Raw genomic sequence first — 104,694 nt, forward strand, 5'->3', positions numbered from 1 at the left:
ACAGCAAAATGACGTGACGTGAAAATCCAACATTATATTTTTTTCAATACTTGTTCTTTAAACTAAAAACCCCCAACTATTGATTGGTCGATAAAGACAATATTGAATCTCATGTTTGTTGATTCAAATTCATACAAAACACTAAGTTTGATTTTAACGTGTATATATTTTGACTTTACATCAGCACCACCAGTCTGCAACCAAGTATAAACAGTACGTCGGTGGTACAGTATACGCATGAAAAATCCAACCATGTAAAATACATGAAATTTATAAAGGATGTTACTAAATCTACCGCAACTGACGTCAATACCTAGTAAACCACACTGCGTAAAACTTTGCCATATAAACTACCAGTTATAACAGGTGAGCGTTGCTGTCAAAAAGATAAGAACCATCACCGAGTAACAAAGCGATAAAACCAGCAAATAGGAGGTGAAAGGTTATAATTTTCCTGTATAATGTGTAGAATTGATTACATACTCGTTAGCGACAGTTAGCTGTGCATAAACCTGTTACAAATAACGGATCTTCATTTAAGTTCGCAAAATTCAACCTTGTTGAAGGGCGATAGAATGTTTTTGCAATTGATGGTTGAAAGGACTTCAGGTCACTTTTGTGTTAAGCCGACAAAGAACTGTCAATCTGATATCTTTCTTTGTTTATCCACAAAAGCTTGTTAAAATAGCACAATAAACTTTTGCGCGTTGGGTTACCATGGCTTAGCAACGTTTCAAAACATGGTCTCAAATGTAGCACTACAACAGTCTGAATTAATGTTATGAGTAGAACCAATTTAGAACATGAAGTTTAATCTATTTATTGTTGAATCAGCATCTTAAACTAGGTGACGAAAGTATGTGTTATGCATTTGTAGTTGTGCAATTAGAAATGCTAGAAAACAAAGTTAGATAACAAACCAATCACCCTAGTATTGTTTCAAGTCAAAACCTAAGACATAAAGTGCATTGCTGCTCACACTAAAAAACATTTCGATAGTTCATCAAATATAATTGCAAGAAATGTCGGAATAGGAAGGTCTTGTGTTAACTTATTGATGCGCGTTCTTTACAGCTTGCCACAAGAGTTAATTGGTATGGATATGCTTTGTCTTGTTAAGGTCAAATTTACAAATTGTTGTTCACATCAGTTTTTGTTTGTTGCAAAACTTCATTCGCCGTCGAAAGGCCTTCGCTGGCCCCTAAACGATACTTTTCTTGCCGATCTTAGTTCAAAGTTTTTGCCCGCAAAATTTTGACATGGTTCTACTATTTCTACAGCAAAATGACGTGACGTGAAAATCCAACATTATATTTTTTTCAATACTTGTTCTTTAAACTAAAAACCCCCAACTATTGATTGGTCGATAAAGACAATATTGAATCTCATGTTTGTTGATTCAAATTCATACAAAACACTAAGTTTGATTTTAACGTGTATATATTTTGACTTTACATCAGCACCACCAGTCTGCAACCAAGTATAAACAGTACGTCGGTGGTACAGTATACGCATGAAAAATCCAACCATGTAAAATACATGAAATTTATAAAGGATGTTACTAAATCTACCGCAACTGACGTCAATACCTAGTAAACCACACTGCGTAAAACTTTGCCATATAAACTACCAGTTATAACAGGTGAGCGTTGCTGTCAAAAAGATAAGAACCATCACCGAGTAACAAAGCGATAAAACCAGCAAATAGGAGGTGAAAGGTTATAATTTTCCTGTATAATGTGTAGAATTGATTACATACTCGTTAGCGACAGTTAGCTGTGCATAAACCTGTTACAAATAACGGATCTTCATTTAAGTTCGCAAAATTCAACCTTGTTGAAGGGCGATAGAATGTTTTTGCAATTGATGGTTGAAAGGACTTCAGGTCACTTTTGTGTTAAGCCGACAAAGAACTGTCAATCTGATATCTTTCTTTGTTTATCCACAAAAGCTTGTTAAAATAGCACAATAAACTTTTGCGCGTTGGGTTACCATGGCTTAGCAACGTTTCAAAACATGGTCTCAAATGTAGCACTACAACAGTCTGAATTAATGTTATGAGTAGAACCAATTTAGAACATGAAGTTTAATCTATTTATTGTTGAATCAGCATCTTAAACTAGGTGACGAAAGTATGTGTTATGCATTTGTAGTTGTGCAATTAGAAATGCTAGAAAACAAAGTTAGATAACAAACCAATCACCCTAGTATTGTTTCAAGTCAAAACCTAAGACATAAAGTGCATTGCTGCTCACACTAAAAAACATTTCGATAGTTCATCAAATATAATTGCAAGAAATGTCGGAATAGGAAGGTCTTGTGTTAACTTATTGATGCGCGTTCTTTACAGCTTGCCACAAGAGTTAATTGGTATGGATATGCTTTGTCTTGTTAAGGTCAAATTTACAAATTGTTGTTCACATCAGTTTTTGTTTGTTGCAAAACTTCATTCGCCGTCGAAAGGCCTTCGCTGGCCCCTAAACGATACTTTTCTTGCCGATCTTAGTTCAAAGTTTTTGCCCGCAAAATTTTGACATGGTTCTACTATTTCTACAGCAAAATGACGTGACGTGAAAATCCAACATTCTATTTTTTTCAATACTTGTTCTTTAAACTAAAAACCCCCAACTATTGATTGGTCGATAAAGACAATATTGAATCTCATGTTTGTTGATTCAAATTCATACAAAACACTAAGTTTGATTTTAACGTGTATATATTTTGACTTTACATCAGCACCACCAGTCTGCAACCAAGTATAAACAGTACGTCGGTGGTACAGTATACGCATGAAAAATCCAACCATGTAAAATACATGAAATTTATAAAGGATGTTACTAAATCTACCGCAACTGACGTCAATACCTAGTAAACCACACTGCGTAAAACTTTGCCATATAAACTACCAGTTATAACAGGTGAGCGTTGCTGTCAAAAAGATAAGAACCATCACCGAGTAACAAAGCGATAAAACCAGCAAATAGGAGGTGAAAGGTTATAATTTTCCTGTATAATGTGTAGAATTGATTACATACTCGTTAGCGACAGTTAGCTGTGCATAAACCTGTTACAAATAACGGATCTTCATTTAAGTTCGCAAAATTCAACCTTGTTGAAGGGCGATAGAATGTTTTTGCAATTGATGGTTGAAAGGACTTCAGGTCACTTTTGTGTTAAGCCGACAAAGAACTGTCAATCTGATATCTTTCTTTGTTTATCCACAAAAGCTTGTTAAAATAGCACAATAAACTTTTGCGCGTTGGGTTACCATGGCTTAGCAACGTTTCAAAACATGGTCTCAAATGTAGCACTACAACAGTCTGAATTAATGTTATGAGTAGAACCAATTTAGAACATGAAGTTTAATCTATTTATTGTTGAATCAGCATCTTAAACTAGGTGACGAAAGTATGTGTTATGCATTTGTAGTTGTGCAATTAGAAATGCTAGAAAACAAAGTTAGATAACAAACCAATCACCCTAGTATTGTTTCAAGTCAAAACCTAAGACATAAAGTGCATTGCTGCTCACACTAAAAAACATTTCGATAGTTCATCAAATATAATTGCAAGAAATGTCGGAATAGGAAGGTCTTGTGTTAACTTATTGATGCGCGTTCTTTACAGCTTGCCACAAGAGTTAATTGGTATGGATATGCTTTGTCTTGTTAAGGTCAAATTTACAAATTGTTGTTCACATCAGTTTTTGTTTGTTGCAAAACTTCATTCGCCGTCGAAAGGCCTTCGCTGGCCCCTAAACGATACTTTTCTTGCCGATCTTAGTTCAAAGTTTTTGCCCGCAAAATTTTGACATGGTTCTACTATTTCTACAGCAAAATGACGTGACGTGAAAATCCAACATTATATTTTTTTCAATACTTGTTCTTTAAACTAAAAACCCCCAACTATTGATTGGTCGATAAAGACAATATTGAATCTCATGTTTGTTGATTCAAATTCATACAAAACACTAAGTTTGATTTTAACGTGTATATATTTTGACTTTACATCAGCACCACCAGTCTGCAACCAAGTATAAACAGTACGTCGGTGGTACAGTATACGCATGAAAAATCCAACCATGTAAAATACATGAAATTTATAAAGGATGTTACTAAATCTACCGCAACTGACGTCAATACCTAGTAAACCACACTGCGTAAAACTTTGCCATATAAACTACCAGTTATAACAGGTGAGCGTTGCTGTCAAAAAGATAAGAACCATCACCGAGTAACAAAGCGATAAAACCAGCAAATAGGAGGTGAAAGGTTATAATTTTCCTGTATAATGTGTAGAATTGATTACATACTCGTTAGCGACAGTTAGCTGTGCATAAACCTGTTACAAATAACGGATCTTCATTTAAGTTCGCAAAATTCAACCTTGTTGAAGGGCGATAGAATGTTTTTGCAATTGATGGTTGAAAGGACTTCAGGTCACTTTTGTGTTAAGCCGACAAAGAACTGTCAATCTGATATCTTTCTTTGTTTATCCACAAAAGCTTGTTAAAATAGCACAATAAACTTTTGCGCGTTGGGTTACCATGGCTTAGCAACGTTTCAAAACATGGTCTCAAATGTAGCACTACAACAGTCTGAATTAATGTTATGAGTAGAACCAATTTAGAACATGAAGTTTAATCTATTTATTGTTGAATCAGCATCTTAAACTAGGTGACGAAAGTATGTGTTATGCATTTGTAGTTGTGCAATTAGAAATGCTAGAAAACAAAGTTAGATAACAAACCAATCACCCTAGTATTGTTTCAAGTCAAAACCTAAGACATAAAGTGCATTGCTGCTCACACTAAAAAACATTTCGATAGTTCATCAAATATAATTGCAAGAAATGTCGGAATAGGAAGGTCTTGTGTTAACTTATTGATGCGCGTTCTTTACAGCTTGCCACAAGAGTTAATTGGTATGGATATGCTTTGTCTTGTTAAGGTCAAATTTACAAATTGTTGTTCACATCAGTTTTTGTTTGTTGCAAAACTTCATTCGCCGTCGAAAGGCCTTCGCTGGCCCCTAAACGATACTTTTCTTGCCGATCTTAGTTCAAAGTTTTTGCCCGCAAAATTTTGACATGGTTCTACTATTTCTACAGCAAAATGACGTGACGTGAAAATCCAACATTATATTTTTTTCAATACTTGTTCTTTAAACTAAAAACCCCCAACTATTGATTGGTCGATAAAGACAATATTGAATCTCATGTTTGTTGATTCAAATTCATACAAAACACTAAGTTTGATTTTAACGTGTATATATTTTGACTTTACATCAGCACCACCAGTCTGCAACCAAGTATAAACAGTACGTCGGTGGTACAGTATACGCATGAAAAATCCAACCATGTAAAATACATGAAATTTATAAAGGATGTTACTAAATCTACCGCAACTGACGTCAATACCTAGTAAACCACACTGCGTAAAACTTTGCCATATAAACTACCAGTTATAACAGGTGAGCGTTGCTGTCAAAAAGATAAGAACCATCACCGAGTAACAAAGCGATAAAACCAGCAAATAGGAGGTGAAAGGTTATAATTTTCCTGTATAATGTGTAGAATTGATTACATACTCGTTAGCGACAGTTAGCTGTGCATAAACCTGTTACAAATAACGGATCTTCATTTAAGTTCGCAAAATTCAACCTTGTTGAAGGGCGATAGAATGTTTTTGCAATTGATGGTTGAAAGGACTTCAGGTCACTTTTGTGTTAAGCCGACAAAGAACTGTCAATCTGATATCTTTCTTTGTTTATCCACAAAAGCTTGTTAAAATAGCACAATAAACTTTTGCGCGTTGGGTTACCATGGCTTAGCAACGTTTCAAAACATGGTCTCAAATGTAGCACTACAACAGTCTGAATTAATGTTATGAGTAGAACCAATTTAGAACATGAAGTTTAATCTATTTATTGTTGAATCAGCATCTTAAACTAGGTGACGAAAGTATGTGTTATGCATTTGTAGTTGTGCAATTAGAAATGCTAGAAAACAAAGTTAGATAACAAACCAATCACCCTAGTATTGTTTCAAGTCAAAACCTAAGACATAAAGTGCATTGCTGCTCACACTAAAAAACATTTCGATAGTTCATCAAATATAATTGCAAGAAATGTCGGAATAGGAAGGTCTTGTGTTAACTTATTGATGCGCGTTCTTTACAGCTTGCCACAAGAGTTAATTGGTATGGATATGCTTTGTCTTGTTAAGGTCAAATTTACAAATTGTTGTTCACATCAGTTTTTGTTTGTTGCAAAACTTCATTCGCCGTCGAAAGGCCTTCGCTGGCCCCTAAACGATACTTTTCTTGCCGATCTTAGTTCAAAGTTTTTGCCCGCAAAATTTTGACATGGTTCTACTATTTCTACAGCAAAATGACGTGACGTGAAAATCCAACATTATATTTTTTTCAATACTTGTTCTTTAAACTAAAAACCCCCAACTATTGATTGGTCGATAAAGACAATATTGAATCTCATGTTTGTTGATTCAAATTCATACAAAACACTAAGTTTGATTTTAACGTGTATATATTTTGACTTTACATCAGCACCACCAGTCTGCAACCAAGTATAAACAGTACGTCGGTGGTACAGTATACGCATGAAAAATCCAACCATGTAAAATACATGAAATTTATAAAGGATGTTACTAAATCTACCGCAACTGACGTCAATACCTAGTAAACCACACTGCGTAAAACTTTGCCATATAAACTACCAGTTATAACAGGTGAGCGTTGCTGTCAAAAAGATAAGAACCATCACCGAGTAACAAAGCGATAAAACCAGCAAATAGGAGGTGAAAGGTTATAATTTTCCTGTATAATGTGTAGAATTGATTACATACTCGTTAGCGACAGTTAGCTGTGCATAAACCTGTTACAAATAACGGATCTTCATTTAAGTTCGCAAAATTCAACCTTGTTGAAGGGCGATAGAATGTTTTTGCAATTGATGGTTGAAAGGACTTCAGGTCACTTTTGTGTTAAGCCGACAAAGAACTGTCAATCTGATATCTTTCTTTGTTTATCCACAAAAGCTTGTTAAAATAGCACAATAAACTTTTGCGCGTTGGGTTACCATGGCTTAGCAACGTTTCAAAACATGGTCTCAAATGTAGCACTACAACAGTCTGAATTAATGTTATGAGTAGAACCAATTTAGAACATGAAGTTTAATCTATTTATTGTTGAATCAGCATCTTAAACTAGGTGACGAAAGTATGTGTTATGCATTTGTAGTTGTGCAATTAGAAATGCTAGAAAACAAAGTTAGATAACAAACCAATCACCCTAGTATTGTTTCAAGTCAAAACCTAAGACATAAAGTGCATTGCTGCTCACACTAAAAAACATTTCGATAGTTCATCAAATATAATTGCAAGAAATGTCGGAATAGGAAGGTCTTGTGTTAACTTATTGATGCGCGTTCTTTACAGCTTGCCACAAGAGTTAATTGGTATGGATATGCTTTGTCTTGTTAAGGTCAAATTTACAAATTGTTGTTCACATCAGTTTTTGTTTGTTGCAAAACTTCATTCGCCGTCGAAAGGCCTTCGCTGGCCCCTAAACGATACTTTTCTTGCCGATCTTAGTTCAAAGTTTTTGCCCGCAAAATTTTGACATGGTTCTACTATTTCTACAGCAAAATGACGTGACGTGAAAATCCAACATTATATTTTTTTCAATACTTGTTCTTTAAACTAAAAACCCCCAACTATTGATTGGTCGATAAAGACAATATTGAATCTCATGTTTGTTGATTCAAATTCATACAAAACACTAAGTTTGATTTTAACGTGTATATATTTTGACTTTACATCAGCACCACCAGTCTGCAACCAAGTATAAACAGTACGTCGGTGGTACAGTATACGCATGAAAAATCCAACCATGTAAAATACATGAAATTTATAAAGGATGTTACTAAATCTACCGCAACTGACGTCAATACCTAGTAAACCACACTGCGTAAAACTTTGCCATATAAACTACCAGTTATAACAGGTGAGCGTTGCTGTCAAAAAGATAAGAACCATCACCGAGTAACAAAGCGATAAAACCAGCAAATAGGAGGTGAAAGGTTATAATTTTCCTGTATAATGTGTAGAATTGATTACATACTCGTTAGCGACAGTTAGCTGTGCATAAACCTGTTACAAATAACGGATCTTCATTTAAGTTCGCAAAATTCAACCTTGTTGAAGGGCGATAGAATGTTTTTGCAATTGATGGTTGAAAGGACTTCAGGTCACTTTTGTGTTAAGCCGACAAAGAACTGTCAATCTGATATCTTTCTTTGTTTATCCACAAAAGCTTGTTAAAATAGCACAATAAACTTTTGCGCGTTGGGTTACCATGGCTTAGCAACGTTTCAAAACATGGTCTCAAATGTAGCACTACAACAGTCTGAATTAATGTTATGAGTAGAACCAATTTAGAACATGAAGTTTAATCTATTTATTGTTGAATCAGCATCTTAAACTAGGTGACGAAAGTATGTGTTATGCATTTGTAGTTGTGCAATTAGAAATGCTAGAAAACAAAGTTAGATAACAAACCAATCACCCTAGTATTGTTTCAAGTCAAAACCTAAGACATAAAGTGCATTGCTGCTCACACTAAAAAACATTTCGATAGTTCATCAAATATAATTGCAAGAAATGTCGGAATAGGAAGGTCTTGTGTTAACTTATTGATGCGCGTTCTTTACAGCTTGCCACAAGAGTTAATTGGTATGGATATGCTTTGTCTTGTTAAGGTCAAATTTACAAATTGTTGTTCACATCAGTTTTTGTTTGTTGCAAAACTTCATTCGCCGTCGAAAGGCCTTCGCTGGCCCCTAAACGATACTTTTCTTGCCGATCTTAGTTCAAAGTTTTTGCCCGCAAAATTTTGACATGGTTCTACTATTTCTACAGCAAAATGACGTGACGTGAAAATCCAACATTATATTTTTTTCAATACTTGTTCTTTAAACTAAAAACCCCCAACTATTGATTGGTCGATAAAGACAATATTGAATCTCATGTTTGTTGATTCAAATTCATACAAAACACTAAGTTTGATTTTAACGTGTATATATTTTGACTTTACATCAGCACCACCAGTCTGCAACCAAGTATAAACAGTACGTCGGTGGTACAGTATACGCATGAAAAATCCAACCATGTAAAATACATGAAATTTATAAAGGATGTTACTAAATCTACCGCAACTGACGTCAATACCTAGTAAACCACACTGCGTAAAACTTTGCCATATAAACTACCAGTTATAACAGGTGAGCGTTGCTGTCAAAAAGATAAGAACCATCACCGAGTAACAAAGCGATAAAACCAGCAAATAGGAGGTGAAAGGTTATAATTTTCCTGTATAATGTGTAGAATTGATTACATACTCGTTAGCGACAGTTAGCTGTGCATAAACCTGTTACAAATAACGGATCTTCATTTAAGTTCGCAAAATTCAACCTTGTTGAAGGGCGATAGAATGTTTTTGCAATTGATGGTTGAAAGGACTTCAGGTCACTTTTGTGTTAAGCCGACAAAGAACTGTCAATCTGATATCTTTCTTTGTTTATCCACAAAAGCTTGTTAAAATAGCACAATAAACTTTTGCGCGTTGGGTTACCATGGCTTAGCAACGTTTCAAAACATGGTCTCAAATGTAGCACTACAACAGTCTGAATTAATGTTATGAGTAGAACCAATTTAGAACATGAAGTTTAATCTATTTATTGTTGAATCAGCATCTTAAACTAGGTGACGAAAGTATGTGTTATGCATTTGTAGTTGTGCAATTAGAAATGCTAGAAAACAAAGTTAGATAACAAACCAATCACCCTAGTATTGTTTCAAGTCAAAACCTAAGACATAAAGTGCATTGCTGCTCACACTAAAAAACATTTCGATAGTTCATCAAATATAATTGCAAGAAATGTCGGAATAGGAAGGTCTTGTGTTAACTTATTGATGCGCGTTCTTTACAGCTTGCCACAAGAGTTAATTGGTATGGATATGCTTTGTCTTGTTAAGGTCAAATTTACAAATTGTTGTTCACATCAGTTTTTGTTTGTTGCAAAACTTCATTCGCCGTCGAAAGGCCTTCGCTGGCCCCTAAACGATACTTTTCTTGCCGATCTTAGTTCAAAGTTTTTGGCCGCAAAATTTTGACATGGTTCTACTATTTCTACAGCAAAATGACGTGACGTGAAAATCCAACATTATATTTTTTTCAATACTTGTTCTTTAAACTAAAAACCCCCAACTATTGATTGGTCGATAAAGACAATATTGAATCTCATGTTTGTTGATTCAAATTCATACAAAACACTAAGTTTGATTTTAACGTGTATATATTTTGACTTTACATCAGCACCACCAGTCTGCAACCAAGTATAAACAGTACGTCGGTGGTACAGTATACGCATGAAAAATCCAACCATGTAAAATACATGAAATTTATAAAGGATGTTACTAAATCTACCGCAACTGACGTCAATACCTAGTAAACCACACTGCGTAAAACTTTGCCATATAAACTACCAGTTATAACAGGTGAGCGTTGCTGTCAAAAAGATAAGAACCATCACCGAGTAACAAAGCGATAAAACCAGCAAATAGGAGGTGAAAGGTTATAATTTTCCTGTATAATGTGTAGAATTGATTACATACTCGTTAGCGACAGTTAGCTGTGCATAAACCTGTTACAAATAACGGATCTTCATTTAAGTTCGCAAAATTCAACCTTGTTGAAGGGCGATAGAATGTTTTTGCAATTGATGGTTGAAAGGACTTCAGGTCACTTTTGTGTTAAGCCGACAAAGAACTGTCAATCTGATATCTTTCTTTGTTTATCCACAAAAGCTTGTTAAAATAGCACAATAAACTTTTGCGCGTTGGGTTACCATGGCTTAGCAACGTTTCAAAACATGGTCTCAAATGTAGCACTACAACAGTCTGAATTAATGTTATGAGTAGAACCAATTTAGAACATGAAGTTTAATCTATTTATTGTTGAATCAGCATCTTAAACTAGGTGACGAAAGTATGTGTTATGCATTTGTAGTTGTGCAATTAGAAATGCTAGAAAACAAAGTTAGATAACAAACCAATCACCCTAGTATTGTTTCAAGTCAAAACCTAAGACATAAAGTGCATTGCTGCTCACACTAAAAAACATTTCGATAGTTCATCAAATATAATTGCAAGAAATGTCGGAATAGGAAGGTCTTGTGTTAACTTATTGATGCGCGTTCTTTACAGCTTGCCACAAGAGTTAATTGGTATGGATATGCTTTGTCTTGTTAAGGTCAAATTTACAAATTGTTGTTCACATCAGTTTTTGTTTGTTGCAAAACTTCATTCGCCGTCGAAAGGCCTTCGCTGGCCCCTAAACGATACTTTTCTTGCCGATCTTAGTTCAAAGTTTTTGCCCGCAAAATTTTGACATGGTTCTACTATTTCTACAGCAAAATGACGTGACGTGAAAATCCAACATTATATTTTTTTCAATACTTGTTCTTTAAACTAAAAACCCCCAACTATTGATTGGTCGATAAAGACAATATTGAATCTCATGTTTGTTGATTCAAATTCATACAAAACACTAAGTTTGATTTTAACGTGTATATATTTTGACTTTACATCAGCACCACCAGTCTGCAACCAAGTATAAACAGTACGTCGGTGGTACAGTATACGCATGAAAAATCCAACCATGTAAAATACATGAAATTTATAAAGGATGTTACTAAATCTACCGCAACTGACGTCAATACCTAGTAAACCACACTGCGTAAAACTTTGCCATATAAACTACCAGTTATAACAGGTGAGCGTTGCTGTCAAAAAGATAAGAACCATCACCGAGTAACAAAGCGATAAAACCAGCAAATAGGAGGTGAAAGGTTATAATTTTCCTGTATAATGTGTAGAATTGATTACATACTCGTTAGCGACAGTTAGCTGTGCATAAACCTGTTACAAATAACGGATCTTCATTTAAGTTCGCAAAATTCAACCTTGTTGAAGGGCGATAGAATGTTTTTGCAATTGATGGTTGAAAGGACTTCAGGTCACTTTTGTGTTAAGCCGACAAAGAACTGTCAATCTGATATCTTTCTTTGTTTATCCACAAAAGCTTGTTAAAATAGCACAATAAACTTTTGCGCGTTGGGTTACCATGGCTTAGCAACGTTTCAAAACATGGTCTCAAATGTAGCACTACAACAGTCTGAATTAATGTTATGAGTAGAACCAATTTAGAACATGAAGTTTAATCTATTTATTGTTGAATCAGCATCTTAAACTAGGTGACGAAAGTATGTGTTATGCATTTGTAGTTGTGCAATTAGAAATGCTAGAAAACAAAGTTAGATAACAAACCAATCACCCTAGTATTGTTTCAAGTCAAAACCTAAGACATAAAGTGCATTGCTGCTCACACTAAAAAACATTTCGATAGTTCATCAAATATAATTGCAAGAAATGTCGGAATAGGAAGGTCTTGTGTTAACTTATTGATGCGCGTTCTTTACAGCTTGCCACAAGAGTTAATTGGTATGGATATGCTTTGTCTTGTTAAGGTCAAATTTACAAATTGTTGTTCACATCAGTTTTTGTTTGTTGCAAAACTTCATTCGCCGTCGAAAGGCCTTCGCTGGCCCCTAAACGATACTTTTCTTGCCGATCTTAGTTCAAAGTTTTTGCCCGCAAAATTTTGACATGGTTCTACTATTTCTACAGCAAAATGACGTGACGTGAAAATCCAACATTATATTTTTTTCAATACTTGTTCTTTAAACTAAAAACCCCCAACTATTGATTGGTCGATAAAGACAATATTGAATCTCATGTTTGTTGATTCAAATTCATACAAAACACTAAGTTTGATTTTAACGTGTATATATTTTGACTTTACATCAGCACCACCAGTCTGCAACCAAGTATAAACAGTACGTCGGTGGTACAGTATACGCATGAAAAATCCAACCATGTAAAATACATGAAATTTATAAAGGATGTTACTAAATCTACCGCAACTGACGTCAATACCTAGTAAACCACACTGCGTAAAACTTTGCCATATAAACTACCAGTTATAACAGGTGAGCGTTGCTGTCAAAAAGATAAGAACCATCACCGAGTAACAAAGCGATAAAACCAGCAAATAGGAGGTGAAAGGTTATAATTTTCCTGTATAATGTGTAGAATTGATTACATACTCGTTAGCGACAGTTAGCTGTGCATAAACCTGTTACAAATAACGGATCTTCATTTAAGTTCGCAAAATTCAACCTTGTTGAAGGGCGATAGAATGTTTTTGCAATTGATGGTTGAAAGGACTTCAGGTCACTTTTGTGTTAAGCCGACAAAGAACTGTCAATCTGATATCTTTCTTTGTTTATCCACAAAAGCTTGTTAAAATAGCACAATAAACTTTTGCGCGTTGGGTTACCATGGCTTAGCAACGTTTCAAAACAGCGTCTCAAATGTAGCACTACAACAGTCTGAATTAATGTTATGAGTAGAACCAATTTAGAACATGAAGTTTAATCTATTTATTGTTGAATCAGCATCTTAAACTAGGTGACGAAAGTATGTGTTATGCATTTGTAGTTGTGCAATTAGAAATGCTAGAAAACAAAGTTAGATAACAAACCAATCACCCTAGTATTGTTTCAAGTCAAAACCTAAGACATAAAGTGCATTGCTGCTCACACTAAAAAACATTTCGATAGTTCATCAAATATAATTGCAAGAAATGTCGGAATAGGAAGGTCTTGTGTTAACTTATTGATGCGCGTTCTTTACAGCTTGCCACAAGAGTTAATTGGTATGGATATGCTTTGTCTTGTTAAGGTCAAATTTACAAATTGTTGTTCACATCAGTTTTTGTTTGTTGCAAAACTTCATTCGCCGTCGAAAGGCCTTCGCTGGCCCCTAAACGATACTTTTCTTGCCGATCTTAGTTCAAAGTTTTTGGCCGCAAAATTTTGACATGGTTCTACTATTTCTACAGCAAAATGACGTGACGTGAAAATCCAACATTATATTTTTTTCAATACTTGTTCTTTAAACTAAAAACCCCCAACTATTGATTGGTCGATAAAGACAATATTGAATCTCATGTTTGTTGATTCAAATTCATACAAAACACTAAGTTTGATTTTAACGTGTATATATTTTGACTTTACATCAGCACCACCAGTCTGCAACCAAGTATAAACAGTACGTCGGTGGTACAGTATACGCATGAAAAATCCAACCATGTAAAATACATGAAATTTATAAAGGATGTTACTAAATCTACCGCAACTGACGTCAATACCTAGTAAACCACACTGCGTAAAACTTTGCCATATAAACTACCAGTTATAACAGGTGAGCGTTGCTGTCAAAAAGATAAGAACCATCACCGAGTAACAAAGCGATAAAACCAGCAAATAGGAGGTGAAAGGTTATAATTTTCCTGTATAATGTGTAGAATTGATTACATACTCGTTAGCGACAGTTAGCTGTGCATAAACCTGTTACAAATAACGGATCTTCATTTAAGTTCGCAAAATTCAACCTTGTTGAAGGGCGATAGAATGTTTTTGCAATTGATGGTTGAAAGGACTTCAGGTCACTTTTGTGTTAAGCCGACAAAGAACTGTCAATCTGATATCTTTCTTTGTTTATCCACAAAAGCTTGTTAAAATAGCACAATAAACTTTTGCGCGTTGGGTTACCATGGCTTAGCAACGTTTCAAAACATGGTCTCAAATGTAGCACTACAACAGTCTGAATTAATGTTATGAGTAGAACCAATTTAGAACATGAAGTTTAATCTATTTATTGTTGAATCAGCATCTTAAACTAGGTGACGAAAGTATGTGTTATGCATTTGTAGTTGTGCAATTAGAAATGCTAGAAAACAAAGTTAGATAACAAACCAATCACCCTAGTATTGTTTCAAGTCAAAACCTAAGACATAAAGTGCATTGCTGCTCACACTAAAAAACATTTCGATAGTTCATCAAATATAATTGCAAGAAATGTCGGAATAGGAAGGTCTTGTGTTAACTTATTGATGCGCGTTCTTTACAGCTTGCCACAAGAGTTAATTGGTATGGATATGCTTTGTCTTGTTAAGGTCAAATTTACAAATTGTTGTTCACATCAGTTTTTGTTTGTTGCAAAACTTCATTCGCCGTCGAAAGGCCTTCGCTGGCCCCTAAACGATACTTTTCTTGCCGATCTTAGTTCAAAGTTTTTGCCCGCAAAATTTTGACATGGTTCTACTATTTCTACAGCAAAATGACGTGACGTGAAAATCCAACATTATATTTTTTTCAATACTTGTTCTTTAAACTAAAAACCCCCAACTATTGATTGGTCGATAAAGACAATATTGAATCTCATGTTTGTTGATTCAAATTCATACAAAACACTAAGTTTGATTTTAACGTGTATATATTTTGACTTTACATCAGCACCACCAGTCTGCAACCAAGTATAAACAGTACGTCGGTGGTACAGTATACGCATGAAAAATCCAACCATGTAAAATACATGAAATTTATAAAGGATGTTACTAAATCTACCGCAACTGACGTCAATACCTAGTAAACCACACTGCGTAAAACTTTGCCATATAAACTACCAGTTATAACAGGTGAGCGTTGCTGTCAAAAAGATAAGAACCATCACCGAGTAACAAAGCGATAAAACCAGCAAATAGGAGGTGAAAGGTTATAATTTTCCTGTATAATGTGTAGAATTGATTACATACTCGTTAGCGACAGTTAGCTGTGCATAAACCTGTTACAAATAACGGATCTTCATTTAAGTTCGCAAAATTCAACCTTGTTGAAGGGCGATAGAATGTTTTTGCAATTGATGGTTGAAAGGACTTCAGGTCACTTTTGTGTTAAGCCGACAAAGAACTGTCAATCTGATATCTTTCTTTGTTTATCCACAAAAGCTTGTTAAAATAGCACAATAAACTTTTGCGCGTTGGGTTACCATGGCTTAGCAACGTTTCAAAACATGGTCTCAAATGTAGCACTACAACAGTCTGAATTAATGTTATGAGTAGAACCAATTTAGAACATGAAGTTTAATCTATTTATTGTTGAATCAGCATCTTAAACTAGGTGACGAAAGTATGTGTTATGCATTTGTAGTTGTGCAATTAGAAATGCTAGAAAACAAAGTTAGATAACAAACCAATCACCCTAGTATTGTTTCAAGTCAAAACCTAAGACATAAAGTGCATTGCTGCTCACACTAAAAAACATTTCGATAGTTCATCAAATATAATTGCAAGAAATGTCGGAATAGGAAGGTCTTGTGTTAACTTATTGATGCGCGTTCTTTACAGCTTGCCACAAGAGTTAATTGGTATGGATATGCTTTGTCTTGTTAAGGTCAAATTTACAAATTGTTGTTCACATCAGTTTTTGTTTGTTGCAAAACTTCATTCGCCGTCGAAAGGCCTTCGCTGGCCCCTAAACGATACTTTTCTTGCCGATCTTAGTTCAAAGTTTTTGGCCGCAAAATTTTGACATGGTTCTACTATTTCTACAGCAAAATGACGTGACGTGAAAATCCAACATTATATTTTTTTCAATACTTGTTCTTTAAACTAAAAACCCCCAACTATTGATTGGTCGATAAAGACAATATTGAATCTCATGTTTGTTGATTCAAATTCATACAAAACACTAAGTTTGATTTTAACGTGTATATATTTTGACTTTACATCAGCACCACCAGTCTGCAACCAAGTATAAACAGTACGTCGGTGGTACAGTATACGCATGAAAAATCCAACCATGTAAAATACATGAAATTTATAAAGGATGTTACTAAATCTACCGCAACTGACGTCAATACCTAGTAAACCACACTGCGTAAAACTTTGCCATATAAACTACCAGTTATAACAGGTGAGCGTTGCTGTCAAAAAGATAAGAACCATCACCGAGTAACAAAGCGATAAAACCAGCAAATAGGAGGTGAAAGGTTATAATTTTCCTGTATAATGTGTAGAATTGATTACATACTCGTTAGCGACAGTTAGCTGTGCATAAACCTGTTACAAATAACGGATCTTCATTTAAGTTCGCAAAATTCAACCTTGTTGAAGGGCGATAGAATGTTTTTGCAATTGATGGTTGAAAGGACTTCAGGTCACTTTTGTGTTAAGCCGACAAAGAACTGTCAATCTGATATCTTTCTTTGTTTATCCACAAAAGCTTGTTAAAATAGCACAATAAACTTTTGCGCGTTGGGTTACCATGGCTTAGCAACGTTTCAAAACATGGTCTCAAATGTAGCACTACAACAGTCTGAATTAATGTTATGAGTAGAACCAATTTAGAACATGAAGTTTAATCTATTTATTGTTGAATCAGCATCTTAAACTAGGTGACGAAAGTATGTGTTATGCATTTGTAGTTGTGCAATTAGAAATGCTAGAAAACAAAGTTAGATAACAAACCAATCACCCTAGTATTGTTTCAAGTCAAAACCTAAGACATAAAGTGCATTGCTGCTCACACTAAAAAACATTTCGATAGTTCATCAAATATAATTGCAAGAAATGTCGGAATAGGAAGGTCTTGTGTTAACTTATTGATGCGCGTTCTTTACAGCTTGCCACAAGAGTTAATTGGTATGGATATGCTTTGTCTTGTTAAGGTCAAATTTACAAATTGTTGTTCACATCAGTTTTTGTTTGTTGCAAAACTTCATTCGCCGTCGAAAGGCCTTCGCTGGCCCCTAAACGATACTTTTCTTGCCGATCTTAGTTCAAAGTTTTTGCCCGCAAAATTTTGACATGGTTCTACTATTTCTACAGCAAAATGACGTGACGTGAAAATCCAACATTATATTTTTTTCAATACTTGTTCTTTAAACTAAAAACCCCCAACTATTGATTGGTCGATAAAGACAATATTGAACCTTATGTTTGTTGATTCAAATTCATAAAAAACACTAAGTTTAATTTTAACGTGTATATATTTCGACTTTACATCAGCACCACCAGTCTGCAACCAAGTATAAACAGTACGTCGGTGGTGCAATATACGCATGAAAAATCCAACCATGTAAAATACATGAAATTTATAAAGGACGTTACTAAATCTACCGCAACTGACGTCAATACCTAGTAAACTACACTGCGTAAAACTTTGCCATGTAAACCATCACTTATAACAGGTGAGCGTTGCTGTCAAAAAGATAAGAACCATCGCCGAGTAACAAAGCGATAAAACCAGCAAATAGGAGGTGAAAGGTTATAATTTTCCTGTATAATGTGTAGAATTGATTACATACTCGTTAGCGACAGTTATCTATGCATAAACCTGTTACAAATAACGGATCTTCATTTAAGTTCGCAAAATTCAACCTTGTTTAAGGGCGATAGAATGTTTTGCAATTGGTGGTTGAAAGGACTTCAGGTCACCTTTTTGTTAAGCCGACAAAGAACTGTCAATCCGATATCTTTCTTTGTTTATCCACAAAAGCTTGTTGAAATAGCACAATAAACTTTTGCGCGTTGGGTTACCATGGCTTAGCAACGTTTTAAAACCTGGTCTCGAATGTAGCATTACAACAGTCTGAATTAATGTTATGAGTAGAACCAATTTAGAACATGAAGTTTAATCTATTTAATGTTGAATCAGCATCTTAAACTAGGTGACGAATGTATGTGTTATGCGTTTGTAGTTTGTGCAATTAGAAATACTAGTAAACAAAGTTAGATAACAAACCAATCACCCTAGTATTGTTTCAAGTCAAAACCTAAGACATAAAGTGCATTGCTGCTCACACTAAAAAACATTTCGATAGTTCATCAAATTTAATTGCAAGAAATGTCGGAAGTAGGAAGGTCTTGTGTTAACATATTGATGCGCGTTCTTTACAGCTTGCCACAAGAGTTAATCGGTATGGATATGCTTTGTCTTGTTAAGGACGAATTTTCAAATTGTTGTTCACATCAGTTTTTGTTTGTTGCAAAACTTCATTCGCCGTCGAAAGGCCTTCGCTGGCCTGCTAAACGAGACTTTTCTTGCCGATCTTAGTTCAAAGTTTTTACCCGCCAAATTTTGACATGGTTCTACTATTTCTACAGCAAAATAACTGTCCAGGTTAGATACTGTTTTGACGTAAAATAACTCGTTAAGCGATACTTAGGTTTCGTGTACGCAAAGCAAAACGTTGTAAAACCTAGTTTACAACATTGCTGTATATTTTTCAATGAAAACTCGAGTAACAACGGTTATATATGTTGGGCTTAAAGAATGTTAGTAGGCTATATGGCAATGCAGGAAATCGTTAAATAGGACATGAAATCTAGCTGCAATTGCGGAAATAATGCCTAATCATGATTAAGGTTGACTAAGGTTACCATATCTGAGGAGTCAAATATCCTGACAATTTCTAAAAACTGAAGACTACGCAAACTACGTGTTGTACATAAAAAAGCACAGCATACAACAACAAAAACAACATATCTCTTATACCATCATTGCATTGCCATTTGCCAATATATATATATATATATATATATATATATTTATAATTGAGATTCTTAACGAAACGTTGTTCCGGATCTGGGGACAAACGTATTTAATCCTATTTACAAAAAATGCAAACTAGTCGGTTGAAAATAGAAAAATAAAGAAAAAGAATTACTGTCAAAACAAAACCGTCGGCCAAAAACTAGAAAAGCAAAAATATACATATATATTCTCATGAGAACCTACACATTAGGCAAACGTGCAGAAAGTACAAAGAACACAGACGGCTATTTAAATTGATTTTTTTAACAAAGTATTTTCGTAAAACTAATCTGAAACGTAGTTTAAGTTTATTTGGGCTGATACCATGTTGTGTAGCCAGATACAGCACTCCAGTTTGCTAGTTTCTAAGACCGTTTAATCCAAACTAGAGAAGCGGGTTCTTGTTTACCTTTTGCAAGCTGTAAATGTGGCGAAGGACATACGTCTGCACAAACATTTTCACTGAGGTTGTTTGTCAAACAAGTTTCCCTTTACGAGTATCCTCGTCTTTGCTACATTTACCGTGTTAAGGCCGTGCCATGCACGCAACAACGAGTTTTAAAAAAGTAATTAACCTTTAGTTTGTGCAGATTGCATTCAAAAGCGGTTAAAAATCAGGGGTCACCCCTGAGGGGTGGCCTACATTATTATACAAGCGATTGAAAAACAGTTTTTACTTTGTAGCATAACCCCTGAAAGAAGTATTGAAATCAAATCCAATAACAAAGCATGCAGCTTACATTAGTTTTTTACGTCTTATGCAGCTTTCAATTGAGTAAATGCGGTACTTGTTGCATTTGGTTTATGTCCCCCGATTTCCTTGTAAAATTATACCTTTTTGTTACATATCAGTTCAATCTTGTTCGCATAATGTTTTTAATTAACCGCAACGTAGCACACACGTTAATGTACAAAACTACTTGCTCGTACCACGCTCTTTTATTTAGCTACAATGATTACTATGGTAATATTCCATAGATCACTTAGGGTTAGGCCTTTGTTTACTGTTTGCAACTTCGTTGTACAGGATCACAGATAATGTAAGGTATTGATTTTTGCAATCACTGTTACACAAGTATTAGTTTCGGAGTAACCAAACAAAAAAGGACGGAATAAATAGTCGTACGATTCTAGTTAAGTGTCATTTCGAATGACAACTGCGAGTTACCCCAGACTTTTTGTTTGCCTTTAAATTGGTTGATTGAAATGTATTAAACCTGATGACCAGTTATAAGATTGTAGAAACAATAATAGTCAGCTTAAAAGTTTACGATTTCTGTCAAGGTATGCCAGTGAATATGAAAATGTAATGTTATAAATTTTTGCAACCATCGATGCGCAAACAAGTGAGCACATGTAATTTACACCAACTTAAGTTTAGGAACGTAACGTAGATGCACTATTACAAATCCCAGGATAGGTATCCTGTAAGTGCAACTTAGCCTAAACTCGACGTCAAACTGCATGGCTATGAAACCGAAATATATTTGAATCAGGCTTTGTAATTTAGGTCAGAACGTTTCGTCTCTGTGAGAATTTGGTTGGGAATTTCTTTTGTAAGACAATAAATGAGGTAAGCTGTAATTGTTTCTCAGTAGGGGTGAAGTATTTTTGTTTGTGCACATTTTTTATAAGATTTGTCACTCTATTCATCTTAAACCGTTCACCCGTCGGGTCTTTTTTTAATAACTTGCTTTATCCGTCATTTTATCTTTTTTGAGGCTCTTTTGGCGACCGAAAAGCCTTCATCGGTAGAACTACTAACACCATAACGCAAATGACAACCAAAGTCGATTAGAGGGCGTAAAAAGCTGATTTTTTTTATTTAGCGGCTATGGGTTGGGTTGGGAAATAAGTTTTTAATTTTTACATTAGTAAGTAATGTTTTGGGTTAGTTTTATTGAATTTTAAGTTCTAATACCTTACCCCGACCCAAATAGCCCTAACCGTGAGCATTTTTTGAGATATAGCCAAATCGACTTTGGTTGTCATTTGCGTTCTGGTGTTAGTAGCGCCTTCATCGGCCGTCGGAAAAAAAATTTTTTCGTGGAGTTCTCGCCTCCCACATGTTGTATCGTGTACGACGCTTTTCGACCATTTTGTTGCGTCTTAGGTATGACTGAACCAGACGACCAGTTGCAACCGTACTTTAACTTACAACCAACGGGTAAAGTGCAAAAAACAAAAGAACAGATAGAATCAGACGGGGAGTGGCACCAACCAGAAGACCATGTGCTCGGAGAAGCCGGCCAGTCGGAACAACCAAAAGAAGGGTTGCATGAACCAAAGGGTGAGCACGTAATAAAACTTTTTTAATATAGTTTTGTAAATGAAACATAGGATTTAGAGGTTGAAATATTTACTAAAACATTGCTTTATACGAAGACAAACTCTCAGTACGTTTTCCATCTAACATTTAAGATAAATACTGATCTAAGCAAGCCTTACTCTGAAAAGTTTCGATTATATAAAAACTGCGAATATTATAATCTTACATAATTATGTGTGCGCCCAAAATTAGATGCGATTACATGGGAATTTAAACTGCTGGCGTTTCGGTAACAAATTTGTGATTGTAGCTGTGCAGATTACACGTATGAATGAGAAAAACAAGCTTGTGATCGACCTTGAGGCGATTGACAAAGTTTTTGGAAATCCAGAAGTAAAATATGCTCCGATTTGCATTTACTCCATCGCTGGCCCATTGAGAACGGGAAAGTCACTTTTTATGTCGCTTATGCTCCGCTACTTACAGCATAAAGTAGATAACAAGGTTTGTAACTTGCATAGGGGAGATGCGGTACCATTGGGCAAGAAGGACCTTTGGGCCATCATGCGTTTCTCTCAAACTGGGCGTTGTAGCGAGTTCTCAGTCATGCGTTAAAGTACTTGTGTTGCAATAGTTTTAAAGCTGTAACAACAAGAAGGTCAGTCACTTACAGAAGAAACTGTGAGCATAACTAAGTTTTCGCAGCTTGAAAGTACATATTTTGCTCCTTTACATTTTTGTAATTTCTTTACAAGAGAAAGCTAGTTAAAACACGAAGTTTGCAGGATATTAGTTAGCTAATTGTAGCGTTAAATGAGCATTAGTTTTTCTTAAGTTGATCTGTGTAACGTAGTTCAGTCAGATAAGTTCGTAATAGCGGCATTACAGGACCATTGAGCCAGTTGTTCACAGGACCATTGGGCATGGCCCTTTAACTTTACACCATTGGGCATGGCCCAAAGGTCCTTGGCCTACAAAGCTATTGATGCTGGTTGTATTTATTTCTTTTATATAATATTAGATTTCTTTTTCAATAAAATGTAATGGTCCAGAATATCACATGAAAATACTGGCCCAAAGGTCCTTTATGCGAGGCTCAAAGGTCCCCAAGGGTAAGCACCTTTGAGCCATATTTTTTGTAATTTTTAAAACGGAATATCTTGCCAACGCATTTCCTAAAAAGAAAGTTATGCCCTTGTGTAAGTGTGTTAAAACGTGTAGTATTAGTACAGGTGTTCAATGGCAATTTTTTTCGAACTTAAAGATATAGTCATGAAAAACTGAATTTTGTCCCAATGGTCCCTAATCTCCCCTATGTTTAACATACAATATCAGTTCCTCAGCTTTTTGACGCCGTTAATTTCTGCTTAAATTTCAAGGAGAGTAATTGGCAAGATGACAAAGAATCGATTCTCAATAACGGCTTTAAATGGAAAGAAGGAACGAGCGGAGTTACTCAGGGAATTTACATCTGGAACCAACCTTTTTGGATGGAGTCAAAAACACAAGACAAAGTAAACACATTACTACAAAGGCAACCATAATTATAATTAATATTTACTTGATCACACATATATATATATATATATTAAAATAAAATATTATTTTTGTCACAAACAGCATTAATGACACCTTACTATCGTAATAGTGTATAGCCTACTGTCTGCAGCTTAGATACTGGTATTTTCGTTTTTCTTCATTTCAGGGCGTGTACTTGTGTCTTTTTTTAATGTCAGTGAATCTTGGCGGGTGCAGAAATTACCGCCCCAACCCAAATCGAAAAGCGGTTAAATTGACACGCAAAGGAGACCGAAGCTAGGCTTATGTCAAGGCCGTTTTGTTACACTAAAGCTCGAACCCGCAGAGAATCTAGTCCGATATCCTTGTCTGACATAAAAATTTGGGCGGGTAGAAAAATAATAACCTACGATGCCTCCGGCGATTCAAACTGTATAGATAAGCCATTTTTTCGATTTACTTACAGGTTGCTGTTTTCCTGATGGATACTCAGGGTTTGTTTGATAAACAAACTCCAAACAACCACGATGTGCGAGTTTTTACATTAAGTACTTTCCTTTGTTCCTGTCAAATCTACAACTTAAAGAGTATCATAAATACAAACGACCTGGAAAAATTACAGGTATTACATTTAATTTGTAGCACAAAAACAGCCATTACATATTTGACAAATATTATTTTAATTTAGTTGTTTTCTCAATTTTACGAAAAGCTTTGCTTAAAGAACGAGTGGAAATCACATCAGGTAAATTGAAATGTAAATGAATGTCTCGAATGCAATAAAAGCTAAATACAAAACGGCGCATATATTTTAACTTTATTACTTTTGTAGTCCCTGTTGTTTTTACTGCGGGATTGGCAGAACACGTCCTATGAATTTGGTTACCAAGGAGGAGAGAAACACCTTACAGAAAATAATGACAAGTCGTTAAACGACTACAAAGCAATGTATCTTACAATCAAAAACACATTTGAGACGACTAAGTGTGCTCTTATACCCCATCCTGGTTTTGCCATAACAGAACGAAACGAAGGAGTTCCACCAGCCAAACTTAATGGTAATCCAAGCAAAAGAAGTGGAAGGTTATTGCTTACAAATGTTTCTCTGTCCAACCCCGACCTGATATTTTAACAGATATTCGTGACCTATTTTTGAAAGTATGTAATGAAACCTTTCACGTCCTATTTGGAAACCCAGTTGTTAAAACTATGAACGGGCAGCCATTGACTGGCAGTGACATTGCTGACTTGGCTTACACCATTTCCAATTTAATTGGAAAAAAAGATTTTGGTGTTGACGTAATGTTAGCGGTAAGTAGTGTGCAGCAAAGTTAGAAAAATTATCAAAAAAAGATAATCATATTTTTGTTAATCAGGCTAGCGCCTCTGCTAACCTGCAAAAAAGAATTAAGCGATGTGAATCGACTTTTTTCAAATCTATAAAGGTAAGAAATTACATATACTGCCAAAAATAAATAACAGACGAATTTGGGCTAAAAATTTACCAAATACACAGAAGGAGGACAAAGTATATCAAACAGAGGAATTAAAACAAAATCATCAGGTTGCTGTGAAGAAAGCGATGACAGAGTTTGATGAAGAGCGAAAGATTGGAAATCCACTTGACATAAAGCAATATAGAAAGTTGCTTCATGAATCTCTGGAAGGGCGTCATTTTCTGTTTCAATGCTACAACGAGGTTTTAGGGGTAGGTTAGGTTAATATCATAAACTGCTTTTAAAGTATGCTACAACAACAAAATGCCATCGTCGTTTTATTGTTTTACAGGCAAACGTAAAAGAAGAGCACATCGAAATGTTTAATAAATGTGTCAAATTTATTGCACAGGTAAGGAAAATATCCTGTTCTAAATACCAAGAAAACATCTTTTGCAAAGGTTTAGACCAGTGGTTCTCAAACTTTTTCATGATTTTTTCAAACGGCCCTTTCGACATTATTTCGAGGGCTCGCGGTCCTTCATGCAAAATTGCGCATAACAATGATCCAAAGACAACTTGTGACATCATAGACAAGAGAAAAAACATCACAATTGTTGCATTTTTGTTAGTTGTTGTACAATAAACGCAATTGTTTAACAATGGAGACAGTCGATTTTCAATTTTACATTGATTTTAACTGATTTAGTGGCACAAACTGACGCCAAATAAGATTATAGAAGTACCTCAACTTTTTCGCGGTCCCCCCAAAATTGCCTTACGGACCCCTAAAAGACCGCGGACCCCAGTTTGAGAACCGCTGGTTTAGACCAGGGGTCGGCAACCTTTTTTGCACTGCGGACCGGTTTTACAACTAAAATTTTATCGCGGACCGGTCTTCAAAAAACTACAAATATATAGCTATAAAAACGCTTAAATTAGTTTATCATGCCCGGGATACATGAGCAAAACGTTTTATACCATTTAACCTGAAAACACATAGGGGAGAGCGGGGTAAAATGAGGTGGTGAGGTAAAATGAAGTTGACCGTTTTTAGGCGACCTACTTACGCCACCGTGCGCCGAATCTGTGTTTAGGCGGCCATTTTGAGTATCAATCTTGTCAAGGAAAGATTTTGATTTAGGCGGTTCTTTAAAAAGTTTGGAGCAAAAAAATTAAAAATAGCCTGTTTCTTAAAATGAGTGACATAAGTTTGATCCTTTTTTTCCCAAGACATACACAGTTTAGAAATAAAAATTCTTTATTTTGGACTGGTTAGTGCTGAGACAAAATAATTGGTAATGAATCAAAAAGTTTTCCAGTTACTAATATTTTTTGTGAAAGCTTTTTCTGTTCAGTACAGGCGGGGGGCAAAATGAAGTACCCCACTTCATTTTACCCCACTGTGGTATTGCAATACAACTAACCCATATTTATTGTTTTCGGCTATTACAATGGCAAGCAATGTAGTATTTTTATTGGTATAGCATAGCTGGCTAGCTGCTAAACAGTTGAGAAACAAAGAATTGGTTTAGGATTTGGAAATTGTATTATTTTTTATTTAAATGTAAGCTATTGCAGTTCGTATTTTTATTAGACAACCACCATGGCAAGAATATATAAAAGAAAAACTAATAGGCAAAACTGGTCCAAGCAAGCCATGCAATCAGCAGTATTAGAGGTGACAAACAAACATATGAGCTACAGAGAGGCATCAGAAAGTTTCCATATTCCAAAAAGTACACTTGAAAGAAGGGTGTCATGGTTCCGAAAAAGCCAGACATTAAATACAGCATGCAGGAAAGGTATGACTGTAACAGATCATGATATTTAGATCTAGACATACTGTCCCAGATTTTTCAGTATATCAGCTGCATTTACCGATTAATGTTAGGTTACTTTTCACTGTCACTGTGTTTTTTAAATGTTACCAATACTAAAATTTTGCAGAACTTGGAAGATACAGACCAATTTTTTCTGTTGTACAAGAAAAGCAATTGGTTAAATATGTCAAAATTTTGGAAGCATCACTGTTTGGTCTTACTCCAAAAGAACTTCGTGGACTAGCATTTCAAGTTGCTAAAAGAAACAACATAGAAAACAAATTTAATCAAAACACTGGCTTAGCCGGCAAAGATTGGCTTCGAGGATTTTTAAAAAGACACCAAAGCCTCTCTGTTCGTAAACCTGAAGCTACATCTGCTGCTCGTGCTGCTGGTTTCAACAAAGTAGTTGTGGGCAAATTTTTTGCATTGTTAGTTAAAGTTATTGAAGAAAATCAGTTAACGGCTGGTTCAATTTATAATTGTGATGAAACAGGTGTAACAAGCGTACCAAAGTCCCTATCCAAAATAATTTCAATTAAAGGTAAACGCCAAGTCGGTACATTAACATCAGCAGAAAGAGGCCAAACCATTACCTTGGAATTATGCATGTGCGCAGATGGAAAGTACATGCCACCCATGTTTATATTCCCCAGAAAGCGGATGAAACCAGAGCTTATGGATGGTGCAATGTCTGGGGCATGGGCAACATGCCACCCCTCAGGATGGATGCAGTCAGATCTATTTGTTGAATGGATGAAAAAATTATTATATTTAGTCATGCTTCACTGAACTCTAAAGTTTTGTTATTACTTGATGGTCATTCCACACATACGATGAACATTGACGTTATTGATTTGGCTAAGAACAATGGAGTCATAATGCTTTGTTTTCCACCGCATTGCACTCATCGGCTGCAGCCTCTTGATGTGAGCTTTATGAAGCCACTGAGCACTTATTATGCTCAAATGGTCAAACAGTGGTTAAGAAGCAATCCGGGTAGAGTAGTATCTGCTTTTCAAATAGCAAAGCTGGTCAGTGAGGCATTTTTGCAAGCAGCAACTATGCGTACTGCTATTAATGGATTCAAAACAACCGGTATTTGGCCAGTAAATGAAAATGTCTTCGATGAGGCAGATTATGCCCCCTCGACAACCACTGATATTATCCCATCTACGATAACCACTCCTTCAGTCACAACACCTCTAGAAGATCTGCCTTCAAATAACCTAGTGCTAAATGCTGAGCCAAACATGGACAATGCGGCCAGTATCACTGATACTACATCAAATCTTGATTTGTCATTTGCCCAATCTATTTGTGATGTGATGCCAATTCCAAAAGTCAAACAAACAACTATTAGAAAAAAAAGAAAGAGAGGTTCAACAAGTATTTTAACTAGCTCCCCTTACCTGTCAAAGCTGAAGTTACAAACACCAAACAAAGAAAAACAACCTAAAAAAGGAAAACACTGCAAGAAGTCTTTGAAGTATAAAAAAGCTGCAAACAATGTGAAAGTTGATCAGGAAGAAGATGCAGCCTGCTTATTTTGTGAGGAATTATATTCCACTTCTACAGAAGGATGGATTTGTTGCTGTATCTGTCATAGGTGGGCACATTACTCGTGTGCTGGAGTTGATGAGTGTGAAAGGTGTATTCGCTATATTTGCGATTTATGTCAGTGATTAGGCCTGTTACTGAAAAAAAGTGTTCATTGGTTGGATTTGTTGTTGTTTTTCGCAAATACTTTGTTTATAAATGCAAAAAAACAATTTGTTGCTATTTTGTGTGTTTTGTTCTTTTTCGTTTTAGTGCAGTTTGACAAAACCTCATATGGGAAAAAATGGACCCTTGGGAAATTTAAAATAACTTGTTGTTTGTAAAGTAAAGCTTGGCTATTTGGGTTGGTTTCTGTAGGAGATAGATTAAACTACCTGTCAGGTAAGTTTGGGTTCAATATTACCAGTGTTAACGAAGCTACGACGGTTTCCGCTTAAGTGTCCCATTATACCCCGCTTTCCCCTACGGCCCGGTAACGAACTCCTCGCCGACCGGTACCGGGCCGCGGACCGGCGGTTGCCGACCACTGGTTTAGACCATTTAACAACAAAACTTTATAGGCTCAACTTCACAAAACTGCAGTGATGCATTACATGGCTACTACCTGGAGCTAAATTGACTATTAGTTAAAGTAAAAACGTGCTTAAGGCACTAAGTGATAATTTATTACTTTTTTCCACTGAAACATGACTAAAGTATCCGTTAAAAGGGTTGTATATACTGTAGTTTGTATCAGATACGCCTGCCAGTGCCAAGCACGCAAACAATGTTTCGTAACATGTATCTTTTTTATTTTGTAGAGTTTCTTAAATCGTCTCGCCATTTTGGATGAAAATCATGTCAATCAAACAATCTCCGACACAAAACAGGAAGCCCTTGCGATTTTTACCCCACCCGCATCGCAACAAAGGCAAAAGGAAATTGATACCTGGAACAGTTACCGAAAACAACTGGAAGAAACAATTAACGCAAAAGCGAAAATGTACCGTTTAAAAAATGATATTAACGCGGTAAGTTAAATTTGTTGCGTTTTACATCTAAAAGCCTTAACACAATAAAAAAACAGTAAATGATTAAAAGATAAGCTGTGGTATCTATCGTAATTTTGGTCACAAGATAAAGTCATTTGCTATTAGGCAAAGCTTGAAATTTTTCTTCGCAAAGCGGCAATTGACGCTGTTAATGGAATGATGAAGGAAGTCAATAAGGTAAATATTATGAAATTTGAAGGGTGGTTAACAGTCTTTACAGCCTTCTGAAATGTAGAGGTCAGCAAATATTGCTTGAAATTTGATAGACAGTTTTTTGGGGTAAAGCGAAGTGCATTTTAAACTAAAAAACGTTGAGTGAGTAAACAATTCTGTCGGAGCTTGAAAGAACAACGTAAAAAAGACCCCATTTTGTCCCGACTTGTTTGGCAAGGCCACACCTGAGAACATGTAGCTTAAATAAAAATCACAATAACACAATCTTAAGTGTTTTCATCCACAGAATAGAGTATTTGAAAGTGCGGCAAAGGCTGCTAGAAAAAAGTTCACAGTTGAACCAACATCGCCCATAATCGAAATAAATAAATTGAAATTGGAAACATATATTGGTGAAGTGCAAAAATTGTACAGCGAGAGATCATCCATTGCTGAGGTAAGCCACCCTGAACCAACAATAAAGTATACTGCAGCGATTAATCGTATACACTAGAAACTAAGTTATATGGTTTTTAGGCAATTGCGTTGGGGGATGTTGCACCACTAACTTTTGCAAAAGTGCGAGAAATCGTTGCTTCACATGTAAGTACAGTTTTGTTTAAGCACCAAGTTCAAACAACAAAAACCCACTTGAACGAACTTTTGAAAATTCACAAAGTTTCTTTAAATATAGAGCTCTTTAACTTTATCGTTCAGATCAACATTATTTGCTTTTAGGGGTTTGAAAGTGAGGAGACCATGCCACAAAGTGTGCTCGACCAAGTTTTGAAACAGATTAATACAAACGAGCAAGGAAATGTGCTTTCTATTGTCAACGACATGTGCAAAAACGAATGGAGCTTTAATCATTTTAGGTGGAAGCTAGAAAAGGTAAACTGACAATCTCCAAACATTTAACTTATGTTCTGTAGGCTACTCCACTGGTTACAATAATCTTATCAATAATATTGATGATAAGTTATCATCAATAAATCAAAAAACAAATCATCTTTTAGGAAAAGGAAAGAATTGCCGTTTCAGAGGCACGAATTTCGGGAGTTGAAGACTTACTAAAAACAAACGAAAGTTTAACGAAAATGGCAAAACGTACCGAAAGAGTAACATGTTTGTTCGATGAAAAAGTGCGATCAATTTCAGACAATACCGTTATTAATCACGAAAAGAAATTATTTGAGGGAATGTTAAAAATGATCACTGAATGTTGCACACTGGAACAAAACATGTACGAGGTAAATCACATGCCTAAATTTAAATGCAAATGTTTTGTTTTCACAGCTGATAGAATTACTCAAACTCATATCATAAATACTGTATACTAGCTATGTTCAACATGGTGCTCTTGTACACCAATACGAAAACAAACAAGCATATTAAAAGCACACAATTTGTTTTGATTTTAGGTTGGGGAGGACGAGAAAGTTAATACTTTTTTGAGAGAAAAATTATGGATTTATTGTCAAGAAATGAATAAGGTTTGAAAGTTTACAAACTTATTAAACCAGTTCATCTTAATGGTTACCGTTTATAAACGCTAAACGATCGGCCTCTTTGGTGTTTGTGAATTTAATGAAGTACATGTTTTATAATGACCTAGCAGACTTTTCCTTAATGCGTACAAAAGCCATTTTTATCATTTACTTAAAAAAGGTACTTGGCGTCTTGCTGTTTTGCGCTTATGTCTTACGTGCTTAGTAGCTTGCCTTATAATTTTAAACGTGTACAGAACCTATGTGGCGTTGGAGCAGTCGATGGGTTTATTACCAAGATGGCAAAAATGGCAACAAAAGATTTTGACAAAGATTGCCAATCCATTACACCCAACGATGCATCAAGGGAAAAAGGTGTTAAGTCTTTTGAATTAGCCATCAAAGCACAAATGGGTGAATGGGAAAAAATCAACCAGTTTCACCAGAAAGTCTTTCCGAGAATGACTAAATGGGGTGAATTTGTGCTCTCTGCCGAGCATTTTCGGGGACGTTTAACAACGAAACTCCCTAACTCAATGCAAAAACCTGCAGAAGTGGTAGCACACTTTTTTCTCTAAAACCATAATTTAAGTAGGGCTTTCGGAAAATGTTAGAGGTTGCTTGTACAAATGTAGAAGAGCTTTTTGGGGCTGTTAACTGTGTTAGTTTTGTTCTGCTTGCAAGTGTGCTAAAAAAATATTTCTGTCTGTACAAATTTGGTCCATGGTCAGTAGTTCAGCCGTCATCAAACATACAAGACAGCCTTTTTTATCTGCTTTAATTTTACAAATTTTGTCAATAATTAGTCCCAAGAAACGGAACTGTTGTCATTACTTAATATTAAAGTAATCTAGCAGGTTGGGCAATTTGCCGCCTAAATGCCAGGAGCCAATAAATGAACACAATATCCTTCTATTTTGTTAAATCATTCAGCTCTTTTTGTCAAGTAAGAACAAACAAACGAACCGAAGTTGATCAGAACGGTTTGAGGATTTCAGATGTTTGTGATGACAAGTTCAGTTTCTTGTGAGGTGGAGGAAAGATGGTATCCACATTAGTTTGTAGTGACCTAATAAACCCTAATGGTCATACTGTAGCGGCCTCTCTCACTACCGTTATCATGTGCCTCCATACTACAGCGTACCATTAACATAACCCACTCCCAACACTATCATTTAACAATGTAATTTTTATGTACACAAAAACCTTGGCGCAGCAAATACACAATAATAAACAGCATTCATTTCGATCATGCCAAACCATATGAACAGACCAAGATGGAGTGAATTATGGAATCAAATTAGTTAACATTAATGAAATTTTGTTTTGTTGAAATCATTTTGCCAAGCCCTTTCTGCAAATAAAGAAAAAGTTTATAATTTGTTAAATTTTACAACCGCACTTTAACCTACCCATCACTTAATATATCACTAATGTTCAACATTAGGTTGTTTGCATCCAAATAAACCTTGTTTTGTGATTGTGAAATCTGAAAAAACATACCGAAGTGCAAAACTTGATTTTGACCCTATATCTGTTTTTAAAGCAGGTTACAGATTTTTATTAGAAATATTAATTTACAGGTGCATAAAAAATCGGAATGTTCAGAATAGAAATTGATGGGATGTAAAATTACTTAAACAAGTCAAGTCTTACACTTACCGTTCTTGCTATAGACTGGGCTGCCCGAATTTGTCGAAGTTTTAGATATGCAGGATTTTTGCTAATGGCTTCTCCGAGGTAAAACAGAAACAAAACATTAAGGAATTTCAAATGTAGAGATGACAAACTCTAAATGTTAACTTTGAAAACAATCACATAATGTTAATAAAATCATTGACTGGATAAATGTTACATTTGCATAAATGCTGCTGTTTGCAAAGAAGTAGTTATAAAGGATATAGTTTTAGCAATTTGTGCCTCTCCCTCTGCTTGCACAATTTTTTGTTGCCTTTCTTGGATTGCTCGTTCAACAATATACTGGGCTCTTTGGGCATCTTGTTGAGCTGCAAGACAAACACATTTTATTGCTTAAACAAAGCAAGCTGTACACCTTTTAATTTTTTTCCCATCAATTCTTTTGCAAAAAATAAAATAAGTCAGCATAAATCAGAGGTGTGCAACCTTTATTGCTGTGGGGCCAAATAAAATTATCATGATCAGATTGCAGGCCGCACCCTTTTATGCCATAAGGAGCCGCAGGTTGCACCTACCTGGCCTAAATCAAGTAAGCTGGTACTGCATGAAAAAATTACAGTTAGAAAAACAACCAAGAATGTACTACATAGAACATGTTTTGTCTCAACATTGTGTATGCTTTTATAGTAGTGAGGCTGCACACAGTTGATGGATACTAAGTAGCTTTGCTGAACATGCTTCTTACCAACTTGCTTGGCTTCAATAGCGTGAGTAAACTCCCTGCTAAAAGTAAGATCAGTAATGGCAACATCGTCCAGTATCAAATGGAAATCATTAGCACGGTCCGTCAATTCCCGTTTGATAAGAAGTGAAACCTAAAACAGACATTGTATAAAGTTTATTTGCAAGAAGTTGGTATAAAGTCTTTGTTACATGTTTACTAACCTGGGCTCTTTGTGTGATAAGTTGTGATGCATTAAACTTGGCAACAACACTTTTTAAAACTTCATTTACAATTGAAGGAAGGACCTGAAAATAAACAAACCATAATCATTCTCATTTATTCACTTACTATTTGCAAAACCTGAAACTTACTTTTTCATCATAGTTTGTGCCTATTGTTTGCGTAATAAGTGGGAGTTTGGCAGAATCTGGTCTTGTAAGCACACGGAGATTTATATTAACCATCTGCAAATCCTTTGTTCCTAAAAATATTATAAAAACGTGTCATTGCAAAAAAATTGTTTTTCATTTAAGTCATAAAGTTACAATTTTGCCATCAGATTACTAAATTTGAAAATCATTTTCCAAGACCTGCATATCTAGGACCAACTTTGCCAAAGAGAAAATTCTGGGTATAGAAAAGAAATCAAGAATTGAAATACAAATGTTGCTCACAATTCAATCAAGATCAGTTTAGCTTTATTGATCTTGGAGTCTTGGCTGCTAGCAAGTATTAGGAACCTGAGTTTACAATGTACCAGCATGAAATGGTCACAATAAAGTGACCAGGCTTGCACATCAAGATTACAGGTCACTGGACAAAGTTGGCCAAGCGAAGTCAAGGCTATTATTCGCCTTCTGATCATCATTTGGCAAGGAAAAAGTTTAAGGTAACTGAAAAGATTTTTAACCTGTGGGAGATCCAACTTTTGTAGGACGAGATCGGATGTTGTAAATGATTGGATATTGAAACCATGGAATTCTGAAAAAAAAATTATTTGTTTCAATTACTTTAAACTAGAAGGGTGGCTTAGCACATATTGCCCTTGCACATACACTATGATCTATTTTAAAACATAAATATATTTCCTATGCTTATTTTGTATTGGGTCCCATATTAGCCATCGTCTTTTATAACCTTGGTTGTTTCTGCAGGCAAAAACTCATGGGTCCCCATACATGCAAAGTTGAAAATAATGCAATTCAATAGATAACAATTAAAAAAAACTGACCCATTTTAGGGGGCTAGTAGGTTAACTAATGGGGTCCGACACACAAACTAAAAAAAATAGGAAACCTCAATGACTCAATCAATAGTACAGCAAAATTTCAGCCCAAACCGCCAATGTTAAAAATTTTGACCACTAGAGGTGTTTTGAGCAACAACCGTTAATGTTTCTTACGTCAAAGGGCTGTTAACAACCCCCGAACTGCAATGGCGCAAAAACGTCCACCAAGCAACCCACAAAGTCAACTGGTTGCTCTTGTAACACTATTGTGCCACAGAAATCTTTTGTTTGTGGTGCCCAGTAACATACAAATACGTTTTACACTTTGGGGACTTATGGGGTAAATGTTAGGGCTACAGGGTTGAACACAACAACTGACACCTATAAATGGCATACTCTACAAACTATTCCAATTTTAGCCAATTCTGACAATGTTTACAAATTCACCCCTTTTAGGGGGCTAGCGGGGTAAATACTACGGTTATTCGGACAAAAAAAGTGGGATGCACATCTACATAACTATATCTACCATCTGTATACGTTTCAGCCACATCCATCAACCATTTGATGGCAAATCGAGTCGGACAAACTTCGGGGGAAAATACCCATTTTAGGGGGCTAGCCGGGTAAATACTGGGGTTATCAACACAAACAAAGTGGTATGCACATCTACATAACTATATCTACCATCTGTGTAAATTTCAGCCAAATCCATCAAACATTTGATGGCAAAACGAGTCGGACAAACTTCGGGGGAAAATACCTCTTTTAGGGGTCAAGCGGGGTAAATACTGGGGTTATCAACAAAAACAAAGTGGTATGCACATCTATATAACTACATCTACCATCTGTGTAAATTTCAGCCAAATCCATCAAACATTTGATGGAAAAACTAGTCGGACAAACTTCGAGGAAAAAATACCCATCTTAGGGGGCTAGCGGGGTAAATACTGGGGTTATCAACAAAAACAAAGTGGGATGCACATCTACATAACTACATCTATCATCTGTGTAAATTTCATCCAAATCCATCAAGGATTTGATGGAAAAACGAGTCGGACAAACTTTGGGTAGAAGAAAAAATAAGAAAAAAAATAAGAAAAAAAAACAAACATTTTGAGTAAAATCAATATGTGTCCCCTTCAGGGAAGGGGACCCATAATTAGATATTAATAAGCGCTATATTGTAATGTATATTTTGTAAATTATGTACTTCAGGTTAAATAGGACAGCACCTAAAACTTCTAAGCATTTTAGTCATGGCCATAGCACAGTAGTTCTCAACCGGAGGTCTGCAAAGCATTTCCAGGAGGTCTGCGGCAACTTCCTAACTTGCACACAACAAGATTGATAAATCAAGATTTAAAAAAATACACTTCCGCATTTTAAAATAGCATGAAATAATCGTTCCTCAGGCGAAAAATCAAAATGTATGTAACATTTAAACCCCATTGTGATGCAACAGACGTAAATTGTCAGTGGAAAACAATGTCACATCACAATGCAATGTGCCTGTGTTGTTGGTTCCAGGCGCTGCAACCCAAACAAAAGGATTGAACTTTTGGTCCTGGACCAAACATGGTTGCAATTTTATGCACCACATTTTTGTTGCTTGTTAATAAAATGGACAAAAAGACCTAAAACTCAAAGAGTCTGCAATTAGATCGCAAAGGCAAAAGGGCTCGCAAAGGCAAAAAAGTTGAGAAACGCTGCCATAGCCAAATTGGCTTCACATGTCCGAAATTGTACAAACCAGATGTAAACCTAACAAACATTTTTGCACAATTCTTACCATTCTGCTGTAAAAATCGTATGCGGACAAAATGTAATACTATTGTGTAAAGCTAATCAACTGTTTAGCCATAAAAATCCTAGTTTAATAATCTAAATAAAGAAGTTTCTGGTCATACCTAAAATGTAAGCCTTCACCATAAATTTCATTTTTTACTCCACCCAGCCTGCTAAATATGACAGAACGATGACCACCTTCAACTGTGTAAATTGATTCCTGAAAATAAAAAATAATCTTTTGTAACTTGTATGCACATAAAAGCACATTTTTGATGTGTTGTAAGTTTAATTTGTCGAAATATGTAAACTCAACCATGTACTGTTAGTGTCACTTAATACTACAAACTGGATGTTAAATGTGACATAAATTTTGCACTGAAAACCACAAGTTAAGAAAAACAATGATGAAACTGAAAGCTTGAATTTAAATTACGAGAATAATACAGTTATTAGGCTTTGAAATAGACCCTTGATAAGTCTGGAGGTTCACTATCCTCCATGTCAAGATAATAAACAACAATATTTTTGCTTACCTTTATGCCGTAAATTAAAGCAGCCGCCCCAAGCAAAGCAGATCCACCACCTCCAAGCTGTCGGCCCATTTTGGCAAACCTTCCTGCTGCATCCTTTGCGGACATTCTTATTTGTACACGTGAGCAATTATATGTATATTTGGGTTAATAATATTGCTCTAATTAACAACAAGAAACCAGTCACAACTCACAAGTAAACGTTAGTTTTTTTCCCAACAACAGCTTTGAATATGCATTTTTTAAAGGTATTTTGCAACAAAAAAATGAAAGAACTACATCACAAAATTTGCAATAATAAGAAAAACTTTCGCTACACTGTATGACTAAAACATTAATGTCGAGTGCAACAAAACACGACCTACTGTAGCAAAACATGATGAAACACGTGCGCAAACTATGACAATGCTTTGCGGCAAGGCTCTAAATAATCGCATGGTAAACGGCTGTAAATGACGTCAGAATTTTTTTTCGAATATTTTCGTGAAACGTGTGGTCTGCATTGCTGTTTATCTATTTGAATAATTTCATGTTAAGCAGCTTTAATTTTGCCTAAATGGTTTTATTTCCCTGTTTATTTTGTTAAAAGTAGACTGTGAAAATAAATTAAAATGTTATTAGTTCGCTCTTAAAACTTAAATAAGTTTTTTGAAATCTGATTTTGAAAAACAAACCTATGTTTGGGATCCGTAAAAAATAGCATGCAATAAAAAAAAATATTTTTTTTTAATTTTGACTAAAACGGACATTTGGAGCTAGTTTCAAACAGCCAAAATACAAGAGTTTTTACACGGCCGCAAGTAGGCTATAGTCAGGGTTGCCATCAACATGGACGCCTAAATAAGGACAAAGAACAAAATATATTGTCATACGATACAAAATAAACGTTTTAAAACAAATCTTTGCACTTATACGATCCATGACACATCAAATGCCATATATTTTGCCAGAAACAATCTGTTCCAGCAACTCCCTGTACGTAGATAAATGTTTTGTTCATCTCACGACATCTCAGATCTAGATTTACATTCCCTGTAGCAGGGATTGACTGTCATTTCACTAAGTTTGTTCCTTGTAAATGTTAAAAACAAGACAAAATAAGGACTCAGGTCAAAAACAAGGACATTTCTTAGAAATAAGGACAATTAATTGTACTAAAACACTACCATTCAAAACAAGGACAAATCTTGGAAATAAGGACGGTATGGCAACCCTGGCTATAGTACCGTAGCTATGCATTTTATTCAAAAGTACGCGTAAACTTGTATTCGCGAACGCAGGTTGTGCATATTTTCTTTCGGATGTAGTTCGGTTGAGTATTTATAAAGCAAGTATGGAGAAAATTAATCATTTTTTACTTTCATGCTGAATTTGTTCCCGAGAAATGTGTTGCTTGATAACTAATCTAAACATTTTTAGAACTCCTATATTTTATAAAACGTTTATTTTTATTTTTGTAACCTCCAGTGGTACTTTTTGCGTTTTCACAATCCGTTTTAGAAACCTTGTCAGCACTTTGGGCAATGATTTCTTGTTGTCCCACAAATAGAAGTTATAACTTCAGCAAGTACCCATCAAAAACTTTTTGGTGATTTTTTTTGTCAACGAACGAAAGAATACGACACAAAAACAAACAGATTAAAATAATGGAACAAAATAGCAGCACTGGCAGTATTCTAACTACTGTTGTGGAAAATAACAGTCAACGAAGAAAAACCGCATAAAACATAACGAAGAAGAATAAGAAAGGAAATTTACAAAAACAGCAGCATCCGCAATCAATGTTACGTACAAGTAGCAGACAGTAAGGTATATAAACTGGGCCAATTTGCTACAAAATCACATGATTCTTGATTGAGCAAAAGACCGATACATCTTTACTAAGGTCAGCCAACATGTCTTTGGCTCCCCAAAATGTCTTAGTTTTGAAAAACATTTAATTTGTCTTAGCGTTAGATAAAAAAGTATGGGCTAAATGTATTCGTATTTTGTCACATTACCTAATGATTTAAACAAGAGTTTGGTGTGGGCTTAGTCTTTGAAACAAAACCTCTTGTATTAATCGTGCAGCTGAACGAGCAGTATTGTGTACTTGAAATATTGTAAAGTACGGTAAAATGCATTGTTTTGCAACATGAATAGGAAATACCGGGAATACCGCGACATTATTAATAGTTTTGCAGAGACTAAGAGGCAGTGACGTATATGATTGTGTACAAAAATATAATGTACAGCGGAAATAGGTTTGGCACAATTTGTTACCGTGGCAACAAACGGAATTTGCTACAGTCACAGTTCACCGAATGTGAAAATTTATGACATTCGAATTAAACTTCCAAACGTCGCGAAAAATGTACCACGCAGGCGCTGTTATTGTACGCAATGAAGTGAGGTCGTTGGTAATTCGGATTCTAATGTCACTGAAGGGCAGTAATGTTGAACTCATTTCTCTCAATGGTGTCCTGTCGTGACCACGTGACTGATGACGTTGTAGGTGCAGATACCAGTCTAAGAAAATTAAGAAACTTGTAAATTAAAACTTTTGACTTCAAAGTGTTTTTTAATGTAGAGGTTCTATATCTTTTACCTCTTGGGAATTTTACATTACAAATTTTTACAAAGTTTTAAATTAACCCCCGATCTTAAATTGCTTCGGGCCAAAACCGAAATCAGAGAGGTTTAAACAAGCCACACTAACTGTTAACTCACAATTTTATTTTATTTAGTACTAGTAATGTTATTGAAAATTGCCAATTTCAGTTAATTTGATTAAATTACATTTAACTCTCAGTAATCGAAACGAAAATGGCAATTTAATACCAAAACACAAACTACGTTTAATGATGGCACAATATTGTTGAAATAATAAATGCTATTTTATGAACATTTTATCTGAAGTGGGTAATTTAAAATAGGATTGCAGGCCGAAAGATTTGGTTTGGTAGGACGGATTGACCTACAAACTGTATCTCGCTAACCCCTGCTTCAAAAGGAAACCGTATCGTGAACTGCAATGGATAAAAAAATATGCAAAAAACAAACAAAAAATACGTTTAAGTCTACCTTACTATTTCCCAGTTTTGGAATGCGAGGTTTCGTCCTCAACACTGCTGTATGATCCTTGTGTGGAGTGACCGCCAGATGACGCTGTCGAGCCCAGAGCGGAGTCTGACGAAATGTCATGCTCATGAAGGTCTTTGCGAGGTGCTCTTGGAAGCACAGGCGTCCTAAATCCGGTTTCATTTTGCGAAAAAGATTGAGTAGGTACGCTTTCCTGACACTCTAGCGCTACGTGGTGTCGATCCGGCAAGGGATCGTTTGTCCATGACATCCTGTTGGATGAAGATTCAGAACGAGAACGTCTGATCTGCACCTCATCTGTGTTTTGTGAGTCTATTGATGCTGGAAGAGAGGTGGGTGGACGCAAAGACGCTTCGACGGCAAATCCGGTTGATGTGCTGGGTGCAGGAGCGCTTACAACATCCGAAGACGTGGATGAGGATCTGTTAAAGATTCAAAGATTTCATAATGAACATAAATTTATAACTGGGATCATCCCCGAAGCGTCTATGCGGACCAGCGATCACGATACACTCAAGTTATGAATTTGTGTTCATTTTAACAATTTAACTGATACTGGTCGAAATGACGATCCCCTACTACAAAGCTGACATGTGCAGCATACGAGGCAGGCAACGGTGCTTGTGATTCGACTTTCGGCGGATTCTCCACTGAGCCTGCGTATAGCTCAGTTGGTAGAGCGCGAGTCCCGGAAAGACTCCTGTCGGGGGTTGAAATCCTACCGTAGGCTAGATTTTTCTACCCTGCGCTTTGTCATGTGGTGGTGAATGCTTGGTGACCAGCTGATTCGGTACGGCACCTTTATTGGGCCTGGCGTACTGTCATTTTGAAGATTTCATGATACAATAAAATAAATTTTGTAAACATGACGTCCATGCGCAACTATCTTTAGGAATAGTTACCATGAAAGTATATGCTACTGCAGACAAACACAACAGAAACAAAGAAGTGGTTTTTCAACAGCAAAGATAATGTAACCCAACAAACTTAGGGCAAGTGCCGACGCAAGAGAACGTTTCCAGTAAATTTATGTTGTGGCACGCACCCTAAGCAGTAAGCACCGTACAATCGAAACCGTTACAGTCATTTAGCACAACCATTTTTCTTACTCACAGACACTCTGCGCAAACTGCAGTCGTAAAACTGGACAATGCAAACCAATACAAAAGCATAGAGCCAATACATGATACGCTGCAGACAGTGCACACTGTTTCGACCTGTAAGGTTTCATCAGTACTCTCATCTCTCGTCTCTCGTCACCAGCTGTACTGATGAAACCTTACAAGTCGAAACAATGTGCACTGTCCCCAGCAAACCAATACACTTTCATTAAACCGTTACCTTGACGACGATGAGGTCATAAAACCGGAGGATGATGACGCCAAATCGGAGGGCGGTGTCAAAAAAGCGCTTTCCTCCGCACTAGGCGGCACCATGGAGCTGGAACCGGACGCACCGTCTTTTGAATCCAACGGAAGGGGATTCCCAAACGCACGTGGCCGACTCGTGACGTCTGCGGTATCGTGCGTCGTCACTTGTTCCAGTCCGGGAGTTATCGTTGAGTGTCTAGTGACCTGTTGGATGTGAAATTAGTCAAGGGCAAACATTAAATTAACAAACGAGTTTTACCCAGTAGTGGGATTCAAATTTTTTGTCAGCCGGTTCTATCACAAAAGCTAATCGGTTCGCTGATCTCATAAAATTTCGTGAGACGGTTCTATAGAACCGGTGCGAACCGACTGAATCCCACTACTGGTTTTACCTACCTGTGGACCGCTGTCAGGACAGTCGTACCCCTCATGGGACGTCTCTGCCCCGTACGCCGTGTCCAATGAGCGCTCGGCGTGTGTCCGACTGTCACCGCTTGCATGTGGATCAGTTATTTGTCGGGCGTACTGCATGCGTCGACTTGACGACGTGTCAGGCACGTGACTACGGTGTGACGTAGAAGGGCGGTCATGTGACTGAGCGGGGAGGTCCTGAAAAATGAATCAATGGGGGTTTAATTGACTTGGGCCTTCCTGTGAATGCTAAATGCGTCCCAAGGGTATTTTGCGCATTTCGAAACTACAGTTACAAGTATTATGTTGAAATATATTCATGAACTGCATTTACCTTAAAGTAGTCTTCGGAAAACGAGTCATATGCTGTCAGGCGTCGTTTGGGGTCAAACACAAGAAGTTTCTAAACATATACAACTTTCTTTGTTGTAAACTTTATGGTGCTAAGTGTATTTGTTTGTTGTTGTTCACGATTTCATTTAGTGGGTTGAGATTTCAATGCATTAAAAAGACACATTTTGCAAAAATTACCCAGCATTACTGTTTATAACTTTTATCCTATTTCTTCTTTAAAAATGATTGCATTATAATCCTTTAGTTGAGTTGCTTTTGTAAAAGTGATTCCATATTTTTAATTCCACACATGAATTCAATAGGTCATGGACTATTTAATGTAATTTGTAAATTAATTGTAAAAGACAAAATAGATTAAATTGAATTTTCCAAATACCATTAGAAGCGTAACAGCATCTGCATCCATCCTCGGCACATAAAGTGATGGCGAACATGGTCGCTGTTCGGGAAATGAAGTAAATGGCATGGCAACATCAAGTGGCCATTCTGCCTCTGATGGTCTTCCGATAAATCTGAAAAAATAGAGTTTTTATAAAGGCATAGGCACTCTTTCGCCTGGGTGTACATTGAACCCCAGAGTGCACTACAAAAGGCAAAGGGTGCGCGGGTGGCAGCATTGGTTATAAAAGAGTGCATGAGAAGAAAAAGGTTAAAGACCCCTTCAGTCAACCAGTGTTGTCAGGCACTGTGACATAATAGATTTAAAGGTGTGTCGTTAAATATTGTTTTCTGCAGGGTCATCTCATATTTGCAATTTATTAGTGTGTACTAAATATTGATTAAAAGTGGCTGTATTCAACTAAGTTTACCTACCTACTGTAGCTTTTAGCAGTTACAATTTTGGGTATGCAATTGTGGTATTTTTATAATTGAACCACTTAAAAACAAGTAGGTTTTAACTTACTCAAATATTTTTCGTAGTTGGTTGACATCTCCACTTCCTCTAAACAGTGGTCTAAAACAAAAAAATACAATGTCATCAAATTAATACACATGTCCAGGTGCTAGACGTAGTACAAATATTTGAAAACCAATCAGCAGGCAGTGTTTCCAAAATATATTCATAAATTAATGTAGTTTGAAACGCTTTTTAAAGATTTGAACCGTAGTTGCCAGAGAGCTTGTATGCAGTGCATACTTTTTATTGCTAACTGCTGTTGTTGTCACTTGTGCAATCTCAAATCTTTGAAATGACAATCATGACAAAACTGATTTTTACTACATATACAACACATTTATAAAATCTTTTTGCCAGTTTTGTTTTTGATCAACATATTTCCCCTCAAAGGTAAATACAAGTTGCCTACTTTCGCATCAACAAATACTTTCTGCAGAAAAAAAGTTCTGTACGCCGTTTACCTTTTGTTATATAACTCTGCAAAGATACAACCGACACTCCACAGATCAACGGGTGTGGCGTAACTATCCTGCAGCAAAACTTCAGGTGCTCTGTACCAGAGAGTAACCACCTATACACAGCAGCAACATCTTTAACAGTGTTTACTCCAAGACAATATACATGTTTTTCTTTTTCTTTTGATTTGCAAAAATGTAGAGTGTGAGTCTAACTTGTTTGGGCAGTAACAGTGCATTACTAATTAGAATTTACACAGAGATTCTTAACAGGGGTTTTGCAGGGTTAGTGAGGTGGTTAAAAAATAATCTTGGATGCAAAGGTTTAAAAGATTTTCGAGCTGCTAATCTTATTTATTTTTACATGAGATAAATAAAAACAAAACGGTGTACAACCGCAAAGAGGTTTGAAACCACCAATTTAAATCCACATAAAAATGAAAGAATATAAAGTGGATTAGGTAAATTTAAAAGGACCTGCAAAAGTAACCACAAGTACTGTAGGTATGTGCGAACAAATGACTTAAATGTAACCTGTCCAGTACCACACAGCCGATTGCAACATACCACAGCAGTAAGAGCCATGTCAAAGCTGTAAATCCTCGCCAGGCCAAAGTCTGCGATCTTGATTTTGCCAGAGTTTGTGATTAGAACATTTTGTGGTTTTAGATCTCGATGTATTACTCTCATGGAATGCAGAAAGTCAATTCCGTTCAGCATTTGGTACATGATATCCTGTATAGAATGCTACTTTTAGTTTGTGCATTGTGGTTTAACAGCTGTGGAGTTTGAAATTGAAACATATTCATCACTTTGTAATTGTACCTTAATTAATTTCTCCCATTACAGTCAATAAAAATATACATATAAACTGCAACAAAAATAAATTGATGTAAAGTAAAAATACGCATTGATAAACAGGTGTTATTGGTGATGTTGACTGTGATTATGTTACCTTGATTTTAGTAGCAGGTATTCCTTCTTCTGGGGAGTTTTTCAAAAACATATCAAGATCCTGGTCTATATATTCAAATACGAGCATCAGTTGAGTTTCCCGCACAGTTTGTCGTCCGGTACAAATATCCAACATTCTACAAAAATAAAATGAATATTCAACCCAAAACTGGTACTTTTATGTTACATTTTTTTATTTCTATTTTTTTAGTTTTGCTTGTTTTTCCATGACTATTCTATGTGAGAACAACTACCAGAAATACCCTTTAATCAAAAGTCAACATACAACTTATACTGGTAGATTCATGTACAGTTTAAATTTTTAAAACAAGTCACATACAAAACAGGGCAGTGTTAAGCTCTTAATAGTTTCCTGTCACTAAGTTACAGTGTCCTATTACGGGTGAACGATAAAACTGAACTTGTCAAATTAATCTTTCCTTTGTTTTCAAAGAAAATTATGAACCGGCAACCAGTGTTGTGAAATTTCAGAGAACATTTTGTTCATTGGACATCAATATGCAAAAGAATATGCAGCATATATGGCATATTATGAAAAATGCTTAAAATGTACATACTAATTGTCAATGCTTAAAATTTACAAGCGAAATTAGTATACTTAAAAAGTAAAAAAGCTCTTAAAGATACAAAACCCAAGTTCAAAATTTGGATTAATCTTTTGACAAACAGTGTAAAAAAAATTTCTAAACAAAAACTATTTCATCACTACTAGTTCAAGTTCAGTGTGGCTTAAAGCTGATAAAATTTTCATTAAATGGCAAATCAAGCCACATCCTTCCTTAATGCTTCTCGCTGCCAAGCAACACTCGTGGGAAATAATTTGGCGATATTTGATAGCAAGTTAAACAACTCAAATCTATTTGGGATGTTTGGTACAATAACTTGTTTCAATTTCTATGTAAATGCTATTTTTCCAAGAAAATGCTAAATTTTGTATTTTTAAAGATATTTTTGATAAACAGTATGTAGTGCTGAATTTGTGCCACACAATTCAGAATTTATGATAAAAGAAGTCTTCTTCCATGGAAGGCTAGCATGTCATTAGCACCATTATCAAGGACTTTCAATGGGCCGGCATGGAATTTCAAGCATTCTCAAAAGCATTCCATTGTGAAATAAAACACATTTGTCATCATTTGAAAACAGGTTTTGAAAAGGAATTACATGTCAGAAAAGCAATTCAAATTTGACCACTAGATGTACAGCATTTTTTTATTTTAAATTTCAGTAAACTGTAGAAAAAGACTTAAATTCTTTACTTTAGCAAAATTAAATGTTAAAAGTCATTGTGATCACACATACCTGACAACATTTTCATGTTCAAGTGTTTCCAGCTGTTTTAGAAGGGCAATTTCACGAACTGTGCTTAGCGGCATACCTTGCTCTGTATTCTCTACTCTTAGGCACTTCATTGCAACGACTCTAGAGATAAGGTTAACTAGGTTAAACTGGGACTTCTTTGCAGAGTGTGTAAGTCAATTTTAATTTTTTTACAAGGGTAAATATCTAACAAGATTTGTTTTTTGCCAATTTTCCAGAGGATTTTCCTCAAACCAACAACAGATAAAGGATTAAAAAAGAAATGAGAATTTTTTGTACATTAATTCTGGTTCAAACTAGGTTTACAATAAATTTAGAACACGTAAAATGCTAAATTATTTGTTTGCATAAGCAGGACATAATGTAAAAATGTTTACTTTGGGGACATTCGGGGTTGCAACGAAGATTTTTAAGATAATGAGATGACTTTCCCAATGATTCGGTACAACGCCTTTGATAGGCCTGGCAGATTATGACTTTACCAATTATGTTATATGACCCAACAACTTATTTGCCACGAATTGCATTAAGTAACTCTGTTAAAAATTTTAAAAAAATGTTTCAAAACCATTTGTACCCATGGTCGGCGTCTGGACTTGTATCTCTTGCTTTGTATACAATTCCATACGCACCAACTCCTATTTCTTCCATTGGCCTGTATCGACCTGAACTCCATTCATCAGCTTCATGCGAATGTCGATCCAAAGAAGCACGAGGTTCATTAACTCCGTCCCCATCTTGCTGGGGCAATGTGGTCATCACCACGTTGCAATCTAGAAAATATAGTTTTTGAATTAGGTAAACGAGGCAACGTCTGCATGATGTATTCTTTATACACAAGTTCTCTGGCAGTTATATTTTTGATTAAATTACTCTTCAATAAGGCAAAATTGTTAAAAATAGGCCAATTGTTTCCTTCATTGTAATGCTTCGTTCTGTTTTATTTTCACTCAATGCACAAGTATTTCTAAAAGATAATCTTTTTTCAAATTGAAGTTTGACATTTGATCTGAGCAGTTAAAATAAGTTTTGCTTGAATTATGGAAAGTGAAAGTATGCAATAAATATATGCATACCATTGACCCACTTATTTAATGACAGTTTAATTTTTTTATTGTAGCATAGTTGAAAAGTCAAAAAATAAAATTATAATACAAACCATGTGGCCACCTAACACAAAATCCGCGCTTCTGTCTTCTAATCCAGTTTATTTCAAGTGTCCCAATAGCAAGGGTTGCAAAAACCTGACGAACAGGTTGACTGCAATGTTCTTTCACAGTTCACACGAATACACGCTACAGGAAAGCGCTCTGGCTTTTTAAATAAACCACCTACGCGAAAAAAGACATTCCTCACGCTGCGCGCATACCAAAGCAAAGATAACTGCGCCAAACTCCATTCACAGAAACGGCTCAGCGAGCGAGGTAACTGTGCAATGTTCGTTTGCAGAAAAAATCGACTTCAAAGCCACAAAATGACGTCACCTAACCAAGCCGCCACCTTTTTCTCAGCGTGGTACCGAAGCGGAATTTCTTTTTTCAAGTCTTTCAGACAGGAACTTGGAAGGAAACCCACGTGGTGACGAGGCTTTAAAGCGGAAACAGCGTGTTTAAACAATCCTTCCGTTTTCCGTTTGTTGCGTAATAAACGAATTTCGCTTTAATCAGATTTGTGCATAATCCTGCAAATAAGGTAGCCTAAACTATGCAGGATCGGCGATATTTTTCTTTTAATTTGAAAGTGAATGCCCACAAATAAACTTACAATATGCATAAGGTAAACAAAAAGTTAGCACATGCATGACCTTACAAAAAATTCACTACATTCTTGCATTTGATTAAAGCGTTCCCATTCGATACAAAAGGTAACACCTTTATAAGCCATTGAGGCTTAAAATACGTGTTGCAGCAATTCGTCTATCGGAGCTTATTTTAATCAATGGTGTATAAGGTGATACAAAAATAACTTGAATGCAACCTCGAGGCATTTTCCGATACATTTACGTCACTTCATAAGGTGTTAAAGTAAACCTACGTCATTGTAGCTGATTTTCAGTGTGCTAAGTATTGCATGTGCGTTTTCCCGTCAACTTATCCACTTATGGTCAAAGTAGTATTTTGCGTTGGAGCTTTAGACAGAGCGTTTAGTAGGGCGGGCTTTTTGAGTCGCATTTAGGCTTAGGTTTCAACTTCACCACTTTTGCGTTATTGTTACCTTTCGTTGATGAGTTTTGAGGCTAAAAAATGTTTTGGATTTTACTTAGGCTACTGCTTTGAATCGAAACTTGGGTTCGTTTGCAGCTCTGGTAAGCATTTGGGTCACAAGCAGAGGTTGTGAGATCGAAACCTAATGAGTTTATTAAAAGTCCTTTTACCAGAATCAGTAAAAAATACTTCGCGTACGATTTCTCGAAAAAACTTTGTCAGCAAAGAGGTACGTAGAGACATTTGAAATGTACGATCTTACTGCAGGGCAAACATCCTTGTGGTTATCTGACCTTTACACAAGGTAGTTGATTTGATCAAACCCACAAAATCAGTCAACTTTGGTCTCCCCAAATTACAAACTGGCGCCAAATAGGCCAAATTTTATTTGTAGTTTTTTAACAAGTCTCAAGGCTAAACTTTAACGAACAATGCTTTGCAGTCAGGAAATGTCAACGTGGCCACAAAGTCCTTGTCTTGTCACAAAGGAATCCCACTGCTGATTATGGAATCCGTTGGAAGCTTCCACAGTGTCGCCAGAAGGGTTGGAATGTGTACTAGAGGTTAAATCCTGTTTACGACCTGATAAACGATGTCAAACATTTACCAAGTATACGAAGTAACTTAGGAGCTTAGGAGCATTTGCATTCACGATTCTCCAAAATAACAAAGTGTTTGGGGCCATAAATCCCATTTTTGAAAAGTCGAATAGTCTTTTTGACATTAACAAATTTTCAACACTTTTAAAAATGACAACAAATTAGATTTCATGTTATTGCTTTTGAGACAAAGACAAACACATCTTAAAATTTATTCGTTTTTGAGACAATACTTGATTTTAATCCCCTTTTTAGCATCGGTTTTTACCATAAATATAGTTTCAGAATTTCAATTGTTCCGATTGCAATTTTTGCGATAAGAGAAACAAACGACGACTGCAGGAGGAAAAATAATTTCAATTGCAACACTTCAATAGGAAGTTGTAATCGTTTTTCGACAAATAGCAAATCAACACAACAGTGGCGAATAACAACGAATTGCAAACATTGGCTAAAATTAATATCTTCGCAAAAATACTGGGCTGTGATCAAATGACGATTAATAAACACATGATTAATACTGTTTTTTAAGCGTGACATTGTAAAAATGCAGTTTTTGACAATATGATTTTTTTTGAAAAAAAAGGGAATAGGTTTTCTAAATCCCCATGATGGTTTGGTGGCAAGTTCAATTATTCGCGCAAAAAAATGCCTCAAAAACACAAGCGGTTCGAAATGGAATTAAAATTGAATTACGGAGTTTTCTGGTGTGAGCAATAACGTGCTTGGGACATGAGTCATGGAAAATGTTTCGGTCAATGTTTTTGTGAAATTTAAACAGTGGATTAAATGTGCTTGACGAAGATTTGCTGTAAATGCTATTTCTGTTACTGGGGCACACAACCATTTCGCTATTGCCGACCGAATCAAAAAATGAAATGTCCAAATGCATAATAGTAACAGCCTTTCGTTAAAAAAACCCTTTTAACTCCGGTATATTTATTGATAAAAACGAACTTCCACATCGGAAAGCGAGTTATCTAGAAAAATAGCTTTTTCAACAAAACGATAGTACACTGTTTTCATATGCTTCACATAGTGTGAGAGGCCAGATATTTCTTATCTGCAAAGTTGTGCACCCCTGGTGTATCAGAAGTCATAAGGGTTAAAATGTGACAGAGTAAATCATCCCGAGAATAAGTACGTGGAAGCGGAGGTCTGGAAGTTAACGTAAGGAGAATTAAAGAAAACGCGGAAGAATGGTGCTTTAATTCAAAACATGCATTGCTGGAAGAGAGTTGGCACAAAATACAAAAAATAATGTCTTAACACATAAAATGTCATGCGGATAAGTTGTACGACAACACATTTTTGTACTGAAACGGTTTTTACTGAACACACTGCGAGAAGTTATAATTCAATTGCACCAGTTATTGTTCTTCTGAGCTACACACAGAAGCTGCATTGGACATTAAAATTGCGATTCGAAAAAAAGTCAAAAAAATACATCTTTCCAATTTCCTATACTCCAAACCCACGGGACGCCTTCATATAAAGTTCAAGCGAATTAACGAGCCGTGACGTAGCAAAGAAGTAGGGGGACATCCCCTATTATGACGTCACAATTTTGGTGCACATCTGAGAGTTTCCTTGGTGCAGGGGCAGGGTTATACCCCTGGCTTGAGAGCGGCGTCTTCGTAAAGTGAGAAGTCGCTTTTTCGATCCTTTTACTCGTTCAAACTTTCTCAACGATGTCCTTAACAAATTGCAAAAGTTTTAGGGCGATAACACAAGGATATGTATATTAATAAATTAGTATTATTTTTAGGTCTTTGTTACTGCAATACGACTAAGGAAATTGCAACGTTTGTCTGACTGAAGAAAAATATATAATACAGTTACATATAAATCCTGGTAAATGATGTTGGGATCATTCCTTGTTCTATTGCCATTTTCGCAACGATTTCCACCATTCATTTTATAAATCACAAGTTTGGGAAATGTTTATTTCCAGAATAAAATCAGTTGCCAGTGTTATGAAAACAAATTAATTTCGCTAAAAAGCATCTTCAGTGTGTATAGAGAGCAATAAAAGGGATTAAAATTAGAAAAAGACAATAGTTCCTTCACAAACACGATCATTCCTCAACTGATTTTAACCTGGAAATAAACATTTCCCAAACTTGTGATAAACAGTAACATACATTGAAACAAAGTAAAACAAAGAACAAATCTCAGCCTGGAGGCTTTAGTAGCACGTGGAGCCCACGTATTAGGGTCAAAGTTCACTACCACGCGTTACTGCGCAAGTCACGCACCACTAGTTGCAGCTGAAAGCGCCGGGATTGACGTGAGTCGAAAAAATGTGCGGCAGACCACAAAACGTGGGTTCCGAAGACGAAAGGTCATGAGAACTCACACCAGTACATTTCGGTTCCGCTTCAGCGCTTTGCTGACGGATAAAGGTCACGGGGTCATACGGATGTTACTTCACGGGCGGTTTTGAAACAGCTGTGAGGAGTTAAATTGCGATTGACAACATAGTTTTTCTAACTAGGGGGGCGCAACGGAATGTATTGGTCCAACAGACAAGAGCAAGGTGTGAAATGATTGGATGTTCAAAGTTTGGTGGGCAGAGCTAGGTTTAGAAAGGAATTGTTTCACGCTAACGAATATCAACTAAAGCGTGGTTTTCGGTTCTGTATTCTTGTCAAATGCATTTTTAAACGAATAGTGTAATTGGTCATTCGTTGTTAGACAAAACGCAAGGGGTTTAAATAAAATTGATAAGCAAACCAAGCGTACCGAACGGATCAAATTTAACTATTCTGTTACTCGAAACGATTTATCATAAAGTTTATTAAAAAGTTAAAAAGATTGTTTATGCTGCTAATTAGTTAGAACCGTAGCAAAATCAATCGGACCCAATAGATACAGGCTTTCAAGAGGTATTATAAACAAAATGCCACACAAGTAAATGCAAAGGGCTCAAAATTATAGCATAGATGTAAAGCCTAACCTAGACCACCACCAGTATATTGATTTACAGCGATGCAAAAACATCCGAAAGACGGCATTTTCATCAAACTGGCGAAACTGACTTTCCTCTCAAGTAATATTTATTTTGAAGGCGAATTCTATTCCTTCCTGTGGCTGTTGTGTCACGCAGTGTAGAGGAATTTCTTTTCAACGGATTTCATGCCAATATTTGCAGAGAGGCTTGGATATTTTGGGGCGTTTACGGCGAATTTTTAAGATTCAGAAAACTCAATAACGTATAATTTTAGTCAGTCTCTAATCGCGCTACGAGGGTTTAAAGGAAGACTTGCACTTTGTTGCATACACTAATAAAATGGAATAAGAATAATTACTGTTTATGTGCGCTGCGCTCAAAATAACCCCGTTTACACACTGGGAAGTGTACAAACCTATGTAAAATATCTTCTTCTGTTACATTTTTTGTGTACTATGCGTTTTCTGTTAATTGAATACCTGATAATTTGAGTTTCATGCATGTACAGTAAATTTGAACTAATTTATCATTTTGATCTGTCATTTACGCATTGTGCTTCACTCCAAGTAACAGATCTAACAGCATTAGAGAAATGACGTCACAAATCCAATAATGACAAATGTTACATTCCAAAGCGATGACGTCATATAATTGGCACTGACTTTTATGCTATTTACTTTAATTCTCAAGCTTACCGGTCCCAAGCTAACCGATGTAACGCAGGCGCAACACAAGTGACGTACTTAACACTAAATATATAGTTGCTGTTTCCAATTTAAAATGGCAAACTGTTTGGTAAACTTATCCCTCAATGTAAACTTTTTGACAATTTCGCAAAATTTAAAGACATACATTTTCAAGTTTTTAGGGACTAAAACTTAAAATCTGCACAGTAGACCAAAGTCTGACATACGTAAATTACTAAAAACTGCATTACGTCAACCCGTTTCTGTCATGTGATTTTAACGGTATCGAATAGGAACTACAATTGTAGGCGGTAAATAAATACACCGCGGGATCAGAAACTGAAAGCAAAATAACACCAGCAACCGCTTCCCACACATACTTTGAAAGGGCATGCAGCGGATCGCCCCCTCAAATTCCACGGGCACGCGTTATTTGAAGCACCCCGTAGAAGTACTTGTCATGCTCTGGCGTTGAGTCATTTTGCCGTAAGGGTTAAAGCAAGTGCAAAACAAGTTACATCACTAAAAAGCTTGTTGCAAACACGACATGAACTCAAATCACCTACAGCTATCTTATATAGCACATAAACTGTTTAGATCTTCACGTTTGGACACGAACGGCTTGATAATAATAGGTGTCAACAAAAAATAAGTACCACTCCTAGACTATCTACCTTAGCGTGTTGGAATATAGAAACCACATCAACAAAAAACAAAATATCTAAGTACAAGGTCCGAAATTGCTGATGATAAGCACATAAGCCAATACACTGTTTTCAAAAACAACAGTTATAACTTCTCTATCCTGTTTCCTTTTTCGCACGACACTGGTGTAGGTATACAAACTTGGTAATAGGTATTTGCCTTGTTTAGTCAACCACGCCAAAACGCTTTAATAAAACGCTAATACGGTTTCCAGCACAAAGTAATGTATAGCAACTACGTCACATGTATCACCAGAACTTATTCAGTTAAGAAATGTTTGGCGCCTTGAAACAAATAACTTGAAGTAAGACTAAAATCAATTTGCATCCAGCCTCAAATTATCCTTTGAAGGCATTTTTGTAGTGTGTGCTTAGGGCAAACATTTTTTACATTCTACGTTTTGGGGTCCCGTGGGTCAACCAATAGGTCAACAGGGGTCAAAGGCTATAGTTCATAACCTTCAATATTTCTTATCTAAGAAGTAAATTGGAATTAGGTTCTATGTAAATCAGACACTGATGATACTTACGTAAGCGGAATACATTTGTTGTGTATACGTTAGCTAACTGATGCTGGCCTGGAAATAAACGAATTTTCAAACTTGTGGTATTAAATCCGTTTGAACCATTACTTCTTGATAAAACATTAAAATCAATTCATCCTTGACAGCAAGCGAAAAATACACAACACAAAAGTGTACTAAAACAATCCGTGGTCTCCGTGCTGCCAAGGAACGAGTATCCATAATAATGCAACTTACTCGAATTCAAACGAAGGATAGGAAAGTCTCATACACGATTTTGGAGGCAATGATGAGAAATCGGTGAAAACTGAGAATTGTAAACCTGTTTGTGCATCGAAAGAATTCCGAACAATCGCTCTTACAATCGGAGATTCAAGAGTAAGACGACATTGCACTGTTAGAGCTCCACTGAAATAAAAATATGTTCATCATACTGTATAAGTACACAAAAGTGACAACAGTATTGATTTCTTAATACAGTGGTTTTCAACTGGGGTTCTGGGTTTGTGTGGGCTGGTTTGAGGGGCCAGTGAATGCAAAAAATTCATGAAAAACAGTTGCAAGTTTGTAAAATGTTTTCTAAATGCTAAAATACCCATCCTTTATATTTGTTTATGTAATGCGTATCATGTGTTATGTAAACATGTTAAATTTTATGTCGAGTTCTGGAGTCTTGATGAGTTTAAAAAAGTAGTCTGTTACTGCTAAAAAATTGGGGCCATTGAAACAATTCGTGCCAACCAAACTACAAAATCATTTGAGCAATATTTAACAAACAAATCAACTAACACACACAGCAGACATACACTTTTATCTACAAATTGTACCAAATACACGCAATTTATTATCAAGCTAGTACGTTATTGGAAACTGTTCTCTTATTTATAAGATGTGCGCACTCCTATATTAACATATTTTCGCCATGGTTAAACAGCCCATAAAAACACAAAACTACGGAACCGTATCACCGACAGCATTCATAGTTGAAGAATGTCTATGACGTAAATTTTAAGTAAATAGCAAAATCCTACTATTTCGGCCAATGGCGGGTATAGCCGACTTTACTAGGTTATTAAAATAGTATTTAAATGATACACATATACAAAAAATGTTTTTTACACATTGTGAGTATATCATACCCGTTAGTTGTAACAATCTCAACATTTCTGTTCCACAGGGAGAATGCTATTTCGGCGGTAATCTTTGTTGAAATTGCCCCCAACACTTCAGCCTTGACTCGAAGTCCAGAAGCCAACAGGATGTGCTGAAAATAATAAAAATAGTTGGTAAAAAGTTGGAAGATTGAACGTCGCCAAATTCTAAACCGGGTGTGAATTTAACAAACTTTGTGTGTAAAGTCAAGCTGGTCCGAGCATAATCTGCAGTAAACATCGGTTAAATGAGATTCGGTTAATCCGGATCTTCGCCTACTTCGGACAACTTTTTTGGTCCAAACATGTCCAGATTAACCGAGGTTTAGTGTATTTGCAATACATCAAAAGTATTTATGTGATCATTTTTAGGGATTGGCCATTGTAGCAATCGGGCGCAACAAGCGAAAAAGCCAATCAGCGAAAGTTTACACTACAGGAAAACTACAACAAAAACACATTTAGCCGGTCCCACTACGGCACTACCGTCCCAGTCCATTCATAAAAATCGTAGCGTACACGTGGTTAACAACATTCCCCGTAATTGAGCAACACGGGGACTGGGGAGTTTAACGTTTCCTTCCATTTACCAAAGTGCCGTGTCAACGGGCAGGAAACTTAAATCAAATTACGAGCTTTGTTGCTGGGTTTCCAGTGGCTTTCAAATAGCGCAGAACGCTTTGTAGCAACGTAATACTACCCGAACTGCCAGTAACAGTATATGACGAGCTAGGCCACTTATTGAACGTTTAATAATAGCTTAAATGGAGCTTGTGCAACGAGTGCAAAAAAAAGGGAGAGGAATTTTGTAATGTATGTTTGTTTTGCTTAGTGTTACAACTTAGTTTTTTCAACAAAGACTTTTCCGCTTTTTAACCGTAGTAGTTTTTCTAGTGGTACAGGCATTTTAATATTTGTCAGGCAAGAGGTATGTTTGCAAGAGGCGTTGGCAAACAAAAAAGGGCCCCACTTTGAACCACCCTAATTTGCGTTTGGCAGCAATCAACACAACGGGTTAATATATTACAAACTGAAAAAAGAACAGTTTCACAACGATACAAAACAACACATTTTTCGGATAGAGTTCACTATATTTTCGGAATCGAAAATTTTCAAAAACGCAAACAACACATTTTTCGGAATTGGTAAAAGTTCGCTATACGGTTAAAATTAAGGTCTAGAAAATTGGTACCATCTTACTTGGCATGGTATGTTATTGTCTTAACAATTAAAACCAACCACTACTTCCCTACCTGAAAATGGTCAGTCAGCAAAAGCATAGCTTCTACACCAGTGGGATCTCCAGAACTTCCTGACCAAATCAATGACATCATATTGCTGTAACCCCGGAAAAAGGTCAAGGGTCGAAGTTTGACCCCCATCATAGCGGAAGCCATTCCCACCATCGAGTCCAGTTTCTCTTCGCCTTCGTCAGCTACACTTCCGGTCAAGCCTTCCAATCCTTGCGCCACGATCCCCAACTGGAAATAAAAATTCGGTATTTGAATTTCGGCAGAGTGGTTTCGCCGTGGAGATAAGCCATGTTTTTGGTAGATCTACTAACACAAGAACTCACACTAGACAGGTTGGCTAATTTCCGATAGATGGCGTGAAGAGCATAGGCATTTGCAATGGCAGTCAGCAATTTGTTGAGTGAGCAATTATTGCCGTTGCAAACGCCTATGCTCTTGATGCCATCTATCGGAAATTAGCCAACCTGTCTATAGTGTGCTTGTGTGTTTTTTGGCAAAGCTACTAACACAAGAACTCACAGCAGACAAAGTTCCCGATAGAGAGCGTAAAGAACACAGTTTGTTAAATTAACAGTGCAACCGGGTTACAGTTAGGGACTATATTTAAAATTACGAACTACGTTTTTATCATAAAACCTCATCCCAGTCCTATAACAGTCCCAATCGCATTTCAAAATGCTGTTTACCCTACTCAACTTTACAGCATAACAGCATACGTGACAGCGACAAAACGCTGTATACAAGAGACCCAAGGAAATATAATATCATAGGTCTTTTAAAACAGCACAAAACACATAGGTTTTAAACTGTAACCTAGAGTAATATCCTTAATGTTACCTGCGTAAGAGCAATGCTGTCTTCAGGACTGTGGAGACTAAAATCAACAGCAGTACGTCGCATCATGCCTGCGTTGCTGTATTCCATAAAAAGACCGTATGTAGCAAATGAATCGTTGGTCCTGCAAAAGTGAATGCATCGTTTCTTTATGATGAATATTCGGAGATAAGAAAGCCACATATATATTCGTGAATATTTGAAACCTAAATCCGGGGTGTTCACATACCATTTAGGTACACAGAATATGACTACCCGGTTTGGTCAGTTTCAAGGAAAAGATTTTCATTCAAAGGAGCCTTGCCGTTAAAAGGGCAAAAGCCGTAGGTTGTAGTGGGTTCGAATCCGACCGCAGACAAGATTTTTTTTCTAGATTAATATGTTGATACTGTACACGCCATAAGCTAAAGAAACCTCTTAAACTTTAGACATACACGATTATGGCAGGATGCTTTATAAAAATTCTATACAACCGCCATTTACGATTTAATAACAACAATGCGGTAAAACAATAAAAATAGTGTGACTTCGTTTGTTGATATTTGATTCTTTTCTTAGTGCTATTTTTTTGTAGGCAGTTTTTGTCAACATTGGAAAAATGCAATAAATTCATAACTTAATGTGGTATAAAACCATACAAAAGCGCAAAAAGGCCAATCGACTCAAAATCAAAAGCTCAAGAACACAAATTAACACATAAAGCGCCAAAAACCTTCCTTGTAGCGCAGTGTTAGTTAAAAGAAGATCTTTTACCGGAACCCATAAACAGCACAAAAAGATCACACACAGCGTCACTTCTGCATCGTCAACTTGTTGGCTCAAGCAACTTTAGTGATCTTATCACGAACTTTGACCTTTGAGGTCGTTTAAGTAAAGGAGCGGGTCAATAGAGCAAGGACTTTGAGACTCCAGGGCAAACACGCTTTTCCTGAGGGTACTAACCGCATTTTACAATATCTTAAGTAAACATTGTAGGAAATTAAAGCCTTCAAAGGAGCTAGCGAGGAAATGCAACATTTTGTAGATACTAAGAGAATAGATTTGCGGCCTTAGTGACAATGAATGGAATCTAAGCTGTTTTGTCTATGTAACTGGTGGCTAAAACAGCGTATTTTTGCATTCCCTACAGTCTTTGGTAGTAATCTTCAAACAGGTGTATTGATTTGTGCAATTTGGTCCAATCAATTGTCCCAGTACTTTTGGAGTCGATAATTTTTAAGTCTTGTTTTTTAGGTGAAGTCATCTAATGCATTTGAGCAGTGGTTCTCAATTCGCCCAACAAAAAAACGTAGTGGGCTTTTCCAGTTTCGAGTTTAAGGATAAAGTAAGAACATAACAAGCATTTAGGCTTCAAATCAATTTCTTTAAAATCGAATTTCCAGAAACGTCATGTGAATATTGACAACTAACATTTTGTCAATCTTTCAATATATAATATGATGTAAGCTTCTCCAGTTTATCGCCAAATATAGTGGACGTACTGTGGACCCCCGAAAAAGTCAAAACTGACCACCATTTGAGAACCATTGCATTGAAACTTGATGACGAAATCCAGGCACGACAACGCTTTTTATCTTTTTAATGCCAACAGCATTCATACCTATCGCATTAAAGTGTAATTCATTTTTTGACAACTTTTTTTTTAACTTGTATCTTGAAAAACAATCTTGGGCAAATAAAGTTGATTTGTAATAACACGCCACAAGTTTGTAAATAATGATATGCCATCTTACTTATAAATATGTCCAGTATATGCTGATGCCATTCCTGCTTGTGCCAGAATCCAGTAATTCCCGTAAGACCGATCGTTCAGTACTTTTAATAATACTTCCCTGTGTAAAGAGTAAGCCAACGGCATTAAATCTACACTTAGCTCTAATTTTCCTATATCACGCATTACTTTTTCCTATATCCGTAATATACGAACTATACCGAGAGATGTGTCCTTTAGGGCTTAAAAAAAACTGGCAGTCTAAAAAGTACCAAAATAAATAGATGGCCGATTTTTATTACTAGACAGGCCACTTGGTCGTTGGAAGTTGAGATTTCAGATTTAAGACTTCACTTGGCCACTAAAGGGCTAAAAACCGCCGGATTTTTGTCAAAGTTGCGTCGAAGTTTAAGGTTAAATACAAATAAATGTATAATAATCCCAGCAATGGTAAAAAACAGCGTACTTAGAAGGGTGATTGGTCTTGATCAAATCCAAAACTCTGGCGAAAATGAAATTTGCGAGTTCTCTCGATTTCAGTTCGGGAAGAGAAAGGAAAATGTTCTGTACTTCACGCTCTGTTGGTTTTGACATGAGCAAGAGATTGGCTGCAGCGGAACGAACTGTGCTTTCATATTTGTTGAGGTTTTGATGAAAAATTCGACTCATGACTGCACGGACCTATAACAAGAATACATGGATGATAAAATATCGTCTTTTCTACACAAATCACTTAACCAGCAAAAGAATACAAGTAGGACTGGATAGCTAGTTTACGAAACTTGTAGAAAAAATACTTTTTTCTTGAACATTAAAAGTTTTACTGGGCATATTTGTACGTGTTGGGCGTCGCTTGTGCTAAAGCAGAAATTATTTTTTCTTTAGCGGTTAGACAGGTTTGTTAGGTTTGCAAAGTTGACACAGACTGTATTACCAGGTCTTACTGTTTGCTTAAAACGTTTTTTCGTCATAACAACAACCCAGTAACCCTGCCGGTAAAATGGCCAACGTTGTTTGAACCGAATATTTTTCCCGAAAAAAGGAGGTTTACAGCAGTGGTTCTCAAACTCGGTTTTCGGGGCCGCATGCGGCTCCCAACTACTTATTTTGCGGCTCGCACCAGACCTCAGAAAGCCACTAAACATTGCTATTTTAGCTTTCAAACTCATCTTCTTTAGTCAAGGTTTCGATTTTTTGCGGCTTCCTACACACTTAAAAAATGCCATTTGGCCCTGACAATAAAAGTTTGAGAACCACTGGTTTACAGTGTAAAAATGAGTTTTCGTATCAGCGAAATACGATTCCGCCACAAACATTTGACAGAAAATTCTTTTCAGATCGGGCCTCTTTTTTTCTTTCGGCACGAATGGTTTGTCGATCACATGCATCATGGTGCGAAACTAACGACTCACTACTGCCATCTTACGGTAACATGATTTATGTGGATCTAGACACAAAATCTCGTTGTTCTAAAGAACGTAATAATTTTTGCTGACGTTTTACCCAATTGCTCTCGCAACGATTTTACTTCATTGTTATGTAGAAGCCGTATAAACTCCAAGTGCTTAAAAACAACGAGTATTGTTTTGAATGATAAATTTGTTAAATATGCAACCTGGCGGATGATACGTTAGTTCCGTATATTGTCTGTGCATATTCACACAGCAAGCTCCACACTTTTACATAAGTGTGTTTCAGGGCTGATCCCAGCTAGTCATCTATGTCTTTCATTTTCAATGTGGCATTTCTTACACTAAACTAAAGCAAGACAATGCTATCACGCCCTGAAAAAGTTAAATAACCTCCAAGTCAAGAACCAATCACTTCAAACGTACATTGATGCGATTGTAAGTAATCCACACAACTTATACCTTTTCTCCAAGGTGCTTCCGGTCGTAGACACCAAGCGAAGTGATCGCTAGGTGGTGCACGAGAGGATGTTCACTGGTTTCAGCATAATTCAGCAAAGATGGAATAAAATCGGGCAAACCCGAGTTACGGACAAATTGAATGTAAAGAGTTTGTTCATCTTCCGATTCAGCATCTTTCAAACCTTGCCGAATTATTTGCTTCACCTCTTTGGCTGTCTGGAACCAAGAAAAAATATGTTTGTTTAAATGTTTTAACTTATGACCAGGTACAATTTTTAAGTTGAGAATGTTTACGATGGGTGTGGAAGCTTTAATTAATACGATTTTGTGGATAATAATTGTTTGCTGGTAATTATACATGTTTTATTGAAAAACAACTGCACCTAAATTTTCTGCTTAAGTGCCTGGTATTCACATTTATTATAATTATAAACTAGTTTTGAAAATGTATTGATGTCTGGTTGTTAGCTGTGACCAGGTGCAAACTCATGAAATTAAAGAAACTCATTCCATATGAAATTTAATTTTAATTTTTGGTTATGAAGCAAACTTTTTACAGCGATAGTGAGTATGCAGCCAGAAACAATAAAAAACCAACACAGCTTCTTTAAAAAGTCCAGTCAGATTTAGAAGTTAATCTACACATTTCCACCAACTTTGGTTGGCTGTACTAAAACAATGCCATTTCTTAAAGTTAAAATGTGTGTTGTAACGATTTACCTCAATCACATGGCTTAGCTAAGCCTAAATCACAAAATTAAATTTTTAATTCGTTAAACACTGTGTTAAATTTAATGACTAGAGAAGGCTTGGTTTCAAAATCTATCATTTTCAATATAAATTGTAAGTGTTAGTTGATTTTGCAAATTTGCAAATGAAGCTGTATGTTAAATGGAGCAAGCTTCATGTAACAACTTTTACTCTACCAACCAACCTTAGACTTGCAGTTATCTGGGTGAGCTCGACAAAATTTATTAAGAACTGCTCCTAGTGCAAGACCCACTGTTTCTTTGATTTTGGGACTTCCAATTTTTCCTTTAAACACTTTCTGAAAAAAATAAATAGTGAGCAATAATAACTTGCACTTAAAAGCTGGTTGCATTTTACAAATAAAAACAACCATTTTTTGGAAAAAATCCAAAATGTGTTTTTTACGTGTTGAACCGACATTTTTTTAACTTAAAGCCCAAAACTTACATTTATTGCCTGCAAAGCAAGGACATTAAAACAATAGTCAATAGAAACCGACTTAAAATTGTCAAACCACCTTCAAATCTTGAACAACTTCTTCTGATGGATGAGAGGAAAATGCGATACCAGATAATCCTCTTTCGATGTCTCCTGTCTTTTCTGTCTTAGTGAAATCAAGTTGCTTCATTAAAACAGAGTGTGAAGCAGAGGTTTGTGCAGCAGCCAACACATCAATAAGGGTCAAGCTGGAAAACATAAGCTATATTTTAAGGTTTGGGACTCATTAGTTCAAAAACTGGATTTGGATGAATATGCAAATATATTTGATTTGCTGAGATTTAACAAAAAAAGTTGCAACAACTCATTAACAGCTTTGTTACACAGATTTTGAACCAGAAATGTACAACTTTTAACAATTTTTGTGTCGATTGCTATAAGACAAATATCAAGTACAAAAGTTTGTCTTCATTCAGTTCAATTAAGAATAAAACTTCAATAGTTTTACCCAATAAGAGCATTACACTAAATGTTTGCAAAAAGTTAAACACATTTCCAACAAATTAGTGCATTACATTCATTACTTATTAAACTGCAAAAATGTTCTGTGAATTTTTTACCGAATATCCTCATTGGCTTTGTCCTTCATAACTTTAGTTAGCTGATGTTTATCTGCCTGCCTTGCAGCTCTCACAGCAGTCACATAAGCTTGCACAGAACTACTGTTTGCCATGTTGTCCTTCGTCAATTCATCGTGGTATAAATTTAAAACTTCATTGATCTAAAACCAAAAAAAGATTACAGTTTTTCGTTGGTATTGGTGGTTTTGAGCTGTATACCTACACCATACACACATATGTTCTGCCACAAGTGTCTCAGCGATTTGTACTACAATACTTAAGTCAAGCATTATTAACCTTAGGTAAACATAAAAAGGCACAAGATTTGACATTTTCAAGAGATAAAATTGATTGTATAGTTTGGGCCATATTATTTTGAAATGTCACACATGCTAATAACACACTGGTTACTTTTCAAAACATTAGTGGTAAATGTTTTGCAAAATTAGTTTGTTACGAAAAATTTAAGGGATAAATTTAACCTTCAAAAGTGGCCAAAAGGAAAATGAGAAAACGTTTATCATTCATATAAGTAATATGTGGTTTGTAAAATCGGCTGTAAAAGAAATGTCTGTACAAAATCAAGTTCAGACAACTCAAGCAAGCAAGAACTTACATTTAGGCAACCTTGTGCACAATCTTTAATGTCACGAATTGACCGAAGTGAGGAACGGAGATATTTCTCACCATATTTTCTTCTCTCTGTGAAACAAGGGATACAAAATCTTTGGCAAAAAAATCCAGCCAAATTGTCCCACACAGATGTTGCATAAAATGCATTGAAAAAATTTTTGCTTCATCAGTCTTACCTGCTGCAAACGACTTCAAAGCATCATCACTTGACTTGGCAAGTTTTGTTCCTTGTTCCTCTGTATCCAAGAGACCCAGTTTCTGTCTGGCAAAAAAAAATGTTTGTTAGCGACATTTATCATCAGTTTAAAGTTTAAACTTTAAACTAATGATAAAAAAAGTTTTCTGTTAGGTTATTTTTTTTAATTCTAAGTAAAGCCTTTATTGATAGAAAAAGAGTGAATATTGGTACACTACTACTACTTAAACAAATTGTATTTTAGTTTTAGCAATTGTTTTTTTAACAGAATGTATTCTGTTTTTTGTTTTTGTAAGCAAAAACACACGGGCCATAATAAATTTACACAATTATGTTGAATTGTTTGGACAATTGTCAGGTGAAAAAAAAGTTAAACAATTTTAAATTTGTTCACACACATTTTGGAAATACACATGGGTTTAACTGAGCAGGTACAAAATTGTTTACATTATGCATTTAGTTGAGCAAACAGTACAACGCATTTAATTCAAAAACCAACATTTTGTACCTTCCCAACACAAACAAACTGACATCCTGTTTTACGTTCACCCTGATTGAGTTGGATTCCATGGCAACAGCAAACACAATGTGGGTCAAGTCGTCAGACAAGGTGTACAAAGCCCGACTTGTTGATGAAGTTGTTACACCAAGAACCTGTAAAGAACAAATACAAACAAAACCTGTTTACAATGCTACATCTTAGCCAGTGGTAGTATTCAATCTGAGCATGGTAAACAATTTTGCAAAAATTGGAAAATAAAATTGTGATGACATGTCAGATGTAAAAAAACAAAAAAACTTATTTAAACTTAATAATTGTTCCAAAATCTAAAAAATCAACAACTACTCTTGACATATTTACCTGACTAAGTGAAGTGAATTCCTCTTCATCATTTTCACATGAAGCAAAATCCTTAACTTTCTTTACTTCATTTCCATCCACCTCAAAAGCAACATTGCACAACCCTGAAGGATCCTCCTGCAAATGATAATATATTAACTATGAATGAGTATGAATGAATAAAACTATGAATGAATAAGGCAGTTACAATACTTGCCTCTTGTCTTTTGCCAGTTTTTGTCTGCACCTGCATGAGACCAAGCATTCCTCGTTTTACATTTAACGACGTGGCCGTCTCTCCACCACTGACATATAGTTCCTCCACCTGCAAATAATAATATTTACAGTTACAAAGAAGATACTTTGTGCAGCTTTACAGTTATATTGTGCCAGATAAAAAAAAATGTAGAAAATGCAACAACAAAATTTTCATTATTTCTTATGCAAATGTATTTTGTTACATAATGAATTTCTTTTTATTGTGGCTATGTATATTTTGTTATTTCAAACGGTAATTGACAACACATTACTGACCTTTCCATCTTTCCACCGAAAAATGATTGGCTTTATAATACTGCGCAGTGACTTGCTCCTTCGTACTGAATGAAAACTGTTGTCTTCCTTCAAACGATCACTGACATTGAATATTTCTGCCTCTTGAAACTAACAAATATTCCAATTTAATGCATCAACTTTATAAACATCTTAAATTCTAAAACAATGCATAAGTTTTAAATAATAAAACAGGATCAATAGACATTAATACAGGATGGAGTATAATGACAAATGATCAGACTATGGTTGAAAGCAGGATACACAAGAGATAGAGGAAACAATTAAATCCGCTAATGTTTCTTGTAATAGTTAGGACTTTGAATCACATCAAAACAATAACTCTCTATGACTATTTAAAAGCATTTTTGCATTGGCAGGGTGATAAATTACCTCCATTTCAATAATTTGATCACTTTGCTGATTCGGATTTGACCACCGCACCTTTAATTCAAACACAGCCACAACTTTTAAACCTGAAACAAACGAAAAACTAAAATGTGATGATGATACACATTTACAAAGCAAATGACAAGCTTGTTAAATATGTATAAAGAAAGTTTATTTCCAAAATGATGATGGTTGCAATTGCACATACCAACGTCAGCATGCATTCTGTGTGCTTTGTCCTCATTCGCAATGTCAGCTTCATTCAAAATAACTTGCGCTTCATAACTGTACCGATACGACATGGAAGGGTCAAAATGGAGACCAGATGACCCAACGGGCACTGAATAAAAATGCACCAATTAGTGGTTAAAGTACAAAAAAATATATGTTAACTTTGCTTTTTGCTTACCTGTGATGCTACAACAAACACATAAGGCAAGGCAAAATATTTCAGCTATAAAATGCATTGTGCAACGAAAACTAAACTTTGCAGCTTGGGTTTACAGAAAATAAAAAGTACTATATACAGAAAACCTGAAAAGACAGAATCATGAAGTAGCCCCAAAACAGTTACTTCATCCCAATTCAGCAAAACAACGCCAACAAGTTAAAATTTGTCTGTAATAAATTACTAAAACGTAGTAGTAGATGATAAACATGTGCTTCCCATCGATGAAAACAACAAATGTATAGAAACCCGGTAAAGCGTGCAATGACGTCACATACCAGCTGACTGGATGAAAATTGTCGACCAACAAAGAACAACTTTTTTGCTACCTATTGCGTCACAGCTAGATGGCCACTTTGTAATCTTGCCAGGCTGGTGCTATTAAAGTTACCGTCTACCTTAACACATAATCTAATCTTGTGTTCAAACCAGTGTTTACCCAAACTTGTAAACTTGCGGAAAACTAACAAACTGAACATTTTGTTGATGGCACACGCACTTTACAGTCAGCGTTACGAACCACGCTACTTTGAGTAGGAAAAATACAAGTCGTAGAATTGATATGTAGACTGTACAGTACATTCTTCCTTTCGTCACTAAACTTAATCATGAAATGAAGTTGTAACCTTCCAAAACGAATATTCGTCGACAATCATTGGGAAAAAAGCGATTGAAAAAGATGTCTGGACAACGCTTTTGCAAAATCTTAACTGCAAACAGGACTTAACGAAGCTAACTACTCTTTAATACTGTACTGGCAAATACCTTGTCTACATAAGCTTAAATTCAGAACAACTTTAAACAGATACTACAACAACGTTCAGCCGAAAGCAATGCGGTAAACAACTTTATGTAAAACCGGTGTCGCAGTTCCTTATTCAACACACCCGCTGAACCTAACCGTCGGTCAAAGTCCAATAGCGTCGCGTTTGGTACTTTGACCAGCTCAGCACTTACGCAAAGAAATGCTTTGCTCTGCAACTGGTGGCCTAATCAAGTGGTCTACCAGTAACACGGAACCGTAGTGACGTGTGGATTTCTACGTGGTATATTTCACAATCCCGTTGGCTAATAGGATTGGAATTTTGTAAGATTGCATCACAATTTTACGTCGCATAAAGGTATCGTGACGCAATGTTGGAAAATGTAATATGCACATGCCCTAGATTACTTTATTTTATTAATTTTTTCGTACGTTTGCGTTTTTTTTTTCATAATACAAGTGCGTTCTTAGAAGCTATACCTGTTCGTTTTCACACGTAAAGTTCGTCAATAAATGTTCCTAACTGCAGTAACTGTCTTGGTATCATAAACTCAAATTTATACGTATACGCGATAAAAAAAATAACGTAGACACAATAACGATTCATTGTTGTTGTCAAATTGTCAACAAGATTTGTCTTAGGCTGCATTGATTTAATTAGTCTAAAACATTTTAATTGCTTTGCTTTACCGACTAATTTATTGCACAATGGCAACTATAGCAAGTGACACAAGGTTAAAATCCTGATGAAATCGTTTAGGTTCAAATACATGCAAATCGGCATAAGGTTTGTATTGATATCTGTATCATCGCCGATATCTTTGCTATAGTAACTATAGTATAGTTGATGTAATAGTCGGTGTAACAAAACGGTATTCTGGTTTTTCCCTGGCACGCCTTTGTATGCCGTACAACAAAAGCAGCCATGGCAGGTTCCATTGTAACACAATCGCAGATACCTTCAAATAACCAAGTTTTTGTGGGACTGGCTTTGTATTGTGCTGCGTTTGCTAGGCCCGTATCGTCAGGCAAAACAGACTAGTGAAAATCTAAGAGTGTACAAAGAGTCAAAGTTTGGTAGGAATAACATAGCGCTCGAGGTTACCTGTCAAATCTTTCTTGCTGACAGAATTACCTAATACAGACAAAAATGTACATTAGAAAAATAACTTTTTGTACGTTTTGTTGGGAGATTTATAGGTGAAAGTATTGTTATTGTAAAAGGAATATAATCAACAATGGATGGGAACGACGCCACAGAAACGTAAGTCAATTGTTTTGCCATGATACTTTAAGTCTATAATCATCACGACAAACTTTTCCAGTTTGTTTTTCGGATCCAGCAACGTAAGAAATTTACGAGGTGGTACGTCACAATCACCAACTGTGACGTCATGCAACAACTCATTACCGCCACCAATGGGCAGATTTAGAAGCTTAGAAGAACCACTTAAACCGGCACCCGTGGTCGAGTAAGCAGCAATGTTGTTGATATAAATCCTCACACTCGGGTCATTTTATAATTGGGACCTTACGACTGGTGTAGTAATACCGATATCTTGTGTTTGTTTGAAAGGCACAGTACACTAGTGGCAAGGGGGTATCATTTATCTTGCCAATTTAAAGCCACACTGCATATACAGTGTTGTATAGACTTTGTGTAGAAGGAGAGCTTCGTGTAATTTGGACCCGGCATGTGATTTGGAACTGGCAGGTATAATCACGAGTGACAAAAAAACGGTTAAAAGCAACAATAGTCCCGTATAATAAAAGACTGTTGGCTTCGGTAAGTCCGCAGTCATCCACCGTTTTTTAAATGGAGTTATGGTTCACAAAAGTAATAGACATCTTCAGTATCTGAAAACAATATCCAGCGCTTAAGGGTCCTTTCTAGATATCCAACCCAGCAAACGATATGCATGGACATCTCTCTCGCCAACAACCAGTCTTCTTCCGCTTTTCGATCCCAACCGTATTTCGTTCCGGTACAACCACTGTCTGTTTCTTCACCTAAAGCCCACAGTGGAGAAAAGTCACAAGAAGGCATTAAAAACGTGCATATCCACGTGATGAGATGACATTTGTTGCTATTTATGTTTTTTTCGAAACCACTGTAAATCTTCGTGTGATGTCTTGCCCAGTTTTAATGAGCGTTTTATGTGTACAATTTAGTGCTGACTTCTTGTTATTATTTATACTTTCCCATACCGAGCTTTATTATCACTGGAGCAGAACATTTAAAATGTTCTTTATCGCCGCAGGTGTATGAAATATTATTAAAAACTAACGCTAGTTGGCGCTTCAACAGTTTAAGTAATGACGGAAATTTTTTATTCGAGCTATATAAGTCAAGTTGTGTCAGTTTTTGCAGAACGGAACGAAAGCAAAGTCAAACGTTGATCATAAAAGGACCACAAAGTTCATTTTTTTGTAAAAATGCATGTGATGTAGTACCGCCTTTTATATCTTAACTAAAAAACTTAAAAAGAAAACCTTTTTTCAAAATAACAATATGTAAGTGTATTTATTGGTTTTATCACGAAAGTTCAAGGTCACTTTTTGGGGGATCTACAAAATGTGCTTTAGAGAACATTCAGTAACTAAGAGCATTATGCACAAAAAAAGCAAGTTATTAAGCTACGATTATCTTACTCGCGAAAGCGTTGGTGACTGCTCCGATATTTCCACACTGTCGGCTACCATAATTTTTATTTTAAAGCTTAAACACTTAAAAGCACAGAATTCCCCTAAACTCTTTTGAAGCCTTCATAAGTGTAAGGAGAAAATCTCTCCGGTGTCACGAAATCCAATCGTTTATCAAGTGACCAAATATTATTCGAAGACAAATATTTTGCGGTCTCTTTTCAAGAAATGCTTCTCTAACAAACTGCAATCTGGATGGTACGCTTCGGGAAAAGCAAACAATCCACACCCACGTTCAAACCTTTATTCAGCAATTGATCACGAAATTGCCATGTTAACCACGATATGACAAAACGTCTACTTTGTGGCATTGGTTTTGCATTGTGAAATAAGAAACACACACATATATGACATGTTACTTTGCAGCAGGTTAAAAAGCTTCCCTTCAAATTGAGGTGCAAAATTATTATCCAAAAGACTAAAACTAAAATTTGTAATGATTTGAGACAGAATCGATCAAAATTTCAAGTCTTTTTAATTCCAATTGGAATACTGCACATGTATACTCTGTATTTTGTGTGCAACATTTTTTAACGAATTGGATTAAAAAAGAAGACATTAAAGTAACATGTTTTGTTCCAACCACTTGTATCATTTGCCTGAATACAAGATGCCCAAAACGTGGGCAGGTGGTTGTCCCTGATGCGTTAGGTTGTGTAGCCGGGGTCGGCAGTACATAAAAAAGGCCACACACAAAGGTAAAAATAAAACGGCGTTAAAGGGACGAACGCGGTCACGTCTGTGTTGTTCAGCGGTTAGACCTCGAACGCCGGCTTTTAAGTGTATTTGCCGATTCCATCAAAGTGAAAAACAAACTTAAGTACAATGTACACCCTGCCCACTTGGTCAATGTGGCCAGCAGGAACAAAGAGTTTAGACATACCAGAAAAAGTAAAAATTCTGTAACCTATATTTTAAGTTCAATATGAGTTAATTGCAAGAACAAGAACAGAAATAGGCAACAACTTCTGCCATTTTAGCATTTACGCTATTGCAGAAAATCTGTCTAAAGCTGCAATTTCCACATAGTAAACGATAGGCTTTATACCATACGGTAAAATGTAGACTACAGAAAAGTGCACGAAATTGTTCACAAAAATAACATCAGAATCAAAGATTCGAAAAGAATGCTGGAGGCTTTGTTATGGTTCCACTTCGGCCTCTAAAGCTGATGCTACCCACGCTGTGTTATTATGCTCTGAAAGATTTTCTCTTAAAAACCAAAGACTCACCGTGTTGTCATTCAGCTACAAAAATAATGGCACGTTTTGTGGTGACATAAAGGATCAATGGCCGGGACCACTTTTCTGTAGTAGGTTATTAGTTGCTCTGCAATAGTTTGTCGAACTTTTATGTGCTATTGAAATTTATTAACATTAGTAGCACGCTTTTAAGCAGTACAGAGCTTAACATACACAACGTGCAAAAACGGCAACAATGCCCATAGTAACAGGGAGGATAAAAAGTTTTACGTAAAATGCGGTTGCTATCATTCAGATGAGAGATTACTGTTGTGTTGTGGCAACGAGGCGCTTTTCTGCTAAAAGGTTTTAGGCGCAAAACTTTTGAACCGCTAGGTGGAGTAAGGTTTATTGACATGACAACCAAGCAAAGCTCAAAGGATGCACAACAGAAGACACGTGACTTAACGCAAGGTAAACACATTTCGGTTGTGTTTGTCTACTATTATTGGAAAAGTTGTAGTTGAGAGCAGCTTGTAGTTTTGCGATTCACCCAAATTGCCTTAAATTGTGTCAAAAATGTTTGTTGCCCTGTAATTGAAAGCAAAATGGAATTTGGAAACATATTATTTGTGTTGTTTTTAAAAATAGCTGGTAATAAATAGTTTGGGCTTTGGGCTTTGGGCTTTACAATTTAGGGAATATAAACCTAAAATGTGACATTGAGCCATAGTTTTTCAATATTTCTTCCAAAATGCCTCAAGGATTTATTTTTCGTAAGTTGTTTGAGAAAAAATAAGAAAAATTGCAGTTTTTTGATGTCTCGATTGTTGGTTTTGTTATTATTTGAAACAGTTGCAGAAATTTTTAAACCCAAGTATTTTATCATACTAACTTACTTTTTTATTTCTACCAGCAACACCTACATTCAATTACACAAATGAAGCTTTCATTGAAGATGATAATAATGATGGTTCAAAAATCAAAGTAAGAAAATATTGTAAATCCGCTTGCAACATGTAAATTTACAAATATTCTGTTTGCTTCTTTTACAGGCCAATGGGGGATTTGAAAGTGCTGTCAAAGCAACTTCTGCTCTGGCAAAATGGAGTAAATTTACAAGAAAAAGGAGATTTATGAAAAGTAAATTTTATTTTAATTTGAAGATTTGCCTAGAAGTACCTATAAAGTGTAACAGTAGTGTTGTTATTTAAAAAGTATAGATGTTTAGTTGAGAAATGTTTTTTTTTATTTAGCGAGAACAACTAATATCGGTTTGGATGTTGAATCAGACAATAGTATAACAGCTGATAATGGAAATAAAGGTAAGAGAAAATAATTTTGTTGTTGGATTTTATCATTATAGCATATTAAAGGAAAACAAAACAATATTCTTATGTAAACCTTTGATTTATCTTTCAACTTTGTCAGCACCACATACAATGAAACCCACAAAAGTGGTATTGCTTGTTGCACAAAACTGAAAAAAATGGCACCGTAAAGTACATGAAAGTAATTAATTACCAAATTATGGTTTTTAGCAAAAAACAGTAAACTAATAAATTCTGTGAATAACAATGTTGTAAAATAAAATCTTGTCGACTGATGGTGTTTCTTGTCAACGGATGGTGTTTCTGTAACTTTGTTTGCAGATGAATTGGTGAAACAGAAAAAACTAAACCAGCAACTTATTCGACACTTTGTCCATCTTGCACAAGAAAACAAAGAAGAAGATGAGGTTAAAACAAGCAAAATGCCAAAAACTTTAACCAACACTGACACTGTAATTATGTTTGCAGGTGGATTTTGATCTCATCGAACAGTTAATCAGGTCAGGAGCTGATGTGAATTGTGCAGACAAGCATGGGCAAACTCTTATACATGAGGTATTGCATTATGTTTAGTATGTAAAATGGGTATTTAAGTTCCTAATTGTTAACTATTGGTTTGAAAATAATTTTCTTTTGACCATATAGTAAGTATTCATATGAACAATAGAATATTATATTTGCATGGTTATTACTAGGGCAATTATTTTTTGACCTAAAAAACGAAAAATTTTGACCTACAAATTGAAAATTTTGACAAATGTTGACTTTAAAAAACTTTTTTTTGACAAAATTTTGACCTATGAAGAATTCAAGTAGTTAAATTACGCATTATTGTTCAAAAAGTTAAAATACGGCTAGGCTAATCTAACTAGAGCGAAAGAATGTGCAAAAGTCTAACAGAAGGGCAAAAATCTGAACACAGACCTAGCCTATTCTGAGAAGGGAATGAGCTAATTAAACATCATTGCCAAAAAACTGCAGCTAAGACACAACGAAAATTATTCAATACATTTGTCGAAACGAAAGATACATGAAGTATCTAAAACAAAAACAAAGCAAGAGCTGCACCTAACCTCCAGCTGCCGTAAAATGACTTGGGACCTACCAAAACTTTGCACGTTTTGAGGTGTGTTGAGCATCACGCCATATCAACCTAATTATTTCACTCACTTGATGGTTTATGATTCGCAATAATTAGGCAATGGGCCAATTATAACAGTATAAAGTAAGCTACAAGGTGTAAAATGAATATTTCACTGGTAGTGCAACCTCTACAACACCACGACATTGCAGTTTGTAAACGATTTTAACTTTGTAAACAATTTTGACTTTGTAAACAATTTTGACAATTTTTGACCTATTCTAACAATTTTGACAAAATTTTGACTTTTTTGACAAGTCAAAAAATAATCGCCCTAGTTATTACACATCATATGTCTTTATTTGTTCATAATGGTCCCTTTTGACTGCATATTTTTGTATTATTTAGGCCGCACGGACATGGCATACAGATGTTGCATTGTTTCTTTTAGAGCAAGGATCTGATGTCAACAAACCCGACCAGTAAGATTATTTCTTTTTATCCTTTTCATGCTCACGTTGAACATTTACGAACAGTTTAAGCCTGATGTTTTTGCTAACCTAAATGTATCCTCAGTTATTTGTTGAATATTTTTACCACCAACTGCATCGAAAGCCATTTTCTGTTTTAATACAAACCACTTAAGCATTATAGAGTTTGAAATATAATATCCTTGTGAACTTACAGTTGTTGTTTGATGTTAAAATCCACAACCAGTAATTTTATTGAAATTTAAGGGAATTTGTTTATCAAACTGTTTAAGCCATTGTACACGTAAGTGTCACATAGGAAATTCATGTTTCAATTTGTCAATACTTGGTTTAAGTAAATATCTTGTTTCAAAGCTATGGGAGAACAGCGTTACACATTGCAGCAGCAACAAATTATCCAGAGATGGTTGAACTGTTAGTTGAAAAAGGAGGTAAGAAAATACCCATTGAAGAAAAACAACAACAAATGTTATTAACAGAATTTTTAGCTCTTCCGGCAGTTTTTTTATTGTAATATGCCAACGTTTCGATGTCCCATACGAAACACCTTCATCAGGGTAATGACATACATTGCAAACACAAGTTATTATAAAGCGAAAAGGGCGGCGAAACACACGTGTGGCATATTACAATAAAAAAACTGCCGGAAGAGCTAAAAATTCTGTTGATACGTTATGCCTGGCAGCACAGTGTATTCAACAAATGTTATTGTTTCAAATTCATTAATATATTGAATTAATTCACGATAAATATATTTTGCTTATGTAGTATCATCGGTATCTAAAAGTTATAATATTGCTTTCTTCTGGGTTTTTTAATATTCAATAATATTAAAAAAATTAGAAAAATCTGATTTTCAAATATCAGCATCACAGCCTAAATGAATGAACTTTTTCTTATGTGCAAACACATATTCTTCAAGTTGCCTTAATACTTTTCTCCTTCTCATATAAGTTTGTGTCATAATCGTAACAACAAACAATTCCATGTGGTAAAGGTTTTATCTTGTTTTGTTTGTTTACAAGACTATACAGCAGAGAAGTACAGTTGTAAGTCATTTATTGTTTAAGCACACTGGAAATATTTTTTTTCATGACAAAGTTAGGAACCGTTTCTTCACAAAGTAATCTGTTGTTCAGCCTTAGTTTCATATTGAATGTTTTTTTTCAGCTGACCTCGAAGTGAAATCAGTTGAACAACAGACACCTCTTCATTTTGCTGCACGAAATGATGCAACGGAATCACTTAAAGTTCTCATTAAGTTAGGAGCGGACAAAGAATGCAAAGACTTTCGACGGAGAACTCCATTGTTTGTTGCTGCTGAACTGGGTGAGTGTTTTTTTTCAATTGTTTTCACAAATATTTGTTACAGAATGCGTTTTGCCCGCTGCTTTTTTGAGCAACTGACAATTGTTGGTAACCTTGAGGTTATTTTTACCATCTTGGATGAACTTTTTTTGCAACAATGCTTTCAAGTTAATATTTTGTAAACCATTCTTCACAATTATAAAAGTGACAGAAGTGTTCAATATCAATTGGTGGCAACTACTTAAACAGAGCTATTTGATATATTTTTTGTATGAAAAGTAACATTTTGCATCAAGCAAATTATTTAGATTTGGTTATTCAGTTGAGTTAGGTTTATTCATCCAAGTGAAAGCAAGCATAGTGATCTAATTGCGCTAGAACAACTTGCAAAGTTGAATTGACTCAACTGATGTATTAAATACTATGCAGATCGAAGTGACACTGCCAGATATTTGATTGACTGCAATGCTGATGCCACAGTGATAGACGATGCGGGGCAAAGCTGCATGACACACATGATAACAAATATGGGCCCTGTGGTAAGTATTTGGATTTATTATGTCTTTAATATAGATTGGAAACACACCAGTTTTATTACTAGACACACATATGTCCACAACATCTGCTCCATTGTAAGACATTTCTTCTGTGCACTATAATATTTTATTTTGTGCCTCCTAAAGGTCTTGAGGTTTGGTGTGTGTGCAGTAAAATCGACTTGTCACTTTACAGGAGCCTGTAAAAGATATTTTGTACCAGCAGTATAGGTGTGTTTGTTAAAATGAATCCTTTAAATCAAAGGTAGATTTTGATTTTATTCCAAGCAACAGGTGTTTATCAAAAAAAATGTAAAATTTTTAATCCTAAGGTCTTATTTAAAATTTAATAGTATGCAAAAACATCAAGGGTCCCAAAATATGTTATTTTTGCATAAATGCTTTATGGTTAATACCAGTAATGAATTAAGGTTCATGATATTGTTAATCATAAAATATTTTTCAGTCACATGGTATTGTTTTTCATATGCAGTTTCTAGTAACATGATATTGTTAATCACATGATGTTGTTAATCGTATGATTCTTTTTAGGCACGTCAAGCACTCGACCAGTTTCATAGAAAAGATCGGGCCAACAGAAAACAATATTTCTTTTTACATCTACTGGAATCAACGCGCATACGTAAGTTCTTTAACTAATCATCTCTATTACTTTGTTAAGAACGACCATTTTCCAAAGGCTTAGCGCAATTTTAAACGGAGCTTAAACGAGATAAATGGGTTTTTCAATGGATCCGAAAATTGATAATTTCAACAGAGCAGCCAAGTTTGTAGGCTGGCAATTTTGAAGGATAAACCCTCAATTTACCTCACAATTTGGTTAGTGGCTATGCATTAAAGTCTTAAGAGTTATTTCGCTTGGTGAACATAGCGACACAATAGCACTAAAACACCAAGCCGGAAATAGCTGCGCAACGTTAAAACGTTATGGAGCGCAAAACAGTGAAGGGCACAGTTGTTAAACGCGCTGCTACTACACCGTATTATAAGTCTTCTTCTAAAAAAGCAAATAATGCGTGTAGAAACTGCAATCTCACTTCTGGAACAAACAACAGTTTTAAAGTGTATGTGCACCGGCGTTCCGTTTAGGAGTATTTTCAAAACAATTGTCGATCAAAAAGCGCATCAAATTGCAACTTAACAGTAGCCGGAAAACAAAAACAATAAAAACAAATAGCCAATTCAAACGTTTCTCCCTTCAATACAAGTCGGTCAGCGTTTGCGTGGGCGAGTGGGCTTAGAGAATTTTTGAATGTACACAATCTTGCCTCAACCGGCCCTGTGACGAGGATTTGCGATTGTCTCGTAACAATGCTAACCGCTGAAACCTGCTTTGTTACATGTTTTTCCACTACAGCACTATGGCGGCCCAGCTAAATGAGTTGAAACACCTTGTTTGTGTTGGACTGCTGTAAAATAAAATTGTGTACAATAATACAGACTAGAATTCAATGGCATGCAAAATTGTTAAATAAATGCTATCCCCGTTGTCGCTTTGCAAGATTGTTCCTTTACTTATATATTGTTTTAATATTTTATAGCAATGATGTATATAATAGTAATATACATCATTGCTATCGTTCAGGCCTTTTTTCAAAATAAATGACCTTGAAAACATTTTGTATTTACAGAGGGCAAAGGTGCAAGTCTCGCAAAAACCCCGGTAAGAAAACGTTTTAAACACTAAATTAAACTACTTTTTTTGGTCTACAAAATACATGTGTTTGCACATATCACATATACAACAACTGTTGGAACGTTCACAATTATTATTTTACACAATCAGAGCAAATGTGATCGCTTTTTCATCAAGAAATGTATATTTGTAACAAACTAGTATTGCTCTTCCAGCAAAAACATTTGTCGCTTTATAAGTAATGTGACTTTTAAGATATGCCATTATCCTGATAGAGGCGTGTCATATAGGACATCGAAACGTCGATTATTTATAGTAAAACTGCTGGACGAGCAATACTCGCTTATGCATTATACCTGGCAGCAACAGCTTTTTTTTGTATATGTGGAATGCCTGTATCGGAAATTATCTATATGATATTTTGAATTAAATGTAAAGCCTTTATGACGTAAAAGGCTGATGATATGTGTTGTTTTTAGCTTGAAGTTATCGTCAGTTACAGACAGTTGGATTTGATCATGCATCCTGTTATAACGCGGCTCATCGACGTAAAATGGAAATTGTTTGGCAGGTATGGCAACACTACATTGTAAAGCAAAAACTAAACAGGTTCTGATAATCCTTTATCCTAAACCGGTGGTTTTCAACTGGTCCATCGTCCACTAGTGGTCAATATGACTTTTCGGTTGGTCCAGAGGACCTCCACTATGTTAAACTTACGAAAGTTGCATTGTACAAATAGAAAGATGTTTCAAAATGTTAGCTGTCAAGAGCGCGAGTCCCGGAAAGACTCCTGCCGTGGGTTCGAATCCCACCGCAGGCTAGATTTTTCTAGCATACGCCTTGTCATATGGTAGTGAATGCTTAGTGACCGGCTGATTCGGTATAACGCCTTCCATAGGGCTTACGTACTATGATTTCTATATGAGTATCATGTGATCACTGTTCTGCATCGACGCTTCAGGACTGAGTCAATAACCTCATGTCAATTCCTGAAATTCGGTTTTAAAGAAGCACATTTCAAGTCGTAATGTGTGATACACATTATTGTGTATGCTTAATTTACAATTAAAAAAAATTAAAACTCCGTGTTTTGAATAATTGGGCCCTTGGTCCATGGCCTGAAACGAAGTGAGAACCACTTTCCCAGGAGATACTAACATCAGGTAGTTTGATTTTTTAAACATAGCATTAGGTAAATTTTTACCGTTTAATCGGTTTGCATTTGCAGCTAAATGCTCGTTTATTCTATTTTTGTAACTTAAGTTTTTTGCTCTGTTTTATTCCAAATGTCTGGTGCTTTACCTACCGGTACAACCCCTTACTTCAATCAGAAAAAATAATACCAATACAATATGGTGATTGACAAAACAGGGTTTGCTGCGGTTAAATCGGGTTCAAGTGTTTTTTTTGTTTGGTTTAGGCGTCGTGCTCTACAGTCCCTGGCCCTCAACCTTCTCTTTGTTCTTGTATGGACGATTCTTGGCGTAGCCGTTCCCTGGTACGACAGAAGGGTCTACAACTTTCCTGGTGTAAGTTTTTAATCAACATTAAAGGCAATTTCCTTCTTATGATACCTGCTTTAATTTCCTTTATCGTTTGTGAACTTTTTTAAAGCTTAACAAACTAAACTCTGAAACGAAGCAGCCAAAATAGAACATAAGCATGATACCTCTACAAAAACATAATATACGATGAATTACTTTATTCCGATCTGATTTTTAGGTAAACCTATATTGCGCAGGGTGGTGTATGTTATTATACAGTGGCTAATCGCGAGTCACTTACATTTTACTATCTAGCTACTGTTTTCATAATCATGAAAGAATAGCATTAATTTAGGAACACTATATACCTTTATTGTTTTTTATTTAATAATGATACAAAAAGTCCTGCAATTATAAACAATATACCTTACGCCTTAACCCAATGGTTCCCAACCGGGGAGGAATTTTAAAACTTGAGGGGAGGAGTTTAACCGGTCGAGTTGAAATAAGGTGCAACTGTAAACAATCTTTGTATGGTTTATATTTTAAAGCATATACTATACATATATGTAGTATATTATAGGAAAAAAACGAAAATGTTTTGAATTGTTAAGAAAGGAATTCGAAGAAAAAGGTTGGGAACCACTGCATAACCTCTAGTTAAAACTTGATTAAAGGCCCTAAATAGTTTTTAAGGATTTAACTTTTTGTGCAACGTTACACACAGGACGGTTGGCGGGTGGCGTTGTTAGTCGTGGGAATTTTGTTCGCCGCCTATTACGTCATGTTTGAGATTCGAGAGATTTTCAGCTCAAGGAAGAGATTTAAACTATGGAAAGATTGGAGAGAAACACAAATCAAACGAGATCTTCGATTCTGTCATCCTAAGTGGCCTGAAGTAAGATTACTCAACAGTTTTTGCTTATGCTACCAGGAAAAGAGAAGTATTCAATTAGTAGCCTTGGCTCAGTGCCAGTAACGCACACCCGGGGCGTAATTACGTCACAAATGTATGACGTAACAGCAGATTAGACGCCATATGTTGTTTGAAATAAATATTTTATTTTGATCCAAGGAGATTTGATACACATAAAAACACTTACCAATATGTGACTTAAATTTGTTCCAAAACAAGTTTCAAAATCGACAATGCTAGAAACTACTGTTTGGTTCGAACACAGCCTGCTTATTTCCAGCCGTCATTTGCTGTCAGACAGACAAGTATTGCTTCTTTCTTTGTTTTAAAGAAACCATAGTACGCCAGGCCTAGTGAAGGCGTTATGCCGAATCAAGTCGGCCTCCCAAGAATTCCCATGTGGTAAGGCGTAGGCTGCGGTGGGATTCCAACCCACGGCATCTTTGCGGGACTCACGCTCTACCAACTAAGCTACACAGGCTCATTGAAGAACCCATCGAAAGTTGAATCTTAAGCACCGTTGCCTGCCTCGTATGCAGCACATTTTAGCTTTATAGTAGGGATCGTCATTTCGACCAGTAATCAGTAACTGGTTTGTTTTAAAGAGATTTATTATTACTTTTTTTCAGGAGAAAAAATACCTGTTTAGGGAAGTTGACTGTTTGGATGATTTGCTTCCAAGTTATTTCAGGGATTTTTGGAACTACTTTGATTGGACAGTTTACTTTCTCATATTTATGGTGGTGGTAAGTTATGCGTTTGTGAGCCATTCTAATGCATGTTAGAAAAATGTGCCTCGAGTTTTATTATCCAGAATAGATTTGCTTTCTATTTCAATTTAGTAAGAAGTAAAATAGATAATGGCGTTTTGCTTTGTTAAACTGTACGCAAGAAGCTTCTACGTTACCACCATATTCTAAAATATATTCCATGTATTCTTCACATTGACAAGTTTTGGCGTTGAGTTTACTCGACTCTGTTGGTCTTCCCGACTTTCCTTACATTAGCTTTCTCTGCACACGGGTTTCAATATTTGACAACCAGACGGAAGGTTGTTTAAACGATCAAGTACAAAACACAAAAACCAGCCAATTTTTTTTGCTAGATCATCCACATAATTGAAGTATCAACGCCGCAGAACCAGCCATTCTGCTGCCCGATTGGTCCAAACCTTCCTTGCAACAACACAGATCCAATAGTTTGCCAAGACGGCTTTGTAAACAACCTGAATCTGAGCGCCTGGAACAACCGGATTTTTGTGGCGCTCATCATATGTCTTTGGCTGCGACTTATGAAGGATACAAGAGCTTTTCGGTATGTTTACCCATCCATCACTTACGTAGATTTTAATTCCTGATATGATATAAATACGTAGATTCAAAAACAAAAATTTTAAAATTGTCGATTACCATTTACCAGGCTTGTAATAACAGCTCGTGCTTATCAAACACATTTTAATTTTTCCGTTAACTTTAATGTGTTTTGGTCTGCAAAACGCGGTATGGAAGCTTTAGTCAGTTTTTGTTACGCAAACTTTGGCAAATACTTAATACTGTTTTAAGTTGTGTTGTGTACAAGACATTTATGATTCAAAATAACCTTTTGTACAGATTTTTGGGACCGTTTATCGTCATGATGGGCAAAATTACTTGGGACATTATCCGATTTGTGTATTTGTATTTGGAATTCTATATTCCCTATTCGTGCGCATTTTGGATGATTTTCGGTAAGCAATGTTTATCTACAACTTTTATCACAAGCATTTTAATACCCCACAACTGAAGCTGTGTAAATGTTCTACCTTAAGCATTAATTTAACCACTTTTTTATAAGTGTAAAAAATCAGCACTGTACGATAAATTGGTTGATGGTACTCGCAACGTTAAAGTAGTCATAACGCGTTTTTTGACAAGTATATGTTACTACATGTGGTGGTAAATGCCTTGTGACCGGCTGATTCGGTATTACGCCTTTACTGGGCCTGGCGTACTGTGATTTATATATGAGTGTGCCGTGATCGCTGGTCTGCATAGATGCTTCGGGGCTGATCCCAGTGGTGAATTTATATTTATTTTAACTGTTGCGGTCAATCTTGCGATCCCCTACTACGAAGCTGGCATGTGCAGTATATGAGGCAGGCTAGTCTATTACACCTTGACGTATAGTGGTGAATGCTTGGTGACCGCCTATTTCGGTTTAACGCCTTTAATAGGCCTGGTGTACTATGAATCACATATGCATAAATAAAACATTAACACTATAAATCAGTATTTCATACACAATGTTTTTAGGTAACCTTGACACGATTGAATCAATGTCTACTGTAGACCGTATGTTGTTCTCCCTATACCGCATAACACTGGTGGATGACTACCAGTTTGCGGAAATGCAAACATACGATATAGTGATGGCTTATATTCTTGTGGGAACTTTCCTCGGTATTTCGGCAATTCTGTGCATTAATCTCTTCATTGCACTGCTTTCTGATACGTTTCAACGGTTAGTTGATGGTTATGTGTTTATGATTTTGTACTTTGTTAAGATTAAGGCGACTATGCTCGGTATAGCGCTATGTTTAAAACTTTTTTTATGGAACTAATAAATGTATACTGATGACTTAACACTAAACTTGGTGGTGTTCATTAGTACAACATTATGATTGCCTATTGAGTTGCTGAACGAATATGCTAATGGAATACAAAGCAAGTTTTACTAAAATGACTGCTTTGTGTTTCACCCTACATTGTAATTTATTCAGTGTGTACGACAATGCCAATGCAAACGCAGTTATGCAACAAGCTACGTTGATGCTAAACATCGAAGAAAGCCTTTCATCCCATTTAAGGAAACGAGTCAGAAAGTAAGTTTAAACTAGAGCTGGTAGGGTACGTTAATCTAAGTTTGTATACAAACTTCACAAGTGTTATATGGTCCAGATTTTATTAGGGCAGTGGTTCCCACCCAGGGGCACTATTTGTGTCACAGTATTAATCTCTTACTGGTTGTTTGTGCTAAGTGTTATTGCTGCATTTGCCACATATGAGCTGAGAAAAAGAAAGTACACAGAACAAAAAAGGTTGGGAACCACTGGATTAGGTCTTTGTATGTTAGATGGTAGGGTGTATTGGGTACAACACCCAAACTAAATTTGTATTAGCACAGGTAGAACTACCCAATAACTTCTTTAGAAGATGTAATACATTAAGCTTTGTAAAGTCAACTGCTCAGAACGCGTATCCCTCCTCCCACAACCAGTAAAGGAAGCGAGAACATTCCTCAAAGTGCCAGGCAGAGTCGTTAAACTCCATCCAACACCAAGCTTCATGCTCAGAGGGACCCGCTGCGTCTCATCATCGCAGTTGAGGGTCTGTCATACTTGGATGACGTTTTCAAGATACATACTATAGAAATGATCCCTAAAAGTATGATCTTAACTAATTTTCGGTAAATTTGCAACCTGAACGCGGCGAGTTTTTTTCGGTTTGTGGTGCGCGCACGCGCCTACGTTTGCCTTGTCTGGGATGTGTTGATTATGAGGCTTGTTAAGCGCGCGGCCTTAACGCACGCTTTGAACGGCGTTGGCTGTGTCGGGTAAACAGCGTTGGTAAATAGAAGCCCCATACATAGCTAAAGTGAGTGATAACACTTTTTAAATATATGCGATAAACACGTACTGTAAACTGTTTTCGTACTGAACACATTGCGTTCCAAATTGCATTTTGGTTTGTAAATGAAACTAACGTTATTAGCAACCTTCAGTTTGATTTTATAACGGCAGTTCTTTAATTGTGGCATAACGAAAAACTATGCCCACATATAAGCAGATAATAAAGAATTAACATTAATTGGCACCAAATCATTAAGCGGTATGCGATAAGTTTTGGCAGTGTGGCGGTTTTCCCGCCCAATTGGGCTGGTTACGAAACATAAGTTGCGGGTTGCGTTTTTTAGGCGGATTGTTAAAAATACTGTTTTCTGTTATGTTACATGCCGTTTGACATGTGTGTGTCTTTCCATGCAGTTAAATAACTTAAAACTTGGGCTTGTTTCGGGCTAGAATTTAAAATACTTAGTAAAATGTGAATTAGCGGAAAGTTTATCAGCTATTAAATTCCTTCCCAATAAAACCATCTTTTTGATGCAAAATACTACAGCAACCGTCCCATTTTAATAATTGCAACGTTAAACCACAACGCAAAGTTGCGCACCACAAACGTAGATTTTCCTCAGTGGTGTCGTGGTCCTGGTTTTTGCAACCTTTCGATAAGATCATACTTTTAGGGATCATTTCTATAGTATGTATCTTGAAAACGTCATCCAAGTATGACAGACCCTCAACTGCGATGATGAGACGTAGCGGGTCCCTCTGAGCATGAAGCTTGATGTTGGATGGAGTTTAACGACTCTGTCTGACACTTTGAGGAATGTTCTCGCTGCCTTTGTTGATTGTGGGAGGAGGGACACGCGTTCTGAGCAGTTGACTTTCATAAAACTATGTTTTCAAATCGTAAAAAGTGTGTTTTTGTAACTTTAAATTCGTATAGTTTATTATGGCTCCATTATGATTAGTCCGGTTGCTTATGTGCATTTGCTGTATGTGTTCATATTTTTGTTTTCATAATTGTAAAACGTTTTTACTGCAAGCAATACTTTGGAAAAACTGACACAAAAGTAAGTTATGCACGTTTTTTTTTTTTTTGTTATTTATTGTTTCAGAAACAAAAATCCAAGCAATGTTTTTTTTTCAACACTCGTAAAATGTTATTTGTATATATTTGTTTCGGTGCAGACACATTTTCAGCAAAATTTCCAACGCAAAAATCGTAAAAAAAGTTTTGTTCAAAAGATTTATAGGCTCTGTTCTACAAACGACACAGAAACGAATCCTTAATGCCCATATATCCTATAATTTGTCGACACTTTGTTATACAACCTAGGTACATCGAAATGAAGGGAAGTCCTGAAGAATTGTATTATGACGATGACTTAACAGTAGCTCAGGATGCAGATTTGAAGAAAGTGACAATTCAGATTAAAGACCAAATGGACGAATTACTGGAGTATGTTCATAATGCAGAAACCGATAAACGACTGGCGGTAGGTTCTGGTTTTGGTTTTGGTTCAGGCAGGATTGTCACATCAATTGAAACTCAATTATTACCAACGGAATGAGTTCAAATGCACTAGTCTAGGAGAAAATTCTACTCACGTAAAAACTTACATCAGACAAAGTTTGCTTAATGCCGAGAGCGTTTGTGAATATTCAAAAGCAAATTGTGTAAAGATGCTGACTGGGGCTATTAGGGCTTGAGTGAAGTTTTATAACAAAAACTTAGTCCTAACGGTAAATTCAGTCCTAATCTATACCATATCCCAGTCTCACTGTTAATTTAATTAACTGTGGTCTTTGCCATGTATCGGTATTTAACAAACTTTGTCTGTTGTGAGTTCTTATGCCAATAGCTCTTGGCCTGCATATAATGCATTATGGGAGTATCATATAAGTTGAAAGAAGGACAAAATGTACAGCTTCAACATATTAGTTTTGTGTCGAACTTGTTTAGTTTTTTGACAATGAAATCACCGCGCATTATAACAACCCACTATTGAGTTCACGGCGTCATTCCTTCGCCGACAATAAAGTAAGAAGTGCTGTGGTGGATTAAGCGTGGTTTTCAAACTTGCACAAAATTGCTGTTATGTTGTTTGATTTTGTATTTTCATGTTTGTGAAGAGTTTGTAAAATGGATCCATTTGTTTTCACACGAAATCGGCATCCATTCAACGTTTGGCGTGTGCCGTTTGTACATTGAAACATATAGTCTTTCGTGTTTAAACGATAGGAGTGTTTTTTATTTGTTCTGTTTATTATTTCAGTATGTGTGTGCTTTGGTTGACAAACAATACATAGCGACAAATTTTAAATTAAAACTGTAAATTTATTCCAGTGAGAATACAGCTTTGAAAAGCTCCTGTATATTTTTAGGAAGATCTTGGCTCCACCCCAAGAAGTGGAAGACCAACTATGAAAAAAACTTTATCTGATGTTCTGGCAATACAAAAATCAGGGGGTGCAGGAGGTAAGTTGTGTCTTTGAAACGCGACTTGAAAAATTCCTGGGAATTTTTGTTTTTGGTAAATCAACATCCTACCAACTTACGCTTAAAATGTATACAGCTGGTGCTCAACCGTCGAGTGAGGTGGCATTGATACAACGAAGGGTTCTTGACATTACAACGATGATAAAAGATATGAAGGTAACACAGCACCGACAATTATGTACAAAATTAATTAAACTTTAAACCAAAAACTCCCAGCTGATTGCTAAGTGGATGGAGACTATAATGTACCTTATGATTGTTGATTCAAATTTCTTCAAACACCAAGTCGTGCATCTTTATGAATTTAGATAAATATATTTCGCCTATGCGGCATCTTCAGTGTCTTATTCAAAATCTATTTATCTGAATTTATAAGGATGAATGACTTAATGATTTAATAAATTGAAATTAATGTACAAAATTTTATACAAAGTGGGCACAACGTATGGCATATGCAGAGAGACCCAAAAGTACAAGCCAGAAACCCGGTCCTAACCTGATTTTTGTACAAAAAAAAACTACCCCTGAAGGGCACAATTTAGGCTGAATGTGTAGTCAGGCCCAAATCAAGACAGTTTTTTTTTTCAAATTTAAGCGATAGTCCGACAACTCTAGCGAATGCTCTTTTGGTATCACCTGCAGTTTTATTCTGAGCCATCAAAAAAATGTTGTCGTTAGGTGGCGCAGGCAGCACAGGAGCAATCCCAGAAACGATTGCGAAATGACGTCAAAGAGATGAAACAACTTTTGTGGAAGTTGACGAGAGATAAATCATCAGGAGGAGGTGGAGGAGGAGATTTATTGGAGGAACAAGGGTCACAGGATCGGTCTCCATCCCCTCCTAACCGGTAAGTTGGATTTACAATAATATATGTCTCGCGGAATGTCTGATGAAATTTAAGCTATTTACTTACTTATTTCTCTTTGAACTGCTCTTTAACAAATGAATGTTAAAGTTTTTGCATTGAGTTTTCTGAAAAACTGGAATTGAGCATTTTACGACAAACGACACTTTTGTTTGGTTAAACCTTTTGGTACATTTTAAACTGAATTATTTCGGTTTCATAGCATATTAATAGTGTAGTATTTTTCGCTGCCTGTGAACGAAATATACTAATAGACTAATCCATGTATCGTTTTCCATACTATACAATAAATTTGGCAATAAACATTTAAATATGTGCTGAAGTAATTTTTGTCATGTTCAAAGGGCGCCATCTCGCGGACCAATTACAGTCGACGTTGACCCGAAGCGCTCATCCGACAGAGGAGAGAGTAGCAATATTTTTTCGAAACGGTAAGTTAGCGCAAACAGAAACAAATGAAAATGCATTCACTAAAACACCACAAACCTTCAGTGTTCATTTTGACTCTTTTCGACTTAAAAAAACATAAGAAATATTTGGTGATAGTACCATTAAATCACATACTTTTTTTGACAAACTAGAGTGCCATTAGATGACAACACTAGCCAATACGGCTTATGTCTTGTCACCGGCTGCACTTAAAAGACCTTAAAGGTTGAAACAGTGTTCACAGTCTGCAGTCTACTTATCATTTATTGGCTTGATTCTATTCCGAATAATTTTTACTGGGTACTTTAAATATACTTAACTTAAGACTTTGTATTTTCAGACGCAAGGAACCGGTTGATGACGAGGTTCTAGCACGCATGGTTGCACCTGCACCAAGTGAACCGGAACCGGATGTGAGGTAAGTTATAGACTTCCATTTTCAATCACTCATCCAAAATTGAGTACAGTCTATAGTCCAGGGGTGGGCAAACTACGGCCCGCGGGCCGCATGCGGCCCGGCAAAGGAGTTTGTGCGGCCCGCCAAATGTTCGCAAACTTTGAAGAGAAAGTTACCAAGCAACGCTGAATATAATTATAAGCACAGGCGTAGAGTTTTAAAAATACCGGGGATGCGACTTGCCTATACGCAGATACTTTTTACGTGCTTTAGTCGGTTGTTTCTGCCACGTTATTATGCAAATCGTCACTTGACACAATTTCTTTGTTCGATAAAGTAAAAGCGGTTTACGTTTTCAAATACAGCCCACTTTGCAATGTTGACGCCAAAACTTTGGTCACTTTGGATCAAGTTCAGGTCGTTGCAGTTCTTTGCAAACGAACATTAAACACGGCTATTAAAAGCGGCTCGCATTGTTTAATGTTAGCGCAAGGAATTTATTAACAAAAAAACGTGGTGTAGCCTATGTTGAAACAAATGCTTGTTTATTTTTTAAAACAATTACAATTGTAGCGTTTCAACCAATGTGTGTACAATCATTAAAGTGACAACAAACGTATTTGCACATAGCTGAAAATATACTATGTTAATATTTTGGGCTAAATCAGGGGTACACAACTTGCGGCCGTAAGGCGACATGCGGCCGCGGAGACAAGTTTGTGCGGTCGTGGCCATGTATGTTAAAATACATGTACTGGCGCCCGTGACGTAACTAAAACTATTTTGCCTAATATTTTGATTTTCAAACAGCTAAAAACAGCTTTCGTGAGACTGGAAATAAAGATTACCAGCCTAGTGACCATATACGCCAGGCTTTTTATCCGCTTATTGTGTGCAAACAATGCGAAAGAACAGGCACCGCAATCGTCACAATACAGTTTATGACGTCATAAACAGTTAGCTCCGTTCAGCTAAACTAATGCACCAAGTTAGAAATTATTAATCTGGGCATTTTAGGCGACTTAAAATGATATATATATGTGATATAAACCAAATTCTTTACACAAGTTATTTTAAAACAAAAAAACAAGTAAGCAATTGGCGTCCGTTGGTGAAATACTATGCGGCCCGATAAGATTAAAAACCTTTGAATGCGGCCCTTGCACTGAAAAGTTTGCCCACCCCTTGTCTATACAGTCGTGAAACAAAATGCTTTTTTTTGTTTTTCGTGACATAAATAATTAATCCCCTACATTATGACGTAGACTCTCTCCCATCAGCCCGGAAGTGATCGAGATGACGCCACTTCCAGGTTCGGCGCAGTCTTCCAGAGGTTCAGTCGCCCTCCCCATTACTGTTGACGTCACAGTCCACCGGGGCGGCCAGGGTCAAGGGTCAAACGTTCCGCCTGAGCAAGCAGATTCCTCCAATGCTTGAAATATTTGAGATCAGCTGTAAAATCATACTTTGTGTTCATTTTGGAATTTAGTCCTCTAAAAAGTTGAAATAAGTTTTTAACTTTTTATTTTAGACAGTGGTAAAACGAACGATATAAAAGCGGTAAAACTACATACGATGTGGAAGTACTAAAAATAACGGACTTTTGGCGTTTTGTAGTGTAAAGTCATGTAAAGTTTTCCTACTATATTATTTTAATGTTTTCTATTGTATATTATGTTTTAAAATGTGAAACGTTTTTTTTTATCGTAGTATTACTTTATTATATCGTTTTCAATTTTTTTTCCTTACAGCAAGTTTATTTTTAAAAAGGCGTATTTAGAATTTGTAAATCTTCACTTGTATGTCCATTTTCTGTAATTATTTGCTCATAAAGAAGCATGCAGTTAACATATTTAGAAAGTATTGTGTAAAGAAATTTACCGTTCTTCTCCTTTGTGACTTTGTCGAATGCTTATACATTGTTTTACTTTCCTCTGTATGCGGTACGAAATGTTTTCTACTGTGATTTTTCCATTTTTTTCTCCAAATTTTCCAAATTGATTTCAAATTATGTGATTTCATTTCCCTCGTTTCAAGTTTCATACGTTCCACAGGCATTTAAGATTACCTTCTGTAAATTGTACAAACTGCATGCCAATTACCTAAAAATAAAAAATAAATGTCATAAACGGCTTTCTAATTTAATCACTTTTTAATTTGGAAATCGGGACAAAAAAGCCTAACCGCTGGATGGTGCGCAAGAGTTCAGTTTCGTTCCATAGTGCCTTATCCAATTTTGCATTTTCTTTCTTGTGCATGCTTTTTTCTTTCTGTTGTAGCGAAACGAGAGACGCGTTTGGTACGACATTGAATCCAATTAGCGTGTTTGCATTTTAGTTCTACCTCCAACAAACGTCCTACAATATTGTACTTTTACCCTTGAAAGACGTTTTTCTTAAATTCTTAATCTTGTGCATTTTACCAATCCGTACCATTGCAGGGTGAAGAATCAGCGCATATTGTTAACAGTTGTTTTCTAGTTTTGTGTTTTCGTATTCGTTTCAATACAATTTACTGTGATGTGATGTTTGGATAATGTTTAAAAAATACTTAGCAAATTTGATAGATGTGGAAAATGACATCTAAACGATTAATTAGTGAGAATCATGCCCCTATATATGATCTGTTGATCAACTCAGAGCATATCATGAAATGTTTTGGCAACTGCTCTCGACAGTTGATAACCTTGGTGCCAAAAAACGACATAAATGCCATGAGGAAGGTTTTTCGCGGCTATTTTCTTATTCTATATATCTATTATTTGGAACTATTCTGTACCATTTTAATATGCAGACTCGAAATTAATACAATACCATACAATGCTCAGAAACGGCTAACGTCTACTTGACTTTTAAAATCTTGACATGTTTTTTTATCATTATTAATTTTCCTTACCTGTGTGCAGACATCTTAAAAGTTGCAACAGCGAATTTCCAAAGATGCACAATAGTAGCGTACTCTGTTTGATTTCATACGGCAATAGATAGCCTATACATAGCATGCCATGCCAAATGTTTGATCCACAATCAATTGTAAAGCCAAGTCGTGTCATAGCTAAACTGTAAACATCAGTTTTTTTCTTCCTAATTATAAAATTAAAATCATTACTTAATCCTTACCTTAAATTTGAAGCTTATTTAATTTCGAATCATTTTAAATGGACATAAAACAAAGCGTAAAACCTTTAACCAAAGCTTACAAACTGGCATCAACGCCGTTTCTGAGTAAAACCAAGCTGAAGTCTATAAAGAGCCCAGTTGCTTAATTTAGTGTCTACAAGCAATTTGCAAAACGTGAACTGTGCCTCAGACCCAAATCGCCACTGCTTTGTGCTGTAGGGCAACCAATCTGTTTTTCAATTTGGTCGTGTTAAGTGGCGTAGCTAGAAAAAGTTTTCGGACAGGCAAAACGTTTTAGGGTGACAAAAATTGTGTTGCTCTTTATCAGATAAATCAGCGCCTTATGATATTCAAAATGTGTAATTTTATTTTTTTAAGGGCCATGGACCCTTGCAAATTTTAAAATTGATTTTTTTGTGATTCGGTTTCAGTTTTACCCTAACATGCCCTTTCAAGCCGTTAATATTGCCTAGCACAGGGATCGGCAACATTTTTGCACTACGGGCCGTTAAAAACAATTATATCGCGGACCGGTCTTCAACCAGCCACAAAACGGAACAGAAAAAGGCCGGCAAAACATGGTTTAAAAAACACTGATGGTTTAAAAATGCCAAATTTTAAATCCAACCAATGACATGGACAAGGAAATAGCTTTTCCTGGTCCCAGTTAAAAATATTTGAATCTGCTAACTGCTTGTAATTTTCACAGTACGCCAGGCCCATTGAAGGCGTAATACAAAATCAGCCGGTCAGCAAGCATTCCCCACCATATGGCAAGGCATAGGCTACAAAAATCTAGCCTGCGGTAGGATTTCAACCCCCGATAGGAGTCTTTCCGGGATTCGCGCTCTACCAACTAAGCTGCACAGTTCCAGTGGAGAATCCGCCAAAAGTTCAATCACAAGCACCGTTGCCTGCCTCGTATGCTACAGCACATGTCAGCTTCGTAGTCCCAGTTATGTATTTATGTTCATCTTAACTGCTTGTAATTTTATGTCTTTCTGATTCTGAGGTTTTTCCACGCGACTGTAACCGTAAATAAATACCACACATCTAAACATTAAACGTCACTTTATTATAATGTACAGCTATATGCACCGAGCAATGACCATGGGATTTCAGAAACATAATATGGGGTGAAAGGAGTGAAAAAAACTACCTAATATCAAACTAGGGATACACTGGTTATTAAACAACGTCGATTTGGACAAACATGCTACGTCAAAGATATGTAAGATACAATAAAGCTAATGAGTTTCAAGCAAAATTGGTTGAAAACCGCTACATTTACCGTAAATTATTTGTCAGGTTGTTATGCAACATTTTGGGATGAATTAAAATTTGTTTCTTAATTTATTGTTTCTGTTACAGTTAACGTATCGCACCAAATTATTGTTGTTGTTTTTTCATGCAATAAATAGATTTATATACAAGCAAAAACCAGACCAATTATTTAAACTGCTTGTTGGTCTGGAACAAAAATTTAAGAGAAGCTAAAAACGTTTTTTTAGGGGATGCAAAAATGTAAATTTAAATTGTTTTGATGTGTGTGTGGGGGGACTCCTAATCCAATGGTTGGTTGGTATTCCTGCCAGTTTAAAGCGCACTGGAATCGAAAGGAAAAAGCTTTACTTACATAAAAATATGGCGGCCGGTTGATTAGAGCGAAATAAAACACGTTGAAATGATGAACACGAGGACAAACGGGTTAGTGGCTGAGCTGGCAGAGGCGGAAACATGCACAAGAGGGTGAGAAAAAGTATAACTCGCTACAAGCAATTGCCTAAACAACATAAATACGATGTTACATGCGTGGGGAACTCGCTGTTGCGCAACCAGCGCACACAGCCAAAGAGCGCTCGAGTTTTGTGCAAGTGCGGTCTAAAAAGAATTGACTGAAAATTTGCCAGTTGGTTTGGGAACTTGAAAAAAAGTTTTTTCAAACAGTTTTTGTTCAATTGATGTAAACTTTTACAATAAGTACGAAATTTGCTCAAAATCGGTTAATTTTTGAAAAAAAAATGAAATTTCATATTGAAAGCAGATAGCTTTAAAAATTTACTTATTTTCACCCTTTTTCGAAATTCATTAAGTTGGATGCAAAAGGTCCGTTTATGTTTCTGTAACAGATAGTTGAATCTAGGGGATACTTTTTAAGACGTCAAATTTAACGTATGTTTTAGCGGTTCTTATATGTACAGGCTCAAAACGGAAACAACACGAAAACGACGAACAAAAACGGACGCGATAGAGGAACACACGGAACTTTGACACCTCCACCCGGAGAACAGACACGTGACCGCTAAAATAAGTGAAGGATGACGGAACTGACGATGCGGAACGCCACATAATAAAATGTTGACAGTGAAAAAATAGGAAATTAGATGCAACAAAAAAGAGGTTTTTATATAGTATTTTAATACGGGTCAAACCATATTATGCTGGAACAAAGAGTGAAATCTCAACGGAAATTGCGATTATATAATAATTCTAGGAGTTGATTCTAAAACATTTTATATTTCCGCAATTTAACAAGATTTCATAATTTTATGACCGTCTTAAATTTAGTGAGCTAACTATGAAGAAAAAAGTGGTTCTTTTTCAAATCTTCAAAGAAATGAGTTAAAAAGTAAATCAAACAAAAACAGCAAAACAAAATCACGATGACGTCAGTGCGCGGTCGACCGTAAATGTGCGTGACGTCACCAACAAACAGAAATTGTGACATCATTATTTAAAAAGCACGATGATAACATTATCCGAAAGTTAATTTTAAATCGGTTGTTTTTTTACCCTAATGTACGCAATACGTTCTAACGTAAATATTGACTGCAGATTTAGAGCAAATAGTTTTTCAAAATTGTCATATTTTTGCGTATTAACCGTACCTGAAATCTAAAGCAACAAATTGAATTGATATAGTAGGAACTTTTAATCAGCAAATAATGTCCTGACAACATATAATGCCCAACTCGTATTGAGTTTACAAAATTAGCTACCCGAGTTGAGAAAAAAGCACTGCTTCAAAAAAACTACACATTTCACATAATAACCGCATATTTCTACGTCCGCCGTCAAATAAGAAACCAACCGCAATTTCGTGACAGGCCTGCGGTGACAAAAACAACCACATTTACACACCAGGCAAAGCTTGGACAGGCCGTCGCTCAAGATTACGTCATAAACTCCAATCGGTGGGTGGCGCACAAGAGGCGGACAGCTTACGTTGCGCAGAAATGTGCACGATATTTCGTCACACACGCGAGACGGTGCAATGAAGGGGAGGGGCAGGGGTGTGTCGCCAATCAAATAAACAAATCAACAAATGTTCAGAAGTTGAATCTACAGAAAAAAGTTTTTTATTGTTTTTTTAATTAAAACATGTTTGGATGTAAAATATAGAGAAGTAATTTTAATAATAATGCATGACAGAAAAAAAATTCAAATAATGCATGACACAGAAAAAAATGCTTTAAGCTGACTTGTATAAGTTGTACCACCAAAAATTATTGCAAAACTTTTAAAATATATTTTGTTTAGAAACACAATGCCTAAAAATAACTTGGAAATGAGTTTGATCAAAAACAAAACTGCCTTAAGTGTATAGCAAATAAGCTTAATTTCCAGACCTTTAAAGGATCACAGCTGTCCTCAATGTTGGATTTTGCTTAAACATGTTTTGTATAGGAATGTATGGAGAAAAGAGTAAAAAAATGACTCTTTGCCCTGCAAATGCATTGATAACAACTATAATTGTATAAAGATCTGGAATTCAAGTTTATTCGATATAAGGCACTTTGGCAGCCTGCAATGACTAGTAAAATGTCTGAAATACAATCAATTAACTTTACACCATCTGTGGCAGCTTGTTTTTTGAACAAAACATATTTCTATTACTTAACACCAAGATGCCTCACCCCATGGTCTTGATACATTCATGCAATTACAACAATCACTCTGGTTTGTTGCTCTCATCGTCATCAATTTCATCAAGATCATCACAACGACGTCTGCGTCCGTCACTTTCATCCTCCTCTGCCTGAAATCAAATATTACAAATCTTGGCTTTACCAATATATAAAACTCCATGCTGCACAGGCAAAGATAACTGTAAATATGACACAATTTGCACCTGTTGTAAAGCTGTTTAAATTTTGATGTAAAGTCGCAATTGATGGCCACTGTGCGGTGACAATTTAAATATTAACAAAGAAAATTATGTTTATCAAGAGAACTCTGGGTGGTGCTGATAATTGTATTAAAAGTGTGAGCTTAATTTAAGATCATAGGGTGTTTAGCTCCACTATCTTTTTGGAGCAACACTAAAATGGAGAAAACTGATGGGGTGGGACATGTATCACACACTTTTGGACAAAACTAATGCCAAATACTTGTTTAAATTATATTACGTAGTCAAATCATAAACAAGATGTTCAAAGCACACTTTTGGCCAACAGCGCATTTATTTACACAGGAAGTACAATATTATTATTTGCATTTTTGAATGCTTGGCAATGTTTAGGGTAGCTATTATTTAGTGTAAATCAAGTTATAGAATTTAGCAAACAATTTACCTCATCCACCTCTTTGGAGCCTGATCCCACGTCTTCTGCAACACCCCCGTTGTCCCCACTTGCCCCAACTTGTTCATAATAATCCTCCATCAGCTTTGAAGTCACGTTCAAGTAATCTGCAAATTCCTTCCAAAACTTCTCTGGAACTGAAAATAAAATTTAATTTGAGAGTTTTGCCAACAAAAATTTACAACATAACTTATAAACCAATAAAAAGTCTGTAAATACAACCAGAGAATACAAAATCATGTTACATACTTTACAATGCTCCAACCAACAAAGTATGAAACTCACGGATCCTATACTCAAGTAAGCATAGCAATTTTAAAATTTCACATATTGGGGGGGGGGGGGTGTGGGTGAACCGCTGGGTAATCTGGGGGCAAACTTTGGATAACTAACTAACATGTGTTTAAGTTTGAATAAATTTAAAGCACTCTTTCTTGACCAACTGGTTAATACTAACATTGGACAAAAAAGAAATATGAACAAACATAATATGTGTCTAATTTACATAGACCCATTCTTTTGTGTAAACTTAAATTTCAACAATTATATTCCCCAAACAGAACAAGCCAGGTTTAGGTAAACTAAAAACAAGCGTGTCCCATCATGAAAGGGGCAAAAAATTGATATAACAGGATAAAATGTTAAACACATTTAGTACATTGTGGTTCTAAGATTTAGACATTCTGCCTTGGTCAAAGATGTTAGAAAACATTCATACAGAATACCATGTGATTTGTTTTAACAACTTACTGGTGATAGCCGAGCGATAGAATCGAGTTTGTTCAGTGACGCGAAGAAAAACTCCACGCTGATTTTGACCAACGTCACAGAAGAACTGCAAAACATGGTATGAATATTAGGTTTCATTGTAAAGTAGTTGTTTCCCCAGAAATTTGTGTAGGTAGATATATTAGGATTATGCCAATTGTGTCAATAGAAGCAATAATTATAAATATTTCCTGCGAAACAAATTGTTTTTGACATTTAATTTTTTTTGAACAAATTGCCTAGGTTCCACAAAACAAATTTTAATACTTTGTTTAGGGAAATGTAAAAGCTCAATCAAAAAGTCTGGCAAATGAAAACTCATACATACACAAACTATTGGTAAATGTCTAAGCAAGGTTGGCAGTGTAAGCACACTTATGTGTATTTGCATTTCCATTGACGACAAACAACAGTTGTATTTTAAAATGTTACACAACCAAAAAAAACCAAAAAAATTAGGACAACTTAAGTTTTAATTTTTATCTTTAAAAAATGCATGTGGAAAACCCCGAAAAAGAGACATATTATACATGGATATCAAACACTGTTAAAGGAGACCATTATAATAACCCCAGTCACCACAACATTTTGTTTTCAAATGATGTGTTTGTAACCTATGCCGGCATGGATGGATGAGTGGCACTTGACATTACAATGAATGACACTTGTATGTTTTTGACACATTTACTTTCTGACACTTGTCACATCAACATTGGCAAGGTGACAGCGGGGTTAAGTTACCACAGTGGGCCTCATACTGACAACTTAACTACACACTTAAGGGTCCCTTTGCATGAATACTAACATTAGCCGCAATTAGACTTACTGCAACCACTTATATATACATATAATTTGGCAGACCTGTACACACCCTACTAATAAGTGGGTACTTAACAGGTTGACTGCCAAGGGATATTCCTATGTTGTGCTTAAATTTGCCAAATATGTTTTAGTGGCTTTCTGAAATCAGAGAGTCGAACTATTGGTGCCATGCTATGAGTTAACTCGCAGTTAACAAGCTGGTGTAGGGTGTCTCAGTGTTGCCACAACACATCCATGATGTTAGTTCGAGACGCCAGCTCGTTTTAAGCGCATTACAATCGAATTAGTCTACTACGAGTATACTCATATCTGGCAAGCCTGGCTAGATCGGCAACTACGAGATATAATTTATAATTTAGGTAATTTTAGCAAGCCTTAAAACTAAAATTAGCACAAGCTTCTTATTAAGGTACATTGCTTTGCATAAATATTTGCAATGCCAAAGCAAACAAAAGGTCCACAGAAAATTAACTTGGTTTCAGCTTTACAAAACTGAACCTCCTTATAAGGACCATACAACACAAGATGTTCCAATATTAGTGATGGGACAAGTACGAGGTAATCGGTATCGAACGATTTCAGTGGTATCGATACTCGGTATCAAAATGTTTACAGTTTTCGATGCCAACTTTCGATACCGAAGGCCAGTTTACACCATAAAAATACAGGCAACTTTTTGCCAATATTTTCGGACAGCACAAAATTGGGAAAAAGTTCTGCCAGGTTACATATATATTTTTCGCTATCATGTGGAGATTACATTTTTCTGCATGTGTGTGTGTGCGCCTGTACTCCAGCCATGGCAGATAAATTAGCCAGTAATACACAAGTACAACACTATATCTAAGTACTTAGTAATGAGTATCGAAGGTATAAACATGTGGTACTTGTACTCGGTTTTGGTACTTACTTCAAAACCTGGTATCGTCCTATCACTATCCAATACATGTTTATAGGTTTATTGTATGGTGTTTAGCAAACCTGTTTGGAGCGACGATTTCCAATAGTTTGTGATGGAGGCAACTCCACCTGATCTTCAACTCCATACTCGTCGATTAATCCAGTAAGTGCATCACGAAATTCAACCAAACCTGCAACAACATGGCGTGTCTTTGTTAATCCAAATACAATTTTAGTCTGGGTATACCTTATATTACAAATACTGATATAAAAAAATGAACAAAAATGTGATTAAACACTACACAAGTGTTGCAAGAATAGCCATAGCAAGAATATACCCAGTTCACTTCATGAAATTTTCAGAATTTTATAATTAGCTTTCATGCCATTTTTTTCAGACCATCATAATGTGACAGTGACAAAACAATAGATTAGGTACAGGGTTTTTCAATGCAGCAAGGCCTTGCCATTGAACAGACTACAGTTAAAAGACAAAAACAAGTTGTAGAAACAAACAGGTTTTAACTCCAGGTATGACTTTAAATGCCATCTATATTACAGCGCTGATTTGAGAAGCCACATATTGGAAGGTGTCAATATTAATTTTAAGCTATATCAGTGGTGCACAACCTGCTTGTGTGGATACAAATAAATAGCTTTGGATTTTTGTGTTAGTGTCAAGCTAACGGATACACCCAATTACTGGAACTTTGGGCTTGCTGGACACAATGGTGGCTGTCACTGAAATTCGCACATGTATTACAGCTGCCAACAAGAAAAAGGTTGTGCACCCTGTTTGGAACAAAATTTTTGAGCCACTAACAAAACAGTGACAATTTAAGCATTATTAAATAATAGTTGACAAATTCGAACAAATTTACAGTACATGCCTTTTACCAGTACTGTAGAATAAAGGAAATAGGAAATAAAAACAAATGATACAAACCGATGTCTTGTAATTACACAACCCAACAACTAAGTCTTCGCTTAATTCGGGCAAAACTTAATGCACAAATAATTTGTAATGTGTCAAGGCTTTAATTAATTTTTGTTCCAAGAGGGTCGGGATTAACCGACGTTTACTGCAGTTAAAAAATCACCCAATAGACAGATGCTAGTCAAAAACAGGGCACAGAATATTTTTGGTAATTTTTTAACCTGTAAAGCAGTGGTTCCCAAACTATGGTACGCGTACCACTAGTGGTACGCGAAGGTCTCCAAGGTGGTACGCGAGCAACTTATTAAGTTCACCCCAAACGATCGCAAATGATCTTCTATTGATTAGCATTATTTTAATTCACACAATTTACGTAGAGCGTGAAATTTCATACTCTATTCCCTACTAAATTCTAATTCCTTGTGGTGTATTGACGCATTGAACTGTAAAGCAGGGTTTCTTTGTGACAAAATAGGTTTATTATGACGTAATGAATCTGTTATTACAACGTAATAAGTCCTTAAAGTCAGATTTTATAATAAGCTACTAGTTGTGTTGACAGTAGCACCGTAGCGAGGGCGGTAAAAGTTTGACTAATTTTTGTTTAATATTTACGAGCCTTTGGTTACTAAAGCCTAAAGTTTCTAAGGTAAAGTTAGTTAGTAAAGTTTAGTAACATTTTTATTCATTTCTAACAATTATTGTAGGTGGTACGAGAACGCTGCATGAACCAAAAAATGGTACACGAGTAGATGAAGTTTGGGAACCACTGCTGTAAAGCAACCATTACTTTGGCAGAACCTTTTTGGCTATAGGATAACACTTAGGTATATATGAACAGGCCCAACTAAAACAAATTGGCCCAACTAAAACAAATCTATCAGCCAATCTATTCCCCAGGTGCATAGGAGGGCAGCTGCGTACAGCCTGATACAGCAGATGTGTTTCCTACACTAAGAAAGCATATCTTTTCACAAACAGGTGTGTGGGTTATACATAATATTCCTAATTAGTTCATCAACCACTTGTACTGCTGTCAGACTTTTAATGAGGCATAAAGACAAAAAATCAAGCACACCATTAATTTTAAAATTGTCTGAGTTTCATACACAACTGTTTAAAAGTGAAATAATACTGAAAATGGCCGTTTAGCTTCGATATAACACCTTTAACAAAATTAGTAAAGTGTAAATATCACCACAACAAAAAAGGTTCCATACTGGTCTGGTATAGTTTATCATTAAATAAAAATTCATAAAAACAGATTTTTTCTGTTTTTTCTGCTAACACCATTAGCGTGACCAAAAAGAGACAAATCATTCACAACAGAAACAAAATCTTTATGGTTGTTTGTAAAAAATTGAGGGTTTATTATTTATGTTCCTAATATCTAGTTTATAGAGCTCTTCTGGTGGTTGTATTTTTTCGCCGTTTTGACGTCCTATACAGGTCGCCTTTTTGAGGGTAAATAACATTGAATGCACATAGTACAGTGCACGATAAACAAAGGAAAAATAATCCTTCAATTCGCAATAGCTTATATATGTTCTGTTCCTCATATATTGACTCTGACCCTTGATCAATGAAATCAATTATGAAAGAATTATATAAGTTCAACACACAAATTCAGACGTTGATTGCAACAGGTCATAACCCATAACCACTAAAATCATTAAGAACAATATTGCATCACCAACGTGAACCAAGAGGTCAACAAGAATAAACCACATGCAGCAGCTAAACACACACAAGCCCCAAGATAATCACACTTAACACCAGGCAGTTAATAAAGTAAATATGTAACCTACCCTGGGCAGGGATTGCAATTTGTGGGGGGTTGGAAGGACGCCCATCATGATTATACTGATTGAAGTCTTGCTGTTGTTGTCTGTAAATCAACAATAGGGGAAGTTCGAACACAATAACTTGTACAATATATCCTGAGCTGTCATGATTGATAAAGTTTAATAAATATATATGTTTTGTGTATGAATGTAACTAATACAAAAGGTGTTCTTGTGATAGCAATGTTTTGCTTTCGTAAAGATTTGGCCTGATGTTCAGACTAGTAAAGTTTAATTTGAATTGTTTGTTCTAAAATCTAAACTTGTTCATAGCTTTTAACCAGTTCTATATTATCGAAGTTGTACTAAACACAAATTACTTTTGCAGACATACTAGGTTGTTTTAGGGAGACAAAGACCAGTTTACTTTTACCTTATTATTGGCCATTGGTAAATTTCTCAAAAAAATGCATTTTAGACAATAATATTTTTTGCCCAAAATGACATATATATATATATACATATATGTGCCAAAAGCTTGAAAATTCAACCTTAACAATATTTCTAAAGAGGTAAAAAATAATTGGTGGTAAAAAGCCCATGAAAGCTGTAACATTTTTACAGCCTAGCAATGCTTCTAATTTAAAAACATCAAAGAAGACAACATACAACCTAACACGCAAAAATCGGCCTCTCTGGTTTTCCTTCAAATCCAAAAAGTAACGTTTGTTTTCACGAGTAATGCGCTCAGTCCTCAGTGAAGCCCTTCGTTCCTCCTGAAAAGGGTTAGTTTCGTATTTACAACATTTAAAAAACCGTTTTTAATCTTTAAAACATAAAATACTGGACTAAGATTTTTTAAAAAGCAATGCAAAAGAAAACACAACACAATTTTTTACAATTTCTACCTCAAAATATCTATCCAACACAATGAATCACCTAGTTTATTGCTTGGTGGATGAAGACTGTATTTAACCTCATATCAGTAAATTTAGGTATTATATATATATATATGTTATAACAAAAATTCATTCATCCTATTTTTACATGTATTTTGCCTTTATCAGTATTTTATTCAAACAGAAGAACCAATAGCGTGGTTTTAATCAAGCTAAAGTTCTACCTCCAGTTATCAAAACAGTTTCTCCTATTGGACATACAACAGCTACAATATAAACGTGCATTAAACTTTAATGTTAAGGGCAACTTACTTGTGGGGTGTCAGGGTTAGTTGGTCCAAGTGTAGAATAATGCTCAATAAAATCTCCAAGAATGTTACGAAACTCATTCGCAATTGACATAGAAAGAGTCAAACGATTCTTATTTCCACCAGGAGTTACCTAAAACATATAATTTCTATTTAACTGAAAGTTATCATACTGAAGATACCAGTTAGGCAAAATGTATATCTTCCATGTGAATTCATTGACTGATTCTGTTAGTTGGGAAATATTTTACATTCTTAGTTATTTAAAGTTGTATTTAAACTGATTTTTTTGGCAAAAAACAAACAAAACAAGGGTAGACAATATGTAAGACTCCTGTTAACAGCACTATTGTGAAATATGTAATTTTGTTTTTTAAGCTGATTAAATCGTACAATGTAGCCTATTATTAGATAAAAACAGTCTGTTTAATACCAAGAAAACACTGGGCATACTAGAATTGCTGGTACCCATAAATGTCTGTATATACATGTTCACAACTGCTATTAGCCTCAATTTGATAAAACAGTTTTGGAACCAATACATAAAATGTGTTACTTCAATAAAAATTACAATTAACACCAAACAGATAAAATGTATTCAAAAATTTAGCAAAATTTATATATATATTTTTGTTTAAGAGCAGCCAACCTCAGCAATCTTAATGAACCTTCCCCTCAAGTTCTGCTTGACGTCCAAGTAAAAGCGCTTGTTCTGGATGTAAACCATTTTGGAAGCAAGCTCCACCGTTTCCATCTGTTGCTGACCCTGGTAGTAACGTCTCGCACCTGTTGCAAAGTCACATGCAAACAATTATACAACCAGATCAATGTTTTACAATTGCTTTTCATATTTTCAATCCAGCTGAACTAATTTTTTGTTGGTAACTAATAGTTATGTGTCAAAACAATTGACTATGTGGCAATACAAGTATCACAATTGTCCCATTTATATTAAGGGAGATGCAAATTCACAAATTTAGCAATCACTGTTTATTATTTTCCAACCATGGCACATAAGTGCAGTAAACTATAGAATTTTGACAGATGGTGTACTGCTTAAATGATTTTAATGTTGTATTAAAAAACATAACCTTATATTAGATACAATTCTTGGTTTAGAGGTCATGCTAGAGACAGAATTTCAGGAAAATTTTCTAGCTTAAATGTACATTATATAAACTGGTTAGTTCTAGACAACATGTACAGTCATGTTGATTAGAATTCGCCCCAAAATTTATGTCATAAAATGTTTTCCTAAACAGGTAAAGAGGACGCGTTCTCTGGGAGAAACAAAAACACACAGAGATTTGCATACATGAAAACATAATAGGTTCCTTCACAAACAGTGTGTTTTGAAAGGAAATATCTAGTTTCAGCCCGCACAGCCATGACAATTACAAAATATACGATTACCACTCAGTGGCCTAATATAGATCACCCATTACTTTCATTGAAAATTCCTATCTTTGACTAAACCTTTAGTGTTTTAACCAAATTAGTTCATAAGCACAGGCACAGCTATGTACTTCCCTTTTTACCATGACTGTGCATAGTTATGTGCAATCACACAAGCCTTTCAATTGTATTGTTGCTTTACAAATTAACATCAATGGAACAGCCTATTTATATATGTATTGGTTATTGTGACTTGGTGGACATATCAGTAATGCTAAAACTTTTAGTAACACCAGCAATATTTTCTTCTATATATACCTTGTAAGAAACAACACATACAAAATGGTGCATTATGCCTACAGCTTACAAAGTTTGTAGACTGGCTTTTATATAATCAGTTATTGGATTGTTTAAAGCAGTTCCCAAAACACCCCTCATATCATATATATATATATACATATGTTTCATAATTTAATAAAAGTTAAATGTCTATCATCTAGAGTAGCTTGAAACTTTAAAAATGTGGTTTAAACAAAAAGAACACAAAATCAAAACGGAAAAATGAAATGAAAAAAAAAATGGTTAAAGTTTAGAGCATGACCTTAATTAACCCATTAAAAATTATATTCCTCCTTGTGTGGTGTATGTCCCACATTAATGGTAAACACTGCTATAAAACTTTTGCTTAATTAAATAATGTCATAAAAATTTGTAGAGAATTTAGAGAAAAGAAGAGAATTTGCCTCAAATTTTTAAACATTTTTTTACAAACCTCCTTTCGAGTCGCTTTCTCCACTGCCGCTTCCACCATCACGTTCTGCCATGTTTCAGTGTATTTTTATTCAATTCAACTCACTACAAACTCATCCCTTAACCCACAAAATCCACAACCGTCGTCCCTAGCTACTAACAGCCAAGCACTTTCTATCTGCAAAGTCAAGGTTTATAAAATTATTTGCCCCTTGGCCAGTCTGCAGAGTGTGGCAGCTGCACGCGCGATTAACTTTAAAAAAAAATTATTGCATGCCAAGATTTGGCGTTTGCATGCGAAAATTTTGCACCAAAGGCATTTAATTGGGCTGTCTTGACCTCTTTTACTTGCTTTGCGCCTGTTGAAATTGGTCTTGCACGCGAACTTACGGGTTGTGCACGTGTGCATGCGAGACATATAGGTCCTGCACGTACAAGATCTCGTCGGGAACTGCCATGTTCTGCAGACTGGCCCCTTGGTTTAATAAAAACAAATCATTCATTTTCAAAGTTATCATTATCCTCCTGTCACATAATTTGAATAAAGTGGCAGCAATTTTTTAGTTAAAGAAGGAAATTGTTTACTTCTTCTTAGACACACCGACAGGTGTTTAAATTAATATTTTTCTGCCCCTTAGTACAGGACAAGTCTGTCTCACACTTACAGTATATGTAAATTTTGTTTTATTGCATACCAATTTCCATATGTAGCTTATCATTAGTTAAATTCAAAGTAACCACAAGAAAAGTCTTGGCAAACTTGCTTTGCATCATTTGTATTTATAGGACTGTAAAAATTCAAATAAAAGAATCCGTTTGTTTTCTTTGAGACAAAACAATGTGCACCGAATTAACTGATATAGGTCACTGCATACAACTTGGATATTTTCCAAGTAATGCTTTTGCAGTTAATGTTTTACAGAACTGAGGTAAAATTGCTATGTTGTCTACAACCTATTTGACTTTTGCGATACCTGCTTAAATGTTTATACATATTACATAACTTTGTTTATTTACATTGATTATGCAACTAACTGTCTATCAGTTACACAATTTTTGCAACAAGACTCACTCACAAAGTGTCATGGTCCGTTATCCAGTATACATATTTCTAATTTTGACATTTTTTGGGCTTTAGTGGCACAAACAAACAAAAAACAGAGGGCACAATTCACAAAAAACTAATGGTGTGAAATTGCCGGCACTTAAAGCAAGTTAACCGTTATTACCTCAGTCGAAATACGTACCGACGTACCGTCACCGGCAGCCATTTTAAACAAATCAAAGTTTCTTTTGCAGCTGAAATTTCACACATACAAAAGTAACAAACAGTAGTAATGTAGTACAAATGTAACAGCATTAACATAACTTAAAAATTACAATTAAACTGCATTCGGAAACGCTGCAATTCGCAATTAGTAAACTTGCTCTCGCTAAACCAGAAAGTGGTCAAAGGTCACGCTCTGCCCCCTACCGGATTTTTTAATATTGTATGATTTCTGTAAAAAAAAATTATTCGAAAGTTTTTTTATTGTATTTTGTCAAACAAAGTTATCAAAGAGGTCGACTCTACAAATAAAGATAAATAATTGCTAAAACTCTACTAAGGTTACAGTGTTGTTTTACAAACATTTATTAGGAACGGTAGAGCAAACAGTAAAACATGGCGTTGTATTTACGGTATTTAGAGGTTTGAGCAATAAGCTGCTTTAACGCACTTTATCACTGGGACCAAGAAATGTCAGATAGAAACAAGAAATGTGAAAATCTTATTACTCTACTCAACCCAACTCAAGAAAACATTTTTGATACGTCTAAGTGTCAAATAAAATCAACTTAACAACATAAAGACGCAAACAGGCTAAAAACAAGAAATTTTGCACACAAATGAAAAATAAAACTACAACAAAAAAGCTTTACAAATGTGCAAGGCTTGCGGACAGCTTAAAGTTTGGTCGTTTCTTTGCGTTCAAAGTCTTTTTCTCTCTAACATCCTTTCGGGACGAACAGCTAAATCAGTGTCTTTCCTTTCAATTGCCTTTACCGGTGTGTGTAGTAAGGCATTGGACTTTGTTGGTCCATAGCCAAGAGGTCAAGAATGATTTTCCGCTGGGAACAAAAAACACGTGCAACAATTACGTCATCAGTTTGATGACGTAACACAAACATGCTACATTATTATTTGTATTCAAATAA

The 104,694-nt window shown here is 35.8% G+C and overlaps 7 protein-coding genes, 2 non-coding genes and 1 pseudogene across 11 annotated transcripts; 5 read left to right on the forward strand and 5 right to left on the reverse strand.

Annotated features, from left to right (window-relative positions):
* Nucleotides 1-25,830: 25,830 nt before the first annotated feature.
* Nucleotides 25,831-28,404, forward strand: LOC145233990 (uncharacterized; annotated as a pseudogene).
* A 1,991-nt stretch (nucleotides 28,405-30,395) lies between these two features.
* Nucleotides 30,396-31,576, forward strand: LOC145233845 (uncharacterized). The gene is made up of 3 exons (XM_080098624.1): nucleotides 30,396-30,616; nucleotides 30,788-30,859; nucleotides 31,111-31,576. The coding sequence occupies exons 1-3, from the start codon at nucleotides 30,464-30,466 to the stop codon at nucleotides 31,429-31,431; spliced, it is 546 nt and encodes a 181-aa protein (XP_079954750.1). The 5' UTR covers nucleotides 30,396-30,463; the 3' UTR covers nucleotides 31,432-31,576.
* A 448-nt stretch (nucleotides 31,577-32,024) lies between these two features.
* On the reverse strand, nucleotides 32,025-36,983 carry LOC145233840 (prohibitin-2-like). The gene is made up of 10 exons (XM_080098622.1): nucleotides 36,768-36,983; nucleotides 36,354-36,451; nucleotides 34,126-34,196; nucleotides 33,587-33,696; nucleotides 33,437-33,520; nucleotides 33,237-33,366; nucleotides 32,756-32,859; nucleotides 32,516-32,593; nucleotides 32,266-32,342; nucleotides 32,025-32,207 (listed from the first exon to the last, which is right to left on the reverse strand). The coding sequence occupies exons 1-10, from the start codon at nucleotides 36,870-36,872 to the stop codon at nucleotides 32,189-32,191; spliced, it is 876 nt and encodes a 291-aa protein (XP_079954748.1). The 5' UTR covers nucleotides 36,873-36,983; the 3' UTR covers nucleotides 32,025-32,188.
* A 1,360-nt stretch (nucleotides 36,984-38,343) lies between these two features.
* LOC145233013 (uncharacterized) lies at nucleotides 38,344-47,078 on the reverse strand. Of its 2 annotated transcripts, none has more exons than XM_080097678.1 (13): nucleotides 46,799-47,078; nucleotides 46,206-46,401; nucleotides 45,611-45,730; nucleotides 44,289-44,424; nucleotides 43,901-44,068; nucleotides 43,340-43,449; nucleotides 42,885-42,935; nucleotides 42,357-42,492; nucleotides 41,961-42,029; nucleotides 41,612-41,824; nucleotides 41,187-41,419; nucleotides 39,828-40,267; nucleotides 38,344-39,272 (listed from the first exon to the last, which is right to left on the reverse strand). In XM_080097678.1, exons 2-12 carry the CDS (start codon nucleotides 46,385-46,387, stop codon nucleotides 39,832-39,834), a joined length of 1,854 nt encoding a protein of 617 aa, XP_079953804.1. In that variant the 5' UTR covers nucleotides 46,388-46,401; nucleotides 46,799-47,078; the 3' UTR covers nucleotides 38,344-39,272; nucleotides 39,828-39,831. The 2 variants fall into 2 exon arrangements, with proteins under 2 accessions (XP_079953804.1, XP_079953803.1); XM_080097677.1 differs by having other exon boundaries at nucleotides 46,788-47,077.
* Nucleotides 47,079-48,768: 1,690 nt separating this feature from the next.
* On the reverse strand, nucleotides 48,769-65,091 carry LOC145232246 (microsomal triglyceride transfer protein-like). Its single transcript, XM_080096802.1, has 20 exons — nucleotides 64,948-65,091; nucleotides 64,747-64,878; nucleotides 64,542-64,624; nucleotides 64,131-64,259; nucleotides 63,814-63,921; nucleotides 63,618-63,734; nucleotides 63,264-63,409; nucleotides 62,736-62,821; nucleotides 62,543-62,628; nucleotides 61,927-62,087; nucleotides 61,386-61,554; nucleotides 61,053-61,166; nucleotides 60,119-60,334; nucleotides 58,714-58,928; nucleotides 58,270-58,368; nucleotides 56,540-56,660; nucleotides 55,703-55,930; nucleotides 54,438-54,562; nucleotides 53,536-53,706; nucleotides 48,769-50,127 (listed from the first exon to the last, which is right to left on the reverse strand). Exons 1-20 carry the CDS (start codon nucleotides 65,003-65,005, stop codon nucleotides 49,983-49,985), a joined length of 2,709 nt encoding a protein of 902 aa, XP_079952928.1. The 5' UTR covers nucleotides 65,006-65,091; the 3' UTR covers nucleotides 48,769-49,982.
* Nucleotides 65,092-66,601: 1,510 nt separating this feature from the next.
* Nucleotides 66,602-68,054, forward strand: LOC145232247 (uncharacterized). The gene is made up of 3 exons (XM_080096803.1): nucleotides 66,602-67,013; nucleotides 67,075-67,221; nucleotides 67,644-68,054. Exons 1-3 carry the CDS (start codon nucleotides 66,988-66,990, stop codon nucleotides 67,825-67,827), a joined length of 357 nt encoding a protein of 118 aa, XP_079952929.1. The 5' UTR covers nucleotides 66,602-66,987; the 3' UTR covers nucleotides 67,828-68,054.
* Nucleotides 68,055-70,325: 2,271 nt separating this feature from the next.
* LOC145232245 (uncharacterized) lies at nucleotides 70,326-88,069 on the forward strand. Its single transcript, XM_080096800.1, has 28 exons — nucleotides 70,326-70,409; nucleotides 70,550-70,620; nucleotides 70,689-70,776; nucleotides 70,890-70,958; nucleotides 71,286-71,371; nucleotides 71,433-71,519; nucleotides 72,454-72,527; nucleotides 72,891-72,967; nucleotides 73,707-73,865; nucleotides 74,274-74,383; nucleotides 74,933-75,023; nucleotides 76,033-76,064; nucleotides 76,517-76,608; nucleotides 77,461-77,569; nucleotides 78,252-78,422; nucleotides 79,070-79,186; nucleotides 79,546-79,754; nucleotides 80,051-80,166; nucleotides 80,732-80,939; nucleotides 81,199-81,300; nucleotides 83,378-83,537; nucleotides 84,005-84,082; nucleotides 84,427-84,520; nucleotides 84,618-84,697; nucleotides 85,220-85,389; nucleotides 85,752-85,838; nucleotides 86,177-86,254; nucleotides 87,499-88,069. The coding sequence occupies exons 1-28, from the start codon at nucleotides 70,388-70,390 to the stop codon at nucleotides 87,668-87,670; spliced, it is 3,009 nt and encodes a 1,002-aa protein (XP_079952926.1). The 5' UTR covers nucleotides 70,326-70,387; the 3' UTR covers nucleotides 87,671-88,069.
* Nucleotides 81,660-81,872, reverse strand: LOC145235275 (small nucleolar RNA U3). The gene has a single exon (XR_013861773.1). It is a non-coding gene; the product is annotated as a small nucleolar RNA U3 (small nucleolar RNA).
* Nucleotides 82,706-82,918, forward strand: LOC145235276 (small nucleolar RNA U3). The gene has a single exon (XR_013861774.1). It is a non-coding gene; the product is annotated as a small nucleolar RNA U3 (small nucleolar RNA).
* A 2,337-nt stretch (nucleotides 88,070-90,406) lies between the features above and the next one.
* Nucleotides 90,407-102,699, reverse strand: LOC145234055 (transcriptional regulator protein Pur-beta-like). Of its 2 annotated transcripts, none has more exons than XM_080098833.1 (10): nucleotides 102,521-102,699; nucleotides 101,003-101,139; nucleotides 100,358-100,486; nucleotides 99,819-99,922; nucleotides 99,171-99,250; nucleotides 96,507-96,616; nucleotides 94,686-94,770; nucleotides 93,927-94,072; nucleotides 93,270-93,391; nucleotides 90,407-92,694 (listed from the first exon to the last, which is right to left on the reverse strand). In XM_080098833.1, the coding sequence occupies exons 1-9, from the start codon at nucleotides 102,570-102,572 to the stop codon at nucleotides 93,305-93,307; spliced, it is 930 nt and encodes a 309-aa protein (XP_079954959.1). In that variant the 5' UTR covers nucleotides 102,573-102,699; the 3' UTR covers nucleotides 90,407-92,694; nucleotides 93,270-93,304. The 2 variants fall into 2 exon arrangements, with proteins under 2 accessions (XP_079954959.1, XP_079954957.1); XM_080098831.1 differs by having other exon boundaries at nucleotides 99,816-99,922.
* Nucleotides 102,700-104,694: the final 1,995 nt, after the last annotated feature.

This window comes from Phallusia mammillata, chromosome 6 (assembly GCF_965637545.1).
Source record: "Phallusia mammillata chromosome 6, kaPhaMamm4.hap1.1, whole genome shotgun sequence".
Lineage (NCBI taxonomy): Eukaryota > Metazoa > Chordata > Ascidiacea > Phlebobranchia > Ascidiidae > Phallusia > Phallusia mammillata.

What these genes read in the sequence shown, in the direction of transcription:
- LOC145233840 (XM_080098622.1), bottom strand. Translation starts at nt 36,872, where the DNA reads ATGTCCGCAAAGGATGCAGCAGGAAGGTTTGCCAAAATGGGCCGACAG. An exon ending in TTATCACACAAAGAGCCCAG is followed by an intron (nt 33,367 to 33,436) that starts GTTAGTAAACAT and finishes TGTCTGTTTTAG; the next exon opens with GTTTCACTTCTTATCAAACG. An exon ending in TATTGAAGCCAAGCAAGTTG is followed by an intron (nt 32,860 to 33,236) that starts GTAAGAAGCATG and finishes TTTGTCTTGCAG; the next exon opens with CTCAACAAGATGCCCAAAGA.
- LOC145232247 (XM_080096803.1), top strand. Translation starts at nt 66,988, where the DNA reads ATGGATGGGAACGACGCCACAGAAAC. An exon ending in GGGAACGACGCCACAGAAAC is followed by an intron (nt 67,014 to 67,074) that starts GTAAGTCAATTG and finishes AAACTTTTCCAG; the next exon opens with TTTGTTTTTCGGATCCAGCA. An exon ending in AAACCGGCACCCGTGGTCGA is followed by an intron (nt 67,222 to 67,643) that starts GTAAGCAGCAAT and finishes GGTCCTTTCTAG; the next exon opens with ATATCCAACCCAGCAAACGA.
- LOC145232246 (XM_080096802.1), bottom strand. Translation starts at nt 65,005, where the DNA reads ATGCATTTTATAGCTGAAATATTTTGCCTTGCCTTATGTGTTTGTTGT. An exon ending in AAGTTGTTCAAGATTTGAAG is followed by an intron (nt 61,167 to 61,385) that starts GTGGTTTGACAA and finishes TATTTTTTTCAG; the next exon opens with AAAGTGTTTAAAGGAAAAAT. An exon ending in TGCTGACTGACCATTTTCAG is followed by an intron (nt 54,563 to 55,702) that starts GTAGGGAAGTAG and finishes TATTATTTTCAG; the next exon opens with CACATCCTGTTGGCTTCTGG.
- LOC145234055 (XM_080098831.1), bottom strand. Translation starts at nt 102,572, where the DNA reads ATGGCAGAACGTGATGGTGGAAGCGGCAGTGGAGAAAGCGACTCGAAA. An exon ending in CGATTTTTGCGTGTTAGGTT is followed by an intron (nt 99,251 to 99,815) that starts GTATGTTGTCTT and finishes GTTGATTTACAG; the next exon opens with ACAACAACAGCAAGACTTCA. An exon ending in AATTGCAATCCCTGCCCAGG is followed by an intron (nt 96,617 to 99,170) that starts GTAGGTTACATA and finishes ATGTTGTTGCAG; the next exon opens with GTTTGGTTGAATTTCGTGAT.
- LOC145233845 (XM_080098624.1), top strand. Translation starts at nt 30,464, where the DNA reads ATGGCAAAACGTACCGAAAGAGTAACATGTTTGTTCGATGAAAAAGTG. An exon ending in TGGAACAAAACATGTACGAG is followed by an intron (nt 30,617 to 30,787) that starts GTAAATCACATG and finishes TTTTGATTTTAG; the next exon opens with GTTGGGGAGGACGAGAAAGT. An exon ending in ATTGTCAAGAAATGAATAAG is followed by an intron (nt 30,860 to 31,110) that starts GTTTGAAAGTTT and finishes AAACGTGTACAG; the next exon opens with AACCTATGTGGCGTTGGAGC.
- LOC145232245 (XM_080096800.1), top strand. Translation starts at nt 70,388, where the DNA reads ATGCCTCAAGGATTTATTTTTC. An exon ending in AGCTGATAATGGAAATAAAG is followed by an intron (nt 70,959 to 71,285) that starts GTAAGAGAAAAT and finishes CTTTGTTTGCAG; the next exon opens with ATGAATTGGTGAAACAGAAA. An exon ending in GGCAAACTCTTATACATGAG is followed by an intron (nt 71,520 to 72,453) that starts GTATTGCATTAT and finishes TGTATTATTTAG; the next exon opens with GCCGCACGGACATGGCATAC.
- LOC145233013 (XM_080097678.1), bottom strand. Translation starts at nt 46,387, where the DNA reads ATGACCACATTGCCCCAGCAAGATGGGGACGGAGTTAATGAACCTCGT. An exon ending in AGTCCAGACGCCGACCATGG is followed by an intron (nt 45,731 to 46,205) that starts GTACAAATGGTT and finishes CCTTATCTCTAG; the next exon opens with AGTCGTTGCAATGAAGTGCC. An exon ending in TTTCCGAAGACTACTTTAAG is followed by an intron (nt 41,825 to 41,960) that starts GTAAATGCAGTT and finishes TTCATTTTTCAG; the next exon opens with GACCTCCCCGCTCAGTCACA.